This window comes from Scleropages formosus, chromosome 11 (assembly GCF_900964775.1).
Source record: "Scleropages formosus chromosome 11, fSclFor1.1, whole genome shotgun sequence".
Lineage (NCBI taxonomy): Eukaryota > Metazoa > Chordata > Actinopteri > Osteoglossiformes > Osteoglossidae > Scleropages > Scleropages formosus.
In genome coordinates this window covers 25,385,007-25,489,283 of record NC_041816.1, presented here as the reverse complement: position 1 = coordinate 25,489,283, position 104,277 = coordinate 25,385,007, and the positions used below count along the sequence as shown (strand labels likewise).

Sequence of the window (104,277 nt, the reverse complement as noted above, 5' to 3'; positions counted from 1 at the left end):
CTTTACTTAGCTGCCCCCTTGGTCTAAGATGACCTAAAATTTTAGGTCTGCTATTTACAAAGATCACAATTTACCCATTTATGCTGATGGGTGATGGGTACTGACACAAGAGCAGGGATTCAAACTCATGTCCTTTCTCTACAAGTTGACTGCTCTTTTCCACTTATTAGCGTTACCAGTAAAATTACACCTTCACTTAGTGCAAGCAGTGTGTTAAATCAACATAGTTAAGGTCAAGAAACACTTCCCACATTTTTAGAGCTTAGTTTTACAATTCGATATTGACTCATATAAACAAACGTGATAGAAGTACCGTGCTCTTAATGAGTAAAGCCAGATGCTTCAAACAATATTTAGTGTATATAAATAAAATTACTTTTTTATAAAGATGTATAAATTTTTACAATTCTTTTTAAAATAATGTTATACTTAGTCACTTAGTTATACTTGCTATACTTATGTTCGAAAACAAGGATGCTCATAAGTGCACTTGGTACCAGAGCTCCTTGGGCCAAAGGTTAATGATTGACTTTGTAGTCATTTCGTCTGACTTGAGGCCACATGTTCTGGACACTCGAGTGACGAGAGGTGCTGAACTGTCAACCGATCACCATCTGGTGGCGAGCCGGATCAGATGGTGGGGAAAACTGATGGACAGACCAGGTAGACCCAAGCACACAGGGAGGGTGTGCTGGGAACGACTGTCGGAGGACCCTGTCTGGAATGATTTTAACTCCCACCTTCGTGAGAACTTCTCCCATGTCCCGGAGGAGGTAGGGGACATGGGGTCTGAATGGACCCTGTTCAAAAGCTCCATTGTGGAAGCAGCCAGGCGCAGCTGTGGCCAAAAGCTTCTTGGTGCCAGTCACAACGGCAACCCAATATCTTTACCTCGGGGACAGTGCTTTCGGATTGGAAAGCTGGGGTGGTGGTCCCTATCTTCCTGAAATGAGTTTTCTCCGCCGGGTTGTGAGACTCGCTCTCCGTGACAGGGTGAGGAGTTCAGCCATCCGGGAGGAACTCGGAGTAGAGCCGCTACTCCTCCGCGTTGAGAGGAGCCAGTTGAGGTGGTTCGGGCATCTGGTAAGGATGCCTCCTGGGCTCCTCCCTTTTGAGGTATACTAGGCACGGCCAAATGGGACGAGACCCCGAGGTTGGCCCAGGACCCGCTGGAGAGATTATATCTCCCATTTAGCCTGGGAGCGGCTGGCGATCCCTCGAGAGACAGGGGCGTCGGGGCGTCTTTGCTCTCCCTATTGCCACCGTGACTCCAGAAGGACTAAGCGGCCAAGAAAATGGATAGAAATGGAGGATGGTTATACTTAATCTATATGCTTAAATGGGAGTGACTGACAGAATAACTCATTTTAAAAAAAGCATGAAAGTCTCAGTAATTTTGCCATTTTATTGTCAGTTACCCCATCCCAGTCAGTAAAAAAAAAAAAAAAAAAAAAAATAGGTAGAAGACGCAAGCACAGAATACTCTGAATTTAGATTTCTAAACATTGTATTGTGCTATTGTTTTATTTAATCTCCGAATTTATAAGAAAGGTAATATTTCTTTTTTTTTTTTTCTTGGCTGATTTTAAAATAAAAAAATCCCAACCAAAACATGAATAATAAAGGTAGGAAAAATGAAGACATCAGCACATTTCTTATTGTGTGTATTCTTTTATATGAGAGTAAATAAAGTTTAAATAGAGTTCAGTTGATCATACAGACAATATCCCGAAAGACACGGACAGGCTGAAGTGCACACTCATTGCTAGGCACTATGATGGACAAAATGGTCAAGACCGCCTTTTCCCCGCCGTTCTCTTCATTTGGAAGGCACATTACTTCATAACGCTGAAGATGTTACCCCAGGTATGCTTCATGAAGAGGGGAGATGATCGTATTCAATAGATTTTTTTTTGAACTGTGAAATTCAGGAACAGAAATGATACTTGCACAAGGACATACTGCTGGGAATTCCACATTTGTGTCCCACTCCAGCTTTCAACCATTATCTACATTACATTTATTCACTTAGCTGACACTTTTCTCCAAAGCAACTTATAATGTTAAGGTTACAATTATTAACCCATTTATACAGCTGGGAAATTTTTACTGGAGCAATTCAGGGTAAGTACCACATTTAAGGGTACTACAGCCAGAGGTGGGTCTCAAACCCACAACCCTAAGATCCAAAGGCAGCAGCTCTAAACACCAGGCTACCAGCTCTGCGTGCTGCTGTGTGGAAAAGATGTTTTACGTGTCCGTTTAGACTGACTCGGTGCAAGATTATCGCCTGCAAAAAGGTAAATGTAGGAGTAAAATCATATAATACCGGTACTAGTGCAAAGCGGCTAATAAGTGTGTTACTGGCTCATATGAAGGGACACCATTATTGCACCAGCCATAGAAACATTAGAGCATCGATGAAGATAATCAGGCTGTTTAATTGTAGGCTATATCCGTTTTTAAACACAGTAATTTCATACAGGCCACCGCTAAGTGAACCCGTCTCTGTAGATGAAATGAGTCACTATGAGTGTTTCCCAACGGCTCCTACTGTAATATACTGAATTACAGTCAACATCAAATTGGTTATCAAATTTACCCAACACAGGAGAAATCACTGACATTTACCTTAACCTTAATATTTTAGTACTTGGAGACTGGTGTTTTTGCTGACATTTTTCAATAACAGCAATGAGAGGTAACACACATTTGTGATCATTTCAGCCGTCATTCTTTGGCGCGAATTCAGTCCAATGTTTGTCCCACAGGAGCAAAATACGAGAGAACATTGCTAATATAATCTTCGGTTCATTTTGCGATTGATTTATGATTAGGCCGCGTACGGCCGCGTGCGATCGACTGCACTCCATATACAACGCGTTACACGGTAGCTCTTCTTTGACTGCCCGCTAAATCGGTCACAGACGAAACATTTTGGCAAAAACGCAAAACACAAAAGCGACGCGTGTTCCATTTTCGTTCACTTTGGTCGTATAAACAATTCCACGTAACCCGTAAGTCGGTGCTTTCGTGTTCACGAATCGGTTTCGCCAGTTTCCATCCGTTGCGATTAGACAAATATGGATAAAGATAAATAGGAAATACGTTACACCCATAAATAAGGCTCCGTTCATATTACACAAAACGAAAAAAGCCTGAGCAGAAAACTGGGGTAGAAAGGGGTCATTTCAAAGATGGTACTTGTAAGACAAATAGTTCATTACTACAGAACAAAAGGCTAAATGTAAAATAAAAACAAGTATAAATCAGCACGTTGTGTTTTTACAGATCACGTAGAAACCTTCTGCTGTGAAATGACTCGGGTGTGTGTATGTGACACTTTTTACTACATCGGTCTGAGGAATTAATTCACCCCGAGACCCAGAAGAGCTGGAATTCCCCGAAAGAATAAAATAAGATGATTAAGACAGATAGATTATGGACTTTGGCCCATCTGAATATCTCATAACGTGTCCTCTCATCCCTTCAGGTGCTGTGATTTGTCTCAGGGAGCTTGCGGGAGTGTAAACCCTACACTCCCAGTCATGTTCTGTACCAGCTAGACACCCAGACTCATGGAGCGAAACCCAGTGCTGCTCTTTTCAAATCATGGAATTCTGAGCAAGGTTTATCTTTTTATAGATTTGCTGGCTGGAGATCAGGGAAGGTGAGTTTTTTCAGCTTTTCTGTTTAACCAACATATCCTTAAACAGTGCTGCTTCAAAGTATGGTAACGCCCCGTGTCCCTTAGTTTTACCACAAAATGGGTATTTAACGAGAATCGGTGTTTCTCGTGTGACATAACAGGTGTGTAATGACCGATTCCATATGTTGCTTTAGAGGAAATCATGCGTGTGGTAGAAACACACAAGTAGTGCAGGTGTAAAAATAAGTGAAGCCCAAGTTGCACTGGTTACACCAAGTAGGTAAGTAGGATCAGGGGTTTAAATCATAATCATTTACTCATTTTATTTTAACATTCAACATTGAGGTTTTATAGATTTTTTTAGTCATATTTTTACAAGAATAATGAACATCTGTAAAGGGTTCAGATACTTTCAAACAGCACTGTATAAGGATACGAGGCCCTCGGTGAGATTTATTTATTTCTCACTTTTCTCCAAAGTGATTTACAGGGTTACATTTCTTACAGTGATATATTCATTAATGCAACTGCGTAATTTTTATAGTGTCAGCTGAGGTTAAGTACCTTGATCAAGGGTACTACAGCAGGACACGGTATTCGTACCTGGGTCATTACAGAGCAAATAGGCAGCTCTAAGCACTACGCCCCCTGCTGCCCCCATTATACCATCTGTATAGATGAGCTTTGTTAACAGCTCTATAGTATTGCCAATTTCTGAATGTCCTTGTCAGATCTGTGTGTTGCGGTACATCTGCATCGATGAACGTTAGGCCAAAGGCAGATACGAATGAAAAAATTTCATTTGCAGATAATGTCCGAGTAACTAGAGCATCTGGGACTCCACACTCAAGCAGAACCGCACAGAGCCATACAAGTTATTCTAGAGGCTGAGATGCAGTTTGGCAAAGAGAGCTGCAGCAGAAGACAGTTACGGATGAAGTGAGGCTAAACGGAGCGGCGGCGCGGACGCCCTCGGCCAGCGGGCTGACGCAGGAGTGGGCGGGGCCTAGACGAGGCCACGCCTAGAGCTGCGTCGGTCCTCTGCTGCGGGGCTCGCTTCCAGCAGGTGGCGCCGCCACCAGACTCCTTAGGTACACGCAGGGGTTCCTGTTGAAGGAGGGAGGCCTCCTCCCTGTCACTTGAGAGGAGGATGACGGAGGGGGCGGGGGTGGCGGTCTCACAGAGGACATGAGGGGCTGCGTCTCCTGCTCCTGCAGGGTCTGAGTACTCTCGTCCTCCTCGCTGGGGAACTGGAACTGGGAACTCTGGGCCAGACCGCTGCCGCCACCGCCACCAGTTCCTTTGGCCCCCGCGCTCGCCCCATTCCCTCCTCGGGCCGCCGCCTCCACCCTGCCGAGGGTTCTGACCCGCGGGTGCTGAGGCTCAGCCGGTGCTGGTGGAGACGCCAGGCTCTCCAGGGAGGAAATGCTTTGGTTCCAGGCCTGCTGCAGGTCAATGGGGATGATCTTCGTGGTCTCCATGGAGACACAGACAGGAAGCGTGCCGCCACCCCCCTTCCATGGCAGGTGTTTCTCGGCGCAGGTGGGGGATGGGGGGATCACCGCAGGGCTCTGACACACTTCCAGTGTGCCGGGGACTGCGATGGAGGTAAGACAACAGCACGCAAGGTATACGTCAAACTTCGGTTGAGCCTTTTTCCTACATACAGTGCTGCTGGAAAGCGAGTAAACCCTGTAGGGATGGTCATTATCCTTGCATAAAATATTAAAATAAACTTATAAAATGAGCAAATCACTATGATTTACACTCCAGATTCTACGTATCTACATGGATTTAAAAATACAACTTGGGCTTAAATTATTTTTACATTTTATCATTTTATATTTTTACTACTTATGTTTCTATGGTGGGTCTGGGGTTCGAGTCCTGCTTGGGGTGCCTTGTGAAGGACTGGCGTCCCATCCTGGGTGTGTCCCCTGCCCCTTTGGCCTTGTGCCCTGTGATGCCGGGTTAGACTCCGGTTTGCAGCGACCCCGCTCGAGACAAGCGGTTTTAGACAGTCTGCGTGTGTGTGTGTGTGTGTGTGTGTGTGTGTGTTTCGACTATACACATGATTTCTTTTAAAGCAACATATGGAATTGGTCATTACACACCTATTATGTCACATGAGAAACACCGATCCTCATTAAATAACCATTTTGTGGTAAAATTAAGGGACGCGAGGAGTTACCATACTTTCGAGCAGCACTGTACATTTTATTTACCACCAATTTAATCTCTGTATTATTGGTTACGCTGTTCCTGTCCGACACTCTGCCTACGTTAACTGCGGTGTTGTATTTCACGAATCATTCTGTTTAAATGTGAATTATTTAAACTCAATAAATCCCGAGTCGCTCGTTTTGAAACACCAATAAAGGGAAAGAGCAGATCCAGCCGACAAGAGTTTGACAAGTGTTGTTGAATTTGCGACAACGACTTAATTACAACCTACAAATCATAATGGATAACAGCACTAATTTTCTTCTTCTGAATGGTAAAATGTTTAGAAAAGTGTACAGTTATATTTCAAGTTAGCAATGCAACTGGGATCGGAACTCAGACCCGATTAGCTCAGAATTTTTGGTAGTCCAGCTGCTCCATCGCATCTTACCCTTGTCCATGATGTCACCCCATGTATAACACTTTAGAATAAACTTAAATAAAGAAATAATATATTTAGTTTCCTTTTAATTTCACAGCATATTTACTCCCCCCAAAAAGTATAATAAACTGCAAAGCCTTACCTTCTTTATTTAAAGTTAGGCATAAATTACAAAGTGCAGACGGTCCCCGAGTTACGATGGTCCGACTTCCGATTTTTCAGCTTTACGATGGTGCGATAGCTATACGCATTCAGCAGAAACCATACTTCGAATTTACTTTGAATTTTGATTTTTTTTCCCGGGCAAGTGATATGCGGTACGATACTCTTTCGCGGTACTGGGCAGCAGGGCAGCGATCCACATCCCCCAGTGTGTCATGCGGTCGCTAGTGTATACAACCGATACTCTAGAAAGTTCTGCATTGCCGGGGTTTTTTTGGATACCCCCCCATATTATGTTGTGTTTTGTGCATTCGTCATATCTACGAAACGCCTATCTGTGTCTCTTGCTGTTGGTGAGAAGAAGAAGAGGAAGGCAATATTTCGAGGAGAAACTCTAGATAATTGTCCGACATGAAGGTGGCAAGCCCGGAATGGCCATCGCATGTGAACTTGGACTTTCGCAATCAACAATCTCGACCATCTCAAAGGATAAGAAGCGATGATGTTCGGTAGGTTAGGTGTATTAAATGTATTTTCGACTTACGATATTTTCGACTTATGACGGGTTTATCGGAACGTAACCCCATCGTAAGTCGGGGACCGTCTGTATATTTTAGGTCTATATCTTCAGATCATTAATCAATATTGATATTAATTTTATGCCTGTAAGTGATACACACACTCGAGCTGCACCGCCTGAACACAGACAAATATTATAGTACAGGTTCATTCTCAGACGTGGCCATTAACAAAAACACACTTATGAATGCTTTCCCTAAAACTAGCAACGTGAAGCAAACATGGTCAAAACATGGCACAGTCATTACAGTGCGCCGTCCTTAACCATGTGCGGCATCGTTAGCGCAATGACTGTAGACATGTGAGGTCAGGAGAACTGCCTCCCTAAGAAGTGTGTATATGTGTGAGTAAATGAGTGTGTGCGACTGCACCATTCACAGTGTATCCTGCCTCACATCCTACTCTTCTGGGATAATTTCTAGACCAATATTGGAAAACAGAAATACAAACTTGCCCATCTCTACTGCCCATCCTGCCCACTTTTCACAGTGCCCCTTGACTGGCACCCACCCAGTCAGGTCAGCTAACCGGGGTGGGAACCACTGACTGGAGTGGTTAACTGACAATCACTACTGACCGGTAAGCGACATGGGTCCGAGGTGCTTGAGAAAACCCGTACTGTGTATTGTTGAGATATTTACTGCACCCGATTGCCTCCCTTGGCAGAAAAACACTAGTTTATACTCCTGCGAAGGTCTCCCAGTCACATATAGTCAACGATACACTCCAGGTATGAACCTGGACTTGGGCTGTAGGACTATAGCGGTAAACTACCTCATCTGAGGTCACTGAGTCACTCGCACTGCGGTGGCCATATGGACCTACAGCCGGCGAGACCCCTGCCCACCTGATTTGGGCCGCTCCTTTGGAGACTCCTTTGGAAGGTCGTTCTTGTTTGCCACGAAGGTGATGCCCACATCATCGTCCTTCTCCGGCTCATCCTCGCTCTTCTCCTCCTCCGATTCCAAGGGGGCCACCACCGGATCTATGGGTACAAGGGCACTCACTACCAAAACACGGTGGGTTTATCAACACAACCTCAGTGTGTCTGTGCGAATGATATACGCATGTCAAAGATCTGAAAGAAACACACTGCATCTCCAAAGTTGCCGTTAAACGACTGTTGTAAATACAGTGAAAATGAGTCCTACTCAAAGCGGAACTGGACCACAGTACCTGTGTCCTGCCAGCTGACGTTTCTCCTTGGTTTGCCGTTGGCGTCCTGCTCTTTTGCATCGGAACCCTTTCGCTGTAAGGGGAATTGTATTTCACTGATGCTGTTTGCAGCAAATCACAGCTCTCATGCTGTATTGATTTATTGTTTGTAACCTCATACCTTAGAATCTTCACTTTGTATCATCATATTTTGTGCATTGACCTTTTATGGCCAGCAGGAGGCTTAGTAGTTAGGGCAGTCACCTTGCAATTCAAGGACCTGGGCTTTAAATCCCTGCTTCTGCTGTAGTACCATTAAGCAAGGTACCCTAACAAGGTACCTACCGTGAACCGCTCTCATAAAAAAATTGCCCAGCTGTATGAATGGGTAACAAGAAGTGGGTGGAGTTGTCAATAACGCTACTCATGTACAGTCACTTAAAAAAAAAAAAATAAATAAAATTCTCAAGCAGAAGTATAGGTGTCAAAATTTCAGTAAAACTAGATAAAGTATCAGGTCAAAAAACAAATGATCACTTTGATACATATGAGACTTTTTAATCTTCTGAACAATTAGTGATGTTAACTTCAATATACAGTTTCCAGCTCAAGGAAATGTGTGTGTGTGTGTGTGTGTGTGTGTGTGTGTGTGTGCGCACGTGTGTATTTTTCCATAATAATTTCTATATAATTTGCATAAATTAAATCTCCAATGAAAAAATTAGACAGTCACTTAAACTCATCAGCTCAGTACAAAAGACAAAAAAAACAGTTTATTAAGTATTGTTATCCATTAGGGTGCGCGGTGGCGCAGCGGGTTGGACCGGGTCCTGCTCTCTGGTGGGTCTGGGGTTCGAGTCCCGCTTGGGGTGCCTTGCGACGGACTGGCGTCCTGTCCTGGGTGTGTCCCCTCCCCCTCCAGCCTTACCTCCTAAGTTGCCGGGTTAGGCTCTGGTTCCCCGCGACCCCATATGGGACAAGCGGTTCAGAAAATGTGTGTGTGTGTGTGTGTGTGTGTGTGTGTGTTATCCATTATAATGAATAATATAAATATTTATGGGATGCCTTTGTTCAAGACAAGTTACAGTAACAGGTTTTTTTATATAAAGCTTAATCTGCAGGGCTCTGTGTCAAGGAGCAAGGAGAGCAGTAATAATAATAATAATAATAATTAGTAAAAGAAGAAGAAGAAAAATGAACATCTAGATGAGAAAAGAATGGTTGAGAAGAACAGGACAGTCTTGCCTTTTTTTGGCTGCGCTCCTTCTTGTGCCGAGTCTTCCCCTTGTACCGTGTGGACTTGAAGGACTCGAGACGGCTCCGCATGTTCCTCTGGAACACCTCCCGATCCTGCCGCTCCTTGTCACCCATGGTCATGAAGTGACGGCTGTAGTGGGCATGATACTGCCAGCGGGGGAAGATCATGTTAGGACTCCTTTATATGAAACAGCTCACTAACAATAGCGTTTGAAGCTGTGGTCACTGTACTTTGAAAAAGTATTTAATAACTGCTAATCATAAAGGCTTTTTGCAGGACAGGGGTCTGTAAAGTAAAAGTAACAGGTTAATAAAAGGCGATGAGGACACAAATGGACACTAGCTGAGAACTTGCTTAGATTTCTGTAAACATTTCCTTAAAAAGAGTTTAGTATGAATTTGGATCATTGTAGTGCAATTTGTGTTTTATATTGGTGTTCAATGTTGGCATTCAAGATTTCTGGAAATATCACACATGCTGTAAGAGAGTAAATTTGCACTGCTATTCTGCAGTTACCCTTCGTCGAGGCTTGTACAGGTTCCCTGTGAGCAGGTGGTGTGTTTCTGTCTCCTCCTCCAGCTTCCCACCCGAGACCGGGTCAATCACCTGCAGGTCCAGGCATACACCGCTACCGTTCTCTCTCCTGCAAAAACCATGGGATAGACATATATAAGTCATTGTCCCCTTTGTCCTGTGACAGTACTGCTGAAACTATCTCTGTGTGTGTGTGTGTGTGTGTGTGCGTGCGCGGATGTACGGGTGTCCCTCGATTTACAAACTTTCCGAATTTTTTTAATCTGAAATTTCAGTACAGGTGGTCCCCGACCTACAATGGGGTTATGTTCCACGAAACCCGTCGTAAATTGAAAATATCGTTAAGTCGAAAACGCATTTACTACACCTAATACACACCTGTGCATGGCAGACTGGAAGATGCGAATTGCTGCCGCTGCTCAGTATCGTTTGTCCAGGAAAAAAATAAAAATTCAAAGTACAGTTTCTACTGAATGTCCATCGCCAGCTTACCGTCGTAAAGCCGAAAAAATGGTAAATTAAACCATCGTAAGTCGAGAAGCATCTGTATAACCATCCTTGTCTTTTGATACCCAGTTTTCAATTTCCGGATCAAAAATTCGATATAACAAGAGTTTTCTGGAACGTGTCCAAAATAATTTGAAAGTGGCATGACTTGCGAGTGAAGCAGAAGTGCAGTAATGTACCGTAGTTGTCACTAATGTACCGTCAGCTGTTTCCTGCTGGTTTCTTTCCTCACATTGCTTTGATTTGTTGCATTTGTGCAGAGGCAGTGAAAGAATGACTGCCAAGTCCTCCTTCCTCCATCCACCACAACTCACAATCAACTGCTCACTGTGAGTAAAGTAACAGTTCATTACGGTACATTGCCCTATCTATTTATTTTAAATTGCTGTCTGCACTTGTTTTTTTAACATAAATTTCATTATTTAAATTATTAATGTAATTTTATTTAAATTATTAAAATTTATTTAAATTAATGCGATGTTATTTAAATTATTAATGTTGCTGTCTGCTGGATATACATAGGAAAACAATAATAGCTTTCAAAATGTACTGCTAGGAAACATACTTATTAATGCCCATATTAATGATTTGATAATTACGTAAGTAATTGGTTTTGAGGTGCTTTATACCATGTTGAAATCGTGGGTTGATAGTTATATAGGTGTTTTACAGTGTTTTAGTAATATTTTGGAAATTTGTTTTGGGGTTTTCAGATGAGCTGGGAACCCAGTATTGTTGTGCCCATTTAAAATAATGGCAAATAGGCTTTCGGCTTCCAAAAATTCGGTTTCCGCATCGTTTTCAATAAAAATAGAAAATTTTGTAAATCCAACGATTGCTACACTCTGTTAGCTAATCCATTTCAAATCGTCCATCGAGGACGTTCTCCAAGTTGACAAAGTGTTAACCACACACACACAAGGAGACACTCACAGATAGCTGGTAACATTGGTGACATCTGAGAAGGATGTCCTGCTGGCCATGGAGGGCAGAGAGAGCCTGGCAGAGGTCAGCACATTGCCACCCTGTTGGAAACAAACCTTCACCTCAGTACCCCAGGGATCTCTTCGTATTTTCCGACAGCCACCTGCATTCCCAGGATGCCATTTTGCAGCCATGGATATTGTACTGATATATTTTTCGGGCACCCTGGCATTAAGGTGTCTCATAAGAGTTAATAGCTCGTTATGCACATTTTGGGGAATGAATTATATTTGCCCATGAGCCTGGATTCTTATAAAGGATCCTTCCCTATGTAAGTGAAACCTGTTTATATGTTTTCGACTTATGTTTGTAAAAGATATTTATTATGCATTACCACTTTGGCATTACATGGCTGAATGAGCTACACAGGTGGTAGTATGCAGTAGGGTTTATGGATGAAAATACGAGATGTACATCACTTTTGGAGAAAAGCGTCTGCTAAATGAATAAATGTAAATGTGTCCTTGGAAAGGAAATTAAATCATTACTGTCTTGTAGACTGAACATTAAATAAACATGGACACATTTCCATTCTGGAACACGCAGGCCTCGGAGAGACGGTTGTTCACGGCTGCGTGAGCGAGCTGTTTAACACACTCCATTTCATGCAGCCAGGCTGTGTACAGCAAGAGTTTGAATCTGGTCTTCGGAGATGACCGATCCACACATGACCATACAACAATTCCCCCTGACTGGTCCTTCCGGAATCACAGCTAGCATCCTGTCAGGGGTAACGTGGTATATACATAGAGCTGCTGCCTTTGGATTCCAGTGTTGCTGGTTCGAATCTTGTCTACTACTGTAGTAACCCTGAGCAAGGTACTTACCCTAAATGGTTCCAGTAAAATTACCCAGCTGAATAAAGGGGTAAATAATTGTTGGTATCTTAACATTTCAACCAAACTGCTACGCTCTTCCACATCTGCCCGCCTGATGGTCCCAGGCACGAAAGGTAAAGCACAAAGGTTCTCGGTTCTGGCTCCGTTGTGGTGGAACGACCTCCCCCTCTCACTCAGCACTGCTGAATCTCTTTCTCAAAACTCATCTCTTCCAGACTCACTTCATCCACGACCTCTTAAGTTCATGTAAGGTGTAAATGTTCATGCTCTATAACTTTAAGGTCATGCCGGGATAAACCTTTACGCAGCTACTCCTGTAATGTAACATACATGTTTATATGTATCTCCAAAAAAAAATAAAACTACGGAAAAAAATTACTAGGAAGTTGATCAGGAATCGTCGATATTCTGTTAAAGTTTTATGCAGCTACCCGTGATGAACGACATCACAAGTGAAGAATCATGTCTGCAACTATGTCTCTTTCTGCTAATGTAATAAACACATTGTACTTTCTATAAGATGTTCGTCGCTTTGGAGAAAAGCGTCTGCTAAATGACTAAATGTGACTGGTTTTCATTTTCTTCCAGCTTACTTTGTTCTCAGCTCTCTCTTATGATGCCTGACAGTGCCACCTGTGCGTGTTTTGCACCTGAGCCACATGTCCAGGGTCACTGGGGGACACAGGGTACAACTGGCAGTGGTACCCTTTTGACCCTGAGTCCTCACCGTATTTTGACCCCCTGGTGGGCACACATATTGCCCCCTCACTTTCAGTTTTTGTTACCAGGGTCAAAGGGAATTTTTTTTTTTTTGTTTATTGTACTTCAGCTCCAACCTCATACTTGACCAGGGTGTGACGTGCTATTGTTCGATGACAAGTAGAAAGAGCGGTTTACCTGATCGATGACACTGATAGCGTCTCTGATGTTGATCTTCTGGTAGACCTCCCAGAGCTCGCCTTTGTGGTACACAGACTTCCGCATCAGCAGCTTACTCAGATAATTCTTGTCAAACTGCTCCCACCTGCACCCCACAGACGAAGGAGAGGGTGTGTTGCGCACGATCAGTATCCATTAAGAATCTTGACAGACGGTCACATGTCAGCGCGGTTCGTCGAAACAGCAATTCAACATTCGCTGGGGGATCAGCGAGCTACAGCATTAGAGCAAAGAAGAGGATAAAACCGGTGTAAAATGCTGTAAAGCCTAGATTTCCAGGCAGATGTGTGTGTTACAAACTTGTCTCTCCAGTGGTGGTAGCCATTCAGGCCGGCAATGTCCTCAACGGCAGCCAGGATGTGGTCAAAGGCCTAAGGGAAGGCAATGCTGAAGGTCAAACAGAAGGTCATCTGAGAAAGGACATGTTCCTTGTCCAGAGTTGCTGATCAGCACAGTCAAAATGATCCAGGATGCAGGACATCCGAAATAATATCGGGGGCACCACTTGGCGTAGTGGTTAGATCCTTTGACTTACAACTGAAGACCCAGGTTTGAATCGCACCTTCTGCTGTGGTACAACTGATCAACATGTTTACCCTGAATTGAAACAGTAAGAATTGACTGAATGACTGAAGAACTGTTGGTAGCTTAGTGTAAAAACCTCACATTGTAAGTCTCCTTGTACGAAGGAGTCAGCCAAACGAGTCGATGATAATAGTAAAAATAACGGACGCAATCTGCACGACGAACCCTAGGTTAATGACTCTCGGACGACCTGATGCGTGTTGAAATGAATTAACACCAGTCCAGCTGCAGGAAATCAGGGCCGGACCCTGTGTGCAGGAAGGAGCAGAGAGAGCAGATTTTGCATCGCATCAATAAATACATGTCAACGTAAATTCTGAGTGCGGCAGCCAGCGTGGACAGGGATGTGGGGGGTGCGTGAGGAGAGACGGCAGAGGGGAGGGCATCCCGGCCGCTCGTGTCAGGGGAGGCAGGGCTGAATGGAGGCGGCCTTAATGATTTATTTATTTGTCTCGAAGCAGAGCGTCACAGTCCTCTTTGCGCAGCCTGCTGCCGGCGTCTAAAAATACACTGCGCTGTGTATGGGATTCGCTTTGAACCTGAATTCCGTCAACAACCTACATGCCGTTCCCTTTATGGGCAAAGACCCCATAGGTACCTGGACAGATACACTAATAATTACAAAGATTAATAAATCACTTGTGCCGTTACATGTTTATTCATAGCGAGCCCTCTTAAGGACACCTTCCGGTGTCATAGTCACTGCGCAGTTGAGTCATATTCTGAAATGCACATATATTTCTGCAGTTTTCCAGTATGAAATTATTATTTTTTTTCCACTTTTATCTATGCATTGTAGCCATAGGTGTGATACTATACTTTAAAAGACCTGATGTTTCGTCTGCTTCAGCACCCCAGAGGTGGGACGTGACACGTTCACATCTTCAGTTTGGCGTAAAACGATCTTGAGGAGACAAACATGAGGTCGAGTACAAAATTTAAGTATGTGGATGACACTTTTATCTGAAACCCCGCTTACACTGATTTACCCTTTTACGCAGCTGGGTAATTTGTACTGGGTCAATTCAGGGAAAGTGCCGTGCTCAAGGGCAACTGCAGCTGAAGGTGGGATTCGAACCCGAGTCTTTTCAGGCAAAGGTTGCAGCTCTAGCTGCTACTTCCAGCTGGACGGCGGGTGCGGAGGGTTCTCACTCTTTCGTGGATCTCCTCGTTGAGGGTGGGCTTGCGGTTCGTGCTGCGCGGCACCTTCAGCCACTTCACAAGCGGCTTGATTGTCAGACCCTGGGTGCAAATATGGGGGGGGGGGTTTGACCAGCCTGAACCTCGGACAGTGAAGGACACCCCCCCCCCGACACTGTTACATCGAGCCATTAGATTGTCTCTCGGACAGAGGAACACAAACCGTACGCATTACTGAGTTCATAGAAAAGCCGAGACAAGATGAGATGTTTAAAACACGTAACGCTGATGTCTTAATTCTAGTATTTAATATATACTGTAAGCAACCGTCACGTCTAAAGAAGTGATTAGAAACACTCGGTGGCGTCGGTAACAACCACTTGTAATTTGTGACGCTGAATCAAACTGAATCGCACTCTATTTTTACATTAAGAAAGTATATTGAACGAAAACCTGCAACCTTTTCATGCTACTGCTCTGAAAATCACAGTAAAGCCATTACACAACAGAAAATAAAATAATAATGAGTCACCACTCCCTCCTGCCCCATGTCATATTTCTGAGCATGCAGCTTGCTGAGAAGGCACAGAGCGAAAGGTCATTTGGTCTCCATCATCTGCGCCATCCAGGCCAGACCTCCAGATCTCCAGAACGTTGTTTATGTACCATAATTACTGCCTGTGTGTGGATAAGCAGTTAGAAATTACTGCTGCGGTTCAGTGCCCCCGGCCTGGAAACGTCAACCGCTCTATCAGAGTGTCTTGGGAAAGACCGTAGAGCTACAGCGTGGACTAAATGTTGAGATGTTTGCAGAGGAGATCGTGTAGCGAACATGGTCTGCAGTACGCCCTCCAATCCCCGACAGCCGTACTTGACCAGTACGGTAAACAGTACCCTGACAGGTTCGCCGGAATCGACTCTTCGAAACCTCGTCTCTTTCTTTCGCTCTTTTCCACAAATGAATAACTGCCCAAGTTGAACACGGAACTCCACGACAGAGCAAAAGAAAGCCTTGAAGACCCACCCCGAACCCGACAATCCAGTCGTATAGAGGCCTAGGGGTGCGACGGTGTGTATTTGGCGCAAGCGGTGGCGGTGCCCACCTGGAACATGACCGTGAAGAAGACCACCACAATTGTCGTTGCCACAAAGTAGTCTTTGGCTTTCACCTGCTTCCCGTCCAGCAGGACCACCAGCGCAAAAGCGACAGCTCCCCGCAGGCCGCCGTACGACATCACCACCTGATCGATCTTCTCCAGGGGAACCAGTCTGAACCAGTTCAGTACCCAGGTCTGCCCCACAACACCTGCGAGAAAGACGTATTGGAGAAATTTATTTCAGTGCATAAATTTCATACGACTGCAGACAACGACTACATTGCGAAAGTAAAAAAAAAAAAAAACACCAAGTCAGATATATGTGCACTTATCCCTGTTAACTGGTACCCATATGTTCTCGAAAAACGTCATTTTGGAAAACTGGATAACGAAATTACTTATTGCATTATTTATCATTTATCATGTACCAAACCCATCCTAAATTCACCCCAAAATCCCCCTAAATGACACCAAAAGTCATAAGGAAAAAGACGTGTGATGTTAAGAGCAACACTCCACACACAGCCCTTTTGTGTCTGGATATTTTTAACTTGGTTTTCTTTTTGCCATTTTACTTTCACCATTTTGTTCCCTGGAAAATACAGTTGACTCTTAAACAACATGGGTTTGAACTGCGCGGCTCCACTTAACATGTGGATTTTTTTCAATAAATATATTGGAGAATTTTCTGGAGATTTGCGACAATCTGAAAAAACTCGCAGACGAACCGCGTAGCCTAGAAATATCGAACAAATTAAAAATTAAAAAGTTAGCTATGTCACGAACGTATAAAATATGTAGATACCAGTCTATTTTATCATTTACTGCCATAAAATATACACGTAATATGTATATTCGGTATAACATCTACAGTGTTCTGTATCATATACGACAATTTTGATGGTGGTACTGACATAGACACAGACAGACAACAAGACGATTTATCTCGTAAACGGACAATGTAAACTTACGATAAATATAGTACAGTACTGTAAATGTATTTCCTCTCCCTTATGATTTTCTTAACATTTTCTTTTTTCTGGCTTACTTTATTGTAAGAATACAGCATTAATACATATAACGTACAAAATATGTGTTAATTGACTGTATATGTTATCGGTAAGACTTCCGGTCAACAGTAGGCTATCAGTAGCTAAGTTTTTGGGCAGTCAAAAGTTATACGAGGATTTTCGACTGTGCGGGGGGTCAGCGCCCCTAACCTCCGCGATGTTCAAGGGTCAACCGTAATTTTTCTAAAAAAAAACAGCTTTTTTTTTTATTGATCGCAAGTCACAAAGCTTTTTTAAATTTGCGTGTTGGTCAAATTTTTTTTTGTCACATATGATTGTTGTAGCAAACGAGGCCATGTGTCGATAGGTGGCCCTTGACTTATGACACATGCAACCAGACTACCAGTTACTCACAGCGGCGATCCAGTTTATCTCATTAAATTATTTCTGAGTCAAGATGTCTGGTCATAACTGCTTCATTGCTGTACAGTAACATCGGCAAACCCCACTGCCAGAGTCCATCATATTTTTTATTGTCTGAGTCCAGGGTTAGTGTTTGGATATCTAGCAGTGATTGTGTTTTTTTTTTTCACAAAACTTTTAGTTTGTGATTCCCTGCAAGTTATTTTTTTATTCAAACTGGCTAGAAAGTAAAATGTCTACAAAGTAAATTATATATGCTGTTCGTGGACTGGCGTGAGGAGGACGAAGCCTGTATGTCACATTTAAATAAATCTATATGATAATAATAATAATAATAATAATAATAATAATAATAATAATAAAGCATGCAAACACAAACCCTGAGGCAAGTGTGACCAGACTGTCAAACTGCTAATGAGAGTGCGGGTACACAGTTCCCACAATGCAATGCATCTCTCACAGTCTCTGCCACAATTTTGAATTGCATGAATATACAGACCCATTAATGACAAGTGGTAATAAGGATCAGATATGCGAAAAATCAGATATCAGCAGATCGAATAATGGGGAAGGAGCATTCATTTCTTTCTACTATTAATTCACAGTATCTGTAGATGTGTGAAGAATCTCACAAAAACCAAGCGGGACAACAGGGAGCTGTGCGATAGAACAGCGAAGCTCTTGGCCAACAGATCAATACATAAAGGGAAGGAGACTGACTGAAGGACATCAGAAGCCAGCCTGGGAACCCACCCAGGGCCCTGAAGACAAAGATGAAGATGAGTGTGCAGGAGATCAGGCCTGTGTCCCAGGCCCATTTGGACTTGTCCACGGCAGAGATGCCCAGGAAGATGAAAATGATGGTCTCTGCAATGCTGGCCAGGGTCTTCATCGTGTATTTGACGGTGGTGCGAGACTTCTGTGAAATGTTGGCCTCCACGTACTTTTTGGTGCCGATACCGCAGAAGGTCATTCTGTCACATGTGAAGAAGTGACAGAGAGGGCACGTCAGCTCGATAGTACAGGTATCTCAAGTTTTTGAAGGACAAAAATTTGGTCCTACTGTAAAGTGCAAGTGATTTTATCTGTTCTAATAAAAACAGGTGAACTGTTACAAACGCAATACAATTTAAACACTTATCTCTGGTTTATAACTGAAATGTGCTTCTGCTTGTAAATGGGGACCGAAATTACAATTAATTTCAATAGCAAGAATTACAGTGCAGCCCTCAATCAAAAAAAAAAAAAAAATCACTGTTCACGCATGGTAAATTATCACAACACGAGCTAACAAGCTCTTTCAGTTCAAGTGTGTCATAAGCTGTAGTGGTTGGTCTAGTTCGTGAAGTTTGCTTTTTGAGAAAACTCTAACTACAACAATCCCTTACAAAAACCATGAGTAAAACTTGCTATAGAACGTTTTATGTTGAAAAAATACAATAAACAAGTAAAGGCAAATCACTGTTTCGGAGGGAATCCATGTGTTGTCACGCATACTGTGGGCAGCGCGGTGGCACAGCACCTGGGAGGTGCCAGAGGACGTGGGTTCGGTCCCCACTCAGTCTGTGTTGAGTTTGCATGTTCTCCCCGTGTCTGTGTGGGTTTCCTCCGGGTGCTCTGGTTTCCTCCCACACTCCAAAGATATGTTGTTCATGTTCCCCAATAGTGTGAGAGTGACAGAGAGAGTCTGTGTGTTCCACTGATGTATGGATGACTGACCCAGTGGAAGTAGTGTATCTAGCAGTGTAAGTCTGAAAGCATCTGCTAGATAAATGAATGTTCTGGGGAACTGAAACAGGATAAAGATGCTTCTGTATTTCTTGACATCATGAATGAGAGCACAACAGAGGCCCTAATGTTACAAACACACTCTATACTCTACCTCATCATGAAGGAGTGAGGTGCGGCCACGCTCATGCCCCTTACGCTATTTATGTATTCCTCCAACGATATAAATGAGCATAAAAATGTGGCTGGATTTCAATGGTTTCCTTTTAAAGCATTTCCTGCAGCTGCAGGACAAGTAACCATTGAATTTAAGATACAAATTTCACTTGTCCTTAATAGAATTGAGTCTGCTCATTAGTCAATGGGGGGTGCGGTGGTGCAGTGGGTTGGACCGGGTCCTGTTTTCTGGTGGGTCTGGGGTTCGAGTCCTACTTGGGGTGCCTTGCAACAGACTGGCGTCCCATCCTGGGTGTGTCTCCTCCAGCCTTGGGCCCTGTATTGCCGGGTTAGGCTCCAGCTCCCCGTGACCCCGTATGCGAAAAGCGGTTTCAGACAGTGTGTGTGTGTGTGTTTGTGCATTAGTCAATGTGTCTGCTAATTCACTTTCACATTACATTTATTTATTTAGCAGACACTTTTCTCCAAAGCGACTTCCAATGAACTCTACATAGTGTTATCAGCCCACACACCTCATTCACCAAGGTGACTTACACTGCTAGGTACACTACTTACACTGGGTCACTCATCCATACATCAGTGGAACACACACACTCTCTCTGTCACTCACACACTATGGGTGAACCTAAACAACATGTCTTTGGGAGGAAACCAGAGCACCCAGAAAACATGCAAACTTCACACGGACTGAGCAAGGATCGAACCCTCGTCCTCTCACACCACCCAGACCCTGTGAAAGAATAGTTCATCCTTATAAAAGATTTGCTTGCTTTTGACAAACACCACAGATATTCCACACCACAATCCACCGACAAAAAAACGATTTTCAAATTTTCTGAATTACAATAAAAATTTAAGCCAAACCCATGAAAAAAATTAAAACAGCAACCAAATCTCCACTGAGGTACAGTTCTGCTTGAAAATACGTGAACCCTACAGCGGTGGTCATTATTCTTGTCTAAAATATTAAAAGAAACTTATCAAATGGACATGTTACATCTTAAAAAAAACTTATAAAATGAATAAATGACTATGATTTACACCTCTGATTCTACTTACTTAATTGGTTGAAGCAATGCAACTTGGGCGTTACTTATTTTTACATTTTTTTTTTTTTTTACTACTTGCTTGTTTCTACTACACACACAATTTCCTCTAAAGCAACATATGGACCATAGTGGTCATTACACACCTATTATGTCACGTGAAAAACACCGATTCTCATTAAAAAACCGTTTTGTGTTAAAACTAAGGACCACAAGGTCACTAACCGGCATGTCATGTATAGCGGTCGGTGTACACACACAGATATAGCCAGTGGGCCCTGAGAAGATCAGTACACAGCTTTTACAGCACAGTGTGTAGGTGGTTATAACAATAGTTCATTTTCTTACCAAGGACAGTCGTATACGTCTAGGGAAACATTTTCTCAAACAAACCATAACTAAAAAAAATTGAAGTATTTTTTAATTTGTGAATGTTCTATTACTTTATCTTTTCAGAAGATTTTGGTCCTAGAAAATATCCGTGACCAAAGCAACTTGTAAGTCAGATGTTTTTTGAAGAAATACGGAATAAGCGCTTTTCTCAAAGAGAAAAAAAAATAACAGGCCGATCTGCAATCTGAAGCATAGACAAAACTGATCCTCCTTCAGGTTTTTGTTCCTCTCAAATACTAATTCTGAGGCTCATTTAATTAATACTGGACTGAGATCCAGAAAGTCAGAGATGAGCAACAAGTCCAAACCTGATGGGAGGTACGACGGTTACTCACGACAGAATGGCGGAGAGGGAGAAGAGCTCCGCCGTCAGGTAGGCTAGGTAGACCAACAGGAAGACAAAGAGGGGCTCGATGATGCGCACCCGCTTGGTGAAGCGTGTGATGAAGGCCAGGATGACAGCAAAGATGAGGCCCACCATGGTGCCCCCAATGCTGACAATAAGGAAGGAGGCTGAAGGACAAGTCCAGGTGAGGAAGAGAGAGTGAGAACCCACAGGGAGACAAGAATCCATCACAGTCCAAAGCTTGACGTTGTGTCCGTGATTCTGTGAGCCCAGCAGCGTAATTGTTGGAACTGGGAACAGTGAGTGTGTCATTGTTTATATACCACGGAGGCCTGCACTGTCATCCCATTAACACTGCTGTCAAAATTTATCCATTTGTACAGCTGGGTAATTTTACTGGAGCAACTTAGAATAAGTACTACGATCAAGCGTGCCAGGGGTGCCGTAGGGCACCACGGCGGCACAGTGGATAGTGTTGATGTCTCACAACGCTTGGGTTGTTTGAGAGGACGTGGGTTAAATCCCCGCTCAGTCTGTGTGAAGTTTGCATGTTCTCCCCATGTCCGTGTGGGTTTCCTCTGGGTGCTCTGGTTTCCCCCCACAGTCCAAAGGCATGCTGTTCAGGTTCACCCATAGTGTGCGAGTGTGTTCCACTGATGGATGGATGAGTGACCCAGTGTGAGTAGTGTATCTAGCAGTGTAAGTCACCACGGTGAATAAGGTGTGTGGGCTGATTACACTACATACAGTTCTTCGGAAGTTGCTTTGGAGGAAAGTGCTAAATAAATAAATGTAAGAGTACTGCAGTGGTAGGTGAGACTTAAACTAGGAACCTTCAGGTGCAACAGCCACTCTAACCTCTACACTGCCACTGAAAGAGATAACCTTCTTAATCCAACGATTCTTTTGTGAATTTTCTTTAGGAAACCATTAAGGGCAATATTAATGAAAAACTATTGCGTGGAAACAGAACAGAGGAAGATAAAAACTAGAACCAAGAAAACAAAAAACCTTCAACTGGCTTTTAACAACTTACCGACTCCTTTGAAGTAATCGGCCGTCTGCACGTTGCCGGGGCCCACCTCCACAAAGGAAATATAAACCTTGTACAGCACCTGAAGAACACAAACACAGGTAATTGGGTCTCCTTCAAAAACAGCCATCTGTGCCACCGTCCCCCCCTTAGTCAACCTGCAAACACCTTCCTGGGGCGCTATACTAGCACTAAGAGAAAAATCAATAAAAGCTTAAAAAGATGTCCCTTGATTATTTACAGGTAGAGTATGTATGTAAATCTAGGCTGTAGCTATATATCTACGCAGATTTTTTTTGTACAGCTATATCTATATATATCTATACACTGTATATATACATATACATACAGACTTTCTAATAATTTTTATTTGAATATTTTTAAATTTCAAGCTGCATTACAATTGAAATCCACTGAAAATAAAAACATGTCTCCACAAACTTCCAGGTTGTGCTTCTTATGGACTGATTCATCAAATGGAATATTCATTATCATCTTAGTGATCACCAAGACAACCGCAAACACCAGGAAAGAGCTGTAAAAACGGTGGAAGTTAGTTGAATTAAGGCGGTCCCACACAAAAATCAATAAACTGGACAAAGTTCTTCAAAAATGTGTGAACTTGACAGTTTGTAAAGGAATGAGCCTGTATGGATTATTCAGTAAAGCTCAGAAACCAAAAGGTCAAGGACATTTGATTTGCTTTACATGAAGGTATGAAGCTTATCTCCTGCTGTGCTCTTTGAATCCAGGATTTTCTTCTTTTGCCCCAGGATTTCTTTGTGCTCCAACCTTCCTCTTTATATAATCATACCTTTCTGCTAATAAATGCTGAAACTTTGCAGTATATACTCAAGAAATGTATTTTACCAGCAGCACTGGGGTTCTTGCAGCCTGGCCTTGCTGCAAAGGTAGGCCAACTGGCATAACAGGCAGACGATGTGTTGTTTTTACCTCTGTTCCAAAAAAAATAGACCACTAAAAATAGAGACCGTGTTTCGTGGAGACCAGTCGAACTTCTGGGCGAGAAGAATTTTACTTTGGAAAGTTTTAGCTCCATAACCTCCAGCTACTCACATTCAGCAGTAACTGGGGCGATAAGTCGAAAGAAAGGGTCACCGGGTGGAGGAATTTCTGCACTTATTTTCAGATTAATCCTATTGAGATGGGTTCAGAAAACCTGGAAGGTACAAAGTTTAACTTTTGGCCTAATCCTACATTTTCTCGCGTACAACGGTGAACAGACGGCAATGGCGGGAAGTGCTTTAAGAAGAACGACGGACGAATCCCTGGGAACTTGGAACATGTAGTTGACCGCTGGGTAAAAAGAGTCGTCCCGCACAGGCATTCTTGGTATGTTCCGGACTAGGTAGACCGCTGTGGCAATGGGAACGACGTGATCGCTTCAGCCTAAGGATAATGCCTGGCTTATGAGAGCTCTCGCGCAAACAAAAGGACCTTGTGGCAGCATTTCGAACAGTCCTGCAAAGGCAGCATCCGTGCAGCCAGAACCAGCTGCTCGAGGTGAAGGAGACTTGGACCTCCACAGTTAGTGAGGAGGACAGGTGTGCAGTGGCATCTGTTATTGCTGCTTAGCAGAAGGGATTAATCCAAAATGTGCAAATTACGCAGCACAGGGTCAGCAGGGTCACGAGACTGTATCTAAGGCATTACCTGCTGGCCTCTTTCATTGAGAAATGCTATTAAAACCCTGATGATACCATCTTTTGGTTTGTGTTCTGTTGACTGCTTCAATGGGAGCATAATTCTAACAGTTTATTAACTTCTCCTGCTAGTCTCATTTTCCCACTGAAGAATATTAATTTCCTGTCTTCTTGAGCTCATCGTTAAGATAATAAACCGCAGAATATGAATAATGTCAGAGTTTAAAGGTCTTATCCGGACAGCTGTTGCCATGGCCTTTTTTCCTCTTCCCAGCCAAGCCAAACACAACGGGGTCTCGGGCGCCGTGTCTCTCCTCACGGTGTCCCTCCTGCGAGATTCGTTCCTCTCACGATGAGTCATAAAAACACAGAAGCCAGCTCAGTCTCTTCAGCTCTGCAGTACCATGTGAGGTGAAGGACCACACTGGTAACATTAGTCATCGCCGCCTTTCGGAGGCACGTGGGCTGAACGTTGGCATTACTGGCACGGTCCACTGCGTGGTTTCACTTACAGAGCCAAGAGATGGGCCCAGCGACAAAGGATGTGTAGATGAGGCTGTGCTGTCAACACCACAGCTATTGAGATGTGTCCAGGATGGGTTCAAGTGGAGATGGACACATGGATCTGAGGCCACCTGATTTGCACATTTCACTGTAAGGATAACCGTGTCCACGAAGCTCACGTGTGACCAGAGCCAGGAACACAGCATATGGTGTAAGCACATGTCTGCAGTGTCCCTTGGCACTACTTCAGGATTGCTTACACCCATTTGATCACCAAGGAGCTCCATAACTCGAGGAGACTCACCACAGTGACGGCATCGTTGAGCAACGATTCGCCAAAAACGATGATGAAGAGGGTTTCGTTGACGTGCACCTCCTCAAACACAGCGAGCACTGCCACTGGGTCCACCGCAGAGATCAGCGCTCCGAACAGCAGGAACTCCATCATGCCACCCTCTACCTTCTCATCTATAGCTCACAAGGGGAAGGACCACACGTGCACAGCAAGAATAAGGTGTCAGGAGACGTGCATTGTGTTTCAGACATGGACAAAAGGAACGCTAGCGGTACCCCAAGGACACCTCAGAAGGCCAGCTCACCTATCACTCCTGCCAGCTTCATCCCGTAGAGACAGAAGCCCGTGCAGAAGGCGTTCCACAGGGTTCCAACCACGGCATACATTAGGATAGCGCCCAGGTTGTCGAAGAACAGTCGGCTGGGCATGAAGTAGCCGGCATCGCCGACGATGGTGGGGAGCAGGAAGAGAAAGAAGAGCCCGGGGTCCAGCTGGTACAGCTGCTTCTTGCTGGCAATGAGCACGACCCCCCCCAGCACCAGGCCGAGAAGGATGAGCAGGCAGCTTTCGGGGACCACGGTGGTGACGCGCTGGGAAAAGTGGAACACTGTGGGGAGGGGAGTGGGGGCGCTCTGGTTACTAGTCATGACAGCACATCCAGTGACAAACAGCACCAGAACTAAAGTCACTCGAAAGAGTTACAGCAGCAGGAACTCGGTATACGGAAAATATACCATCCTGGATGAAAGACCACAGTAAACAAAGGAAAGTACTTTGGCTTTTGAAATAGCTTCAGTGTCTCTAGCCCCTAAGATTATTATTACTACTTTTTATTATTATTCTTCATTGCTTTAGCTGAGACTTTTATCCAAAGAGACTCACAAGTATTTACCCATATTGCAAGGTATTTTTAACTGTATCAATTCAGAGTAAGTATCTTACTCAAAGGTACTACAGCAGGAGCAGGGACTTCAACTTGGGGCTTTTGAGTGCAAGTTGGCACCTCTAGCTGCTGCACCACCTGTTGCTGCTCAATATTTTCATTACATCGATCTTCCCTCACACACTTTGCACAATTTCTGATTTGAATGTACAAAACTGAAACCCCGTGTGATTTTTCATCATTAATATGACCAGAAACATGCAAACGAACAAAACACACGTGCTTAATGATTCAAAGCCAAGGGCGTGGGGACACCAAAGGACATGTCTGTTCCACATTTTTCTTACGAGCATAAAACGGTCATTTCGTTTGAGATGTTTAGAAAAATAACACGTGATCGACGCAACGGCCGAAAAACATTACTGCAACACGCACTGGATCTTATGAAAGTACTGAAATAAAGAGTACTCAGGACAGCACTCACAGTTCAAATTTAAACAGACGAACCATGAATGCGTTTCCGCAGCAGGCCTTCACCAGGGTGTATAGACATGAACGAAACACGTGAATAACACATTGAAACATGTATTTTCATAAACGTATTTACAGGTGGTCCCCGATTTGCGATTGGGTTTTGTTCCGCAAAACCCATCGTAAGTCGAAAACGCATTTAATACACCCGATACACAGCTCTGCGTGACAGACTGGGAGATGCGAATCACTGCCGCTGCCCAGCATTGCGAGAGAGTATCACACCACGTATCACTTGCCCGGGAAAAAAAATCAAAACTCAAAATTCGAAGTACGGTTTCTACTGAATGTCTATCGCCAACTCACCATCGTAAAGTCAAAAAAATCGTAAGCTGAACCATCGTAAGTCGGGGACCACCTGTATATAGCACATATTTATTGAGCTCATAATCAGGGGAGATGTGAGTCTGAATAGAGGTGTGTTTTGAAACCCTTTATTGAATGTTGAGGGGATTCCAGCAGTTCCGAGTGAGAGAGGGAGGTCATTCCGCCACATCGGAGCCAGAACTGAAAAGCTTTACGCTTTACAATCAGTCACAGCAATTTCATCTTTATCTGTTTCTTTCTGTTCTTTTTCCTTCCTTGCGAGAGAGTATCACACCACGTATCACTTGCCCGGGAAAAAAAATCAAAACTCAAAATTCGAAGTACGGTTTCTACTGAATTTCTATCGCCAGCTCACCATCGTAAAGTTGAAAAAAAATCGTAAGACGAACCATCGTAAATCGGGGACCACCTGTACATTCTTCGTTGACATCTGTATGTCCGATGAAGGCCTGTGGCCAAAACACATTCATGATTAAAATTTCACGTTACTTAAAAATGCGTCCGCCATCTACACCCACTGTATCACACGTTTAGAAACGTATCGTCATGGATAGGGAAACACCATGGCACAACGAAATGCTCAGGTCAGGTGATGCTTATATTGCTGCCTACTGTGATAGTAAAACCCGATCCCTTGAGAACTGGAGGCATTCCGGGACTCAAGTTAAGCCCGGCAACCTGTGCGTAGATCGTGTCAGCAGGGTGAGATGCCATCTATACCAATAATTCATTGCTGCAAGTAAAAAGGGCATACACCTTGTATGTGTTTTGAATACCTTCCAGAAAAAAAGATGGGGGGAAAAAACAGAAAAATGTAAACGGGTTTTGCCGAGGCATAATCAGCGCTAATTTGTAAATTTTGATGGCTGGACCATAAATGATTCAGGTTCCAATCGATTGCAGACATACGGTGCTGCTTAAAAGTATGAGAAACCTATAGGGATGGTCATTATTATTGTATAAAATATTACAATAAATTAATAAAATGAATAAGTAATTATTTACACAACCGACTCTACTTACATACTTGGTGCAACTTGGGCTTCACTTATTTTTACACCTGCACTACTTCTGTGTTTCTACTACATGTGATTTCCTCTAAAGTGACATGTGGACCATATTGGTCATTACACACCTATTATGTCGCATGAGAAACACAGATTCTCATTAAATAACTTTTTTTGGTAAAACTAGGGAACACAAGAGATTACCATACTTTCAAGCGGAACTGTACCCTGGTTACACAACAATGAGTATAGAGACAAAAAAAGGAGGGAAAAGAAAAACAGTAAGTTGTGAAGCAGGAGGTGGAAAACTACTGATGGTCTCTATCAAATAATGCATCCTCTTTACTAATGTTAAAAAGAACAGAAACAAACAGATAAAGATGAAATTGCTGTGACTGATTGTAAAGCGTGAAGCTTTTCAGTTCTGGCTCCGATGTGGCGGAATGACCTCCCTCTCTCACTCGGAACTGCTGGAATCCCCTCAACATTCAATAAAGGGTTTCAAAACACACCTCTATTCAGACTCACATCTCCCCTGATTATGAGCTCAATAAATATGTGCTATATACAGGTGGTCCCCGACTTACGATGGTTCAGCTTACGATTTTTTCGACTTTACGATGGTGAGTTGGCAATAGACATTCAGTAGAAACCGTACTTCAAATTTTGAATTTTGATTTTTTTTTCCCGGGCAAGCGATATGCGGTGTGATACACTCTCGCAATGCTGGGCAGCGGCAGCGATCCGCATCTCCCAGTCTGTCGAGCAGAGGTGTGTATTAGATGTATTAAATGCATTTTTGACTTAATATTTTTGACTTACAATGGCTTTTGCAGAATGTAACCCCATCGTAAGTCGGACACCACCTGAAATGTTCCTATAATGCAACTCTGCATTATCAACATTAAATTGGAATGGGAGGAGCTAAACATTTGCTTCACAGTGTGTGTACACATCCCTGCTTCGAACATTCTGGGTTCTAGTGCGACAACGGAAAACAGTGTGGAACTGGTGATGTAACACGGACAGTGTGTGATTTCTAAGTTTGAGCCTCGCAATACCATAACGTCCTCAAGTGAACACGTTTCATAATGCACTACACCGGCGTAGGCGTTGAGGTTTCTGAAGTGGGTGTGTCATGGATATTCTGCTGGCAAATTCAAGTTTTATGAGAAATTTTCACCACCCACTGATGCCAGCAGAAATTCAGACTAACTTGGAACAGCATTAGAACAGTTTTTAGCACAGCTCCTCTGACAGGCTCGGTATGGGCTGAGACTCGTATCCGAGTTATGAAACAGGCTTCGGATCGGATGCGATTTTGCCCTACAAATTTGTGTGTTTAAAAATCCCCATCATTTTAACAACGACATCAAGAGGCATACCTGTGTTACTCAAGTTTCTGTGTAACTATAGTAACCGTTTTATGTGAACATGTGAACATTTAGCATCACCTGCATAGTTAATCTGGCCTTTCCAGAACAACATTTTGGAAAAAAATGCCCTTCTGGGAAATCCTTTATTATCTAGAGCAGTTTAGTGTGAGCCCCATGGCTCAAAAATGAATCATCACTGAAGTCTTCTGAGATCATTCCTTCCTTTAAAAACCACATATATAGTTAAACTAGCTCAGTAAGGCTTGTTCGAGTTTGGATTTGCTGCTAACCTGAAATTAAGATGTATCAATACATTAAAAAAGGCATTTAAAAACCTCCCCGAAATATCTCGGTCCACAAAGCGCAGACCAGGTACGCATGCAGTCCCGTTTTGAGACACACTCTCGACAAACACACTCAAACACAAAAGGATTCTCTAATTGTAATAACAACAATGACTTGGGGGGGGGGGGTTGTACCTATTCTTATACACCAGACTTCCAACCCAGTCATCCTCTTCATCTAAAGACTGACCGCAGGAGAGGAGTCTTTAAGAAACTTACCTCCAGCAGAACCATTTAAATCACCTGTTCAAATGGGCACATTTCACCGTGACAGTAAAAATGATGCTGGTGCTGCAGGTAAAAAAAAAGTGCGCTATTGTCAAGCAGCAAAGATGAAGATTTCCTTGTTTTGGCCGACTGTCAAAAAACCCTTTTGAAATCACTTACTTATTTGATGTGTGGTTCCACTGCTTGTATTACAAACAACATTATGGCAACGGTGGAAAGGAAATGAGTGGTAAACTCGGTCGCTTTAGAGGAAATTTGTTTCCCAGGAAAGATTTAGAGGAAACAGTTAATGAAACAGCATAAATACAAAAATTAAATGTAATCATGCTTGAAAAAAATTCCACTAATAAAATCTAAGCAAAAAAGAATCAAAACAGTTAATGAATACCTAATTAAGTGCCGAATTTCAAATACTGCTTATTATATGTCTTTAAAAATATAATAGGACAACTGCAAAAAATTGTGAAAACTGCTTTTTTAATGTGAAAATAAACAGTAAATCCTGAAATTCAAAGCACAAAAAGTGGGTACTACCTGAAAGTACAGACTACGCCACGCAAACAACTGGCCTACCCAACAAATCCTATGGCTCCGGTCATGAAAAACATGGAAAAGCTTTTTCCACCATTATCCTTTAATTAAAAAATGTTTTAAACTGATGGACACATACACCGTTGAGGTGACCGTATAACTGCGTATCAAATTCATATACTGTACGTAGATATTATATATTTATTTTGAATTTCATGCCCATGTTGTTTGAATGCCAAGGGTTGGAGATTTATAGTGTTCATCAAACACTTCTAGGTTAATCATCATATATGGATTAAGATGAGAAAATAAGAAAGGGGAAAGTCTGTATAATTGTGTGAAATTATGATGCCCATGTTTATTATTATGATAATTGATTATTATTATCATCACCTGAGGAGACTTACAGAGATATTTGCTGCACCCCTACATTGGAGCATATGATGGTGACGGTAAGAACACAGTAAGAACATACTAAAACCAAGGTTTGCCCAAAACAGCAACAATAATGTGGAATCATGGGCATAGTAGCATACAAAATTATCTGAAATCCAAAAAGGAAAAATTTAGTTTCAGAACCTCAGGGCGCTTAGAAAAGAGGAACTATGAGGACTGACTCCAAAGCTGATTAACCCAAGTAAACCCAACTTTTACATTAAACTGCAAAAAAAAAGCTTGTTCTGTTTGCATCAGACATGTGCCAAAGGATATTGACAAAAACATCAGTGGATGCGAAGTGTGTGTGTGTGTGGTGTGTGCGGATAGCCTGTGTTATGAGTGGCAAGCATCAGGTCTCAGCACTCAAGTTATGAACTTCCTTCAGGACACTAGTTATGAACTTGGTCTTGTGAAAAAGTGAACTTTACAATGAATGAGGAACTGGGAAACAGATGTGTGCTGAAAATAAAGAGTGAAAAGAAGAAGTGGAGAGCATGTGAGGTGTAGGAAGTACCAGCTGTTGAGCCCAAGCCAGCTCCTAAGTGCAGCTACATCCCCATGAGATGATGACATTCCCAGCACACACGGATGCAGGGTGCTGTGTGTCAGCACAGCACACATTGTATTTCACAAAACAGCTATATTGTTTCACTGTGAGTACAATATGGTATGGATGGGATAACAACGATTAAACTGAAGTCAAATGTGAAATCAGGATCCATATCCAGAGTCCAAAGACATGCTGTTCAGGTTCACCCAGAGTGTGTGAGTGAGAGAGAGAGTGTGTGTGTTCCACTGATGTATGGATGAGTGACCCAGTGTAAGTAGTGTATCTAGCAGTGTAAGTCACCGTGTTGAATAAGGGTGGGCTGATAACACTGCATAGAATTCACTGGAAATCGCTTTGGAGAAAAGCGTCTGCTAAATAAATAAATGTAAATGTATATAGCAGGGGATGTGCCGGCGTGGCGTGTGTCTGCTCTCTGGTGGGTCTGGGGTTCGAGTCCTGCTTGGGGTATCTTGCGATGGACTGGCGCCCCGTCCTGGGTGTGCCCCCTCCAGCCTTGTGATTTATGTTGCCGGGTTTGGGTCCAGTTTGCCGTGACCCCGCTCGGGACAGGCGATTTCAGCCTCTGTGTGTGTGCATAGGTATATAATAAACAGACGGTATCACCAAGTCCCAGGAGGATCTCTGCAGCTGCATACAGAAACCATGAAAGTATAGACCTGTGTTTTGCCCTCAGAAATGTCTTCATCTCCTGCCAGATACTGCTGCAGCACCATGGGGCATTCTTGGTATCCCGGGAAACAGAAGATTTGGTTAAAAAAAAAAAGAAACCCTGAAGTGAGTGTCCATCATACTGGCTCCCCAGGGAAAATGAGGCAGAAATACACTATTGTATTGGTACCTCAGTAACAAAAAGCAGACTCCTATGGCTGAAGATGCCACATGGATTCCTTTAACCGATGCTTTTCTCCAGAGCAGCTTCCAATGTTAAACTACTTACAGTTATTTACATATGTATACAGATGGGTAATTTGTTACTGGAGCAATTTAGGGTAAATACTTTGGATAAAGCCAAGGGTGCAGCTGGAGATGGGATTTGAATGTGTGACCTTTGGGCCCAAAGGCAACAGCTCTAAGGGTCACACAGAGCCTTTTTACCTTGTCAGCTGCGGTAAGAGGCAGATCAGTGATAACAGTGAGATCGGAGACACGTGTGAGGTTCTGCTCTACATGAAGCTTTCAAGCGAACACGCTCAAGGTGTGTGTGTGTGTGTGAGGGGAGAGAACTCGGAGCGACAGTCACCTCTCTGAGCCCCAAAAAAACAATGGCAATATTCGGAGCCGCGTGTTTCCACACAGATCCGATCGCTGGCATTTCAGCCTGGTCCGGATCAAAGTTCCGCAGCTCGAAAGACGCAAAGCGGAGCTCTGATCGCGCTCCCGATTTCTATGGCAACCAGCAGCGCCTCGCGGAGCGGCGCGTCCGTGCGAGGCTCCGTCCGTCACGCGGCGGTGACATTGTGCGGGGCAGTGGAGGTGAGAGAAGCGTGAGGAGGTGTCTCACACACACAGACAGACAGAGCGACGGGAGCGCGCGGAGCAGGGCAGGTGAGACCCCCTACACAGAGTAACATTAGTCCCGGCAGAATAAAACGTGCGGAATGACCGACCGACTGAGGCGCGCGCCGCGCACTCACGTATTTTGGCCACGCTCGCCACCAGGATCCAGATGGCGATGATGTACGGGGTCTGCACGTAGCTCCACTCCCACTGCACGATCTTGTACCCCCCGCCGTGCTGGTGGTGGCTGGACGCGTCCCCGTGCGCCTCGTCCCCGGCGGCTTCCACCGCCGCCGGGTCCGCGGACCGGGGCAGCGCCACCGCCACCGCCACCGCCACCGCCTCCTCAGCATCTTCCCGGGCAGGACGGAGGGAGGCTGCGGCGGGGGCACGCGCCGGGGCCGCGCCCAGAGCCGCCGCTTCGCCCACCGCGGCCGCGAGCACGAGCAGGGCGAGCGAGCGCATCTCCGCGGCCGCGTTCAGTGGCCCGTCATCGCCCCCCTCCTCTGCGCTTTATAGCGCCGGAGGAGCGGCTTACAGTGTCAACACAGCGCCCCGCGCGCGCGCGTCCAGCTGAGGCACCGCGGAGCACGTGACCGCGCTCTCGAGGAGCGTCGTCGTCGTCGTCGTCTTCGCCCCCTCCGCCGCCGCTGCCGCGTGCTATTTAAAGCGGCAACGCGCCGGTTCGCGAGAGCCGCACGGGAACGGGATGCACCGGGCGGAGCGTTGGGTTTGGGTTTAGGTTCAGATCAGAATCAGAGTGGAGTTTGGACTTCTCCTTATGCCTTCCCGACTTTCCTTCCACAGTCCAAAGACATGCAGTTCAGGGGACCTGGTGACACCGAACTGCCGATGGGGTGTGTGTGGGGCTACACTGCATGGACTGGCATCCCATCCAGTGTTTAACCCCCGGCTTAACCCTTACATTTAGATTTATTTATTAGACATTTTTCTCCAGAGTGACTTCCAGTGAACACCTTATTGACTGCGGTGACTTACACTGCTACACTACTTTACTTACACTGGGTCACTCATACATCAGTGCATCACACTCTCTTCTCACTCACACACCAATCTACGTGAACAGCATGTCTTTGGACTGTGGGAGGAAACCAGAGCACCCAGAGGAAACCCATGCCGACATGGGGAGAACATGCAAACTCTACGCAGACTGAGCAGGGATCAAACCCACATCGGCTGCCTGTTATTTCATCTTAAAGGTTAAGTTTACTACAGCAGCCGTTGTGAACATGAACCCCGGTACACAGGAGTCAGAAGCCTTTTCTCCAAAGAGCCACGAGAACCTGGAACCATCCAAGCGCTACTGTCTGCTGCACTGGACATTGCAGAGGGGACAGTGAAGGGACAGGAATCCTCCTGCTTTATCAATGAAAATGATGAATAAAGAAATACACTTCTAGCCAAACTCAAGACTTTATTTCATAATTTCTGATAAAACTAATTTATACTTCATATCATTACATTAAATAAATGCATTTCCGAACAAGCATTTCAAATAGACACATTAGTACAATTCCAGAAGTCAAAGAGCTACATAACAGCAAAAAAATTTTTTAAAACATAAAACTGTGGGTGGAGTGTAACATCTAAGAGTGGAACATTGGCACAGTGACACATTAATAGTGCATCGAAATTGTGTACAAATCAAACATCTCTCTCACACACACACACGTATTGTGCAACTAAATTCTTATAAAAGGTATGAGCACATCCGAACTTTCAGGTGCAGAAAAATCACACACACACGCGTCGCTTGCACCAGTGAGAAAAGCTGGCTTGTATTTTCAGCCAATTTTAGGTTTGCTAAATTGGTTAATTTTCTTCGACAGTACAGTTTGATTTACAGCACACTGGTTGAAGATTATAAAAAAAAAAAAAAGATGGATTAAGAGGAGGTTACAGTGAGTCCATCAGATAAACATGGAGTCTGACTTCTAAATCCATGGAGATTTGGAAGCAGCAGGAGATTTGTCTCGTCACTGTGCCTGAACACTGACCTGGAGTGCTGGGCTGCCACTTGAAGGACATACCGTGGTACTTGGGAAGTGGGGTTTTTTTTTTTTTAATTAATAAAAATGCATATTTGTTGGGGGGAATCACTACATAAATGGCCCAAACGGCAATGTGATGAACACACACGTGACGCAGATACGTTTCCCATCCACGGGAAATGCAAGTTAAAGCGGAGGAGTGTGACCCCCCTGCTCAGGTGCGCCGTGCAGACGCCCCGCTTCCACACACCTCAAAACTAGACCATACAAGCTGGAGACACAGTAACCGTGACGACTGCAAGTTCTGTACACGCACGCACGCACGCACGCACGCACACTCATAGTGCTTTTGCTCATGTGCAAAACATACTGTTCTGTGAATGTAACAAGAAAATGTAAAAGCAGCAAATTTGAATTACTATAAAAAGAGCAGCTTGCATCATTGGAAACGCCCTCCTTTCATGGCAGCTGCTGAGACGGGTTCACCGGAGCTTCATGAGGAACACCTTCAGTACAGGTGTACAACACGCAAGTGATTCAGGTGCACGTTTAACATGTGATCCGTGGCGACGCCGGTCTCTGCGACATCGTCTGGTGGCGACCGCCTCCGAAACACCTCGCCCCTCCCGCTCCCCGCCGATGGGTCTCGGCGGCCGGGACCTTCTCAGGTGTCCTCTCACATCTGCTCGTTACCCTTGCTCAGCCCCAGGGCCTGCACCATGTCCACGCTGAGGCCACTTTTCAGGGTTCTTCGCACTGCAGGAAGGAAACGGCAAACACACACTTTACACACAGCCACAAACACGAGGGAGTCGCACTTCAACACGCAGGGGGTTCAAGTAACGATGACAAATGTCCATATACACACATCTGCTTGAACACACCCGTCCCACGTGGCTGTGCTAAAGTGTCTCAAGGCTTTGCTGCAGAGAGGACCTTCAACAGGGATCATGTAGCCTGATTTTACATTTATTTACCTGACATTTTCTCCAAAGTGACTTGCCCATTTAAACTGCTGGGTGAGTTTACTAGAGTAATTTAGGGTAAGTTTTTTAATCAAGGGTACTACAGCTAGAAGTGGGACTCGAACCTGCAACCTTTGGGTCCAAAGGCAGCAGTTCTAAGAATTATGCTACCAGCTTTTACCCGTCTGACAGCCATCACTCAGAAGAGTGCAGAGGTCATCATGGCCCTGAGGGCAGGACAACGTAAATAGGCATCCAGCTAGAAACTGGCTTAACAAACAGTGACCACACGACAAATTTTAAAGAGAGGAAAAAAAGGCTCTTTTTTTCCAAGGAAGGTAATTTCGTTAAGTTCCGAGTCTGACTCTACATTCCTGCTCATCATGATGACCTTCCAGCGTGGAGGTCCACAGGCAGCCAGTTTGTCAAGAGCAGAGGGGAAGAACATGGTAAATGACAGCAACACACAACACAGATCATTGAGATTAATGAAAAACCAAAAATATTGAAGCTGAACCTGAGATTTGTTTTGTACACCACATCCTATTGTCTGTTAAAACAAGATTAAATTGTAAAGCTCATCAGTCCTCACTTCTCTGCCACACACACACACACACACACACACACACACACACACACACACACACACACACACACACACACACGTAACACTTCATACTAGGCACAAAGTCGAACAGCCCACGTTCGTGAGTGTAGGAAGAGACGTAGGAATCCACCAGATTCAGAAATAAATGAAAAAAAATAAATATGTATATTATATATACTACACACTGGTGGAGGTGCGACAAGGAGTATTGCTCGGCAGGAAATACACATCCCTGTACATGATCACGAACACACACAATATATTTGAGATAATGAACTGAACTGCATTTATCTCTGGGCTGTCAAATCTCAATGCCTCACATTTTCACACTAATGATGGATGGCGGAACAGCAAGTAGCACTGTTGTCTCACAGCGCCTGGGTGGTGCGAGGGGGCATGGGTTCGATCCCTGCTCAGTCTGTGCGGAGTTTGCATGTTCTCTCTGTGTGGGTTTCCTCTGGGTGCTCTGGTTTCCTCCCACAGTCCAAAGACATGCTGTTCAGTTTCCCCCCATAGTATGAGAGTGACAGAGAGTGTGTGTGTGTTCCACTGATGTATGGATGAGTGACCCAGTGTAGTGTATCTAGCAGTGTAAGTCACCGCGGTGAATAAGGTGTGTCGATAACTACACCGAGCTCGCTGGAAGTCGTTTTGGAGAAAAGCATCTGCTAAACCAATAAATGTAAATTTAATGATTCTCACTATCCTGTCATGCATTCATAACATGTTTAATATGCTGATCTATGTATTTATTCAGCTAGCTCACAATTTTCTCCACAGTGACGTACAGCATCAAGCTACTCAACACAGCTGGGTAATATTTACACTCTCAGTAGAGGGCAGGTACCTTTGTCCAGAGGAACTACAGCAGGAATGAGGTCCTTCACACACCATCCACCATCCTCTATGCACCATGTCGGAAACTTGCATGTGCAAAAACACTTGGCCACTGAGGTGTTATTTTATCAAACCTCCTACGCTACCCGCTGCACCGCTGTGCCTTTTCCCAAGGAAAATATACAGACTAAGCATGAAAAATACAGATCAATAATAGTAAGCGGACCAATTATGCCCTTACAGGATTTCCGGTTGAGGCGGGAACGCTTGCGGGTTTTCGGACTGGATGGTCTTTGCGTTGGATTCTGCGTGACGGACTTCACGAGACGGTCCATGATTTCGTCCGTGGCGTCATCTTGGGAACCAGGACTGTCCTCTTTTGCGGACATGCTGTTCACTGGGACGGTGCCCCCGAAGCCTGATGGGAGAGAGGGGGGGGGAGAGGAAAAAAAAAGAAAAAAAAAAAAAAAAAGCTATTCATCAACTTTGATCCCTGTTCTGATTTTCTGGAAGTTGGAAAACCCCTTCGGGAAAATTTAAATTTGAGTTTTAAGAAGCAAAACGTCCAACCATAGGGTACAAATACGTCTCTCCATATTGGGTATTCTCCACGTCCCATAATTGTCAATTATGCTATTGTACATTTTTTTTTTTTTTAAGCAAGAAAACATCTTGTAAACTGATGAAGTTCAAAGTAGTACTGGGGGAGAGGAAAAAAAAAAAAAAAATAAAATTTAAAGACTCCCACACACAGACTCCCACACACACACCAACACAGACTTTCCCAGAGGCACGAAGAACTGGAAACTTGGTAAGACAGAACTTACCATTTCAGTGACCAAAAGAATCAGCACTAAGGATTGTGTGTTGAAAACCTGAGCTTGTGACCATTAGGTTGCAGGATCCAGCCCCAGACAATCCTTGCACATGCTTCTCTCACTTAATATCTTTATTTAAAAAATAACTACTAATTCATAGCCAATAGTGCTCCAACTGCGAAGCAAATGTAAGGTGGTAAAACCATACGGTGCTGCTTGAAAGTATGTGAACCCTATAGGGATGGTCACTATTCTCGTACAAAATATTATTCATTTATAAAATCTAAACATTAATTCATAAAATGAATAAATGAGTTATACACCTGCTTCCTCTTACCTACCAACAAGAGCTTCACTTATTTTTACACCTGTACTACTTGTGTGTTTCGACTACGCACATTATTTCCTCTAAAGCAACATATGGAACTGGTCATTACACACCTATTATGTCACATGAGAAACACCGATTCTCAATAAATAACCATTTCATGGTAAAACTAGGGGACACAAGGGGCTGCCGTACTTTCAAGCAGCTCTGTATGTTAAAAGAGGAGTTCAAGCCCCCCGCAGCATGAAAAAAACATCATCGTACTTCTGACAGCGCGGCTGCGGCGCATGATGCCTTGGTCCACTCTGGCGGTCAGCAGGTTCTTCATGTTCTCGTGCTCCTCCTGCGATGGCTCCAAATCCGCCGTCATCCACACGGGAGCAGGGCTGCTCTCGGGTGGAGGAGAAACTGCAGCGGAAAACTTCTCTGTCTGGGATACGGCGGAAAGAAACATCAGCCGGACATCTTGGCGGTTCACCAGTTTGGGTGGGCGGGCCGTGGACATATCCCGGTAGAAACCGAAGCCCTGGCTTCTTTCAGTCAAGGCCAAACACGTGTATCAAACAACGTTTCTGCTATTGACTGCATAATTGCTTTAATGGAGTTCTATCCAGAGTCTGCAATATTTTCCTTTCAAAAATCTTATTTTTCTAAAACGCTGCATCTTTCTTGAGGTCACAATTCACTGCCATTTCATTATCTTAGACTACATTTTACATTAGTAAAATAAATATTCGCAAATTTATAAAACATGTACGACAGGTTAGGACGGAAAAGGACAGAAAAGTATAGGATAAGATAAGACAGGACAGAAAAGGGCAGGAGGGCACAGGGCAAGACAGGATTGGACAGGACAGGACAGGAAAGGACAGGATAAGACAAGACAGAACAGGGCAATAACTTTATTCATCTTTGCAGGGAAATTTACACAAACTGAAACAAAAAGAAAAAACACACACAAAAAAAAAACTAGACAATGTTAAAGGGACAACCTCTGTGATCATCTTCCCACGGGTCTTGGTCCGCTCACGGTGGGCTGCCCGCTTGCGCTTCTGGGTTAGAACTCGCTCCCGGGTGGTGCGGTACTCAAGGGAGAACTCACTGATGATCTTGCAGAACTGGGTCACCTTGATGTCCCGCACCGAGTAGGACGGCTGGCCCAGGTACAGCAGGAACGAATGGAACCTGTGCCATGAGGACAGCAAAGATTATGTCCAATATCCATCATCATACCAAACACTAAGAGAACGGTCACTAGTGCACCATTACACACATAAGACGGTCTGATCATGAGTCGTCACCCCACGAGATACGTCCATTCGGGCTACGAGATACTGACTTTACGAGAAGTTCCACGATGTCCCGAATTCAACTTATAACGCATTTCTTTACATCGCCGAGGATCGAGTTTGGATTTTGAGTGCCTCCCAACAGCTGAGCTACACCAGACCAGCACCACCTTGGCTCATGCTCAAGTTCTCAACCTCCATTATTCCCTCCCGTTGTCTAGTTTCACCTGTTATGATCTCAGTTACCATGTCCCACTTGGACAGCCCAAACAATGTCAACTTGTTAACCAAGTGTCATTTGCATTCTTTTCATTGATTTTTCTTGCATTAAAGGTTGAATTAATCCATAAACATCAAGTATCATAAGTACGTACGTTCTGCTCGAGCACATTTTTTTGAGCGTGCGGTACATAACAGCTACAAAGGAGCCGAGCGAGGTAGAGGTAAACAGTCACATTAATGAATGGAAACTGACTTGCGTTGTATTATGACAAGAAAAGTCAAGTATTACTAAGCAACTAAGTGACTATTTTAATGGGATAATGACATTTCAGCATAAACCGATGTCAGCCTTCAGGCTCAGGAAGAGAATTTTTTTACTATTGAAACTTATAGCAGTTACGTCTTAGGTGTGAGAATTCAGCTTATGAAGGGTTTTTGAGGAATATATTACCTTTATAAGGTAGGGGACGACTGGAATAGTTCTGTCCACTATCGGAGTTTTCAGTGGTTTAACGTCTATCTCAGCAAGGTGACACCGCAGGCGTTAAAAACCAGGTCCGCGGCAAGAATCAAGTCTAAAATATCCATCTTTTCGAGCTTCATTTAGGGTCAATGTTTCATTACAAGGAAGTGTAAAGCCAACATCGCTTCCAGGTACTATAAAACTGAAGACGCATACCTAGAATGCATTATTGCCTCGATGATCGATACAAAAGGGTGTCATTGCAATTCCGGTGACCCAACGGTTGACAGAAGTTGCAGCTCATTAAGGCAACGATCTGCTCTTGCATGAAAGGAAGTGACGTGGTGCTCCCACCTGTTGATGATGCGTCGATGCACGACCTTCAGGATGATGATCCTCTCCGTACAGTCCTTCAGGAACTCGGTCATCTTGTTTTTCAACTCTGCCTTGGCCTCGTGCTTGGCCATCACCTTCAGGTTGTCCCACGATGACTTGCACTTCCGCTCCAGTTGCACCAGGTTGTCTGAAAGCTGCTCAAAGTCCACCTAGATGCGAGGATTTGGGAGCAGGACACCAGTTGGGATGTCAAGAGGGAAGCGACGATGAACAGAAGGACCGATTCCAGTTTTGATTTTCACTTTAGGTAAGGCACACGATACACTCGACACTTTGAGAGTATATTTGTTGCACAACGGAATGTTCAAGAAAATGTTTTATTAAGGAGTTAACCAGTCAGTATTAATTTTCAGCCAATGTCCCCAGTGCTGTAGCTTCCATAAACTGGAGTTCTCATTTCAATACTGTTCTCTAACACGTCCTGTATGTCACCACGTGTGCCCACTATAAACACTTTTGACGTATATTCTTTTAGCTCACACTTTTCTCCAAAGTACAATAAGCTCCCTAAAATTATTTCCCCATTTATACAGTGTGGTAATTCTACTGGAGCAATTTAGGGTAAGTACCTTGCTCAGGGGTACTACAGATGGAAAACACTTCTACTACAGGTGTTAGTGGTTACACTCTGACTTCTTTCCCACAGTATCTGCATGTATGTACGTGTGCGCGCACACGTGTATTAGACGGATGGAAGACAGGAGGCTCACTTTGGCAGAGCGTGTGATGGCAGGAATCTCCGAGTACATGTCCGACGTCTCCGGGTACTTTTCCACCACGACGTGGCACGTGTGGTACAGGAGGGACTGCCGGTGCACCGTGTCCTTCACCTCCGTTACCTTGTCCAGATAGCTGAGCTCGAAGCCCTTGGCCTGCAGAGGACAGATAGAGGCTGCTGAAAAAAAATCCTTCAGACACCCTTCGACACACAGATCTAGGCACCGAACACTAGAAATTTTACCATTTAGCCTATTTATACCCAGGAAGGACACTTACAATTTCTTCCGGATTACTGTTTTTACCTCAACGGTTATTTATTTCTTTATCATACGCAAACCATTAAATCAAGTGCTTAATGCCCTCAATAGGGGTTTATGTTTATAATTTAATAAAAAAAAAAAAAAAAAAAGAAATAAACATTAAATGAAATTAAATGGAAAAAAAAAAAAATTTACTATGATATCATACAGGAAGAATTCCAGTGCTGGCCATCGTATTTGCCCCATCTTACTACCCTCGAACGCCACCAACGACAGTACTTATCCAATTGCGTGATTTGTTCAATTACATAATGATTATGCAATGATTTACTTATCACACAAACCTTTAGGTTAATGCAACACTGGGAATCGCAGCCAAAATCATGGTAATGACCCCCGATTACACCGTGCTTTAGTTTCATTGTAAGAGTAAAACACACCAAGACAGCAATGAGGAAAAGGAAATACAACAGAAAATTTACCGTGACACATAATGGAAAGTGCGGTAAAGGTGAAACAAGAAAAAGTGCAAAGTGACCACAGCAGCAGGACACAGAGACTGAGGATGCAAGGAGGAGTTCATAGTGCTCGGTCCCTAATGGTTCATGTCTCGCGCATTTCCTCCCTCCGAGCTTTTCTCGAAGAACGTCACGATGAAGTAGTCCATAAATGGAGAAAACCGGCAGCAAAACGCACCGACACACGTACACGAGCGCTGCTACTCCCGCACTTACGTTGGAACCATTAAGGAAGTTTCCAATGGCCAGCAGGGTTGCGAGGATCCTCTTGAACGTTGTGTTCATGGCGAGCTGCTCCATACCCAGCTTCAGGTCAAACAAGGGCTCTGCCACCTCCTGAGGTACAAAACAGTAAACAAAAAACAGTTTCCAACACATCTGCTGACACGACATGCAAAAAAGTGTAGAATAGAGGCAGTCCCCAGATTACGAATGAGTTCTGTTTCCTCAGTGCCTTTAAGTCGGATTTTCACGAAAGTAGGAACAGTTAGGTATGGTGGGTATCTAACGTCACTTTGTCAAATGTCTTAGTATATGTATCATGTACCTTTCTATGCATAAAAAACATTAAAGAAACACGTCCAGATACACTAAAACATCTAACATAATAATACAATGTAATGATAAATGTAACTACAGTATTTATCTCTTTCTTTCTATGTCTCCATTATAAATGTTACTAGTGTCATGATGAACAGAGGACACGGAGGAGGCTGGACCCAAGTGCAGGATCGTTTATTCACAATTAAAGGACTAGGTGTGTTCTCGTGGTCGGGGATGGGCGAATGGTCGGTCGAGCGGTGAAGCGAACAGAGGCGAGGATGCGAAATCGTGGTCGAGGGACAAGGCGGGCGGTCGTTATTGAAGAGACATGGAACGGGACTGGGAAACGATGAGGGACAGGACTCAGAAGAGCAAAGGGAGGTTTGAAAACAGTTGGGAGTGAGATTCCGCAATGGGGAAGAGATGGAGAAATGTCTTTTATAGGTGTGTGTGAGAGAGAGAGAGAGAGAGGATACATGTGCAAAACATTAAAGAAACTGTTTGCTTTTGCAATGTTCGTTGCTGTTTCACCTTTTTCCGATTGCTTTATTATTCCCATTTTACATTTGCATACATTTACATTTATTTACATATTTAGCAGATGCTTTTCTCCAAAGCGATTTCCAATGAACTCTATGTAGCGTTATCAACCCACACACCAAGGTGACTTACGCTGCTAGATACACTACTTACGATGGATCACTCATCCATACATCAACCAAAGTTTAGTTTCAGTCGTGATCGTTTTCATTTTCTTTGATGCCTCACCATCATTTGCATCACATTTACGCTTTGGTGCCATGGTTACAGGAGTAAAAAAAAAAAAAAAAATTAGAGCCAAATACAGTAACGCATGAGACACTTAACAGCAACGTGGTCTGGCTGAAAGGAAGTCTTTGTCCTACCTTGGGCCCACGAGTCGACGAACTGCTGTGGATGCGCAATGTTTTGATGCGCGTCGCAAAGTGGCGCCTTTATCACAACCCATTGTATCTACAATAACTCAATTTTTTAATAGGCTTAATTATAAAGTTCTCTTCTGATTGCTACTTAAGGGTGACCAAAAAAAAAAAAAAAAAGTCAGTAACCGGGTTGGCCGTTCATAACCCAGGGACTGTGTTTCAAAAGCTGCCCTAGAGTTTTACAAGTCAGTCATCATATGGTAATAGTTTTGTGCTTTAGGTATTATGTATTATATATTGAACCTGAATAAGAGGAAAATAATTGTAAATGGTTTCAATGCCCTAAACATCTGTGCAGTGGCAAAACTGAATAAATATATTTTAAGACACGAGGTAGTTCCCAATGTCTAGCACATGGTCAAGCTGCCCTGCGAAGCTCCAACCTTCTCCAGGGTCTCGTAGTTGAGCCTGAAGGCCCACAGCTGCAGCCTGGCACTCAGGGCACTGATGGAGGACAGGGTGAACAGGAACTTCTCTGCTGACCCCAGCGGCACATCTGGATTGGCTAGCTGCGCCTCCTGGATCCTCTGCTTTTCCTCATCGCTTGGCATCATGGTCAGGATTTTCTGGTGGGGAGAACAGGACTATGAGCTGGAGAAGTGGTGGTCAAGAGAAGGGTACGGTGTTAATTGATGTAGCTGCGTATGCAATCACATGAATCATTATGATATGAGGTCAAGTTCAACAAGACTTTAGCAGTCAAACTGCTCATGATCAGTGCAGCCAACTGACCGGTTGATGAGCCGTTACAGTATACACATTTAAAAAAAAAAATTCAAAATTACAGGGCTCCACATTAAAAGTTGTCTGACTGTCCAGGAGGGGCATTTTGTTTAAGCTTTCATAGCTATACAGGCAGAATCGTGATATCTGTGCGATCGATAGGTGGAGAATAAATTAAGGCAAAGTATTTTCAGTTAGATGCAAAACAGCGATTGCCATAATAAAGACACCACATGTCGTCAATAATCCCATCATCTACATGTTCGTTTATAAATTGGTTTCTCAAAAGACAGTGCACAAATTTTGTATTAAAAAAGTACAAGAGCCCTAATACCCCACTACTTTGGATCATTGTCTTGCTTTGGAAACAGTTTTCAGTTTGAAGCTACTCAAACTTGTCAGAAACAAAACAAAAAAAAAAAAGAAAGTCTATATTGTGCCATTTTGGGCCAAAAAGAGAAAAAACTTGATCACTCTGCAGGAAACATGAAGGTTCTCCTTCCCACAATTAGAATACACTAAGGACGATAAACCATCTCATGATCCACATGGTCCTACCTCAATGCCTTCTTTGGTAATTGCAAACTCATCGAAGGTGAGAATGGCATTCTTGATGATGTTTATCGACGGGAGAACGGTCATGCCAATGTTAATAGCATTGCTCCTTTTGGGATCCAACACCAGGATCTCAGACTTCTTTACCTCTGCCCCTTTCTAGAAACAAAAATTAGCAACTAGTTATGAGTTTTTACTTACACCAAACATTTTTAAGGAACTTGCACAAAAAAAAAAAAAAAAATGCAGTGACTGCCTCATAAAGAGAATAAATGGGTTATTCATAAGTTTATACTGACTAATATAAATTATACTCACTATAATTGCAAAATAAAGACAATCACTATGTGGTAATATATACAGTATTATAATTATATACTATATATATATAAGGTAACAAATAATCCATCCATCCAAATTTCAGTAACTCAATCAGGGTCATGGTGTACCGGAACCTATACTGAAAGCACTGGTTGCGAGTTGGGTGGGGCACACCCTGGATGGGATGCCAGTCCACCACAGAAGATTAATAATATGAACATTAAATGGGTTTACAAATAGCTTGGTCAAACAGGCTTTTCAGGGAAGGTGTAGAAAGCAGGGTGATGACTGCCTCCTCAACGATGACACATTTACATTGAAGGTCATAAACAAACCACAGAGACAACAATGGATGAGTGCATGAAGAGATGCTGTGGAAAATATTCACGAGTACCTTGGCCACCGGCAGCTCCTTTGCACGGGACTCAAACAGGTGTTCCAGCTTGGCTGAGTCCACGGCCACTTTGTCCAAAGACGCCCACACCGTTCCTCGGCCAAACTTGGACTTCCTAGGGCTGTCGGACTGCTTGAGCTCCTTCCAGAACAGCTTGACCGTCTTCTTCTTCTTAGAAACTGCACTCTCTGTGCCCTGATGGGGGGGTGGCGGGGGCATGCCTGGGGGAGGGGAAGACACACCTCCAGCAGGTGGGGGAGGGGGTGGAGGGGGTGGAGGGGGCGGAGACCCCAGTCCCAGGACTCCAGGGGGTGGAGGAGGAGGAGGAGGGGGTGGGGTGGGTGGCAGAGGGGACCCGAGGCCCGCCAGGGTTGGCGGGGGAGGAGGTATCCCGTTGGGCACCCTCGCGTCAAACGAGTCCGCGTCCAACACGTCGATGTCCTCCTCCTCCAGAAGGTCAGAGAAGTCAAGGTCTTTGATCTTCAGCGCTCGGGAGGTGGGCTGCAGCCTGTCCCACGCACCCTTGCTGTCCCGGGAGAGCGGCATCATTAGTGTGGTCTCCAGATTGTGCGAGTGCATTTCTGCATCGATGCTGCACTGGGGTCTCACGGCCCGGCCCTGCTGTTCCTCCGCCAGCCGTGCCTTGGCTGCCTTCGCGCGTCCACCCAGGCTCTCCAGCTCTGCCTTCTGGGGGCTCTCCACCTTGCCCCTGGGAAGGAACAGCTGCTTCTTCTCCATAAGAGACGGAGACTCGTCCCCATCGCCAGCCCTGCCTCCCTCCGGGCACTGCTCTTCTGACGGACTTGTCAAGGATCCTGAGGGACTCCTGGCGTAGAGCATGTCCAGCATGAACTTCCTGTCCCTGGAGAGGGTCCGGCGTTGCTCCGCCACACTGCCCTGTCGCTTGACACCTGCACCATGATTTTTGTTTCGGTCTCAATGACTTTGTGCAGCGGTAAATGCAAACATCAAAAGGCAAAGCCCAAGCAGCTGTAACATTTCACAAACCTTCACCAAAATTTATGACACGTCAGAAATTTGTGCTCAGGATGTGCCCTTTTTCAGCAATGAAAAATGTTCATCTTTTTCCCGTAAGTAGAGTTTATATGCCTTGCCTCCAAATTCCTTAAATATTCCACCTCTGGGCAACAGCCTCGTTCGTGAGCTGAGACACTGGCTGGCCACCATCGGGAGCAAGAAACACGACTACATTCAAAAGAAACTACTCATAAAACTTTTCAGATCATTTCAGTTGGGTCATGTTTCATGAGAACTAATGAAAATATGAACCCTACAAATGTTTTACAGTTAGAATTTCCTCCATTAACTATTTCCTTCATTACATTTATAGTTACCTGCGGAGATGCAAATTACAGGCGGTCGCCGATTTACGATGGCGTTACGTCCTGCGAAATCCATCATAGGTTGAAAATGCATTTAGTGCGCAACTCTGCGTGAAAGACTGGGAGATGCGGCTCACTGCGGCTGCCCAGCATCAACCCACATGTCACTTGGGGAAGAGTACAGTTTCCACTAAATGTCTATCGCCAGCTCAAAATCGTGAGTCGAACCCTCGGAAATCAGGGACCACCTGTATATTCATGGACAACGTGCCTCCAGTACGGGAGGGACACTATTACCGATGTGCCCAGCAGCTTACTCTCACACCCAACATGTAGAGGGACAAAGAAGCCACTGAAGCAGAAAGAAGAAAGCCTCTCTCACCCAGTTCATCATGAGCCTCCTCTTTGACCTCAGGCTGTTCTGAAGGGAGAAAGGACAGTTTGGGCTCTGGGTCACGTGCTTCCTGGTGGTGCCGCCCTTGTGCGCTGGGCTGGTCGCTCCCCGTCCATCCTGCTACCAGTCAGAGACACAAAGCAACATACAGATCGAGGGGAAAAGGGACACTCAGAATCCAACCTGCAGCAGTAGCGCAATACTAACCACACACCTTTGCCTGTGTAAAACACCTAAATTGTTGCTATCCTGCCACAACAGGCCACAAAGCCAACATGACAAACGCAACCATGCTTTGAAAAACAAAGGAGAACAGCAGCTTTGAGAACTTAACTGACAATGGAGAAAAAAGAAAAGGTTTTCTTGTCTTCCGTTATAGCCAAACTTACTGGCTTCTCACAGTATAATTGGAGTATAATGATGAGGAACCCTGAAAGACCTTTCATTAGAACACACAACCCAATAAAGGACTCCAAATGATCCCAATTAAAGCCTGCATGAACTGAGTCTGCAATCCAGCTCAACTCAGTGAAGTCCAATGAAACCCAAGAAAGCCCCATATAAACTGAGTTTGCAACCTAATGAATCCCAGTGCAACACAATGAAGCCCAGCATGAACTGAGCTTGAAATCCAACAAAGCCAAATGCTACCCAATAAAGCTTTGCACAACATTTACGTTTATTCGTTTAGCTGATGCTTTGCTCCAAAGCAACTTACACTATTAAGGTCACAATTATTTACCCATTTACACAGCTGGGTAATTTTACTGGAGCAATTTAGGGTAGGTACCTTGCTCAAGGGTACACCAGCCAGAGGTGGGGAATCGAATCTGCGACCTTTGGATCCAAAGGCAGTAGCTCTAACCACTACACTACCAGCTGTTGTTCACAGGCATAAACTTTGAAACCAATGAAGTAACTTGTATGTACTTGGCAGGCGTACTTTTGACCGATATATTGGAGGTTGGTTCCATGGTGTTGGACGTCGGCTCCACAGTGTTGGAAGCGAGGTCTTCAGGTTCTTCCGCAGTCTCCTCAGTAGAAGGTTTCCCATGAGAAGATTGCTTCTTCCTGTGCTCCCACTGTGTGGCCTCCAAGTTCCGTAGAAAGGTGCCCCTGCAGAACATGCCAAAAGGTATAATGCCCACCACGAACAGAAGAACCACTACAAACGGCCAACCTGAACCAGGAGACGAAACCCAAAGTGTTTATCAGAGAGAAGTACTAACTTTCAGTTAACGGGAACAGCAATGTGTTGCGCAAGCGGTCCATTCTCGGCCCATTTCTCTTCTCCCGGAGAAGAATGAAGTGGTAGATTTGAGGGATGGCAGTGAAGCTGTGCTCATCCAAAAATATCCAACTGGCAAAAGATTTATGTTGATTCCAAACCGAATTGAATATGTAAATTTGAAGTTCACAAAGAAGCCTGTTCATTAAAATACATAGTGTGTATTCCTTTTTGTGACCAATATTTCATAATGTGCTTGCAGTGTTACTTTTTATCATCTACATCTTTGTTTTTAATACAGATTATTCTTTTTTTTTTTTTTTTAAAAAACCTATTGCCAGAGAGCGCTTTTCCCCCCCATCTTTGAATTAAAAACGCATTACTATTACAAGGCTCCATTTCTGGAGCAGGTGTGAATTACAACATGTGCAAATACCTGGGTTTTAAACGCTCCCTCCCTCCCGAGTTTTTGAGCAGCAGTGTTGTTGGTGCAAGAGAGGGCACTGAAACTCAGGCTCGTACAAGTTTGTGAAAAACCGCACTTTTAATGTTTTTTTACTTTGTTTTTACTCAGCAGTCTACCACTTTGCAGCCAGAAAACTGCACAGCAAATCAGTTTTTGCCCAAGCAGCGACTTGTTTTTTTCTAGGAACAACTGGTTGACATAATGAAATATCAACTGGCATTTTGTTTTATTCTTTTATTTCAATTTCAATGCTTTTTAGTCATTGTTTTTCTCACTGATCTATTTTGTACCAGTTTGTAGTAATAAAAAAATAAAATAAACCCATGCAGCAACTGTGTTGCACAAGGGCCAAGTTGCTCCTTTTAAAATCCTACCACTGGCTGACATAACAAAAGAGCAAAGGTGACTGGCATTGTTATATTAACTCTCCACTGGAAAATGAAACGACGATGTAACAGACAAAAATGATGTTTGCACTGAATTTTATACCTAAATTTTAAATTTTCATTTTATGGGATCCTGTTACATGAGGGCTGCAGCTCCTGTACAATATGATTTCACTTTTTAAAACATTTTTGGATGCCTTGAAGCATTTTGGTGAATTTTCTTCATTTGTGACTTTTTATTCTTCTCGGTTTATTTATTTTCAGAATACTGTCCTTTCCCGTTTCATTACGTCACCTTTTCCGTATCTACCAAACGCAAGCGTGCAGACATTAATTGAAATTTTGTAAGTGAAAGATTTGCATAATAAAGTTGAAATGTTAATTCCCAACAGCAGAAGACCAGTACAGATCAGCAGAGATAAACAGCCCCAGAACATGCTTCTTTGATTTATTATGGACATGCACAAGCTGGTCTTCAACCACATCCACCAGCATCAAGTGACTGTCAAGCCAAAAAAGCTGTTGATTGAATAGATGGGAGCAGTGAGCATTCATAAAATGTTGATTTCAGTTGTATAAAGGTGCCTTAAATTTACTCAGCTGAGGGTTTTCATGAGTTATTGAATTAATGGTGAATTAATGAGACCCGTCATAAAACAGCAATTGTTTAGAAAAAGTAGTAATTATGTCACTACTGTAAATTCACACTTTAGATAAATTTGCACACTTTAGTGTGTAAGAACAGTGTGTTTTTAATACACTGTATTCCAGGTAGAACAACAGCCATTGAGAACTGTTACTCTCATAATAATCCAAAAATAAAATCCCGTTTTTATCCAACCAACATGTTCATGTACTTGGAATTAGTACTAAGGACTTTTAGACTCATCAGCGAACTTCTGTGCTCTTGCTGTCCACAGATGAGCCCTTCACCCGACTCCACTACCTCAGCGCTGGGGTTCGGCTCAAAACATCGCGAACTGTCCAGCACCACTGGTCCTCAATATTACAAGAAAAATAAATCACAGCATTTGATTCGGACTGCGCAAGTACAGAATCGTGTGTAATTAACAGAAACAATTGACAAGTTATACATTTTAAAGCCAAGCAGCACCACCACCAAGGCAGCGAGACACCGATCCCATCACCGGACCGAGCGGGAACCGTCCACAGAGGGCCCATACTTACTTAAACTTCCTCAGAACCGGTTTGTCCAGGTTCATTGTACAAGCCTCCAGGCTGCAGAGAAACACACCATTTAACAGAGGGAACGCAATGCTGAGCACCTAGATGGACAGCGTCCAGCGGGAATCCAGGTCCCTGCTGAGGTCCAACAGGGCAGGTGACCAAGCAGTGAAGGACCTGGCCTTGGGAGCAAAAATGTTCCACCTTGAGAAGGTGCTCAAACTAAATGGATTTGGGGAAAAATAAGGAACTTAAATTGGTCAAAAAGAGAGAAGAATCTATGGACACTTCTCCCTCATGTGAGCGAACGGCAACAACGAGGGAAGAGCTCCTCAAACATGTAGGGCAGAAGGGCAAAAAGGGGTTGCCGTTGCTGCAAGGGGTACTCTGTACAATTATATTCCGTTTCCCATTAATGTGACGTAACGAAGCAACACACAAAAGTTCATTTTCTCCCCATTGGCATGAATGGACTTCCCTATGGTACCTTGCGCCAAAAAAAAAAAATTCCTGCAACACTTTTCCAATACCATGTGGACTACAGATTGACAGGATTAAATCAGATGGTAATGTAGTCAGAGCTGCTGCCTTTAGACCCAGATGTTTGAAATCCACCTCTTACTGTAGTACCCCCGAGCAAGGTACTTCCCATCAGTAGCACCAGTAAAATAAATTACCCCACTGTATTACTAAATAATTGTAAGCCTCTTTGGAAAGTAGGATCAACTAAATAAGTCTATAAAATCCTGATACACAGGCACAGAACGGAGAAATGGTCACTGCGCCATTTCAGCAAAAAGACAAGACGCAGGATACACAGATTGCTGCCTGCGTACCTGGAAGCATCAGTTGCACCTTCTTTCTCACAGCCTTCCCCAACCTATGGGTTGAGACGATGAAGGCGACGCCCTGCTACGAGGACCACACCAGGCACTAATGTCAAAGCGGGAGGGCTGAGACTCAAGAAATTAACAGACCAGCCTCGAATTATGGGCTGAAACAAAGTCAGGATGTGCGGCATTGCCACGTAACAGCAGCAGCAGCAGCGAGAGACCCAAAGGTCGCAGGTTTGACTCTCACCTCCGGCTGTAGTACCCTTGAGCAAGGCACTTCTTCTTCCCTTTACACTTTGTTTATCTTAACTACGCATGCATTGTTCGTATCTTATTTCCTTCCGTTTCCAATATTTCAGGGTTTACAACAGTTTTTGATGGGGTTATGGGTACCGACTTGGTTGGCGGCAGCTTCGCCAAGGAGCGTATTGATTCATTCTCACTATATCTTCTAGTATGTCTGTTTCTGAAGACCGGTTTCAATAAATAAAAGGTGGAAACAACCCTAAGAGAGATGCACCTGCAGGAGTCACACAGCTGTATATATGTGTGTATTCATATACACTAAGATGGTTCAAAAGCTACAAACTGCTTGTTTTTACCCCAATCTGGGCTCTTAACAGCTGTACCAATGTGGTAAATTGGATAAGGGCCTCAGCTGGTGTCACAGGTGTGAAGCAGGTACCAGCTGCTCTGTATCGTACTGTCCGCTGCGTACAGGTGTACGGCTCTCATGGTGACCCACTCTTCACCACCCACAACAGCTGGGCCAGAGACGATAGCTGAATTCGAACCCGGGTGCTCCTTCCCCATCGGCCTCATGAGTACTCACCTGAGAGCACCTCTGCTCTCCATCTGTGGCTGAGGGTCCGGCAGTGGCGGCGGCTCTTCCAGAGGGACGGAGTTTGTCGGAGATGGTCTGCGGACGGACACACACACACGTTGCAGTACAAGTTCAGCCGAGTACATTGATGCGAATCCTAGTTTGAAATTTACCCTCCATTTCCTACACAATTTTTACTCTTTTTGTTCATCCCCATCTCCTCCCTGCTCTGTGTGTGTCAAGTTGATGCTTTAATTTTTTTTTATTTTAAAAGACCTGGAGATCACTGCTTATGTCCGCTGGAAGCAATGGTATCCCCCGAGTTACGTTACTGTGTGTGAGCATATGGCTCCAACACGCATATCACACTGCACAACTTTGTTGTCACATATTATAGAAATGGCTGAAAATTGTTCATAAAAATACTTACAAATCCCTTTTTCAGTTTAGGGGGAATGCTGCCTATGGCAGAAAAAGATGCCATAATGAAATGATAGAATCCATAAACAAAACGTATAAATAAAGTGCACTCAGAGGCAGGAAGGTAAACGTCGGGTACAAAATGTCCATTTTACTGCTTGAATTTTGGGTTATTTTAAATATGCTCATCCTCATTATTCAGTTTCCCCATATCTGGTTGTCCCGCTCACCCGTCTGCGATCGTTAAATCAGATGTGTCACATGTCTGCGTCCTCCGTTGTGCACCATTGCATTTTATTCTCCAATTATTCATTTTTCCAAAAGGTGACAATCGCCAACGTCCTCAGTCCAGTCCAAACTTTTTCATGCCAAGGCTACTTTATGGAAACATTTCTTATAAAATATTTTAAATACAGTAGTCACCAACTGTTATTCATTTAATTTTAATGTGTTACACAAATTTTTCCTTATGATATTAGGCATCATTTAGGGGGAGTTTGGGGTGAACTTGCAACAAACTGGAATTTTGCCCCAATAAATTACGGAATATGCGGTTTTTTTTTTTGATATTGGGTCCACTTTCAGGAATGAATTAAGTTAATAAAGAGAAGCAAGGCTTCAGTGGTTCCCTTTATATTTGGATTGGATGGAGGTGCATGAACAAGGCAGTTGAGTAAACACACACACACACACACACACACACACACACACACACACACACACACACACACACACACACACACACTAATCTTAGAGGGAGCATCTCTGTGCTGCTGCCACACTAACTGAGGAGAGAGCACCACCCTTCCCATAAACCCATCAGACTGTGGAGGAACACTAATCCTTTCCTTTCAAAGCCACTTGAATGTTGAGTGAGACCCCAGTGGGGAACAGACCCCACAGCGTGCGCTTAATACCCCTAAAAAATGAGTTCGCCGGTGCTCAGTAATCACACTGCAGATGCCAACAGCACATTAGTACAGAGCCCCTTTCATTAAAATGCTTCCAAATGCGTTGCTAGGCAACGCCCAAACAATATTGATTATTAAAGAAACAGAGAAGTTGATGGAATGTCATTGACACTAGAAGAGGAGGGATGGAGGATGATTTGACACTCAAAATAGAGCGGAATGAGAGCAGTTAGTCGGTTGACAGTAACACCAAAGGAATGGATGTGTTTACAGACCTGGTGGCAGGAGAAGGCTCTTCGGTTAGTGACCCCGCCTTGTTAAAGTACCTTGACCTCCTAGAAATCCCCTTACTGGACAGATAATGACTCATGAAAGAACGCGCCCTAGTGGAAGGATCAGGAGACCAAGAACAAGAAGAGGCATGATGAACGATGGTGGCGAGAGGAAAGCAAAGGGCTTTGAACCAATAACATGGGCCATGATGTTCACCACTTTTGAACCTCAGTGCTGTTAGTATGGACACGGAGAAGGACAGTGCAGAGAACACAGCAACAGTGGCTTTCGCGGTGGGAAAAACAAAGCAGAAAACGGCCAAATTCCAAAGTTCATTCAGCATTTGCAAATTCAACAATTGGCAGTAAGATTTTTATAGAAAATACTTACTTTTTTGGTTAAAATCCAATAAGTCTTAATCTGAAAAGTAGCAGCTGAACATTTTGGTTCATATTTTATGAACTTGTTGCAGTATTAACTGTGAATTAATGCAGCTTAAATCATACAGTGCCCTGCAAAAGTATTCAGACCCTTTAACAGTCCTCTCATTTCATATTTCACTGAATCACAAGTGACAGAATGGAATTTTGTTCTCTGAAATATTTTATTCCAAAAAAAGTGTAAACTAATATATTATTTTTTGTGACAAATGTGTTAAATTTAATTCAGCGCCCCACTTATGAGTCAGCAAACAGAAAATCAGACAAGGGTCTGAATACTTTCAGAATGCACCATTTTACTTATATATACATGCAATATAGATGCAAACTCCACACAGACCAAACCCTAAAGCTGCAAGACACCAGTGCTACCTGGTGAGCCACTCTACTACTCACATCTAAACAGACTTCCTCCAATAATCAAAGCCATAGCCGCCTCCACAAAGTATTAACTAAACGGTGTAGACAGTTAATGCTTTCAATTCCTCCACTGTATAAGTATTTTCTTCCATAATAATTCATTTGCTTTTCCACATATATATTGCTGGTGACAAAACCTTAAAGGTTTTCAAAAAAAAGCTTGTTGGAGGAGATTTGTCAATGGGTGCGATATCAAATTTATAATATTTAATTTTTATTTAAGATTCCATATTTCCTCCAAAGCAACTTGGTGTCAGTATGTAAAAACCCAAAGCTTACTTAGTTCTTTACCCATTTATATAGCTGGTATCAGGAGGTAGGCAACACTAGTGCCTCACAGTGCTTGGCTGTGGTTTCAGACACAGGTTCGAATCCAGCTGAGTCTGTGTGGACTTTGCATGTTGTCATCACGTTCACATGGGATTCCTCCCACAGTCCAAAGCCATGTGAGCAAAACGGAAATGACAAACCACTTCCGCACCCTTCCTATTATGAAGCCAAGAGTCAACTTCAACTCAATGGATTTTACTGCTCATTTTCTCTACAGTTTAGTCTTAATTATTAAAATAAAAAGAAAAATTACTAAAGTTTTAAAAAAAAAAAATTTTCCAAGATTGACAGTGTGGTGCATCCAGATAGGAATTCAACACCAAAATTCAATTTTTCATAATGTCAGTTCAGTACAGTTTGTAATTTTTCCCATTATTAATTCACATTTATCCAAAATTTTACTGGCATCATGCAGGGTAACCATAATTCAAGGGTAGGTATTATAGTGGCTCCAAATTTGGTTCTTTCAATTGAAAGCCAGTGATTAACAGCTACACGACTTGCTGCCCATGTAGAATTACTGTTAAGTAATATTTCAGATGATTACTGTGTAATGTTGTGTACCCATGCTCTCAGTTGCATTCTGCCACTCTACAGCCTCACCTGCACACTCATGTGTTTGTATCCTTGCTTTCGCACCACTGCATTATAATTTTATAATTATTCTTTTAAATTTGACATATACCCTTCATCTTCCTCAAACCAGTCCACACAATCTCTCTAAGTTTATGTTATGAAATCAATATTTTCTGTATAAATATATAATGTTATTGTTATTCATTTGAACACAATACATTCCAGAAATTTTCCCTAATAACATTTGGCTTGACTTAACAGAATTTTGGGGTTAACTTGAAATTCCCTCTATAACAAATAATGGAATATGTAGTTTATTACCTGCTTTACTGGATATATTTAGGGGGGTTGTAAGTATTATATTTAGATGGTCTTATTCCACAGAAATACATGGATTTTCAAGCAACAATAAGCTGCCAAAAAGGCAGATTTGCCGCGGTTAGCTTGTCTGCGCTGCACAGAAGTACGAGGGAAGTGCAAAATAAGCCTTTCCAAAGGCTGACAGGCAGCCAAAGCAGCAGCTCCATGATGCACAGACAGTGTTTCTCATGCACAGGCAGCAGACGCCGCACACGCACCACGTTCACGGATACTCACGGCGTTGCGGGCGCAGTACTGCCACCGGACACTGGGGGCAGCGTTGTGGAGGCATGAAGCTCAGGCGACCGAGGGGACGAGGGGGGAGGGACAGCAAGGGTTACCGAACCATCCACTAAATTATTGAACGATGACCTCCGGCTCCTCCTGCCCTCCTCTGCATTCAGGGCCCCTTTCCGACGCTCTCGTCGGGTATTTGGGTGCGGCTCTTCCACTTCACCATCCTCGAACCTCAGAGCGTTCTGTGGACGGCAGGGACAATCAAACATCTCGCACAACAGCCTTCAGACTGGAGGTGATCAGCTTCAGTCAACATACATTTTGCTGACATAATTTATGACAAATAGCCATGTACCTACTAATACTCAATTATGGCAATGTCATAAAGGTTTTTTTGCTCGCCTCATTATGAATTTGTTACAAGTACAATCATGATTATGTCATGTACTGATAAGGTACAGCACAGGTACCTCACAGCTCCCAGGCTGCAGGTTCAGATGTGTGGGTCAAATACAACTGATTATCTGGAGGTCAAATGTTGTCCCCGTGTTTGTCTGGGTTTCCATCAGTTGCTCTGGTTTCTTCCCACACTCCAAAGATACAAATTTCCTAGAATAAATTGCCTTTATTGTTTTACCACTGAGCCGCACAGTGAGTAGTGCTGCTGTCTCACAGCACCTGGGTGGTGCAAGAGGACATGGGTTTGATCCCCCCCCGGAGTCTGTGTAGAGTTTCCATGTTCTCCCCGTGTCTGCGTGGGTTTCCTCTGGGTGCTCTGGTTTCCTCCCACAGTCCAAAGACATGTGGTTCAGGTTCCCCCATAGTGTGTGAGTGATAGAGACAGTGTGTTCCACTGACGTATGGATGAGTGGCCCAGACCCAGTGTAAGTAATGTATCTAGCAGTGTAAGTCACCGCGGTGAATAAGGCGTGTGGGCTGATCACACTACATAGTATGCACTGGAAGTCACTTTGGAGAAAAGCATCTGCTAAGTGAATAAATATAAATGTAGAGTGTGTGTGTGTGTGTGTGTGTGTGTGTGTGTGTGTGTGTGTGTGTGCGCGCGCCCAGTGATGATGTCCAGACTGGGGGTTATCCTGCCTCAAACCAATTCCAAGATAGCCTCTGGACCTCAGCAACCCTGCACTAGACAAGCGGTTACTGACAGCAGTGCTTGGAAGCACAGGAGTCATTATTCAGAAGTTTTCACTCCTGTCCAGACTCCTATGGGACTTAAGACTCAAACGAGAGCTTGTACCTCGTAAATGGCAAGCTGCTGTTTGAGGTCGGCCTCGGTGCCCTTGCTGCTCATGTGCTTCTGCATGATGCGCTCCATGCCCAGCTCCTCCAGGCAGTCCGTGACATCATAGAAGGAGTCCTGATCCGGTAAAGCAGCCAGCGTCTGGGTGCAAGAACGTGGAGTGGGTTACAAATTACAGCCCTTTCATTCACTCTCAGATGCATTGAGAGAACCATTTACAGGTGATCCCCAATTTCTTGCAATTTTTTTCCCCAACTTTACGATGGTGAGCTGGCGAGAGACATTCAGTAGAAACCGTACTTTGAGTTTTGATTTTTTTTTTTCCCCCCCCCCAGGCAAGCAATATGCGGTGCAATACTCTCGTGATGCTGGGCAGCGACAGCAATCCGCATCTCCCAGTCTATCATGCAGAGGTGTGTATTAAGTGCATGTAGCACGCCGGGGCGGTCCGAAGGGGGGGGGCGGCGCCCGGGTGTGGAACAACAGCAGTTGAACCTGATCAAAGCCTCTATTTCTTCCCCCGGTTCGAGCAGTGATGGGAGTGAGCAAGTGAGGAACTGACGCTGGTGACGACCCTGAGACGCCGGCGACAAAGAGCACGAGCACAACCTCGAACCCGATCACAGCCCCTCATCCCGAGCACCCCCACGAGACACCAGTTCCCTGTGCCTCCTTTTCCCCATCCCTTTGTCTGCTGGTCCTCCCTCTGTTGAATAAACCCTTCCCCCCCCCCCCTTTCTAGCAACCCACGCGTTTGTGTCGGCGCTTCTTGTTACAGTATATTAACTGCATTTTCGACTTACGGTATTTGCGGGGAACGTAACCCCATCGTAAATCGGGGAATACCTGTACATGCATTTATTTAGCTGACACTCTTCCCTAAAGAGACTTATCGTGTTAAGCTACCTACGCTTATTTACCCATCTATACAGCTGGGTAACTTTACCAAAGCAATTTAGGACACGTACCTTGCTCAGGGGTACTATAGCTGGAGGTGGGGATCGAACCTGTGACCTTTGGATCCAAAGGCAGCAGCTTTAAACAATATGCTGCCAGCTGTGCCCAGTTCATGAGCACACTGACAAAATTTTGAACTAAATGGTTTTTTTTTTTTTTTTTTTTTTTTTTTTGCATCGATAAGTTAGTTGTGAAGATCCCGCCTTGAGTGTTTTCAGTGACACACAGCACAAGTTCATGAAGTGTGAGCTCTCCTCATTCCGTCCCCATCTCACACAGACACACCGAGACGCAGCACCTTGTTAATGAGGGACACGGTGTAGACAAGTAGCTCGCTGTCGGAGCAATTCTTCTCCTCCAGGATGTCCATCAGGTAGGTCCAGGGCTTCACGCCTGGAAAACACAAAAATAAGTGTTCTCGGACGACCAAGGCAGAGTCCATACCCCAGTCCAACACAGATACCTTGACATGACCTGAAGAGAGTTGTTCAGACATGGAACCCTGCAAATATCAATGAACCGAAAACATTTCATGAGGAATTAAAGTGATCTGTAACTCTGAACTACGGGTCTGATCAGCAGATGCATGAAATTAAGGGTTCACAAACTTTTTCTTGCGACTCTATTGAAGCGCAGCCTTTGGATGAGACACATTGCGACAGAAGAGCAGGAACATGCGCGCGCGCCCTGTGTCGAAGAACGGGAAGTTCTCACCCCTCTTGCTGTCGACGGTACCGACGGCCTGGATGAGCAGAGGGCTGTTGGAATCTATGTACTCCACGAACACGATGAGCAGCTTGAGCGCCGTTTTCACAACCAGCCGCGACTGATGAGATCAGAAACACAGCGGAAACTGGTGAAACATAGTGGAACGTGGCAAAACGGGGCACAGCAGGGTTTGTCCACCAGGTGGAGCAGCAGACCGATCGGTCCAAACATCTGTATCAGTACAGCCCAGGTCGGTGATAAAGATGAGTAGAACTCATGTGGAGAGGTCAAACGGAGGGGTTTAACAGCCACGGGAGGAATTCGCGGTGATGTGGATGCGAGATCCCGGGCGGAGGTCAAAGTGAAACATCGGGAGCTGAATGCAAACACATGTTGCGCCACGCAGTCTACCAGCGGAATGCTGGTAACAGAACTTACTCTCAGACGCGGAGCGCCGCTTTATCTCCACGTTCCATCGCATTCCTTCAGAACGACTAACAAAGCGGCTGCAAGTAACTCATTGTTGTGCGCATGTGGCAACGACAACGGCACCGCTTGCCCCACTTCCCACGGATGGATATGCGTTACGCGCACTGCGGAGGAATAGCAGCGATTCTAATAAGGTAAAATACAGGTGACCCTTGAACGACGTGGGGGTTAGGGGTGCCGACCCCCCGCACAGTTGAAAATCCACGTATAACTTTTGACTCCCCAAAAACTTAGCTACTGATAGCCTACTGCTGACCGGAAGCCTTACCGATAACAGTCGATTAACACATATTTTGTATATATGTATTATGTACTGTATTCTTACAATAAAAGTAAGCTAGAGGAAAAGTTACCATGTTATCAATAAAGTTAAGTTTACGTCGTTTGTTTACAAGACGAATCGTCTGTACCTACATCAATATTGTCTTACATGATACAAAACACTAGATGTTATACTTATGTGTGAATTTTATGGTAATAAATGATAAAATATATATAGATACTAGTCTGTTTTATCACTTCATGACATACCTAAACTTTTTCTTCATTTTTTTTCGATACTTCTAGGCTATGCGGTTCATCTGCGAGTTTTTTCAAATTGTTGCAAATCTCCAAAAAAATTTTCCAATACATTTATTGAGGGGGGAGAGGGGGGGAAAAAAAAATATCCGCAAATAAGCGGACCCACGCACTTCAAACCCGTGCTGTTCAAGGGTCAACTGTAATTTATTGATACAATCAAGATTGAGCCAAAAACGCACCACAGAACACTGCCAGCAACAGGAAGTCAAAGTGCTTTGCAGTCCGCCCCCCCACAAAGGAAAGATATTTATGTCCAGAGAGGCCAATGTCCACCGCATGATTGAGGCTCATGAACCAATCAGGTTTAAAACCAAAGAATAAGGGGGGGAAGGAAAAAAAAAAAAAAAATTTCAATACTGCGAGAACAAGAAACACAGGCTATTATAAGTTCATGAATGGCTGTAAAACAGTAAAACATCCAAGAACTAGAAAATACAGAGACAACCCAAACAAAAATACAGAGAGGAGGGATTCTGGGCTGCAAAGGAGTTGATCCCAGGTGTGTCTTGGCACCACTGCTCACAAACATAAACGAGGTGCGATACATATTTAGAGGGAACAAGTAAGGATTTTACAAAAGGAAATATTTTGCTAAGCTGATCAGGGTTTCACCCTAGATGAACTCTCCAGAGCCTCCACAATACAGACATGTATATACAGGTGTATACATTATAAGTAGATGGTGCGACAACCAATCAGATGGATGTATATGCAGGTGGTCCTTTACTTACGAAATAGACGCCCTCGACTTACGCAAAGACCGTTCAGCCCCAATGCAGCGTTCATGCATGTAATTTATACGTCCTTATGGTTCATATACTAAAAGGGAATGTTCCACTCAAACACTTAACTGGGCCCGAGGGAAACTGTGCAACAAGGCTGCAGAAATATGAATATGACAAAAGTGACAGCAAGCAATGGAATAAGGAAACAGAGATAAATATTAATAAAAATATAAATCAGTTCAGCCTCTTGACATTGTTTTTTCCACCATGACCTCTTTTCCCAGTTGGATTCCTCCCTCCGCTGGTTTTCTCTGAAGCCCTTTGTCACATTACCTGGACTCACCGTTATACTTAGTCAATTACAACCTACTCCTGCAGGACTAACGACCCCTGAAGTAACTAGTATTTTAATTTTTTTTTTTTTTTTTTTATAAAGGTGAGTCACTTCAGTTGGCACAGGGGTTAAATGAGTATTGAAATGTATCCATTGTTATTATAAATATCCTTTTCAAGTGTGGGATTCTTTTCACATTAAAAATCAGTTGCTGAAATAAAAAGGCGTGACAAAAGAAAATATTAAAAACAAGAAAATTAAGGTGTGCATAAGGTCTGAAATTCTTTGTTTCGCGCTGGGAGATGTATTTTGGAGACACGGTGTCGGTTGTTCCCGCACCACGGTCCTTCACTCACCAGGCTGCCGCACAACGTGTACAGCCACTGCAGCGTTTCATTGTGCTGGATGACTCCGTTCATCCCGTCCACAAACAGCATGATCTGGCTGAGGGCTGTAGGGAGCACGAGACAGGGGGGCAGGGGTATCAAGTGCAAACACGAGTGCTCTTCAATGGTACTACGATGGTGCCACCGCTATTTTGGAGACTGCGAGTCCCATTTTGCACAAGAGTTCCCTCCTACAAGTCAGTACCAGCGATCCCCATTTTTCTCCATCAGCAACACCAGCAGGAATTCAACGACAGACACATTCTTCAGAGATATGAGACGTGAATGATGAGATCCTACCTCTCAAGATGTAGTTCTGGTAGTTCTGGTCAGCTTCCGCTCCCACTTTTATGAAACACGTCAGACCCTCAGAATTCACAAACTCTGGCACCAGGTCCTTATCGTCCTGAAGGAAACAGGCGAGCACACGTTCACTCCTAGAGGAGGACCTTCTGGGAAGCCTCAGAAACATCTTCCACCAACAAAAAAAAGGAGCTCTAATGACATCCTGAGCGTTGGGCGTTCAATTGAGGCCAACTAATCAGAAGTGCCTCAAGTGTTTGACTCACTCACCCCTTCAGAAGGTAGCGATGGCCCTCCTCATGCCTGCTGTCCATCCTCTAGAATTCATCCAGGATGCTGCTGCTCTTTTGCTCTTTCCTTCCTCATCATGTTCATTTCTATGCTTTGGTCTCTAAAACTGAATTCCTCACCTTGAGCCACAACTCCATGGCTGTGCGCCTCAACCACAATTTTCATCCTACCTTCTTTCCTCTGTAAAGCCTCTGTTCTAGGCCTGACTGCCAGCATTCTGAATTTCCGCTCTGCAAATGTAGAGCTCTCTGACCTTCGCCTTAACGTATGAACTCTGCTGAACCTCGGTTTTCTGGTGCCTCTTCAAAGATTCCCTCTTTACACACCAATGCAGGAGTGGTTGAGCCCAGCTATAGTTTTGACTTGAACAGCTTTTCTGAACTCGTGACTCATTGTGCTGTCTTCACTGACCATCATCCTCAGACTGTACTTTTAATAGTGCTATTATATAAAAAAAAAAAAAAAAAAAAAGCCTCAATGTACTCAACATCTTGATGGTGTCAATCCTCTTAGACAAGTGTGTCTCAAATTAACGAATGCGAAAAACAAAATTGGGGGGAGGACCCCCAGTGCGCAGCGGGCTTGGGATTCAAGCCCTGCTTGGGGTGCCCTGTGATGGACTGGCGCCCCATCCTGGGTGTGTCCCCTCCCCACCTTCAACCTTGCGCCCTGTGTTTCCGGGTTAGGCTCCGGTTCACCACGACCCCGCTTGGGACAAGCGGTTGTTGACAGTGAACGGATGGATAGATAAAATAAATGGCTCTGCACTTAAGGTCTGCAGATTATACTTAAACAGGAAGGTGCTATGTATGTATGTACGTACGTACAGTTTGATTTTCCCCATTAAATACATTAAAAAAAATTTGCTTAAAGCCTCAGTCATTTCAATTACACTGCTATAGATTTAACTGTTATGTCTACTTCAAGCACCTGTATCAAAAAAGTTAAAATATTTAACAAGTTTCCAACCACCCGTGCAGCACCCTTGAAGCAAGTAACGAACCCTGACTTAATACAGTAAAAATATTCCAGCTATAGCAATGTGTAAAATCAATGAAAATAAATTAAATATAAGACACTTTAATACAGGCTTGCATGGGGGCAGCGAACAGTGTGATGGTTACAATTATTACCTTCAGAGCCACAGTTCACATGTGGCAATCTCAACTACTGCTGTAGTACCCCCGAGCAAGGCATTTACCCTAAATTGCTCCAGTAATATTACCCAGCTGCATAAATGGATAAATAACTGTGGATCCCTTAATATTGTACTGTGCTTTGGAGAAAAGTGCCAGCTAAATGAATTAAATAGAAATTCTCAGCATGGTAGTTGAAGTGTGAATTATTTATCTTCGTGCCACTAAGGACACAAAATTCCTTGGCCAAGTACCTGGAATAGCTGCTTAAGTGAGAACAGGGATCTTCTAAGCTCAGGTCCATTGGAGTTGTACAGCTTCTCTGTGAGAAAGAAAGGACAGAAGCATATATCAGTTGCACATCTGACAAAGTTCAGGTTGGACCATCTTGGAGTTGGTCATATATTCATTCTTTGAAACTATGTTAGCAATAAATAGACACGATGCAACCAAACATACCACAAGACACCCTACACACCCAGTGCAGTTGTGAGACACTTCTGGTTAAGCATGTGCTCTTAAGTTACACCCGTGATAATGTTTCATCTTCTATTGTTCCAAAGTACAGGCAGTCCACGGGTTACGAATGTCCGACTTACGCGCAACCTGTGGTTACGAACCACCCCCTGTAAAGCCTATTAAAAATTCAAGTTTCATACAATGATTCTTAATAACAGACGCTACTTTGTGACGTCCATCGAAACATTGTGCGTCTACTGCGGTTCGTTGGCTCATGAGATCAAGGTAGGACAGACTTCGTTCTGTTCAGTCGGACACGTTCCTGTTAAGCGTCTCGTGTGTTACTGTGTTTGGCTTTAATTTTTAAATTTTTTTTTTTCTTTTGTTTCTACCCTCGTAACCATGGCACCAAAAGTGTAAATGTGATGCAAAGAAAAGGAAAACGACAAACTAAAGTGGAAATAATATAGCGATCGGAAAAAGGTGAAACGCCAACGAACATTTGGAAAAGGGAGCATTAGAGTTTGTTTTTTTTTTTTTATACCTATACACAGTCCTCCTCTCTTTCCATTATACTGAAGTGACGTTATGTCTTATAATTACTGTAGTTACATTTATCATCACCGTCATCACACACACACACACACACACACACACACACACACACACACACACTTTCTGAACCGCTTGTCCCATATGGGGTCACAGGGAACCAGAGCCTACCCGGTAACACAGGGCGTAAGGCCAGAGGGGGAGGGGACACACCCAGGACGGGACGCCAGTCTGTCGCAAGGCACCCCAAGCAGGACTCGAACCCCAGACCCACCAGAGAGGAGGACCCGGTCCAACCCACTGCACCACCGCACCCCCAGTACCGTCATTATTGTATCATTATTATTACTGTATTGCGATAGTAAAGATGTCTTGGTGTATCCAGAAATGTTTCTTTAATGTTTTTAATGCACAGAAAGGTACACGATATACTAAGACAAACATATGACTAACTGACGTTGGATACGAACCGTTTGACTTGCGTACAAATCTGACTTAAAGACAGGCTGAGGAACGGAACTCATCCGTAATGCGAGGCCTGCCTGTACAATAAAGCTGCAGTTTGTTACGGTTAGTCGACACACTGCAAATTCATGCAAACATGGACAGGTATGATTCTAGGTTCTGGCAGAACTCCAAAGGCATGCCACAAAACCAGAGCATTTTTAAGGACGTGTCGCACAGATCCCGGCTAAACTCATGCTTCGTAACGAGCACCTTTTGCAGTGAACCGAACAGCACGCTAGCAGCACCGAGGTTCTCGTACGGTCTCGGAGGAGATGATTACTGTTTGCTGCTTCCATCTAGGAATGTAAATATTTCGCTCCGCTAGGTCAGTGCCCTCCTATCCGTAGTGTGCTCCTAGGAGGTGCGAGCTGTGATCTGGGGGACAGTTCTGTGAAAAGAAACGCAGAGACGATCTTAAAACGAACGCAGCCAAGTCGGAGTTGTTAAACCGCACAACCAAATTCCCTTTATAACGAAGCCATGAAATGTAGACTGTTCTTGCATACTTAACAGGGGGGGATACTTTTTTTTTTTTTTGAGTGCCCTGTACAAATATGATGCCGTAAAAAGTGTTCAAATTTCTTCCAGAAGAAGAAAACGTAACGGAATTCTTGATGGTCTGGTCGCCTTCGAGGGTTACATGACCGTACCAGCGAAATATTGTAACCTTTTGAACTTTTTTTATACATGCAGACATTTTTCTTAGCGTACCGTTTCAGTCTCCGACATGCTAACCGTACGTAGCTGCACAAAGTGTTTGAATCTCGTCCAGCAGAAAAATTAACTTTATGGTATTCTGGATGGTCTGGTTGCCTTAACATAGCGTTATATGATCATACCAGTGAAATATTGTAACCTTTTGCCCTATTTTAAGTATGCGGATGTATTTCTTGGTGTACTGTTTGGGTCTCCAGCATGCTAAGATGCTAACATGCTAAGATGCTAGTCTTGAGCACACGCAATGATTTACAGGGTTACATCAGCCCACACATAGGAACCGAAAGTTCACCAACTTCAGCCTTTGTGTGAATAACTCGTTTGTTCACCAGTCAAATCAAATCCACCTCCGTGACATCTGCGGTGCCTTGCCCGCACAGCTCAGTAAACTTCACTTGATTTGTTTCAAGGCGCTCGTGAAGGTGACCAAGGTGAACTTCCCCTCTACGGCAGACTGAGCAGAGCTGTTGGGCCACATGGAAGCAGGACCATCTTAAAGCACAATCCCCTCAAGGTACAAGAGACACCCCGTGAAATAAGTCATCGCTGCGCTTCACTGCTTCTTCTTCACCCATATCAGAACGTCTATGACACAAAGAAGTCCATTAACATTAAATTCGCCCCCGCCCACATACTTAGGGTGCCTAGAACCGGAATGGCAACAGCGCGAGTGTCCAAGTGTTACCCTGGTAAAAACAGGCTAGCATCAGTCATAAAGCTGGAATGTAACGAGTGCAAGACGTTATGGAAAATATTTTGGAGAATTATGGATAATGTTTTGGTGGCCAGTGGCTGGTCCCTGTGACAGTCATGTGCTCTCAGCACCACTTGCGGCTTGTTCCTTTTTTTGTTCTGGCAAGTCACCGTGTTTTACACTGAACAGGAAGGAAGACGTGGGGCTGGAGCCTGGGCTGCACTTCACTGCTCTTCTAAAACAGCAGCAGAACACGGAACAGGCTGTTTACACTGATAACAAACCTCACAGATGGGAGGTTGGTTAACAGTCAACGAATGAAGTCGAATCCTCTTTAACTTAAAAAAAAAAAAAAAAAAAAGGAAAAGGAAAAAAAGTTTTTAAAAGGAAATGTGGGACATGACTCAGCTACTCCTAACTATAACTCTGCAAATTCAAAGCTTTATAAACATGACTTGTGGGAGAAAAACAAGTTCCTAGTCCATAGGAATGTCTCTCACATTGAAGGAATGAAAGTTTCCCTGCTGTCCCTCTCATTCCTCATCAATACTGGATGTACAAGCTAAGCGTCAAGAGGTAGCTCCAGAGAAAATATTTATAAAAAAAAAAAAAAAAATAAAAAGACACATTGCATATCCTTAAAGAGCCAAGACTTGATCAGCAGTTCCCCTAAAACAGTGCCCAAAAAAAAAAAAAGTTTAGAAGAGAACAGATGACGGCACGCCGGAGGTCCTCATCCACCACAAACTGGGCTTGTGCAGCAGAAGCATGTTGTCAGACTGGTTCCTCTGAAAATCCCAACAATTGACAACAAAACAATTTTTAAAACTTCAGAATATTCACTGGCAAGGAAGGTCTACATAAAGGTTAGCAGACAAAATGGAAAAACATTACTTTAAGCTTTTTTTTAAAGAAAAGAAAAGGCAATTCTGTGGAAAACGCAATTCTGCCAGTGTTGCGAATGATGCAATTCCAAGGGGGAAAATATTAATAACTGCTCAAAACTGGAAAGCTGGAGTAAGAAATAGGAGGACATAGGAAAGAAGCCTTTATCACAGTTTCCACCACAGCCCCTGAGCACCAGACCGGGTCCTCTAATTATGAAACCAGACGGAGCAGAGCTGTGGCCACGGGGCCGCAGGGATAACGCCATCGTAAGGGGAAACTGGGGCGGCTGGATCTCCAAGGAACCCGCAGCTGGAAGACCAATAAGTGGTGGGACACAATAGCCCAACTCAGCAAAATACCGTGGACTGGAAAAAATGGGTTGGGGAGCCTCGGTGTCGGTGCCAGGACTGAATCTCGCAGCAAAGTCCAACCTGAGCGCCAGTCTGAGTCACTGGTTGCTGCCATTGGAACTCAAGCTCAAGACACCTTTGTCCTTCCAATAAAGAAAATATCGAACACTGCATACAAATACTTCCCAACAAAACATAACCAAGAAAAGTGAGATGACCCACAACACCACTGAAGCACTCTAGCTCTAAAGCAAAGGATAATACACATCTTGGTCACCCTCCATCCAAGCCTTCACGAACAGTAATTACGCACTCATAACTGCTTGTCCTGGTGAGGATCGTGAAGGTCTGCAGCCTATCCTGGTATTACTGGGTGCAAGGAAAGGGGAGGTACACCCTGGATGAGATGCAAGTCCTTTGCAGGGTAGCCACACGTGCACAGACATACACATCCATTTACACACTACGTGAAATTTAGAATGTCCAATTTACCTGAACTGCATTTTGACTGAGAGAGGAAGCAAGAGCACCTAGAGGAAACCCACAGACACATGGAGTTCACGCAAACTCCAAATAGATGCTGCATCCGGACTAACTCCCAAAGCACCCAAGCACTGCGAGACAGCAGCCACTACCCGCTGCACCGCCATGCTGTCGCACTAAAACAAAAACTACGAAGTGTGCATTTGGCAAAGCATCATGACAATCAGAAGTTAAAACTAAATAACCTTGGTATTTAATGTTTTAAAGCAATTGGCTCTTCACGGTCTGAAGAAGATTTTCTTGATTTGAATCAAAGTCAGTCACATGCCTCCCAACGAGACCGAATGCGGAAAAGCAACTGGAGACATAATACTGTAAACATGATGGCTCTTATTTCTACAGGCTTCCTCATGGGAGTAAGACAAAAAAAAAAAAAAAAAACAATTACCCAATGCAACAATTTTTTCAAAGTTCTTATGTTGATTATGATTAAAGTTTAATGATTCCAAAAATACTAGTTCTTCTAATGTCACTTTTAGTTTGGTACTTCACAGCCATTGGAAGATTCCAGAAGGCACCAGAACATTCTAGAAAGTACCAAAACAATCTAGAAAGCATCAGATGCTAGAAGGTACTGGAAAAGGTACTACTCGGAACCCAATGCCAAAATTTGCTATTTTCAAGAATGTGGAATATTTTTCTAAAAACTGACATAGATTAAACTTAGTTTTGCTGTTAGTTTGTACTAACAAAAATGAATGGAAATCCAAAGAAGAGACATACATTTGTTACATTGAGTCATTATACATTTTTGTTGTTCAAGCAACATTTATGGCCACAGGTTCAAAGCTTTCCCAGCAATGAACTTGTATTCCAGTGGATCTCACCAAAATTTTGTGCAGCAGAAAATAAAGTAGGGAAGAGGCTTCTATAATTGGGAAAAGAATTAGCAGTTAAATCTTAAATCAGTTGACTTAAGCACCAAGTCAAAAAAAAAAAAAGTCGTCATAGCTACTGTTGGTTACGTGCTTTATTAATATAATACAATATTATAAAGGTTGCGTTATATGAGCCAAAGAACACAGACAGTAAGACCTTTGTCTCATGAAGTTGAAAACTGAGCATCACCAGCAAAACAGCTTAATTTTATGGGGATGTGACTGGTTTTTGTATAATTTTACATTAGCACACTATTTAAATTAGAACAAATTCGCCCATTCGTCTGCATTAATGACCGCTAAAAGCATATGAAACTGATTATTTCTGTTGGTCCATCAGTGGGTCGCACTGGCGGTCTCCCCCCCCACTGCCACAGTGGTCTGATGCCAGATCCTTCTCCTCAGGTGACTGAGCACCAGTTCCATCATCAACTCCTGTCAAACTCAAGCCTTTCAACGGCTGACTCAGACCATGTTCAATTCCACCAAATTCCTCCTTGTGAGCGAGATGAACCCCAGAAAAACTCCAAAATAAAAGTCAGATGCACATTCATAGGAGAGGATTGCTATGTTCTCAAATATTAGCAATAATAATAATAATAATAATAATAATAATAATAATACAACTTTGAGATCAACGAAGTCATAACCCAGGAAAGCAACCAACGGACTATCGCTTTCTAAACCCAAACCAGACAAACAAACATTTGCACCCAAAAAGCTGAGCTTAGTTCTGGTCCAATAATCACACACAACTTCCAACTTCTAAACATATAGTTTTGCCCCCTCACAGCACTTTGCAAAACAAAGGTCTAACAAATATGCCAATTAAAACCTCTAAAGCTCTGTGGTAGAACAGCAAGTGGCATAGCGGTTCAAGCGCCACCCAAGGACCGAGGTTCAAATCCCAGCCCCTGCTCTTCCACCCTTGATCAAGGTATGGATACGGTAAAAATTACCCAGCTATATGAACACATAAATCAGTGTAAGCACCTTAACACTGCAACATATGTTGGAGGAAAGCATTGGCTAATTCTAACTGAACTGGAAACAACTGCTATTCTAAAAGCTGGATATTGCAATAATGAGGTATACAAATTGTTAAAATCATTGTGGTAAAAACCATTCTGAACACTGAAAACAAGAGGTTCACTTAAGTAGCCATGAACTGTGACCTGTGGTGAATAATGGTTTAAAGCCACTTACATTTATTTATTTATTTAGCAGACACTTTTCTCCAAAGCAACTTCCAAAGAACTCTATGCAGTGTTATCAGCCCACACACCTTATTCACTGTGGTGACTTACACTACTAGGTACACTACTTACACTGGGTCACTCATCCATACATCAGTGGATCTCTCATTCTCTCTCTCTCTCGGGGAACCTGAACAGCATGGCTTTCAACTGTGGGAGGAAACCAGAGCACCCAGAGGAAACCTACACAGACACGGGGAGAACATGCAAACTCCATACAGACTGAATGGGGATCGAATCCATGCCCTCTCGCACCAGCTAGGCGCTGGGAGGTAGCAGTGCTAGTCACTGTGCCACACTTCTTTACCCTTGTGCAACAGAATAACAAAAGCACTAATTCACCTTATCTGCACGTCTTTGGACTGTGAGAAGAAACCAGAGCACCTGGAGGATACCCACGCAGACACAGGGGCAAACACGCAAACTCCACACCAACTTTCAGCGGATTACAACTTTGAGCTGGATTCAAACCTACGTCCAAACGAGCCCAGTATCTCTGAGGTAGCCATGCTCCCCGCTGCACCGTCATGTCTCAAAGCACATCAGCCATTCATTAATAAACACTTAATTATTACCATTTAATACATTTATTCCAATAATTACTGCCATGTTTGAAGATCACCTAGAAACACCCTATTTGTCCAGAACATTAAATAGTTATCCAAGTTACCCAGAATGTGTTTATAATGGCAGCGCGGTTCTGGCAACAGTTACATAACCCAAGACAGATTAATGCAGGAAGACAAAGTGACCCGCAGTCAAGATCTCTACAAAACACCCGTCATGTACTGCATTCCCTGAACGCAACGCTGCAGGAGATGGCTTTACTGAAAGAAGAATAAGAGTTTTAAATGGTTATGCCACCTTTGTATGAACGCAGCAGGTAAATTAACCAAGTATAAAACAGATACAAATAGCAAATTTCCAGAAGAGTAGTCCGGGTGCCCTTAGTGCCACTTATTGTGGTGTTAAGCATCAAACACCATTTAGAAAGAAAGAAAGAAAATCAGACCAGGCTCAACACCACACAGTGTGACAATAACACTATACCGGTGTAATACACTCCTGTCAGTTGTGAGCTGTCGGTGCACATGCTGCCCAGCTGAAAGAGGTCCCATGTGAAGAAGCCTGAATAAGGTCATATAGCACAGGACAGAAATAAATCTGGCTGTTGAGTTTGGCAACCGCTATATACACAATCCCAGTAGAAAAGAAGAAAGAGGGGAAGAAAAAAAAAAAAAAGGGGAAAACTAAGATGCTGCCTGCCAACCAGGCTTCCCATGGACACAGGAGCAGAGAGCATCTCCTGGTCCCCCGGCATTGCGCTTTCCTTAACTCATCACACCTACATTTTCCTGCAAAAAATACTCTATAAAGCTTTTCAGCGTTGCTTGATTATACTTGATGTTCCGGCCACCAAATTGAGAAACATGTGCTTTTCACCAGCTCACATAGAGAAATATTTAAAAATGAAAATCCCTGAATATATTTTAAAGGCCAAAACTTAAGTGTGCTGCTTTAATAAATAATAAGACCCCACATACTAAGATTTGATGAAGCCGCCGTTTGCCGTAGTAATAACTTTGAATGTACTGTGGTTGCCTTCTACCAGCAACGTACAATGGTTAAGGGTGGTATTGGACCCCACCTCTTGATTTGTTCCAACTCTAGCAACTTGCTTAAACTGCCGTTTTTTTAATAGAATCAAACAGTCATAGAAACAGGTGGGCCCCAACTTATGATGGTGTTACGTTCCGCAAAACCCAGCGCAAGTCAAAAATATCCTAAGTCGAAAATGCATTTCATACATCTAACCCACTGAACCTCATCGTTTCTTATCCTTTAAGATAGTAGAGATAGTCAACTGCAAGAGTCCAAGTTCACGTGTAATGGTCATTATGGGCTTGCTGCCTTCCTGCTGGGCAATTATCTTGAGTTTCTCCTCAAGAGTAATTGCCCTCTTCTTCTTCCCAGCAGTAGCAGGAGACACAGATGGACGTTTCGTAGACACGATGGATGCACAAAACACAACGTAGATACAAGAGGGTATCCGCAACAGTGGCTGTGTGACAGATGGAGAGGAGGATCGCTGTCACTGCCCAGCATCGCAAAAGAGTATTGCACCGCATATCGATTGCCTGGGGGGGCAACCAAATTCAAAATGTGAAGTACGGTTTCTACTGAATGTCTATCACCAGTTTACCATCGAAAAGGGGAAAAGTCGAACCTTCGTAAGTCAAGAAGCATTTGTACATAGAGAAAGAGTATATTGAGAAAATCAGCAACAAACGGTTGCAGTATTTAGTGGGTCATGTAGCACAAAGATCCAAAAAGGTACCCAGACTTTGCAGAATTCATCTGCATCATCATGCAGTTCAAAGCTGATCTTTTCTCATGGAATCAAGTCAGAGCCTTGAGTCAACTCATATTTGTAGTGGTTTTACAAACATACTGGTGTTGGGTTTATTCTCTGAATAGACTTAAAAGTTTTGTTCCAGGATGTTGAGGGGTGTGCAGGCAAGGATGACTTTAGCACAAATCGAAGTCCATTCATAATCACTAAAAGACAAATCAAGGTCCTCTTCATACGTCTCCCTCAACACATCATAGGAACAGGTACCAGCACTTAGTACATTAGAGCCTCTATTCCCAAAGACAAATTTGCCCACATATTAACAGATGATTTGGGTTGAGAGTAGAAGACTAATCCTGAAAGATCTGTTGAGATATTTCCCAATGACTGTCCAGTCTCAAAGCATGTTGAAAGCCACAACATTTTCTGCATAAAAAATGATGATCTTGGGTATGATGAAAATGACTCCATGCCTGGAGCCAAATAATAATTTACCAAATTTGCTCAGCCTAAAATTAAAATCATATTTGGTAAAGTAGTCATGGCCTTTCAGTTGGGAACACTTGATTCTGTGCAATTTGTTCTTTCAGACAATACTGGAAATCAATGGGTCTAATTTTTAAAGAACTCTGCAAACAAATGAAAAGAAATTTTGGAATAAGAGTAAACAAGAGCTGCAGTTTTTGAAGCATTCCAGGGATGTGTTAGGGTTGAGAGTCAAGACTTTCACTGGGCCAACCCAGGACATTGACCTCTTTGTCCCAAAGCTGTTTCAGAGTTGCTTTTGCTCTGTTCATGGGATCACTGACTTGCTTAAGGATGAACTTCCCATCAAACCTCAGTTTCCACAGACAGAAAGTAGTTTTCTGATATCATTTCCTCATAAGTGTGTAAAACAGCTTATTCCTCAAATTCTAACCAAGATCACCAGTCCCTGTGGAGGAAAAGCACCCCTACGGGGACAGTATTATCTCTGCACTTTGAGATACTTTTACAGTAAGGCCTTTTTCCTCACCACATGCCCAAGAAGGCCAGCAAGATAAAGTGCTCTTGATGGTCTGATATTGTCCGTTACCTCTTTACTGTACTCTACTCTCTGGAACTAAGCTCAGAAGTTCTTTCAGAGTCACTGGTGGCCTTTCAGTAGGTTCCCTCCCAAGTCATGTTTGGATGGCAAGTTGTGAAAAATCTGTATTTTCTAGGCACCATTTGGGTGGCGTGATGCTCCTTCCACTTCTACATTATTAATCCAGCAACACTCACTGGGATATCCATAAACTGACAATATTTTGTACCCTTTTTCTTCTAGCCATTTCTATAATCTTTTCCAACTTTCTTTAGGTGCTCTTCAGACTTTCTTTTCGTACCTTTTCTTCAAACTCACTGCATTGTAAAGGATCTCCATGTGGTTTTCATCCAGGAAAAGCTGGAAAATTCCTCAGTGGTGCACAGGTTAGGGTCAACGATGAAACCCATAGTTGTCCTACACAGGGCAAAGTCTTTCACCTGTTCACTTTGTAACACCAGACCTGTTTCAAAATGTCTTGGTAGAGGATGTAATCTCACAATAAAAATACCAACAGGATTCTTTGTAACGCAGCAACATCTGAAAGCATGATGGCTTTACATAACTGTTGGACCACATATCATCTTCCACATGTAAAGTCTCATATCTGCCATACTAGACACAGTTCATATGTACTAGCTTTTGGGGTGGGGGGTCCAATGCTACCCTGATTTGTTTGAAACAAGAGACCTTTCCTGTAAATCTCTGAACAACATCCTGCCAGTGAGGTGGGGGCTCCTTCCGCACAACTGATTTGCTTAAGCAAGCAGTGGGGGGTGGAATTTGGATTCTTACAAAATCTCTGTAGACCCAAAGTTACATCCTGAGAACACCAGACAGCTTTGCAGGGCGCATCTGTTGCACATCGAAGCTGATGACGCTCGGCTCTCGACAGTTTATTAGTGCTTTTAAACATTTCATTATTGGGAGGTTTGGATAAACCTGGAAACGCGATGTGGGAAAACCATAACGTAGGACAATGGCTTATTGTTACCGGGCCCTGATCAGGGATTTCGACCCTGAGCAAAAAAAAGAAAACCACGCACACATTGACCCGCCCGGAAAGAGCGTGGCTTTGGGCGGAAATGGGACGGAGTGTGACTCAACACATCAGCGTTCCAGCCACAACACGTACGGTGACGATCGAAGCCAAGCACGTTTTAAAAAGGCAATAAATTTAAGCCCCAATTCTAATCACCAAGAAGGGAGGGTGCAGAAGACTGAGCAACAACCACAACAATGATGAACCCATTTTCAGCTGAGAAAGTTTACCTACAAAACATGCCAAGAACATTGTTACTGAATGCCACAAATGCTGGGTAATGACAAGAAAGGAACACAAAACATCAGAGGTGCAGAGGGACCAATGGAAAATGTTCAGACTGGCAGCAACTCCCTGTAGAAGACTCCCCCCCCCCCCCCCCCGACTCTTGCATTCAACAGTGGAAACATTTACAGTCTTCCTCGACTTAGTTCTACATCCCTTACTATGTAATACGGTGGTACAGTGAGTAGCGCTGCTGTCTCAGAGCACCTAGGTGGTGCAAGAGGACATGGGTTTGACCCCCACTAAGTCTGTGTGGAGTTTGTATGTCCTCCCGGTGTCTGCATGGATTTCCTCTGGGTGCTCTGGTTTCCTCCCACACTCCAAAGACATGCTGTTCAGGTTCCCCCCTAGTGTGTGTGTGTGTGTGTGTGTGTGTGTGTGTGTTCCACTGATGTATGGATGAGTGACCCAGTGTAAGTAGTGTATCTGGCAGTGTAAGTCACCTTGGTGAATAAGGTGTGTGGGCTCATAACACTACGTAGAATTCATTGCAAGTCGCTTTGGAGAAAAGCGTCTGCTAAATAAATAAATGTAAACCATTTTCGTTTTCCCAGCAAGCCCTCACGCGAGGGTGAACATTGCAGACATTACTGTGCAGGGCTCCACATCAAACCAATGTGGCTGGGCTGGAAGGATGACATAAAAAAAAGACTAATAATGGAACAAAACAGGCTGGTTTGTCCTGCTGAGCCACCGCCCTGTAGCCAGCTCTTTGCGGAAAGTCAAACCTAACACCTGCACGTGCACGCACTCTCTCACACACACACACACACACACACACACACACACACACACACACACACACACACACACACACACACCTTGGCAGACGGGAGGGGTTCGGTTTTCACAATCTGACGTGTTGTGGAAAACATTCTCCGCACAGAAGAGAGGTTTGCTGCCTGCTCACACATACCGGGCTTAATGAAAGATGACAAAATCCAGCGCTGAGTCATCAAGAAGCCGTATCACATGGAGCCACAACAGTCAGATATAGTAATAATGACGGTCGACAAGCGTGTGCAAGACATTAAAAGGAACTTGAGGAATTTTGCTGTAGTAATAATACATCAGGGTCACAGTGAACTGGAGCCTATCCCGAAAGCACTGCACACAAAATTAAAGGGGTGGGGGGGTCCACTGCGGATGAAGGCCAGTATGTCACAGGGTAGCCACACACACACACACACACACACACACACACACACACACACACACACACACACAATTCAGAATAACCAACCCACCTAAACTGCATGTCTTTAGACTGTGGGAGGAAACCAGAGCACCCTAAGGAAAACCACACGAACTCCACAAAAACTGGGCAGCGATCGGAGCAGTAATTCATTTAGGAAACCTATTTTATCTATCCAGGTCAAGAAATATACAAAGGGTGGCATGGCGGTGTAGCGGCCAGCGCTGGTGCCACACAGCTTCCGGGCTGCGGAGTTGGACGTAGCTCCTCCGAGCAGAATTTGCATTTCCTAACGATACTCACGGTTCCACAATACCTTCTGTCTATCTGTGTGCGCGGGCTTTGAACTGATGTGCTGTTCTAGGTGTTTCCTACCTCATAATCAACTCAAGACTCCCGACCACCCAGACCTTGTATTGGTTGCTGATAATGGCTGGATGGGAAATGTATAAATAAGCACAAAATCAAACATACCACATAACAATCATCTCTGTCTGGGATGGGGGAGGAGAGAGAGAAAAAAAAAAAAAAAAAAAAAAAAAAAAAAAAAAAAGAGCCAGGCAACCAGTGTTACTTAACTCTAACGCCTCATTTTAAAGTTAAACGCTGTGCATTTTAAGGGCTAAAAAAAGACCTCGAAACCCCAGCCCTAGGCTCCCGTGGCACAACTGGAATTCAGGAAGGAGTAACAAGCGTGTGAAAAATACGCGTCACTCTCTTTTTCACCCCCAGGGTGAAAAGGCGGAGAGGAATCGTAACACCGCTTCGACTAGAGAAGCTTCCGGAAGAGGCGACCGAAAGCTCGGAAAGAAAGGGGTCCGTTACCTAGGATGGAGTGAACCCGGACCGAGAGCTGGGTCCGCAGGATCAGGATGGGCTTCTTCCCCTGGCTGCAGTTGTAGAGAGAAGAGAAAAGAAAAATAAATAAACACACAACCATGTAATCAGTGGAACTTTGGCACGTGAGCGTCATCTGCACCACGGGAGCTGCTTTGCATACTCAGGTCTTCACACGGCGACATGTCACACTGTGCTCAGAGATCACGATTCAGACTTAGGTGGAGGTGAAGGATCTTGCGCAGGGTCAAGAACCAAAACGAAACACCACCACCTCCACCGACGACGAAGCTGCAAGACTAGATGCGGCTGTTGGACAAAGCCAGCGACTTGGCGGAAGGTCCCACAGCACACCGGTGTAGGGAAGACCGCACGATGGCGAAGGTGGGCTCTCGACGCTCTTCATACTCCAGAGGTCACATCCTAGAAAACTCCGCTATTTTTCCCCCTCCATGACACACACACACTGTGCCTGGATAAACAAAACTCTCACGTTCTTCTGTTGCCATGGCAACTAAACACACTAAAATATTCAGAGGGAAGGAGGGAAAAGCACCCTGTCTACAGCTCTAAATTTTAAAAGGCTTTTAAAAATCACTGGATAAAATGTTCTTGTTGGGGGGGGGGGGGGGGGGTGACTGACCATCTGCACGTTTCTCAGCACAAAGAGAAAAACGCCGTCACTCATGCGCTCACCAACCTGCATCTCAACGTGCTCCCGTAAACAGTCTGGAACAGTTTATTTTGGCCTGTGGTATCTGATCATCTCCAGTTTCCACATATCATCCTCCTCCACCCCATCCCACAGTCAGCTTTCTTACATTTTAGTATGTTACTATGTCATATCTGATCTTGTCAAGTGTTTATCAGATATGACATACTAACATACAAAGACCCAAGAAGCTGACTAGATGGGGGTGGGAGATATGATTTGGAAACTGGATATGATCAGATATCGCAGTTCTTGTTCCAACTACAATACCTGCACTTTCAACCCCGCCGTGGCGACTGATGCTCTCAAAGCCACTAATCTAATGGCTATAGTGTAGTAATTTCATGTAGAGCCAAATATTTATTGCCATTACGTCTCTAATCCTTTGTTGAGCACGCCGTCGTTGTGCGAGAAGACCTCTCTGTAAAAATAAATTGAATATAAAGGAATTGATGCGAGATAAAACCAACAGTAAGTCGCACTGAACAAAGGCATCGGCTAAATAAAGAACAATAAGGTTACAGTGTTACGAACTATAACAGGAGTACAGGACTTTGTTGGTTATTCTTTAATCAACCGACACAACCGCAGCTGGTCCCCGATTTACGATGGGGTTACGTTCCGCAAAACCCATCGGAAGTTGAAAATATCGTAAGTCGAAAATGCATTTGATGCACACCTCTGCGTGACAGACCGGGAGATGCGGATCGCTGTCGTTGCCCTGCATCGCGAGAGAGTATCGCTCCGCATATCGCTTACCCGGGAAAAAAATAAAAAAAATAATTTGAAGTACAGTTTCTATTGAATGCCTATCGCCAGCTCATCATCATAAAGTTGTTAAAAAAAAAAAAAAAAAAAAAAAAATCGCAAGTCAAACCATCGTAAATCAGGGACCACCTGTACAGGGTACCAACATGGGTATTTCATTGAGGTTGTAATGAGTTAGTACCCTGTAGTTGCGCCGGTCGGTTGGTTAGAGAAGGTAGTTAAGCTTCTTGGTCTCGAGTCATGGAGACGTATGTTGGCAATGCTGGATGTTGTTCTCTATGGCTTCATGTTGATGTCGGTTGGACTGGGTCTGCGTGCAGAGCCGTTGTGTTATACGCACGGGGTACAACATCTAGTCCCGTGCATCTCGACCGCTGCAACGGCAGTACGGGACATTATGCGATAGGAATGTCGTGGCCCTGATTGTTTCAAATTAAGATTAAGATTCAAATTAAATTCAGATTTCATTCTGCACCCACAAAGAGATCCATTGTGACGAGTTTTAATACAGCACCCACAGATATGAATCCACATTGACGGGCTAAACAAGTGCCATCTGTTCCAGAGGAAATCAAGCACGCAAGTTGGAATATACGTATTCTGCGAGAATAAAAAATTAATTCCATTTAAAATGCCATCCACAGAGACAGGATTTTAAGGTCTAGGGAGCTACTGTCTCTCGCTGCACCAGCTGCTCTTTCCCTCGCTTGCTGGAGTCTGCATGCGTTAACTACGGAACGGACACCCAAGAGCCTCTATGTTCGGACTGCGTGCTGCGTCCGTGGCAGAGGGGATTTCGTGAAAATTTACATGCATTCATTTATCAGATGCTTTTCTCCAAAGTGATGTACATCTCATGGAAAACACAACTTATTCATTACATTAGGAGAAAGAGACATAGCTGCAGATGTGCGATTCTTAAGTGCAGTTCATTTGTTTCTTTCCACCATATGAAAGAATGTTCATCAGAATATCTACAATTCCTGATCACCTCCCTAGTAATAATTTTACTTTTTTTTGGAGATACATATAAACATTTACGTTACATTGCAGGAGTAGCTTGTCGATCTTCAAGTTATTGTGCATGAACATGTACACCTTACGTGAACTTAAGAGATGATGGGTCAAGTGAGTCTGGAAGTGGTGAGTTTTAAGACCCTTTTTAAATGTGGACAGAAATTCAGCAGTTCTGAGCGAGAGGGGGAGGTCGTTCCACCACAAGGGAACCAGAACCGAGAACCTCCGTGCTTCACCTTTCCATGCGTGGGACCACCAAGCGGGCAGATGTGGAAGAGCGTAAAAGAGAATTCGGGCGAAATTCAGTAGCACATAGAAGACTAAGTTGCCAAAGTTTCTCAAACTGGCACTGAGAGCCACGTGGATCTGCTGGTGTCAAGCAGCAAGGTTAATACTCTTAACGATTGTCGAAGGTCGAGATTTCTGGAAAATTCGCACCTTAATACAGCAACTCCTCAATTTACGAAATTCCTCCCGAAAACGGTACGGATACCGAAAGCCCATTTCCCATTATTTTAAATGGGATACAGAATAAACGGTTCCCAGTCCATCCAGGCAGTTTATGGCAGCTGGGGCCTCAACACTAAGAAGTCCTACATAGTGAACGTTTAACGATCTGCACTTTGTACAAATCAACAGACCATCCGACGCCTCCAGTCCATGAACGTCCCATGGAGAAAACCCGCCCAAGTCGCTTACGCCACGTCTTCGTAGAAGAGCTCCAGGTCGTCACGCTGCTCTGCCAGGGACGACTCCAAGTCCAGGTAGTTCCCTCCGGGAGAGAGCTGTAAGGTGCATTCCTCCAGCTGCAGAAGGACACAGGAGACACAGGGAAGAAGTGAGACGTTCAACTACCGATGAACACCCTTCTGGCCGCCTCTCATACTGGGGGGGGTGGGGGTCCCCAAACCTTTGAGAAACTAATTCTGCATACAGGTGGTCCCCGATTTACGATGGTCTGACGTACGATTTTTTCGACTTTACGATGGTGAGCTCGTGATAGACATTCAGTAGAAACCGTGCTTCGAATTTTGTTTTTTTCCCCGGGCAAGTGATATGCGGAGCGATACTCTCTCGGGATGCTGGGCAGCGACAGCGATCCGCATCTCCCGGTCTGTCATGCAGAGGTGTGCATTAAATCCATTTTCGACTTGCGATATTTGACTTCTGATGAGTTTCGCGGACCGTGACCCCATCGTAAATCGGGGACCACCTGCAGAGCAAACCTTTCACACGTTTCACTCCGGTTGAAACACATTTAGGCAAATAATGCAAATCAAATAACGGCTTAAATCACCCAACTGCCACCAGAGATGGAAATCAAAGTCAAGTTTTCCAGTGTTTTCAATTTGTTAGTCTAACTGTACGCTCAGATGCAAAGTCTGACAGCTGAACACGCACTCGGCCCTCACGTCAGAGGATCACGTTCTTCTGCAGCCGCTTGCGGAAAGGCACCCGGTTTCCATATAACGGACATTTCATTAATTTCGTTCACACGTACTGAACCCCACTTATGGGATTCCTGACAACAGCAGCTCCCACCGCAGCAATCGGTTCAAAGCAACCGTTCCACACCACAAAGTAAACATGGAATAAACACTCAAAATGCAACTTAAATGATTATTTATTTATTTTTTTTTTTTAAATTTGAATTGATCTTATATAGAGTACAGGGTCACAACAGCATACAGGTAGGGACAGAACCAAGAAATTGCAAATAGGTCCACATGCATAGAGCGAGGGTTCAGGGTCAAATTGTAACTTTTTTTATATATATATATATATATATATATATATATATATATATATATATATATATATATAAAAAATAAAAAAAAAAAAAGCTCTGATAGGATCATGTAGCACTTCAACAACTTCCAGAAGGGTATCCACATATTCTAGAATTCATAGGAATTTTCACGCAAAACTACATGCAGAAACATAATTACAGGTAGAGAACTAATTCCTCCACACTGACAAACTCAACCAAGCTCAGCCAGATTATCAACCATTCAAAACTGAAAGAGAACATTGAGTAATATATTATAATTATTAACAATAATAATAAACTTAACGCATGCTTTACAATACTGAAAAACGAGTATATTATACCGAGTTACAAATTTGCACAGCTGGGTAATTTGGATGTATCTGTTCAGGGTAAGTACTGGCTCAAGGGTACCACAGCAGGAGATGGGATTCGAACCTGGAACCTTTGAGTACTTGTGGAACTAAACAATAAACATGTATCTATTAAACACAGTCATTAAATGGGACAGCTGGGAGCGCGGTGGCAAGAGCTGCGGCCTTTGGACCCGGGTTCGATACACTAGTGCACAATGGGGATCACAAGAAGACCTAGAGCCCATCATTCATTGGTAACACTACTCAACACCTCTAAGATCAGGGTGTGTGTGTGTGTGTGTGTGTGTTGCACTTTGCAGAATGGAAGACTCTGGGTCGAGGTCTTGTGAACTTTCTTTATATCAAACATCCTTGAGCCAAATTATCCAAACGTGTCCCTAGAGGACGTCCCCCGTCTCGCACCCAGTGCCTCTCGGCTGGACCTCCTCAACACGGCACTGGCAACAGGAGAATAAATAAAAAAAAACACAACACTAAATGACAGGTTAGAAATAATTTAAAAAAAAAAAATTACAGATAGACATCTCGCATTTAGATTTATTCGTTTTGCAGACGCTTTCCCCCAAAGTGGCGTGCAACTCAAGACGATAAAATTCATATTGAAAATATTGGTGTTAATCGCGGTCATGGATATAAACCTTTTATTTTTTACTTTGAAATTTTTTATCCAGTAACCTATTTTTGCCTTTTCCACAAGAAAAAAAAAAAATGGTAATTTAACCCCTTTCCCAAAGGGAATTTTCCAGACAGGGCGATTTCATGGGATGAACGAACCCCATCGTGCGAGGAACGGAACTTTAGAGCCGTTTATAAATAAGGCCAAAGGATAAATTACAAAATAATCGAGAAGCACGAAGTTTTGGCACAGACAGGAAAACAAAGGAATTTGGATACAGACACTTCAATGAGTCCTCAGTAAAGGGCTTTTCCAACATTTCATACTGTCCCCCCCCAACCCCCCGGGGCAAGTGCCCTGCATTCCTCACTTATCTGCTGCTTACAGCTCCCACCCTTCCCTTCAGCATCAGTCTAATGAGCCTTAAACTGACGTCCCGCAAGACACTGCAGTTTCCGCTGGGAGCGGCGAGGGCCTGGTGCGCTCACATCTCCGCGGCGGGGTTCACCGGGACAGGAGGCAACCGCACTGCGGGGGGGGTCGGGGGTCACTGCACGAGCCAACTTTGAGTACCACTGAGATTTCTTAGGCATGATACCCTCTTCCCATTATAGAGCAGCTAAACAAAGTCTACGAACAAACCAACCTTGGCACAGACACAGAGAGAGAGAGAGAAACTGGCAGGATGCAGTGCTCTAGAGCTCAACTGTCAACACTCCTGAGCCTTGAGCGCCAAGTCTGAAAGCTCCCTGGGAATACCATGGTAAGCTGGTGCATGAGGTGCCGCATCCCTGTCGCATCTCATGTCTGTGCCAAGTGTCCCTGCCTGTCAGTGCTGTGTTGGACAGAGCAGAACCTGTCATTCATGTGTGGAGAAAGTGCTGAACACCATTCATTCTGGCACTAATTCCCAGAGCAGTGAAGCCCTGCAATAAACAAACAATCTTAACTGTGTAAACAGGTCGAAACCGCAGCTCATCGATCGTCACGTGTCGGGAAATCTTAAGAAACCTTCTTCATAAAGTGTTTTAAATTTAAAAGGAAAAAAAAAAGACGACTTTTGCACCGAATTCCTGAAAAGTTTCCCAACAACGAGATTTAACATCACAAAACAAGGAAGAAAAAGAATTTCAGAACAATTGCTCATCTTCATTATTGCGATTTTTCATCACTGTCACTCAGTAGTATTATTGTCATTATTATTATTATTATTATTATTATTATTATTATTATTATTATTAAGCGTGAAACTATTTCAAAGAGCTCAAGTGCTCTTCGGATTAGACCCAGGTGCGCGTGCCCGGCGCTGCGCGCGCCCGCCCGCCGGCCCTCATACCTTGAGCGGAGCGTCCAGCAGCTTGTGGACCCCCGCGATCTGCTCGCTCAGCGGCACGTGCTCGTAGAAGGTGTAGGGCGGCGGTCTGCGCGGCTCCGCGAAATTGGTGCACGCGAAAGGGTCCGCGTCATCCAGGTACTGCACGCGACACGTGATCACAGACATGTCCCTGGCTGTAATAAGTGGCAGAACGTAAGAACAAACGCGCACGAACCAAAAAAAAAACACCGCTTCGAAGCTGCGCGAAACACTCGGCCCGTCACCCATCCGGCGCGGATCCCTTTAAAGCGCTGGAAGCCCTGGCGGCCGCGACCCAAAGTCACAAATTAAAGTTTGCGTGACGTCATCGGCGACACGCCCACCCTCCTGGAGACGTGACGTGTTCAGGAAGCGCACGCTACGCGAGCAGGTTCGGCTCGGCGTCTGTAGGAAACTGATACTTTGTGTCCTATTTTTACCGTATCGGTCGTAAACAGCCGAGAGTCCACGTGCGCGTAGAAAATATGAGTCGGAGAGCAAACATTATTATGAATCCAGCGCGGCTCAGCCTTTTGTCCTTCTGGTAAAAGAAATAATGGTTAAGGTGCGCCGCGTTAGAGCTCTTGAGGAAAACGGGGTTCTTTCGCTTGACAAGGGCGCCCTCTGGTGGACGAGAGTAGCAGTGTCGGCGTGAAATAATGTCAAGAGTTGAACGGAATATTGACTCACACCAGAAAGTCTGTTCTGAGATTTTGAACGTGTGTGGGTGGGTTTTCTTTTTATATTGTACTGCCGGTGAGACTGATTTTTTAATAATATATATAAATTTACATTCATTCATTTAAGGTGACGCTTTTCTCCAAAGCGGCTTACACTGTTAATTTACCCATACAGCTGGGTAATTTTTACTGGAGTAATTTAGAATGAGTACCTTATTCAAGGGTATTACGGCTGGATGTGAGGCTCGAACCTGTGGGTCCAAAGGAAGCAACTCTAACCACTACGTGACTAGCTGTCCGATTTTTTTAAGGCAGGTGTTCCTTCACGGCGTGTTTAAAAAAGTTTCCCATTTCCCAAGAAAGGGTTACCTTCAGTTTTGAACGTCACTTCCATTTCTGAAAATTTTAATGCACTATGATTGCTATTCATTTACTGAAGAAACTGGAACCAATGAATGGAAAAAACAAAAAAAAAAAAGACTTGGCAGGTGCAAAAGTTTGTAAACCCTGTTTACATTTATTTAGCGGACACTTTTTTCCTCCAAGCAACTTCCAATGAACCCTGTGTAGTGTTATCAGCCCACACACCTTAAAGCCTTATTCACCAAGGTGACTTACACTACTAGGTACACTACTTACACTGGGTCACTCATCCATACATCAGTGGAACACACACACTCTCTGTGTCACTCACACACTATGGGTGAATCTGAGCAGAATGTCTTTGGAGTGTGGGAGGAAACCAGAGCACCCAGAGGAAACCCACACAGGCACGGGGAGAACATGCAAACTCTATGCAGACTGAGCGGGGATGAAACCCACATCCTACCGCACCAGCCCAGCCCGTGAGACAGTAGCGCTACTCACTGTGCCGCCCTGCTGCCCTGTTGAGGCAGTCCTTTGAATTTCACCACCTTTAGTAGAAATCAGCCTCCAAACGTCCTGAAGCCAGATGACAACCTTTGTTTCCATGTTTTAGGACACCTCCCCTTCTCCGTATAGATCACTTTAGGGCCATTGGTGTCCTTACGTGCGGTTTAGAGTTTAAAATGAGTTTAAACCAGAACAAGGGGCTTAAAGCACCGAACTGCCACTAGGGGTCGCTGTTTCAGCGTTTTAATCAAAACTCAATGTCTGTGTCATTTTCAAGTGACCACGTGAGGTCGCTGTTTCTGAGGGTTTTTTTTAAAGCTGTTCTACAGGTGGTTTGGCTGAAGTTAATGGAGGGATGGTCGTACAAAATTATTGCAATGTGACATATCTCCAACTCAGATATTCTTAATATTCAAAGTGTTAATTTTTTTCACCATGTATGGTGTTATTTAGGCAACTCTTACATTGGTTTGAACCAAAGGCAACATTGAGTGAATACACTCATCTCAAATTTGAAGGCACCTGCATCAATATTCAAAGCTAGTGAGAATTTTTTTTTGTTTTGTTATTGATTCAGGGTTAAAAACAACACTAAGTTCAGTTTTCTGAGAAACTGACTAGGACTATAGGGCAACACGCAATAGCCAGTGCAGAAGGGTAAAGATTACCCGTGTTTTCACTCTCTTCCTTTCTTTTATGCCAATAATGACTGACACATCTCTTTATCTAAAAAACAAAACAAAAAAAACATTCTTTTATTTCTTGTCAGCATGGATCCATTCAGTGCAACCCCCTCCCCACCAAAAATAAAATATTGCTTGCTGTTTGTGGGGTAATCTGCAGGTCAATGGTGACGAAGCAAAGGCTTTTTAATGCATAATAAATACTTAATAAATGTAAATGTAAGTCTACATTACTCACTTAAGAAAAATTATTTTTGTGTGAATATTTATTCTTAAACTTACATTTTATGATTGTAAATACTGTTGCTTACAGTAAGGGCCTCGTCACGGCCGTCCTGTAGTGAACGGATCGCCGCCTTTGGGCAACATCAACTCACATCATCCACCTCAACGGAAGGAGCTCTCCTTCAGCCTGCCTCTCCAGTGAAACACCCACAACCGTCCTAAAGCCTCCCACCATCTCACCGGTTCCAAAGCGCCTCTGTTTTATGCAAGTGTTGTGTTTTATACTTTGGATGTTGACATTTGTGATAAGATTACAGGTAGGCTATATCTAATGATGCTTCGATGTAGATCATGTCCATGTAAACAATGCTGCACAGTGGACTAGTGCACCACGACTCCTGTGCCAGCTTCCTGCAGGTGTTTTGGAGTGACTGAGGTTTAGCTTTGCATACATGACCAGTCTACAAGCAGTTCTGCCACGTTTTTCTTGGTCTTTGAGATCTTGACTTGAGCAGTTTCCCCTAACTTCCATTCCTTAATGACATTTTGGATACTGGAAACTAAGAAATCTACACTTAAATCTCTTTTCCTATCCTTCCCATACTTTGTAAGAATCAGTTGTCTTTATTTGCAGAGCTTCAGTCAACTGCTTGAGGAACTCATTGCTGTTCAAAATCAAGAGAGCTTTGCAGAGTCATAACTTAGCAAGCTCTGAAACTGTCTTCACCTGGTTTGGATGAAAACCAAACAAGTCAATTAAATTCTGAGATCTGCAAGAAAAAGGAAAAACCTTAAAGGAAATTGAAAGGGTGTCAAGACTTTTGAACATGCCACATTTTATGCTTTATTTTTTTCCAATCTGTTAAATTTCACAGATAAACAGTAAATATGCAGATTCACATTTGCATTTATTTACTTAGCAGACACTTCTCTCCAAAGCGACTTCCAACGAACTTTATGTAGTCTTATCAGCCCACACACCTTATTCACCAAGGTGACTTACACTGCTAGATACACTGCTTACAATGGGTCACTCATCAGTGGGACACACTTTCTCTATCACTCACACACTAGGTGGGAGGAAACCAGAGTACCCGGAGGAAACCAACACAGACACGGGGAAAACATGCAAAACTCCACACAGATTTATGTCATGTTTAAGTTTATTCTCTGCAGCGGCTGTGCTGACTTCTTTTCACTTAGAAAATCAACATAACATGTCGTTTGACCAGGTGTGCTTAAACTTTTCCATCAGACTACATATCCATTGCGTCCTGGATTTGGTACGACCTGACGGGCAGGTTACCGTTTGTGCGGCTGCGGGGCGGTGAGACTGGACCATGAGCAGTGAGATGGGACCATGAGATTTGAGACGGGACCATGAGCAATACTGGGGCTCCTCAAAACATAGTATTAGGTCCCTTCCTGCTCACTCTGTACATCTTGGACTTCAGAAATCATGCTGAGTTCTGTCATCTGCAGAAGTTTTCTGATAATACAGCGATAGCTGTGTGTATCTGGGATGGACAGGACGATGTGTGCTTTTTATTATTATTTAATATTTTACTAGTCTGCACACTGTCTATCGGCATAGTCTTGTGTGTCTTCTCACCATTCTTCCCCATCTTTCTGTTGTTAGTATGTTGTGGTAGCTTTCTCCAATTTCATAGGGGATCAATAAAGTTTTTATCTCTCTGTTTATAGGGCAATAAAGTAATCAGATTTCAAGCAGCACTGCCTGAGGTTGTTCTGCCAAGACGCTAAGTTCTAACCTCATAGTTTGAGTGGAAATGGTCAAAATAGTTAGTGTTCTAGTTTTATTCCTTTTCTGTTCTTACGTACTTCTTCATTTGCTCTGATATACTTGTCCAAATGTGATTATGTATTGACCTCCGGTGAGATTTGGCACAGCGGGCGGCATAGGGGCACAGCGAGTAGTGCTGCTGTCTCCCACTCGCAGGGTGGTATGAGAAAACACGGGTTCGATCCCTACTCAGTCTGTGTGGAGTTTGCACGGGTTTCCTCTGGGTTCTCCTCCACCAGTCCAAAGACATACCGTTCAGGTTCTCACATAGGCTGGGAATGATGCGGCTGCAGTCTGCAGCAGATACCCTCTCTAATCTTATCTTCCATTAAAGGCTGTCATATAAGGCAAATGGTTTGCAAGTTAATTGGAAGCGAACTCGAAGGAAACGGAATGATAAGCAGTGTGTGGCACGTGTACAAATGCAAGGACACACACAGGGATGCTGAGATACCATATGAGCAATACACCACCCAGGCCCTGGGAGACAGCAGCGCTACTCACTGTTCCACCCCGTTGCGCCGCTGTTTTAATATTCACCACACGCACACACTACTGCAGGACTCGAACCCCTGACCCACCAGAGAACGGGACCTGGCCAAACCCACCGCACCACCACACCCCCATTATTCACAGTACAGATAAAAGAAAATCCTGATTCCAAAGGTGCGGTAAATACATAGTGATGTAAAAACATCTTTGGTCTGCTTGTCACATAATCTTTAGTTTGGTGTTGCTGGGTATCTCTCTGTTTGACTTTATTCCTCCAAAAACCCTAAATAGCTCCGTAGGTAGCAGTTTTAGTACTAAACATTTTCGAAGGCCTTTGCACCCTGCATTCCGTTATGCCTTCAACTGTAGTGACTCATTAAAGATTAACCCAAAGTTTGTGCCAAACAAATTTTCTCTACATCACATGAAGAGCAGGGAGAAAAGTCAGCGCTGATTTTCTGAACTCTCTGCCAAACGGGACGACTGTCACCCGCGCGGGAAAAAGGGGCCGATTCTGATGTAAAAATACTCACGTCTTCGAAAATGTGGCGTGCCATTCGCCATTATGTTAGTGGTGTTTGCAGGATGTTCTATTACAGATGAGAAAAGAGGAACATCGCTTGTTTGTTTGTTTTCAGTATCCAACACCTGCAATGCAGTGTGAATAAATACTTAATTTCATTTAAAAGTCCTTCACATCTATTGCAGTTTTTCAAATTATCGAATCAGTTTTTTTTTTCCCTGGAACGCTTTAGGAATCATTGCATGCTGCCAATTTAAAGAGGAGAAAAGACATGATAAGGTACTGATAAAATTATTTATTTTAGGGCAAAACAAATACTGGTGTCGTTTTTCTTTGCCTTCAAAGAGTTGGAAGCCTTGTCTTGTGTCCCTTCAACTGAATTTACGCAGTTTAATACAAAACACACAAGTTCTTATCAAGCTGGAAAAACAATGACATACAAAATTATTTCTGAAAGAGTAGAAAATCTGTACATTTCCAGTCCCCTTCTAGTCCTCAGCATACCTGTTCCCCTTGGCTCTGATGTGACATTTAGTTAAATATTGGAAGTAAAGGCTTCTCAGGTGAGACTATGTACCAACAAGACAAAAAAGAGGTCCTTTTGTGGCTCTGAACCTCTGTACAAAATAACCTTTGAGCCTCATAAAGTTCAGTAACGTAACACAGGTTACCTGAGATCCTCCAGCGCTCAATATAAGCCTTTGCATCCCTTTTGGCGACACACTGGTGAAGACTCTGCCGGGCAGTCCTCATGAACAGGTATGAATTTTATATTTATCAGTTATGAATTTCATATTTATGAATTATGAATTGTGTATTTATGCTAAAATTACAGCTGCAAGCTTTGTAAACTTTGTTGAGACGCCTAAGTTTAGCATTTCCATCAATCTTGAAAGCATTACTTTGTATAATTGCGGCTCTAATTTAAAACGGGTTCCCGATTCCCTTGCAAGAATACCAGCTGTGTTTTTAGTGCACTAGCTATTAATATCCTGGCTTTTCCCAGTTCCCAATATTGTTGTGAAAAAGTATTTTATTGACCTTTTTAACAAAAACTGGGCGACGAAAAAGACAGACTAAATGGTGTGACAACAGGCTGAATAGTAAGACTGTAATTATGAAAATGGTAATTTCATAATAAATTATTGTTTTTTATTTAACGATTTTTATTTAATTTGTTATTAAATTATTTTCAAATTTTTTTACTTTTTTATTAATTATTTTTTAATTAATTAGTTATAATTAATCGAGGATGTTTTTATGCGGTGACACAAACTCAGCTGTTATACCCTTAGAAGAGAGAAGAAAAAATGATGACCAACATCTATCCACCAGAAGGGTCAGAGAAGATAAAGGGGGTCTCATATGTGAGTATTTATGGGCACTTCAGCCCCTTTTCCTCTGCTGTTCACCATGGGTTTGTTTCATCTTCTCACAACCACGGCCTTTCCCTTTTCCCCCGATGTGAAGAGGAGAAAAGATAGCAGCCGATGGATGACTGAAGTCAGCAGTACCATCAATGGATCTCCAGAACTTCTCCCATCCTTGGATTACAGAGAAGAGGAACCTCCATCCAGACATCACAAGTACCACGCAGCTTGCCAAAAAATAATACCCTTCCGCTGTGCCTCAGAGTAAGTGCTGACGAAAATTATTAAATTTGCACGTGTGCAGTTATGAAATGAACGTTACCCTCACCGAGATGTTCGGCAACGACAGCGCAAAAATAGTGAAGATCACCAAAAAAAGACAACTCCTAGGTTTAAATTCTTGATAGGCCGTGGAAAGCTTGCGGTAAGCTTCTGATTATAGGTGAATTTACAGGCAACTGTTTAAATCATGCGTGTCTGTAAAAACAGTGGCGTCACACAAACAAGATGTGTTCAAAGTCACGAAACTGGCTGTGAAGTGGTTAGAGGTACTGTCCTTGGATCTGAAGGTTGCTAGTTCAAATTTAACCGTGGCTGCAATACTTTTCAACGAAGTACAGACTCTTAATTGCCCCAGTAAAACGGCCCAGCTGTATAAATGGGTAAGCAATTGTAAGGTGCTGAACATTATAAATCACTTTGCAGGAAAGTGTCAGATATATGACTACAGATGGTCCCCAACTTACGATGAGGTTACGTTTCGCGAAACCCATCATTAGTCAAAAATGCATTTAATGCACCTAATACGCACCTCTGCGTGACAGACTGGGAGATGCGGATCGCTGTCGCTGCCCAACATCGCGAGAAAGTATCACTCCGCATATTTCTTGCCCATGAAAAAAATCAAAATTCAAAATTCTAAGTATGGTTTCTACTGAATTTCTATTGCCAGCTCACCATTGTAAAGTCGAAAAATCGTAAGTCGAACCAACGTAAGTCAGGGATCATTTGCATTTACATTTATTCATTATTTACTATACATCTCAGCAGAAGTACAATTTATACATTACATTAAGAGAAGGAGACATTGCTGCAGACATGAAAGTCTCAAGCAAACCTATTTGTTAGTTTCGCGGAACGTAACCCTATCGTAAGTCGGGGACCACCTGTATTCACTACAGCTATCTGTTGACGAATTCATTGACGAATCCGGTGAAGCTTTGACACACACTTTGAAATGTATGCTAGCTATTTAAGAAAAAATAAATACTAAATACTTCTTCAAAAACTTCTTAATGGTTAAGAGTTTGTTACTCAAAAGTTCGTGAGCATGAGACCCAGTGGACAGATGTTTTTACTGGGGTTTGTGTTCATTAAGCTGTTGTCACACAACTTTCTATATTGCTGTTGAAGCTACTTCGTGATGATCTCTTGTAACCTCTGTCTCTGTGCAAAGGCCTCAGGTGATTTTTTTTTCTTCAAGGTCTAACCCTTTGGATGATGCTGGGTTCTTCTCCTTTTCGACGTTCTCTTGGATGACTCCCTTGATGTGGAAGCTATTCAGAAACAAACTAGACAAGAATTCTTTGTCTCTGTCTACACATGACGCTAGTCAAGTAAATGGAGAAAGGTATTAAAATCTACACACACTGAATAATTTGAGGGCTGTACAGTGGTGCAGCAGATACCACTAGTGCCTCACAGCTCCTGGGTTGTGGGTTCAGATAAAGGTTTCAATAACGGATGAATAATTTTAGCTGAAGAGCAAGGTAGTTATGCAATGCATTCAGAAAGTATTCAGACCTGTGAAGTGAAGGGGTCTGAATACTTATGAATGCACTGTATTTTTTGACAGAGGTAATATTAATATCTGCTGGTCCTGCTGTGTTTCCTAGGATTACGAAGCTTTGGGATGAAGAAGTGGCCAGAGTGGGCATCGAGAAAGCATCTTTGCAACGTGTGTTCATACGTTTTCAAAGAACACGAATGATTATTGGTTTTTTAATTGCCACGTTATTCACAATAACAGTTTTTCTAGGACCGGTAGGTTGATTTTTTATTTTTTTTGTTAAATAATGAAACAAGTACTAATCTCTAATTACCACAAGTTCATGTCAACATTTTGTTTTTCTTTCATTGGTCCCTTTGCTCTTTACTTACAGTCTGTCCTGTTGTATGAAATTCTGAACTTTGTGGAAAATCAAGGAATGTCCTCTCTGGAACAAGGACTGGGCCTTTGTGTGGGCCTTTTCATCTCGGAATTTTCCAAAGCTTTTTTGGCATCGCTTCTTTGGGCTATGAACATACGAACTGGCACCCGGCTCAAAAACGCATTTTCAGTCCTGGCATTCCAGAAGGTGATTTCTTTAAGGGTGCTCAGTAACATCTCCATCGGAGAGGTGAGGGTGAACTAGAATTTGTGATTTTTTTTAAAATTTTGGTCACATAGGCAGCACGTTGACACGTGGATCATGCATGAACTAGGGCTGCTGGACTTATGATGTAATGTCGGTGACTCGGGGAAAACGTTTCTCATTTACAAGATGTTGCTCATCTTTTTCATTTACAAGGTGATCAACGTGTTGTCAAATGATGGATACCGGATGTTCGACGCTGTGCTGTTTGGAACCTTCATCTTTTGCATACCGTTGCTGTTGGTAGTATGCGTTGTGTACTCTTGTTACATCTTGGGATACACAGCACTGATTGGGGTGCTCGTATATATTGTCTTCATTCCAATCCAGGTTTGGCTTTCTATTATTTCTAAACATTTCCATTATTCTTAAAAATTGACTTTTAATATAATTTTTAACACTTAAGAAAGTATTCTTTCAACCTTATTTTGTTGTACATGTGTTATTCATGTTGTATTTTTCAATGATGGTATTGTAATAGTTAAAGTTTCTATTTCTGTAACGATTTGAATGGCTGTGAGATATTTATGAAATCATGCAAAATTTTTGCGAAGGTGTTGCAACTGAAGTTTGATTTTAGTTTCAGTATTTTGAAGAAATTTTTGTCCTTTTGTTACAGTTTTCAATGGCCAAACTCATCAACACATTCCGAAGGAAAGCTATAGTTGTTACAGACACTCGTGTTCGTACCATGAACGAGATTCTCATGTGCATCAAGCTCATTAAAATGTATGCGTGGGAAAATTCCTTTGAGGGAAAAATCGCTGGTAGGCACGTCAAAACGTTAATTCTGCACTAGCTGCCATTTTTTTTTTATTTAACTGAAACGTATTAGCTATAGAAGCCTTATGTACTGTGTTGAAATTACGTTTTGTGTTTTGGGAGATGTCAGCACTGTCTTCTTCTGTTGTTACTGTTCTCAGGGATCAGGAAGAAAGAGAAAAATATTCTGGAGAAGGCTGGCTACATTCAGAGTGTCAACTCCTCTGTTGCAGTCATTATTCCCACCATTGCCACAATCCTGACCTTTGTGGTGCACACATCCCTGGGGTTTCCGCTGAACTCATCAACCGTGAGTGTCTCTTCTCTGCCACTCAAATCCACCCTTCCCTCTACTACTGGTTGCTCCCGCTACTTCCCTACAACTTGCTTCACCAGTGTTTTGTCCTGTGTTTGTAGGCGTTCACGGTCATTGCCGTCTTCAACTCCATGAGATTCTCACTAAGCCTCCTGCCATTCATAGTCAAAGCCTTTGCTGAGGCTAAAGTCTCCATGGCTCGCTTAAAGGTGGGGGTCTTCTTTTTACACATTCACTGCTTCGTAGGAAGACCTCGTAGGTTACTGTACATATACATGTTCAAAGAAGGTTCGTCAAGTAGGGACGGCTGGTAGCCTAGTGATTGGAGCTGTCAAATCCCACTTCTAGCTGTAGTACCCTTGAGCAAGATACTTACCCTGAATTTCTCCACTAAAAAAAACTACCCAGATGTATAAATAGGTAAATAATTATTATAGCATAATTACAGTTACGTTATATAATTGGAGAAACAGCACCAGCCAAATGAAAAAATGTACGGTTACTTTACATATTGTTGGATAACATGAAATTGTGTCAAATTCGTCAAACCTCCACATAAATTTATCTAAAAATATCTGTGTATGAGTAAAAATTCATGGTTTTACAAGGAAAAAACTTGTTTTAGTAGGTTCGTGTACATTGGTATGAGGGAAATCTGTCTATCTATTTCTATAGAGAATACTCCTTATCAACAACCCAGATTCTTACGTGACCAAGACAACGGGGACTCCGAATGCGCTGGTCGTGGAACATGCGTCCTTCTCTTGGTATGCACCTTCGACTGGATCGGGAAAAGGGCCGTCCACTATCTCCAATGGGCTGCAAGATGGAAATGACAAATCCCAAATTCAGAATGGAGCCTCTGAAGCAGCGAAAGGAAAGGCTGTTCTGAAGAATATTTCTTTCCAGCTACCAAAGGTATTGCACTGAGGAAGTGACACAGAAGTCATAAGAACCTGAAGGATGCTCTTCTAAGTCTAAACACTCACATTTCCTTTTTAGTTTCTTGAATTCTGCATTTGTTACACCACAGTCATGTTTCAGGCTGAACCTTAAGAAATACTGATGCTCCTCGACTGTCAGGCGGAGGTGTGTGTTAGGTGTATTAAATACATTTTTGGCTTGTGATAATTTCGACATCTGACGGGTTTCGTGGAACGTAACCCATCGTAAGTAGGGGACCACCTGTAATACATTTTTTTATGGTGTTCCCCGACAACTGGCTAAATTACGTACCATGTGTGATAAAATTTTTTTTCTTCTCAGGGAAACCTTCTTGGAATCTGTGGGAATGTAGGAAGTGGAAAGTCGTCTTTAATATCAAGCCTTCTAGATCAAGTAAGTGGGAAAAAAAAAAGAAAAACGTGATTTTCATTCATGACTGTATAACATATAATTCAAATAAAACCTGGAAAAAATGTTACAAGTCTGCTTCACAGTCGAGTTGGCGATTTCTTGTGGAATCAATGAAAATGTAAAACGTCACTCTCACATGGATCGACACCATTCCAGATGTACCTTCATCACGGATCAGTGATGATAGATGGAACGTTCGCCTACGTTTCCCAGCAGGCTTGGATTTTCCACGGGACGTTGCGGGACAACATTCTCATGGGAGAGCCCTTTGACAAGGAAAGGTAGTGGTGATCTCTAGATGCAATTGGATAATTTCCAGTCACCCAAAGTACAAGGAACAAAGCATCCTAGTTGTCCGGTCAAACTGAGAATGATGAGGCATGTGTCCTTATTGAAAAACAGCACTGCTGATCTGTGTTAGAGCTTTACTGAAGGCCTCATGCATGACTCTGAACTTTGTTACAACATCAGGTTCCTGGAATCTCTGACAAGTTTTGGCTGAACATAGCAACCCCGCATTTTCATTTTTATCTCAATGTAAAAACTAAATATTTTATATATCGTTTTTAACGTTTAAAGAGAATGCTTCCTTTGTAGGTACAGCCGAGCCATCAAAGCCTGCAGTCTTCAGCCTGATTTAGACATTCTTCCCTGTGGAGATATGACTGAAGTAAACATTTTTTTTTCATTTCCAAATAATAAATCAGGAATATAAAAGCAACCAGCTCTTATTCTTCTATAGCTGACTTTCATTCCTCATAAATATTTGACAGTCATATTTTGAAAGAGTTTTCATTGTGTGCAGTTTCCTCGCTGATGTTTATTTTTTGGGCTCCAGATTGGCGAAAGGGGCCTGAACCTCTCTGGAGGGCAGAAGCAACGCATAAGCCTGGCCAGGGCTGTATATTCCAACAAGGACATTTATCTCCTGGATGACCCCCTGTCAGCTGTCGATGCTCATGTGGGGAAGCACATCTTCGAATACTGCATTAAGAAGGAGCTGAAGGGCAAGTCCATCGTACTGGTGACACACCAGCTCCAGGTACTGGCCCACACACTCCTCCTTGTATGGTAGAGAGCTGGCCCAAAAGTTTCCTTCGTTGTATTAGGCAAACATAATGAATGTATGTGGAGCAGGAAACACAGGTTCGTAAACAGTAAATTAACACCCTGGTGATTTTGATGTCTGTAAGATATTTTGCTATTCTAGAACAATTCATAATCAAAAAGCAACAGACTGCTTTAGTCTTCTGCTGAACATCTATGTGTTTTGAGAATGTCTATTTCTACATTTACATTTACATTTTTTACATTATTTTATATTTGCATATATAAATACAATACATATATAATATTTCTCTCTGTGATTTTGATTTTTTCTAATCAGACAATATTTTTAATTGTTGATGACTCTAGTTTGAGCCTTTCACATGTTGACGGTGCACTTTTCCTAGGCGATCGCATGCCCTCCTTCAAAGAAACCAATTATCATTCATATTCATGAGCCAATTCAAGGTGCATGGGTCATTTCTGAAATGTGCACGTCAAGTCTGAGCGACATGTTAAGTCAGTGGAGACAACAATATCTCATAGAACCTCAGCTGATTCTGATGCAGGGTGTGTAAAGTTCGCCTCTTATCCCTGTGTTCACAATCCAAAGCCATGTCGAAGCGGGCAAAGGTAGATAGCTTGTTTACCATGAAAACAACACCACTCCTTGTAATGTACCTGAATTTAATTCTGTGACACTTACCGTACCTCTGCATGGTGTTTTCTTTCCAAAGATCTACCGGGCAACTTTATAGCGCTATAAATACAGCAATTTTGTACTAGAGAGACTCTTTATAAGATATAAGCAGCTGCCATAATCTGGATTTAATGCAGGTGTCATAATGTGGGTGCATTTTATAACCTTATGATCTTGTGTTCTTCTCAGCACAGTAGCTCAAGAGCTGTAAAACAACCTTCAAAGGCACCCAGTTCCACATTTTCAACCCTGACTTGGCATATTTAATGAAGGCACTTTGATGGGAAAGTGGGATGACTTAGAAAATGATAATAGAGAAATCAAGGATGACCCGCAGGGAGTCTGTCTTGTCCCCGGCAGTGAACGGGTGTAGGGTGGCAGTGGATGATCTTATTGAGTTCGTTCAGCTCCCTGCCAACATTCAAAAGCAAAGTGTCCTGTCAGATGAAATTCCGTAATTTATAACATCCTCAAAAAAGACAAACCCCATCAGACCCCAAATGACACTAATAATACAACAATAAACTAGAACTACAGAGAACATGGAATTATGGGAAACCCAAAGACCAACCACTCTCCAAAAAAAAAACAAAAAAACAACACTAAGCTTTGCAATAACCAGTGAATCAAAATCTGCTATTTAATATTAAATTAATATTAAAAGTTTCGCATCTAACAGTCCAACCCCCAGCAGCAGCTGTCTCCTCACCCACCATCTCTTTGGCCAACAGTTTGGGAGATGCACTCTTACCTGCTACATCACATGTTCAACATCTTTTTTACTGAATACAATATTTCCAAAACAAATACTTGAATAGTACCATTTAACAGTAATTTAAAAAAAAAAAAAAATCACAGCACAAGCCTCGTTCACATTTCTCAGCACTTCAAAATAAGTAAAACCATGTACAGTATGAACGAGCTGGTAAATATGTAACCCATGAATATACCTGCTGTAACGTACCCCCCCCCCACCCCCTCCCACTCTTATTTGCAGTACTTGGAATTCTGTGATGAAGTTGTTCTGCTAGACAATGGGGAAATACTGGAAATTGGGAACCACGCAGCCCTGATGAACTCTGGCGGTCGCTATGCACACCTGATTAATAACTTTCAGATGGAAAAATCGCAAGTAAGATTTTTTGCCCCATTCATAAACACGTGTAATCTAAAACGATTCCTGTACCTGAATTAAGGAATGGGATGGATGTCTGATGTTTCCATAAATGGGAATAAAGAGCAAAGCACTATTCATTTGGAATCAGTGCATCAAAAGTGCTGCTGCTGTGTTTCGAGAGACCAATTCCAGTAAATGAGTAGAGTTAATCACATTTCTGGTTTTCCAAGGATCAAAAAGAGGAAGAAACAAAAGTTCAAACAGAGTCCAAAGAACAGCAAGAGAAGAGCCCAGATATGGCAAATGGAATAGACAATCCCGGTACACTTTTTGTCGTTTATGCGTTTTCCATTAAGGCAGCATTGGTTTATGATAGTATTACTGCAGCATTATTACAGAAAAGCGGTACAGTTGTGGTGAAATCCTAATGCTTTCAATGCCCATTACAGCATTTGACATGTCAGATGAGATCAATGACACAGAAGGCCCAAGGAAAGAGTCAACTGTGCAGGATAATACAGGTGTGTTGGATCTTCTGGTTTTCATCAGATGAGATACTATGGAAACCAGGTGAACACAGAACACAAGTGACTGAACGTAGTAAATCAAATCTATGGCCTGAGTGGAACCCAAGAGATTCTTTCATGGTTAGCAATATCTTTAGAAATAATTTCACATGAAATACCGAAGGGATTCCCTTGCACGATTCTTTTCAGGCCGAATTTTTGTAAGCCTACATGTTGTAGTAATTGAAACCACGCAGCATCTTTAGAGGAAGCTTACAGGTATAAGAAAGACTATATCTAATGTCTTTTCCATTGCATCTGTTCTGGGGCAGACAAAAAGGACCAACTAGTGACCCAGGAGTCCTCCCAGGAAGGTTCAGTCACATGGAGGACCTACCATCAGTACTGCAGAGCAACTGGGGGTGAGCTCCACATGTTCCACAACTGGGGACATGGCACACTTCCACGAAGACATAGCACCGCTCTCCTGCGTCCAAAGCCATCAAACACCTGTTATGCATCCATTGTGATCTGTGCTGTGTCCCCAGGGTATTTCCTGCTTCTGCCAGTGGCACTAACCTTCATACTGCTGGTGGGAATGACAGCTTTTGGAAACTGGTGGCTGAGCTATTGGCTAGATCAAGGATCAGGGGTAATTTCTTGAAAGCCTCAATTAAAAATAGATCATTATATTAAACATTAAAAGTTTACATTTTAAGTAAATGTAACATTTCCTTATGTTGAATGCAAGTAAATGTAAGATTTACATTAAAAATAAAAATAGGGGTAAGCAGGGATCATGAAAGTCATCTTTCTTCTACGACACTGAACATTAATACACTGTTTATATAATGTAATAATAATATATTTCATTTCAGCTTTTTACTTTATTGAATTTGGCAAAATAAATATTTACGCTGATTTTAAGTCTCATTTAGTTGTCAAGTTCCCTTTTGACCTTTGACCGTGACCTTTTCACCTGCAGCAGGCGAACATCTCGAACGCCAGCGTAGAGATTTCATCAAACATCTCCGAGAACCCCGATCTCTACTTCTACCAACTGGTGTACTGCATGGCTATTGTGGGCATGATCCTCTTCAGTGTCTGCAAAGGCTACTTATTCACCAAGATAACGCTGCACGCCTCCTCCAAGCTCCACAACAAGATGTTCCAAAAGGTACGGGCTTAGTGAACCCTCTGCGGAATGAGAGAGATACTGCCCTAAATTACTTGTGCCACCGTCAATGTTTTGGTTTTTCTCGTTCTAGTCATCTGAGCAAAGACAATCAGCACAGTTCCAAAGTGTTTACCCATTGTTTACCCACTGCTTACCAATTACTCGTCTGTTAGTGTCAGGATCTATCCAGGAAATTGTCCAGGTATTATGCTCAGGTGATATAACGTCTAGGATAAATTTTTTGAAGTTCAGCCAATCGATGTTAGCGACTGTCCTCCAGTTGAGGTGACACTCATGGACCCATTGTGCTCAGATCATCAACAGCCCCATGAGCTTCTTTGACACCACGCCCACCGGCAGGATGGTTAATCGTTTCTCCAAAGACCAAGATGAGCTGGATGCTGCTCTGCCCTTCCACCTCGAGAACTTCCTCCAGAACTGCCTAATAGTGATTTTCACCCTCGGCACCATCTCAGCTGTGTTCCCCTACATGCTCATCGCTGTAGTTGTGCTGGGTCTCATCTTCTCCGCTGTCTTGTAGTGAGTCCTCAGCACGACATCCGCATTCTTTTCACTAGTATACAACCAGTTCAGCTGATGCAGGCGTAATCTGGGCGTTGGGTTCTTCTCTGTAGCATCTTTCAGCGGAGTGTCAGAGAAATGAAGAGGATGGAGAACATCAGCAGGTCTCCCTGGATTTCCCTCACAATGTCCACGATCCAGGGCCTCAGCACTATCCATGCTTACAACAAAAGTGAAGAGTACATTAAGAAGTAAGGCTTCAGCTCACCAGCACCATATCTCCTTTAATAAACAGCCCTAAGTACAGTAGGTGGAGATGGGGTGAAGGAACATCTTCTGGTTGCTTTTGTGATTTGGTCACCACTTGCCTTCCTTCCACAGGTTCAAGATAATGATTGACATAAATGCAAACCATTTTGCACTCTTCCATTCTGGGACCCGGTGGCTGTCCTTCCGACTAGACTTCCTCTCTTCTATCGTCAGCTTACTGGTGGCATTGTTTGCCGTCCTGAGCCCAGACAGCATAAGTCCATCCATGAGAGGACTGGCACTGTCCTACACTATTCAGGTATGCGCAGCCCAATCCAATCTTGAACAAAAAGCAGGGAGGTTTCTGGAAATTCTATGAACGAAATGCACTGAAATGTAATGGGGGGTTGGGAAAAAAATTGTACATAGCTTTGGAGAAAAATGTCAGCTAACTAAATAAATGCAAATGTTATCACAATTCCTGGATCAGAATCTCCATTACGGAGTTGTTTCACTGACCCTGTGTAGTTTACCAGGGTATTACGGGAAGGATCGGACTGGTGGCTCAGGGCAAAGGTTATTTAACTGCAACTCATTAAGTTATTTTGGCATTTCCAATTGAATTTCATCCATTCAAATACCGCATGAGTTCGTTCTTTTAAAAGATACCCCTATCTTTCTTTTTATTCTTTTCTCAGTGATGCACAAATGTCTGAAGTGGGTAGTGTAGCAGTTAATGCTGTTGTTACTATGTAATCCAAAGGTCTCCAGTTCCAACCCCTTTCCTTGTGTAATACCTTCGAGTAAGGTGTCTGCATGTAGCTGATGCTTTTCTCCGAAGCCACTTAAGGTTCTTAGAATTATTGACCCATTTGTAAAACCAGCTAACTTTACAGGAGCAATTCTGGGAAAGTACTTTGCTCAAGGGTACTACAGCTGGAGATGGGATCTGAACCCAGAGCCTTTGGGTGCAAAGGTAGCAGAGCGAAGCCCTGCACTCTCAGCAGCTGCTGCTCCTTTCCCTAACATTTTCCAGGAGGCTTAATCAGCTGTATAAATGGGTAAAAAATTACATCTAGCTCTGGATAAATGTGTTAGTAACTAGTAAAACAGTCATTTTTAATGCTGAATGATGACTCCAGCAAAGAGCCAAATTTGCATATTCCCATTTTTTTTCAGATTTTCTGTAATTTAAACATAGAAATTTCTTAGAAGGGGGGGCATGCCGGCGCAGGGGGTTTGGCCAGGGCCTGCTCTCTCGTGGGTCTGGGGTTCGAGTCCCGCTTGGGGTGCCTTGCGACGGACTGGCATCCCGTCCTGGGTGTGTCGCCTCCTCCTCCAGCCTTTTGCCCTGTGTTGCCGGGTTAGGCTCCGGTTCACCGCGACCCCACTTGGGACATGAGGTTTCAGACTCTGTGTGTGTGTGGGAATATCTTAGAAGGCATTTCCCTCAAACTTTTTTTTCACCTGAAACTCAAAAAAAAGTCATGGCAGCTCAGCTGTTAAAATGTAGTGTAAGGTCACCACCTTACCTTAAATAACCATTTACAGAGGATGCAATTAGTTCTGGTTCAGTCACACACAAGTATGCGGTGCCCCAGCAGCTCCGCACCTGTGTTCTGGCACTTGGGCACAGAGTATGGAGAAATAGGTGTAGGTGCATTTGCATTGAGAGAGTTGTGAACAAAACTTAAAAAAAAAAAATTAAACTTAACCTTTAATGCTGAAAGTTGGCTGATTCACCCTTTAAACATCTGCAACGGTTGTCACCAACTGGCCGAAAAAATAATTAAAAAAACTAAAATGGACAAGTGCGGAAAAAACAATTGAAATTAAATGACTGAACTGGAAAAATATTACCTTCCAAAATTTTTTATCTAACACATTTGTAACGTTGTATTATTTATCTTTGAATTTTTTTTGAAGGGACACCGAAGAATGAGTACAGAGGTTGTTTGCAATGTCCACTGTGGTGCAGCGCAAATGTACACTGATTCACACAGTTTTATGGTGCAGTCGTATTTGTACTTTCACACACATAGATACACTTTTCAGGTCCAATATTGACTCTAGTTTAGAATTAAGTAAACACATATGTGACGTCCACTATAGGTTGGGCATCAAATTATTCTTTTTTTTGCATATATTGATTTATTTTTATCTGTTTAGATATAGTTTTCATTGTTTTAAGTTGGGGGTGCGGTGGCGCAGTGGATTGGACCAGGTCCTCCTCTCCAGTGGGGCTGGGGTTCGAGTCCCGCTTGGGGTGCCTTGCGACGGACTGGTGTCCTGTCCTGGGTGTGTCCTCTACCCTTATGCCCTGTGTTGCCGGGTTAGGCTCCGCGACCCCGTATGGGACAAGCGGTTCCGAAACTGTGTGTGTGTTTTAAGTTGAAATACTTTTTGAAAATGTGTGTGTGTGTGTGTGTGTGTACTTTAAGTATATATTTACATTTACATTTATTCATTTAGCAGACGCTTTTGTCCAAAGCGACGTACATCTCAGCAAAAGTACAATTTATTCATTACTTTAAGAGAAGGAGACATAGCTGCAGACGTGAAAGTCTCAAGCAAACCTAGTTCACACAAGAACTTTGATACTGACCTTGAATGCAGTAAGAACTAAAGTATTTTAACTGAAAAATGGTTGCAGGAGGATAAATCCTACTTACATTTGTGTATCTCATCTGGTGCTTTTGTCCAAATCATTATTCACCCATATTTTATGAATGAATAATTATCATTTAATTATTGGGTAATTTCTAATAAATTTCCCAAATATTCACCTGTACATATAGCTGGGTAATTTTTCCAGGAGTAATTCTGCAGTACCTTGCTCACAGGTTCTACAGCAGGTGGGATTCGAACCTGTGACCTGCGAGTCCCGAAGCAGCTACACTATCTGCTGCCACTGTTGTTTAAACTATCCTTGTTATTATGTTACGGTGGTGCGGTGGCGCGGTGGGTTTGGCCTGCCCCTGCTCTCTGGTGGGTCTGGGGTTTGAGTCCTGCTGGGGGTGCCTTGGGACAGACTGGCATCCCATCTGGGATGTGTCCCCTCTCCATCCAGCCTTATGCCCTCTGTTGCCAGGTTAGGCTCCAGCTTGCCACAACCCCACTCAGGATAAGCGGTTTCAGTCACTGTGTGTGTGTTACTATGTCACTATTGATTATGGTGATCTGAACTTTTGCTCATATCGGCTCATTGTTTGGCGTAGTTAAAGTTTAACCGTATTGCTTTAAAACGTGTAATCTTTAACAAATTTTTTCTTCTTCAGTTTCCACCACATGCTTGGTGTGCAGTTCCCCCTTTCCTGCGCTCTGCTAAGATACAGTACTATACACTAACTCTCACACACTTCCTTTTACCGCTTGTCCTGGTCAGAGTCGTGGTGGTCCGGAGAGTATTCCGGAAGCACGCAGTGCTATTAATGCCTGGAACATTTTATATTTTCCTTACAAAAGAGCTGTGGTGGTGTAACGAAAAGGTGGTCTTACAAAAGGTAAAGCACGGAGGTTCTTGGTTCTGGCTCCGTTGTGGTGGAACGACCTCCCCCTGTCACTCAGAACTGCTGAATCTCTCCACATTTAAAAAGGATCTTAAAACTCACCTCTTCCAGACTCACTTCTCCCATCATCTCTTAAGTTCATGTAAGGTGTAAATGTTCATGCACTATAACTTTAAGATGATGTCCAGATAAACCTTTACACAGCTACTCCTGTAATGTAACATAAATGTTTACATATATCTAAAAAAAAAAAATAATAATAATAATTACTAGGAAGGTGATCAGGAATCATGGATATTCTGATAAAGTTTTATGCAGCTACTCGTGTGATGAACGTTGGTTCATACGGTGGAAAGTAACAAACTGTACTTAAGAATCACATATCTGCACATGAGTCTCTCTTTCTCCTAATGTAATGAACACATCGTATTTTCTTTGAGATGTACGTCACTTTGGAGAAAAGCATCTGATAAATGAATAAATGTAAATGTAAGGTAAAACACAGTGTACCGGAGGCCTGCAACTACACATTTCTACTGTTGCCCTCTATGGTAAAATTACTGGGGCTGAAAATATTTAGTCCCCCTTGCAGTAATCTCATTT

The 104,277-nt window shown here is 43.4% G+C and overlaps 3 protein-coding genes across 9 annotated transcripts in view; 1 reads left to right on the top strand and 2 right to left on the bottom strand.

Annotated features, from left to right (window-relative positions):
- Window positions 1-3,971: 3,971 nt before the first annotated feature.
- slc9a5 (solute carrier family 9 member A5) lies at window positions 3,972-33,181 on the bottom strand. Its single transcript, XM_029256307.1, has 16 exons — window positions 32,523-33,181; window positions 24,957-25,259; window positions 24,662-24,825; window positions 22,193-22,271; window positions 21,146-21,323; window positions 18,220-18,440; window positions 16,040-16,242; window positions 14,949-15,038; window positions 13,512-13,582; window positions 13,170-13,296; window positions 11,383-11,474; window positions 9,925-10,051; window positions 9,396-9,554; window positions 8,172-8,244; window positions 7,843-7,980; window positions 3,972-5,246 (listed from the first exon to the last, which is right to left on the bottom strand). The coding sequence occupies exons 1-16, from the start codon at window positions 32,848-32,850 to the stop codon at window positions 4,672-4,674; spliced, it is 2,928 nt and encodes a 975-aa protein (XP_029112140.1). The 5' UTR covers window positions 32,851-33,181; the 3' UTR covers window positions 3,972-4,671.
- Window positions 33,182-34,467: 1,286 nt separating this feature from the next.
- fhod1 (formin homology 2 domain containing 1) lies at window positions 34,468-83,724 on the bottom strand. Of its 5 annotated transcripts, none has more exons than XM_029256302.1 (25): window positions 83,332-83,724; window positions 79,934-80,040; window positions 76,726-76,790; window positions 63,370-63,437; window positions 61,686-61,791; window positions 61,356-61,450; window positions 58,876-58,987; window positions 58,460-58,554; window positions 57,202-57,345; window positions 55,944-56,185; window positions 53,583-53,690; window positions 51,986-52,072; window positions 50,324-50,374; window positions 47,999-48,171; window positions 47,044-47,175; window positions 45,319-46,229; window positions 44,607-44,762; window positions 43,709-43,891; window positions 42,037-42,156; window positions 41,033-41,194; window positions 40,281-40,471; window positions 38,945-39,137; window positions 38,217-38,382; window positions 37,048-37,224; window positions 34,468-35,153 (listed from the first exon to the last, which is right to left on the bottom strand). In XM_029256302.1, exons 1-25 carry the CDS (start codon window positions 83,596-83,598, stop codon window positions 35,074-35,076), a joined length of 4,191 nt encoding a protein of 1,396 aa, XP_029112135.1. In that variant the 5' UTR covers window positions 83,599-83,724; the 3' UTR covers window positions 34,468-35,073. The 5 variants fall into 5 exon arrangements, with proteins under 5 accessions (XP_029112135.1, XP_029112136.1, XP_029112137.1 ...); XM_029256303.1 differs by having other exon boundaries at window positions 47,044-47,172; XM_029256304.1 differs by lacking the exon at window positions 50,324-50,374 and having other exon boundaries at window positions 83,332-83,723.
- Window positions 83,725-89,139: 5,415 nt separating this feature from the next.
- Window positions 89,140-104,277, top strand: part of abcc12 (ATP-binding cassette, sub-family C (CFTR/MRP), member 12) — a 21,956-nt gene continuing 6,818 nt past the window's right edge. Inside the window, exons 1-24 of one of the 3 annotated variants that reach the window (XM_018763831.2) lie at window positions 89,140-89,388; window positions 89,925-89,996; window positions 90,100-90,263; window positions 91,483-91,629; window positions 91,895-92,042; window positions 92,162-92,398; window positions 92,570-92,743; window positions 93,033-93,180; window positions 93,337-93,485; window positions 93,593-93,700; window positions 94,167-94,409; window positions 94,758-94,829; window positions 95,004-95,128; window positions 95,445-95,517; window positions 95,686-95,889; window positions 97,592-97,726; window positions 97,942-98,032; window positions 98,161-98,232; window positions 98,550-98,639; window positions 98,766-98,869; window positions 99,206-99,394; window positions 99,708-99,934; window positions 100,030-100,167; window positions 100,298-100,484. In XM_018763831.2, the coding sequence (XP_018619347.2) occupies window positions 89,940-89,996; window positions 90,100-90,263; window positions 91,483-91,629; window positions 91,895-92,042; window positions 92,162-92,398; window positions 92,570-92,743; window positions 93,033-93,180; window positions 93,337-93,485; window positions 93,593-93,700; window positions 94,167-94,409; window positions 94,758-94,829; window positions 95,004-95,128; window positions 95,445-95,517; window positions 95,686-95,889; window positions 97,592-97,726; window positions 97,942-98,032; window positions 98,161-98,232; window positions 98,550-98,639; window positions 98,766-98,869; window positions 99,206-99,394; window positions 99,708-99,934; window positions 100,030-100,167; window positions 100,298-100,484 (3,282 nt within the window). In that variant the 5' untranslated portion in view covers window positions 89,140-89,388; window positions 89,925-89,939. Of the gene's footprint in view, window positions 89,389-89,909; window positions 89,997-90,099; window positions 90,264-91,482; window positions 91,630-91,894; window positions 92,043-92,161; window positions 92,399-92,569; window positions 92,744-93,032; window positions 93,181-93,336; window positions 93,486-93,592; window positions 93,701-94,166; window positions 94,410-94,757; window positions 94,830-95,003; window positions 95,129-95,444; window positions 95,518-95,685; window positions 95,890-97,591; window positions 97,727-97,941; window positions 98,033-98,160; window positions 98,233-98,549; window positions 98,640-98,765; window positions 98,870-99,202; window positions 99,395-99,707; window positions 99,935-100,029; window positions 100,168-100,297; window positions 100,485-104,277 lie in introns of all 3 variants that reach the window. The other 2 variants (XM_018763830.2, XM_018763829.2) reach the window with 2 other exon arrangements.

Coding starts and splice junctions, on each gene's coding strand:
- slc9a5 (XM_029256307.1), bottom strand. CDS start 32,850: ATGCGCTCGCTCGCCCTGCTCGTGCTCGCGGCCGCGGTGGGCGAAGCG. Junction 24,826..24,956: donor GAAGCTGGCAGGAGTGATAG/GTGAGCTGGCCT, acceptor TGTGAGCTATAG/ATGAGAAGGTAGAGGGTGGC. Junction 18,441..21,145: donor TCCCTCTCCGCCATTCTGTC/GTGAGTAACCGT, acceptor CACATGTGACAG/AATGACCTTCTGCGGTATCG.
- fhod1 (XM_029256302.1), bottom strand. CDS start 83,598: ATGGGTGACGGGCCGAGTGTTTCGCGCAGCTTCGAAGCGGTGTTTTTT. Junction 58,555..58,875: donor TACCGTCGACAGCAAGAGGG/GTGAGAACTTCC, acceptor TGTGTTTTCCAG/GCGTGAAGCCCTGGACCTAC. Junction 56,186..57,201: donor AGCAGCTTGCCATTTACGAG/GTACAAGCTCTC, acceptor TGCCGTCCACAG/AACGCTCTGAGGTTCGAGGA.